This window comes from Desmodus rotundus, chromosome 6 (assembly GCF_022682495.2).
Source record: "Desmodus rotundus isolate HL8 chromosome 6, HLdesRot8A.1, whole genome shotgun sequence".
Taxonomy (NCBI): Eukaryota; Metazoa; Chordata; class Mammalia; order Chiroptera; family Phyllostomidae; genus Desmodus; species Desmodus rotundus.
In genome coordinates, this window is record NC_071392.1 from 112,103,209 (window position 1) to 112,228,986 (window position 125,778).

Genomic DNA, 125,778 nt, shown 5'->3' on the forward strand with positions numbered 1-125,778 from the left:
ATTTTTCTCCCCCTGTAAAATTTAACCTTCATGTGGATAGGAGACTATGTCTGACTTGTTCCATTGAATGAATGAATCAAGTCAGCCTCAGTGTTACAAAGGTTAATGACATAAAATCCATTAGCAAACTACACTATAAATTGTAAGACCATGAGAAGTAAACAGAAGTTTGAGACTGCCAAAACACACCAATAAAGGGTAAATGGAGTAGTCAGAGATTAAAACCAAACAGTAATCTTTGATCTTTGTAAAGGTGGGTTCATTCATTCATTCCATTATTCATTCGCCCAGCAAACATTTGCTGAACATCTATTGTGTACTAGTATTGGATAATAATATAATGTATTAACAGCAAGTTAGAAATTATATTAAAACATAATAAAGTAGTACAATTGGGTACTTCATCTGGGCCAGAGCAGAAAGTGGAGTTAGCTGATGTTTGAAAGTGGGGGAAATTCTCCTGAAAAGTTCTCTAGGCTCTGAAAGTACATCAGCCTTCAAATGTCTTACAAAGTACCAGGAACATTTGGGACAAACAGACAGGTGTTCATATACATCACTTGAATTGCTTGGGGCCCAAGAGACCTATGGGAAAAGATTTAATGCAGGCACAATTAGAGCCTGGCCATGTTCAAACCTGTCTGATGAACCAGAACGAGGAGAAGGCCTCAAAGGAGGCTGGATCGGAGAGAGAATAACAGATCAGGGTGAACTGGGCTTTTTCCTTTATTCCTGAAATTCCATTTCTGGGCACAAGCTTCATATCTCTCCCAGGGCTGTAATATGGGTCCTGCTCCCCAGCCCAGCTCATTTTCTATAGATATTTCCTCTGCCCCATGTCAAGAGGCTGCTTGAACTGACTGATTTTCTTTCTTTTAAAATTATATGTGTGGAATTTCAAAGAGAGATGCTAAAATATCATATGTATTTTTTTTAACAGCCTAAAATCTGTTTTAAAGTTCTTAAATCTGTTTCTATATGGTCAAGAGAGTGGAGGATGGAGGCTTTATGTGGAGGTATTTCTGGCTGTGAGTCCCCACCCGTCTTGGGGAAGACGGAGTGAGTGGGGGAAGGAACTAGATGATTGTGTGAGGTGCCAAATCAGTCCCCATGGCAGCTGGGGAGCATAGTGACTAGATCTACCTCCTGTCCGGGAAATCTAGCAACAAGAGACAAACATGCCAATTGCTTTGATGGCAGAACCCAGGAGATTGCTGCTATGTTGAGGTTGGCTTGCTGTCCCAGAATTTGTCAGGGAATGTTTTCTGTAGGCCAGATGTGGACTAAGTGAGAGAAAGAGAGCCTGCTTAGGCTCACCCTGGGTCCTCTTCAATGGGACCTCCTAGTGGGGTAAAGGGACTGCAGAAGTAAGAAGAAAAGTGACCATTGGTAATAGAGATGTCATTATTAGGGAAAAGGAGCTCAGCACAACTCTCAAAGCACCCCACGATGCTCTGATGATGCACAGGCACAGCTATACACATCTTCCAGACCCAGAAAGCACAAAGCCAACTACAATACTAGTTCAAAGAAGACTTCCCACTCCTTTCCCCACATTCCTCTCAACGTCAACACCCTGAGAGACTACAGTGAACCTCGGATGACAGAGGGGGGAAATAAAGGGAAAACCCCCCAGCTATTCCCCACTTTCTTACTGTAAGCTAACAGTCTGAGGCAAAGCCAGGGGCACCAAATGATACAGTCTCTTGTAGTAGATTGTGGACAACTTGCTGCTGTCCATCTGAATCCATTCGTTTATCATTAAACAGATATTGATTGAATACCTACCATGTGCCAAATGCTGAGTTAGACATTGGGAGAGATGCAGAGAATAATAACACATGGATCCTGCCTAGCGCCTCAGTTCATAGACTCACATGGGAGGCAGATGAGTAAACAAGTATTTCACACACACACACAGTGCAGTAAATTCTAAAAAGAGGGAGCGTCTGGCTTCATACAGGCTGAAGGATAAATCTGCCAAGCAGACAAAGCCAGAAAGGGAATGTTAAGAGTATGCAGGTATATGGTGTGCTAGAGCGTGGTATGTTCAGGGACTGCCGGGAATTTTCCTCTGGGCACTCTTCTTCTTCTTCTTTTTTAAACTAATGTTTTATTTTTCCATTACAGTTGATGCACAACATTATATTAGTTTCAGGTATACAATCCAGTGATTAGACATTTATATAACTTACAAAATGATCACCCTGATAAAACTAGTACTCATTGGACACCATACATAGTTATTACTATATTCCCTATGCTATACTTTACATCCCCATGATTATTCTGTAACTACCAATTTGTACTTCTTAATCCCCTCACCTTTTTCTCCCATCCCCCCAACTCCCCTCCCATTTGCAACCTTCAAAATGTTCTCTGTATCTTTGAGTCTGTTCCTATTATGCTTATTTGTTTATTTGTTTTTTAGATTCCACATATAAGTGAAACCCTGTGGTATTTGTCTTTCCCTGTCTGACTTGTTTCACTCAGTACAATACCCTCTAGGTCCATTCATGTTGTTGCAGATGGCAAGATTTCATTCTTTTTTTATGGTTGAGTCATATCCATTGTGTTAATGTACCACTTGTTCATTCATTCATCTATCGATGGGCTTAGGTTGCTCTCATATCATGGCTGCTGTAAATAATACAGCAATAATTAATACAGTGATATAGATGCATGTCTTTTTTAAAAGATTTTATTTATTTATTTTTAGAGAAGGTTAGGGAAGGAGAAAGAGAAGGAAACATCAATGTGTGATTGCCTCTTGCACACCCCCTACTGGGGACCTGGCTCACAACCAAGACATGTACCCTGATAGGGAATTGAACTGGTGACTCTTTGGTTCGCAGGCTGGCACTCAATCCACTGAGCCACACCAGCCAGGGAGTATCTGTCTTTTTAATTAGTGTTTTGTGTTTTTCAGCTAAATATCCAGAAGTGGAATTTCTGGGTCTTCCTTTGTTTCTTGTTATAGCCTTTGTTTTAAAGTTTTTTTTTTTTCTGGTATAAGTATTGCTACCCCAGCTTTTTTGTTTGTTTGTTTCCATTTTAATGAAATATCTCCCCCGCCCCCACTTTACTTTCACTCTGTGTGTGTCTTTTGATCTGAAGTGAGTCTCTTGTAGGCAACAAATGTAAGGGTCTTGTTATCCATTCAGCCACCCTAGGTCTTTTGATTGGAGCATTTAATCCATTTGCATTTAAAGTAATTGTTGATAGATATGTATTTATTGCCATGTTATTTTACATATTTTTTGTCTTTTTTTCTTCTTCTTAAAGAAAACCTTTAACATTTCTTGTAATACTGGTTTGGTGGTGATGAACTCCTTTAGAGTGAACTCTGGCTCACCCAAACTTGACATTGCTTGAAGTAGGTGGCATCTTTACCACCATTCGGGGCTTGGGGAGTAAAGGATGCTCAGTAACAGCTCCCACAGGACCAGGTCCTCTCTTTCCTTAAGAATTATATTCTAACCTGAGACTGTGCTGCCTCACGTGACACAGCAATTGAACTCTAAGATTCCGGACAGAAGCCAGGTGGAAGAACATGGTGGAAAGAACATTAAGCTGGGAGGCGGACCCTTGCACCTGGGTTTGGACTCCTGGCTTTGCCTGTGTCCTTGAGCAACCACCTTCCTTTCCTGAGCCTCAAATTCTACAGCTATAAGATGGAAGTTATAATATTTTCCTACAAGGGTTCTTCTGTGCAGAATGGGAGATAAAGTTAGATGGGGGGGGGGAGTGGAAGGAGTGTAGCAGGAATCTGAAATTTCTGAGCTCAAGAGTAACAATAGGGTTCCCAGGTCCCTCACTATTAATAGTTGTTGCCTCGAGAGAGAGATTGGGGAGCAGTGAGGAAGGAACTTTTTGTTTTAATTTAATAAACTTTGTTATTGTTTAATTTTTTTAACAATAAGCATGATTTAATTTTGGAATTCAAGTATATTTAGCACACATACTTCAGTAAAAAGCTTTCTTAAAATTTTATATTAGCCCTAGCTGGTGTGGCTCAGTGGTTGAGTGCCAGCCTGTGAATCAAAGGGTTGCCGGTTCAACTCCCAGTATAGGGCACATGCCTGGGTTGCAGTCCAGGTCCCCTGTAGGGGGTGCTCGAGAGGCAGCCACACATTGATGCTTCTCTCCCTCTCTTTCTGCCTCCCTTCTCCTCTCTCTAAAAACAATAAATCAATAAAATCTTAAAAAAAAAAAGAGTGGTTGTTCCGGGAAGGAATGAAGGACCTGTGGCCTGGGGTGGAATGGAGACTTCTGTGTTTTCTTTTGTACTGTTTGAAACTTTTTCCTCATGAGTTTGCATTACTTTTCTATTTAACAAGTACAACTTTAAAAGTTTTTAAATCATTTAAAAAATAAAAATATTTAAAATAAAGAGTACAAGTGAGAAATGTATTGTTCCTTTGTTCACACTCCCTACCCACAACAGACAGAGATACACATACACCCACACACGATTTCCAGGTCGGTTTTCTGTGGCAAGTGGGATGGATGTATTGATCTAAGACAGAAGTCCTGTGCTTGGACAAGGTGCAGTTCCCAAGGAGCTCAGCTGGGGGAGCCATTGAGAGCTCCCTGGATGAGAGCAGTGGCAACTCCTGGAGCATTTAAACACCACAAACCCAAAAAATGGCTGGGGGGAGGATTGGGCTCCCTGGATCAAGGTAGCCCAAGCCCTTCAGGGGAGGAGAAACACAGATAGAGAGGGTCAGGGATTCTGGGCCTTCCTCCCAGTCAATCCCTAACGTGTAGGATAATAGCAAGGTCAGTTCTCTCTTGCTGTGGAAAGATCCTTGATTTCAAAGTCAGGTGTCTCGGTTAGGTCCTACCCTGTCATTTCTAGCTAAATAAATAAGTAAATAAATAAATAAGTAAACAAATACATAAATAAAACATCAGACTTCTGCCGGTCACTTAATCTTAACTTCTCTGAGACTCAGTTTCCTCATTTGTGAAACAGGGACAATATTAACAATTGAATCTTTTACTTTTAAACTATAATTTATGGAGCACCTACTATATGCTGGAAGGAAGAAAGGTACTTTACATATGTAAATAGTTAGCTCTTACATCCAGTCTGTGGAGCAGATATTTTTATCCTCATTTTAGAGGTAAAGAAATAAGGTTCAGAGAAGTGATTTAAAAAAATGTAAGTAGTAGCCAACATTTATGCGGTGTTTACTCTGCATGTAGTCCCTGTTCTGAAAACCTGAATAACAACACCTCATATCATCGCAACTCTGTGAAGCAGGTATATTATTATCCTCATTTTACACATGAGGAAACTGAGGCATGGAGAGATTAAATAATTAGCCCGAAATTATATGGCTGGTGAATTTGAAGGCAGGTAGCCCAGCTCTTAATCATTATGTTACAAATCAGACAAGTCTCCTACTTAATACCCTTCCTTGAGTTTCTCACTGCTCTAAAAATAAAATCCAACTTCCTTTCGCTGGCATGCAAGGCCATACTTGACATGGTTCTGGTACAATCTGACCACATTTATCACTTTCCCCCTCGCTCACTCTGCTTCAGATGCACCAGCTTCTCATGGGTCCTCAGATATGCCACGCACATTCCTGCCTCAGGGCCTTTGCGTTTGTTGTTGCCTCCACGTGGAATGATTATCCCCCAGAGCCTTGCATGCCTCATCCCCTCCCTATGTCCGCGTCTCTGCTCAAATGTCATCCCCTCAAAGAGACATCCTTATCTACAGACTTTCCTTTGACCCTGCTTAATTTTTCTTCACAGCACTCAGAATTCTCTGAAACTATACCTTTGTTTGCTTGTTTGTCTCTGTCACCAGAATGTGAGCACAGGCTCGGTTGTCTTGTCCACTGCTAGACATCCAGTGCTCAGGCCTGGGACCTACCACATGTTGGTCCCCTAATATATAGTTGTTGGATAGTTAAGTACATAAACAAATGAATATCCAAAGTCACCCAATTGCGTGGCAGAGCCAGGACACAAACCGAGTTGTCTGATCCTGGAGCTTATGCTCTTCGCCACTGTGCTGTGCTGGGCTGACTCCAGGAGACCTCGGGAGGGTCTGATGGCATAGTGTATGCAAAACCACTCTGAACATTGCTAAGTGCTTGAAAACAAAAGATTGCTATTATTGTTCAGTTTACTGTTTGCTCATCTGCCACATGGGGATGAGAATACTCTGACCTGCCAGCTTTAAGAGAATGTTTTTTGGGGTGCCGAGGAGCTAATGGGTGGGCAAACATGTACAGGAGTTAAAGGCTCTGCGTGGTAGAGGAGACTGTAAAGATTATTTCCATACCAGTGGCTTCCCAAGACTCCCATCCTCTACCTCGAGTTTGACATTAATATTGCTGACAGGAGAGGGGGAGGTAAGGGGACATGGGGGACTGAGGGACTCTGCGTCCCAGTAATTAAACATGTTGGGACTGAAGCGCTGCCAGCAGCAGCATCTGGTTGCAATTACCAGAGGGGACCGAAGTGATTAGTCACCTTTATAGTGAGAGCCAGGCTGGTCTCCTGGGCTCCTCCCTGGAGAGGGCCTTCTAAGTAAGCTCCAAGTCCCCTTTCCCTGCTCCCACCCCACTCTGGGGTCCCCTGGTCCTCAAACTATAGCCCCTGATCTGAGTCCTCCACGTCCCAAAGCCCCAGGTCGTTGGAGGAGACCTTGACAGAAAGCCAAGAACACCATAATTGCCCCCCCCCCCCTTACGTCTTGTGTCTCTAGAGGCCAGGTTGGGATTCTTTGGTAAAAAATGTGTCAAAGCGGGAATTAAGCTCAAAAAGTAATTTAACCTTTCTGAACTTCAGTTTCTTTATCTATAAAATGCGGGACTAACTATACCTCCATCTTAGGGTTGTTGTGAAGATAAATAAGATAGAAATGCAATGGGATATCAAGGCCCGAGTCTAGTTTACTAGAGTACGTGCTCAGTAAATAGTAGCTGTTATTAATGTTTGCCAGGTGCTAGGCTAATCACTTTTTGTGATTCATTTCATCGAATCCCCATAAAAACCCTGTGAGTAGGTTCTGTCACGGTCCTTGTTCAGAGTTTCAGAGGGGTGTAGAGGTTTCCGAAGACCACACGATGCGCTAAACCATACAGCAGAACTGGAATACAAAACCAGGTCTGCTTGTCTCCAAAGCGCTTGCTCTTTATCAAACCACGTGTATTGGTTGTTTCATTCGTTCATCCCTTTATTCGTTCACTCAATCGACCTTGCAAAGTGCCTAAGACAGAATCCCCTACCTTACCAAGGTGGTAAGGCAGAATCCCTCCCTTTAAGAAACTCAGAGTCCAGCAGGGAAGGCGTGATATGTCCACAAATAACTACATCTTAAAGCCGAAAATTATGGTTTTCATATATAAGGCCAGTTAGAGATTTATTCATCCATACAACCCATACTGAGAGTTTGCTATGTGCTGGGCCTTTTGCCCGGCACTGGGAATAATTGAAAGATAAATATAGTACAGTCTAGCCATAATCCAATGAGGGAGACAGATAGGTAAATAAATTATTACAGTTATAAGGAATTGAGTTATGATTTTAAAAAACATGAAAAGGGTACACAGAGTAGAAGAAATGAACTGTGTTTGAAGCAAGGGGCAGGGGCGGAACTGCGTAATCTTTGCGCTACCAGAGTGGAAAGGGGCACAGAAAATGTGTGGTGGCAGTCCAGGAGTGTGTATTTTCTGGTGGGCGAGGGAAGGCTTCCTGGAGGAGAGGGCACGTGAGTTGGCACTTTTCATTGGGTAGGTTTCAGAGAGAGGAAGGGTTGGAACAGAGATATCCTAAAGGTGTGGAAAGTAGGACAGGTGGTAAGGAGGACCGAGACAGTGAGACAGTGGGGATAGAGAGGAGGGGGGAATGCCAGAGATGACTCCATTAGTAGGGACCAGTCAAAAGGGAAGCCAAGTGTTGTGACTCTGGGCAATTGGAGGGATGGTGATAAAGTTGGGTCTTCCCCAAAGAGTGCCTGGTGGTGCATTGGTCCTTTGAGATGGGGAGGTGGAGTTCTACTGGGTTTCTGACCTTGGAGCGCCAAATGAAGCCTGGAATGGCCAAGTTATGCTGCTGTGCCCTGAAGATCAGCAAGGGTCTGGGAGTGTCATGGTGAATGGGCTGGCCAGGCACCTGGATACCCACAGCTGTGAATTTCATCTCTTTCATTTATCAAACACTTACGGAGCCTCTACTGTGAGCCAGCTTGTGCCGGAAAACCAATCTGGTGACCTTAGAGTACAAACAGATCTTTATTAGGCAGACTCAAAGAATCCCAGATTAAGAAGGAAGGCTGCCTGACTACTGCTTCTACCCTGCTGCTATACCTCTTAGTGTGACAAGTGTTGTAACGGAATGTACAAGAAGAGGTACTTGGCCCTGTCTGGGCATCAGGGAAGGCTTCCCAGAGGAGGTGAAATTTTAGGATGAAGCTCTCAGGTAAGGAGAACTCTCCTCCAGTTGTGGGAGTGGAAAGAGGGTATTCCCAGTGAAGGGAACAGCTTTCCCCCATGAGTCCAGCAGGAATTCAGCCGCCTTCTAGAGCTATCAGAAAAGCATGATGCGGGAAGTCATTTTTCCAGCCTCCTGCAGGGGCCGCTGCTGCCCCAGCCTGGGCCTGCCACCTCTGAATTCAGCCAGTCCCTTCCAACAAAACCCCTGAGTCTATTTCCTGGGGTAGTAGGGAGGTACACCCTGGACCAGCCTCCACCCGAGGAGTGGGCTCCGGGTGGCAGTGCAGTGCCTGCAGAAACCATCTGAGTTTAGTCAGTGGCATTTGGGGGAGGGGTGTAGTGGGTACTGATATTTTTCTGTCTCTGGGTCACCACAAGTTTATTAAAATAAAAGAAACTGTGGGTAAATGCTGCCATCTGTGCTGCCCCCCCCAACAACAAATCAGGCCCCAGACTAGACGCAGGGGTTGAAACTGCTTTAAAAACACCCCAAGGAGTTAGCTGAAAACTCACACTCCCCATGCTTCTGGGGCTTAAGATCTTGAGCTCATTCCTCAGCATCTCTCCTCAGGAGGGTGGGGTGGGCTGCCCCCTGAGATGGAGGTGAAGACCCCTGAGTCTGCTCCATGGACCGAGGGGCCCCCTAAGCCTAGAGTCACGCTTCGGGGCTCTGTGCCAAGAGCCCCCGTGAGCCATGGCCTCGAAAGGGCAGCGGTGATTTTTTTCACATAAATATATCGCACTTAAATGAGTTTAGACAGCATGACATCAGAGAGTAATTAAATTGGTTTGGGTTGAAATTCCGTTTCCAATTCCTGAGTTCAGGTTTGTAAAAGATTTTTCTGAGCACCTGCAGGCGTGTGTGTGTGTGTGTGTGTGTGTGTGTGTGAAGTATTTTCACTGGAAAGGATTCAAAACTTAAAAAAAAAAAAAAACTGGAGCACACAGGCAGCATTACGCCATTCTTCCTTCTTGGAAAAATCCCTCAGCCTTATACAAGCCTCCTTCAAGCCCTCAGTCAGTTGTGCAGGAGAAAGGGGGCGGTCGGCTTTCTCCTTTCAAGAACGAGTTATTTTCAGCTGCTGACTGGAGACGGTGCACGTCTGGATACGAGAGCATTTCCACTATGGGACTGGATACAAACACACACCCGGCAGACTTAAAGAGTCTCAGACTGAGGAGAAAGCCTTTCCTTCTGCTGCTACTGCTGCTGCCGCTGCTTTTGAGGGTCCACTCCTTTCATGGTTTTTCCTGCCAACCCAGAGGCACCTTCGCTGCTGCCGCCGTTCTCTTTGGTGTCATTCAGCGGCTGGCCAGAGGATGAGACTCTCCAAACCCCTCACTTTCTTGCTTTGGCACCTGGCTTGGCTGGACCTGGAATTTATCTGCACTGTGTTGGGGGCCCCTGACTTGGGCCAGAGACCCCAGGGGGCCAGGCCAGGATTGGCCAAAGCAGAAGCCAAAGAGAGGCCCCCTCTGGCCCGGAACGTATTCAGGCCAGGGGGTCACAGCTATGGTGCGGGAGCCACCAATGCCAGGGCAAAGGGGGGCACTGGGCAGGCAGGAGGCCTGACACAGCCCAAGAAGGATGAACCCAAAAAGCTGCCCCCCAGATCGGGTGGCCCTGAACCCAAGCCAGGACACCCTCCCCAGACAAGGCAGGCTGCAACGCGGACTGTGACCCCCAAAGGACAGCTTCCTGGGGGCAAGGCACCCCAAAAGGCAGGTGCTGTCCCCAGCCCCTTCCTGCTGAAGAAGGCCAGGGAGCCTGGGGCCCCTCGAGAGCCCAAGGAGACGTTTCGCCCGCCCCCCATCACGCCCCACGAGTACATGCTCTCGCTGTACAGGACGCTGTCCGATGCTGACAGAAAGGGAGGAAACAGCAGCGTGAAGTTGGAGGCTGGCCTGGCCAACACCATCACCAGCTTTATTGACAAAGGGCAAGGTGAGGGGGCGGGGTGGCAGGGGTACGGCTCAGAGGGAGGGGCATCTGCATGCATGGAGGGGCCTTTCAGAGCCCTGGCACTGCACTGGTGGGAGACTCTGTGTGCGTGGGGTGGTGTCTGGGACTGTCCCGCACATGCCAGGTCCCAGGGTACTGGCATGTCAGACTGGAGGCACCTGGGATCACCAAGTCCAACTCTTGCAAGGTGCAGAGAGCATGACTAAAGCCCAGAGAAGAGACAAGACCTGCCACCTGCCAGGTGGTGGCGGAGTTGGGGACCAGGCTTTAAGACTCTTGACCACCAGGCCATGCTCTGTTTCTATGTGGATTGGCCAAACTTTCCAGGCTCCAGTGGTGTGTAGGTTTTCTCAGATGGCAGAGAGAGAAATTAATCTCTAGCCATCCATCATCCTGCAACTTTACCCTCAGGTTAGGAAGCAGAGGAGGCAGGTTAGAGGAAGACAGTAAATGAGGCACCTTGGAGTCATGGAATGACATTGAGATTTGTGGGATTTGGGAGTGGACGACAGACCTAGGGTTTAACAGTGTGACCTTGGGAAAGTTCCTTCTCCCTTCAGGGTCAGTTTCCCCACCTGTACAGCTATATGGGGGTTGGACTGGGTGATTTTTGAGAGCCCTTCCAATATGAAACTTTATGTCCTGTCCTAAACACAGATCATTTTTATCATTAACCGCAGAGAATAACTGCTCCCCTCGTTTCTCCCTCTGCCCACCTGGCATTGCTGTCTTGGCCTTTCCTCCCAGCAAGGCTCTTCCCCTCTCAGGGTCTTAGTTTCTCCTTAAGTGTGATTGCTGGGGTGGATTGCAGCCCATATGCTCTGGTTCTGTGAGTCTTAGGACTTTGGCTGGCAGGGTGGGGGAGGGGTCAGCGAGTGGGAGAGGCTCCTCATTAGAGCTGGCCTGTGGGGGAATGACAGAAGGCGGGGGAGGCACAGAGGCAGCAGGTCTGGCTGAGGTGGGGGAGGTGGCCTGGCTGCCTGCCCAGTCAGGGAAAGCTGTGACCCCTTGGGGGCTCATAAAGTAAGTCCTTGTGCCCCCAGCACTAAGGGAGCTTGGAGAGGGGGAGATGGGGAGTTTAAAGGCCTAATTAGTCACCTTCTAGAGCTATATATGAATGCTTCCCAATAGCAAATTGGTATTTGGGAAAGAGGGCATGTGGATTGGATAGACTACTGAGCGTCTTATACATACACACAGCCCTATATTTGTGTATACCTTCTGAATCACACATGTGTACCTATGTGCACACATGCCTTCGTACCTATATGCAGACATGGAATCTTCTCACATACACAGACACACATGCCACATACACTTTACATTTTGACACAAGCCCAGGCATGCATATGACATCATTTATTTATGCCACCTTCTCACTCACACATGAACCCAGTCACACACACAAACTCACACACACAATATTTCACACACACACCCCCATACATCCAGCAGGTGAGACACATACACAACAAAGTCATTAGACTGGGAAGCAGGGAAATTGGATTGCAGAGCAGTTTGTCATTAACTCACTATGTGACTGTAGTCTAGTCACCCCCCCTCTCTGTGCCTCTTCTGTAAGAAGAAAACACGGAGATTTTCTTTAAGGTTCAGTAGAACCAGCTTCGGATTGCATATGCAAAGTTCTAGGCTAGTGTTTCAACTCTGCTTTCTTTTAGCTGGGTGACTTTGAGCAAGTCATCTAACTTCTCTGAGCCTCCGGTTCCCCCTCTGGGAGAACAGCAGTACTCATAATGACCAACCCCACCTATCTCCCCGAAGAGATACCATATCCAATAACAGATAGGAAAGAGGTAGGTAGAAGGCACTTGTAAAGCTGGTGGACCTCTGATATGAGTCGTGATTGACATAAACACCTAGAATCACTCAAGTCGCCCCCAGCCACATCTACGGATAAACAACAGTACTTGGTAGGCTGTGTAGGACGCTCCCTAATTCTGAACAAAGCTCTCAGTGGTTTGGATCTTGGCTTTTCTCAGAGTGGGGAAGAGGTTAAAGAAAGCTCTCTGGAGGGGGAGAGAGCTGTAGCCCTTCCCTGAGGCCTCGAGGTGACTGGCTTTCTTGATGAGGTTGCAGGGAATGACTTCTGCGTGTTCTCTCTAGATGACCGAGGCCCTGTGGTCAGGAAGCAGAGGTACGTGTTTGACATTAGTGCTCTGGAGAAGGATGGGCTGCTAGGGGCCGAGCTGCGGATCTTGCGGAAGAAGCCCTCGGACACAGCCAAGCCAGTGGCCCCCAGTAGCGGGCGATCTGCCCAGCTGAAGCTGTCCAGCTGCCCCAGCGGCCGGCAGCCGGCAGCCTTGCTGGATGTGCGCTCCGTGCCAGGCCTGGACGGATCTGGCTGGGAGGTGTTTGACATCTGGAAGCTCTTCCGAAACTTTAAGAACTCGGCCCAGCTGTGCCTGGAGCTGGAGGCCTGGGAACGGGGCCGGGCTGTGGACCTCCGCGGCCTGGGCTTTGACCGGGCTGCCCGTCAGGTTCACGAGAAGGCCCTGTTCCTGGTGTTTGGCCGCACCAAGAAGCGGGACCTGTTCTTTAATGAGATTAAGGCCCGCTCTGGCCAGGATGATAAGACTGTGTATGAGTACCTGTTCAGCCAGCGGCGAAAACGGAGGGCTCCACTGGCCACTCGCCAGGGCAAGCGGCCCAGCAAGAACCCCAAGGCCCGCTGCAGCCGAAAGGCACTGCATGTCAACTTCAAGGACATGGGCTGGGATGACTGGATCATTGCACCCCTTGAGTACGAGGCCTTCCACTGCGAGGGACTCTGTGAATTCCCCTTGCGCTCTCACCTGGAGCCCACGAACCATGCAGTCATCCAGACCCTGATGAACTCCATGGACCCGGAGTCCACGCCACCTACCTGCTGTGTGCCCACGCGCCTGAGTCCCATCAGCATCCTCTTCATTGACTCCGCCAACAACGTGGTCTATAAGCAGTACGAGGACATGGTCGTGGAGTCTTGTGGCTGCAGGTAGCAGCACTGGCCCTGTCTTCCTGGTGGCACATCCCCAAGATGCTGTGCACAAGGGCCCCTCCTCGCATTTGTGGGATCGCAGAGGGGTCAGGAAGTGGCAGCCAGGAGCATCTACGCATCCTGCCTGAAAGGGGATTCCAACAGCCTTGCTCACTCTCTGAGCGGGACAAGGGCTGAACGGTCCTTTCTATCTGCAAGTCCCTCTGTCTGAGGATTTCTGCCCTTCTGCTGCTCTGACTGGCAGGGACAGGCCCAGGGAGACAGACTCTGAATGGGACCGAGACCCAGCAGACCTGGTTTTCCACTGAAACTCAGCCTAGGACCTCTTCTTTCCTGGGCCTCCTTGGACTCTGGACTCTCCAGGGAGGGCTCCTCTTGGGAGAGCCGTGGGTGCTACATCCTCCTTGAATCACCATGGTGCCTGGTGACTTTCTGCCCCTGGGGTAGATGAGATGCTAATTGGGCAGGGGTGGGAAAAGAGGGGGAGAGGGCTTGGGCAGGGGTGAGGAATGTGGGGCTGTTAGACTGTTAGATTAAAATGTACATTGATGAGATAAAAAGCAAAACTGTGCGTAAAACTGTGGCAAATTTCTTGTTTACTCCAGGGGACACAGTGACCCCTCAAAGAATGACTGACCCAGGGAGGGGAGGTAGGTTGCCTCATGTATAAACCCGGTGTTTGGGGCCCAGTCCCCACTCCCAGTCCTGGAAACTGAAGCAGGGCCAGGGCTACCTCTAACCCCATTCCCGTTCCTTCCAAAAGCCCATTGGTCTGGAGCTCCATCTGCTACGTTGGGGCCTGCCAACAGAGTTAGGTTTTCTTTTTGGCACTTCTTAGTCAAGCTGGTTGTCTCTGAAATGGATCCCTAAGAGGGAGGGAAGTTGGGGATTTCATTTCCTCTAAAACCATCCCACTTCATTCACTAGTATCTGCTGCCTCCCCACCCCCACCCACACCACGTACTCATAAAATGAACTGACTATCATTTAAAGGATCCTCTACCTCTCACTGGGGAACCTGGGCTGCCAAAAATCTCTTCCTCCCCTAGTGAGGCATCTCCTTTTTGCCACTGACCCCTGTTCCTCACATGGTCTTGTCTATGGCCCTGCTCCCCTCTTGCTCGTCACCTTCACTACTTACTGCTCACCCATCGCTTCTGACCTTCTCGACCCCATCTTCAGAAAGAGCTGGAGCCCCTCCCCTTTGCATTATACATGATATAAATACAAAATCATATATTAGATAAATAACCTTCCTACTAACCTGAGACAGTCCAATGCCAGACACATCCTGACAATGTTTCCTACTTGGGGCTTTGCCCAGACTAAATGTTCACTTCCCTTTCCCCACTAGAGTCTTCAGGGGGGAAGCATGAGACATGACCTCTTGGAAGGGGAGCACAGCCCTCTGGTAGGCAAACTTGGGCACCTGAGTCCTTGTTCTAAGGGCTCAGGACCAGGTTCTGCCTGGCTGAAGAGAGGGAGGACAAGGAGAAGGAAGTTTAAGCCTCTGCTTCCCACCCAGGGGGCCTCAACATTTTCCCCACCTCTCTCCAGCTGAGTCTTTGATTCCCAGGGCTCCTGGCCAAAGCTGTTTCAACAGTGGGGATTCCTGCCCAGCTATGGGCAGATCTTGTGTCCCTTCCCTCTAGACCCAAAACCTGGGTTGTCAGGGCCTAAAGCAAGAGCCCCGTGCAGAGGGCAGCCTGAGCCTGGAGCCTCTCCCTCCCTGGCTGGGCTTCGTTGTATTTGGCTGGTGGCAGGCCTGCAAAATCTGGAAGTAAACAAAGAAGCTGCCACGGTAGACAGAGTTCTGGTGTGTGAGAGAGGAGAGTGAGCCTGGAAGGGAGGTGCCAGGGAGGCCAAGCCGCAGGCTGTGGATACAGGGTGAGCAGTGTAGAAACTGGGTGGCTGGAACCCCAAGGGCAGAGAGGCAGGGGCGAAGGGGTCACAGGTGGGGCTGGCTTCTACACATCCTTGTTCTCTGGGCCGTATGGCCCTAGTTTCTTGGAAAGTCTGACAAAACTGGAGCTGCTCCCTGCTTTTGCCCCATCAGAGAGTTTCATGTCACCTCGGCCTCGGTGCTCTTCCTGCTAAAGGCTTCCACGTTGAATTGACTGCTGTGGCTCTGGCTTCACACCCAGGGAGCTTCCTCTCCCACTTCAACCTGCGCTGGGTTTCACAAGAGAGCCACTCAAACTGTGTACCATCCCCACTCCCCTCCCCCCCACCCCCAGACTATGGAGATGCGGTCGGACAATTGTGGGGTGAGTAGGAAGAGCCCTTCCATCCTAACCATTTGATCTACTCAACCTCCTCCTTGGAGAGCCACCTCCACCAGGGACCCCCCTCCTGGCTCAATCACAACAAGCTGCACACTTGTCCAGTACACTCTTGTAGCAAAAGGGTGCAAGGCTTAGACCATTCCTTAGAGTTCAGAAACACTCTCCCAGCCATGGTCTTGCAGCACCGAAGGGCTCAAAAAGCAACTCAATCTCAAATTTCAGATCTGTCACTTAGAGTACTTGGGCAAGTAACTTAATTCCATGAATCTTGGTCTCCTCATTTGTAAAAAAAAAAAAAAAAAAAAAAAAAGTGGGGAAGAAGGATAAACAGTATACCTGTTTCATAGGGCTGTGAGGATATGAAAGACAATCCGTACAGTACCTGGCACAGAGGTGGTACTCAATAATGTTGGCTATTATCATTAATGTGCCTCAAACAGTCCCCTGAAGCAGGCAGGCAAGGAACATTACCCTCCACTTTTACAGAAAAGGAAACTGATACCCAGAGAGGTAACTATAGGTCCCCTATGTATCTCAGTGTTCTTCGTACCGTCTTTGCTTCTTTCCAGGGCCCCAGACTCCACTGACCAGAGTCCTGGCAAGTAGTCAAATTACTCTCCTGGGGTTTGGCTCCCTGGTCTTAAAAGTGCCCCCTCAGGGACACACAGTATTATTGGTTCCTGGGGAGAAATAGCTAAGCAGATAGCTTAAGGCAGAGAAAGTGGGAGCCCTTGGCAGAGGGAAGAGGTGGGCAGTGCTGAGATGCCCCTCTCTTGATCTCTCCCACAATCCTGTGTTCCAGGGCCATGAGCAGGAGAATCAGCTTTTCTAGGGCTTGGAACACACAACCTTGGGAAGCCTCTCAGACCGTGCTCTGCCTCCACAACCAGTTCTTATGTCCAGTCTGAATATAGACGTGAGAAAGCAGAGTGGAGAAGGGTCAGGCACATATGCTTCAAAGTCAGACAGACTGAGGTCCAGTCTTGTTTCCATCACTTTCCAGCAGAGTGACTTTGGGCAAGTTACTTAACCTCTCTGAGCCTCAGTTTCCTTATCTGTAGAAGAGGGATAATATTAAATTTACTGGGCTTGAGATTTCGGAGAGGGGATATTCATTCATTCCATCAATCTTTGATTGATCGATTGATTCATTCATTTATTAATCAATAAATATTTATTGAGAGTCTACTCTGGTCCAGCCTTTGTGCTGAATGTTGGAGTAATAACAACCTCCACAATTGTTAATGCTTATTGAGGGCTTATCATGTGCCAGGTACTATGCTTAGCAATTTACATGAATTCTCACATCTTGGAAAGATCATGCCCTCAATTTTCATGCATGACTAAAAGAGAAAAATAAAGATCCCAAAGGATGCTAGGATGGTAAGTCTGTGATAGGCTGAATCAAAGGAGATTAAATAAAATGGAAAAAGTCAAATTATACATCTGAATGCAGGAAACCAACAGTACAATTACAGGATGTGAAAAAAAAATGTGATTTCACAACTTCAGGTGGCTGTGAATCAATTGAATATAATGTGGGTGCCGAAATGTGAATACGAGTGTGGGTTTCATTAATAGACATGCAGTGTATAAGCCCAAGGACACTGTGTTTCTGCTCTAAGTAGGACTTGGGGAGTGTTGGATGGAGAGAGTAAGGGAAAAGCAAAGTCAAGGGTGAATCCTGTGGTTTTTTGCTTGGGCAACTGGGTAAACAGTGTGCTGTTCAACAACAACAAAAAAAGAGAACACGGAAGGAGAAAAAGATTTTGAGAGGAAGATGATGAGGTCAGCTTTGGACATCAAGTTTGAAAAACTCTTTAGAGATTAGCTTTAAATAGGAAAAGCAGCAATTCTTCCATGAAATGATAACAAGAAGAAAGGATACATGTGGATGATAACAGCAAGCACTTGGTTTAGTGGTAGGAAGTTGTATTTCCTTCTGATGGCTTATAATTTCTATTTTCTCTGTGAAGTAGAAGGTGAGGCCGTTTTTCAGAGACTGTAGGAAGGGGTCAAAGTCAAGGCATGGAGAATGCGGAAAAGGTTCCTGTTATGGGTCGAACTGTGTCCCTTATGCAGGTATGTTAAAGTCCTAACACCCACACTGGTGAGTATGACCTTATTTGGAAAAAAGGATTTTGCAGATGTAATCAAGTTAAGATAAGGCATTAGGGTGGGCCTAATCCAATATGACTGGAGCCCTTATAAGAGGGGAGGAGACGCGGACACAGGCACAGAGGAAGAAAGCCCAGGGATGACAGAGGCAGAAATTGGAGTGATACAGCTGTAAAGCAAGAAACGTACGGATTGCTGGCTCCTGCCAGAGGGTAGGAAGAGGCAAGAAAAGATCCTCCCCTGAAGCCTTCAGATACAACATGGTCCTGCCAACCCCTTGATTTTGGACTTCTAGGCTCCAGAACTGAGAAACAATACATTTCCATGGTTTGAAGCCACCTGGTGTGTGTGTGTGTGTGTGTGTTTTGTGCTGGCAGCCCTCGGAATCTCATGCAGTTATAAATAGCAATAGTGGAGAAGGAGGGCAGAGTTGAGCATCATAGAGGATGGTAACCCTATTTGTGGGGTATCAATAGACCCCTTGCATGATTTTCTCCAATAGTTTTCAATAATCTAGACGAAGACATATACTAAATGGACAGTTACAGGGTTGGAGTCTTTCCAGGTGGGCAGGATAAAAAGACATTTGAGCAAAGGAGTTAATATTGGCAAGGGAACAATTAAAATAACAGACCGCATCGTCTGAGCTAGACAGGAGAAGTGGTAAAGAGAAGAGGGGTTGATAGACTACAACGAGGAGAGTTTAAAAGCCTGGGGGGTCTCAACAAGGTAGAATGACAGGATAAAAGCTGAAATAATAGGATGGTGGGAACACAGAATGGCATACATTTAAAATTTCAGAATTAAACAATTCTGGTAATGAGGTCCAGAAATAGGCCACGAGAGTGGGCAGCTGGACACTTCATAGAAATGGATTCATACTTATAAAAAAAATGTAGCTTCCTGTGATTGACTTTTTTCGCTTAGCATAATGTTTTGGGGGTCATCCATGTTGTAGCATGTATCAGTTTATTCCTTTTTATTGCTGTATAATAACCACATTTTATTTAACCATTCACCAGTCAATGGACATTTGTTTCCACTTTTCAGCTGGGATGAACAGTCACATACACATTTTTGTGTAAATGTATTTAAATTTATCTTGAATGTGTATGTAGGAATGGAATCACTGGGTCATATGGTAATTGTGTGTTTTTTCATTTTGAGGAAAAACCAGACTCTTTTCCAAAGCAGCTGCACCAGTCTACATTCCCGTCAGTAATGTACAAGGGGCCCCGTTCTCTCACGTCCTTGCCAGCACTTTGTATTATGTGTCTGTTTGATTGTAGCCACCGAGACTGTGTGTGAAGTGGTATCTCATCGTGTGTGTGTTCGTGTACGTGTGTGTGTTTCCCTGTGACTAATGCCGCTGAGCACCTTTTCATTAACTTCATGGCCACTTGTGTATCTTCTTTGGAGAAATGGCTAATCAAATCCTTTGCCCATTTTTATTTTTTCAAAGATTTATTTATTTATTTTAGAGACAGGGGAAGGGAGGAAGAGAGGGAGAGAAACATCAATATGTGGTTGCCTTTTGCGTGCCCCCTACTGGGGACCTGACCTGCAACCCAGGCATGTGCCCTGACTGGGAATGGAACCAGTGACCTTTTAGGCCTGCACTCAATCCACTGAGTTACACCAGCCAGGCCTTTGCCCATTTTTAATTTAGTGTTTATTCTTTATTATTGAAATGTAGAATTTTGTATGTAGTCTGGAGACAAGTCCCTTATCAGATACATGATTGGTAAATATTTTCTCCTATTCCACCTCTTTTCACTTTCTTGATGGTATCTTTTACAACACAAAGGTTTACATGTTTATGTAGTCTAATTTATCTACTTTTCTTTTGTTATCTGTGCTTTTGCTGTTGTATCTAAGAAGGCTTTGCCTAACACAAGTTCATGACTATACTCTTCTTATATTTTCTTTTAGAAGTTTTATAGTTTAGCTCTTACATTTAGGCCTATGTTTCATTTTGAGTTAATTTACCATGTGGTGTGAGATAGGAGTCCCACTTGATTTTTTGAAAAAATTTTTAAAGATTTTACTTATTTATTTTTTTAGAGAGAGGGGAAAGGAAGGAGAAAGAGAGGGAGAGAAACATCCAGGTATGGTTGCCTCTCACACACCCCCTACTGGGGACCTGGCCCACAACCCAGGCCTGTGCCCTGACTGGGAATTGAACCTGTGACCCTTTGGTTCTCAGACGGGCACTCAATCCACTGAGCCATAACCAGTCAGGGTGATTTTTTGAATTTTATAAAAAAATTGTGAACGTGTATTATACACCCATGACTGTAATATCCCTGAAGGCAAGGACCAAGTTCTACTTTTTTGTATTTTCCATAAAACCAATGAGGAAATTTTTTTTTCAGAATTAGATTTTGAGAGTGACATGGATGTTTTTATTTTAATTTTAAAGGTAATTATATAGATACGATACAAACTTCAAATAAGACAAAGGGATATATAGTAGGAAGTATGTCTACCTTTCATACCTAACCTCTTGGTTGTCTAATCCTCTTCTTCAGAATCAACAACCATAGCCACCATTACTGTTTCTTGTGAACCCTTCCAGTGATTTTTATATACGTATATTATCACACACTTAGAATAGAATCAAAAGTCTTTACCATGGCCAACAAGGTCCCCCAAGATCTGGCCTCTTAGGGCTACCTTGTCAACTTCACCTCCTACCATATTCTTTTTTATTCGTTTGACTCCAGCCATAATAACCTCCTTGTTCTTCCTTGGAAACACCAAGCATTCTCCCACGTTGGGGACTTGGCACTTGTTCTATCCGCGAAGCATGCTCTCTTCTGAGATACCGACATGGGCCACTCTCTCATTTCATTCACAGTTCTGATCAAATTCCGTGAAGTCTGCTTAGCATTTACCAATACCTGACATTAGATTATATTTGTGTGTCTATTGTTTGCCTTCCTTTACAAGAATATAAGCACAATGGAGCAGGAGCTTTGTTTTATTTTCTACTGTATTTTCTGCATCTAGATCTGGGCTCGGACACTCTCTGTTTATCACAGACTTTGATGTTGGGCCTCTTCCTTCCAAATCTAGCCATCATCCTAGGTAACTAAATGTCCGTGTAAATGATCCATTCTAAATCATGAGCTCTCGATTCTTTAAAAGCCTCCACTCCAGGTATTTCCACCTCTGCTTCACTTCAGCCACTTTCGTCCATAGTCACCCTGCACTTTGTCATCATTCAGAACAGTTCTAACCCTAAAACTTTAAATTAAAAAAAAAAAAACTCAGTTTGACTGCATTTTCTTATCCTTTAAGCTCTCACTCAGTTTTGTTCATTACAGTTTCTTTTACTCATTTAGAGCCCCTTCTTTCCTAACAGCCTTGTCCTTTCTTTGTATCCTTCACTATACAGATTTCCTGACTTATCACTCGAACCTTCTTGACAATATCATCAACTTCTTTGTGCTGATGACATTCATTCCATGACCTTGAGAGAGCTAATCCTTTATTTAGTCCAACTACCAGCTCTCTCCTCTATTAATCCTAGGTTAGCAAATGATTCTGAAGAAAAATCACATAGAAGTAGATTGGCAACACTAAAATTTTTGTTCTTAAGTGTACAAGACTACTCAAGAAGACATTGGTTATGGCCCTGGCTGGGTAGCTCAGTTGGTTAGAGTCTTGCCTTGATCCACCAAGGTTGTGGGTTTGGTCCCTGGTCAGGGCACATGCAGGAATCAGCCGATGAATGAATGCATGAATAGGTGGAACAACAAATCCGTGTTTCTCTCTAAATCAATTCATAAAAAAATTAAATAAGAAAATATTGGTTATAAGAATAACAAAAAGGAAACTGTCTGTCAACTCTATTGTATGATAGAAAAGCTATTAAAAGGCAAGGAAGTAGATCTATATGGAGCAACATATGTAGAATTTTAAAAAGAAACTGTTGAGTAATAAAAAGGAAGCAGCAAAATAAAATGTATGTTGTCAATTAAGTAAAAAAGAAAGAAAGAAAGAAAAAAAAACCGTACCAACAAGAATGATATATTTTCTCAGGGAATAAGGATATGTATGTGAAAGCATTAAGAAAAATCTGGAAGGAAATTCAACTTTAGAGAGGGTGGGAGGGATTGGAGTTCAAGGTGATGGTAAAAGGGATTTTAGCTTTATCAGTAACATGCTAATTTTTAGAAAAGAAAATGCAATCATGTATCACCTTTCAGTTTAAAATTAATAAATTAAAATTAAAAAAGAAGAGTCAACAATTTCGACTAGATCCTCCATGTTTCACTGGTCTCCTTTTCTTTCATTCTCTATTAAAATTTAAGCTACATCTACTCTTCTAAACCACAAGTTCAAACCACCTGCATTTCTAAGTAGAAAAAACTCTAGGTCACACAGAAAATGGGAGTCATCGGAAAGGAAATTAAACATCTTTAATATAGCATCTTTTCAATCCTCTTTCTTGTCTCCAACTTCTCAGTTAATCATCTCATGTGGGAATTCTTCACTTGGTCTTAAATTTGCAGTTTTTGTATCACATTTGCTTCTTGAGTCTGAGCAGTAAGAATGTTTCTCTTATCTCTTTTTAATATGTGATGCCACTTGTCCTAACCTACGTGCGGGAGCACTACACCATTGCTTTCAATACCGCACCGGGAAGCTACCTGCTCGAGTGCAGAAAGCATCTTCATTTCAGCTGATAAATCCTTCCTACGAAAGATTATTGAGGGGAATGTTTATATTCAGCATAAAAACAAAACTAAATTTAAATACTAAAATCATTAGTGTTCAGAAACCATTAGCCTACTAATTGGTCTTCCATTTTCACATTTAACTGTCTGATTTGTTCTATTGTAGATAGAGTAGTTGAAATTAGTTTATTTTTTAAAAAAATTTATTTTAGTTTTTAAAATTTTTGTATTGTTCGCAGTTGTCCCCTTTTCTCCCCATTATTCTCCCATGCCCTACCCAGCCCCCCCTCATTCGACCCTCCGAAGTTAGCTTCCCAAACGTGAACCAGTCTTCCCCTGCTTAATATTCTCTACTTGTTTCATACTATACTTAGAATAAAATCTATACTTCATCTAGAAGTCCTTGCATAATTTAGCCTCTGCCTATCAGTCTACCTATCTTTCTCAATTATCTCTTTAAATTAATTAAGATTAATTCCAATACCACCCTGATCTTCTTTGGATTCTTACAATAAACCCTTGTTGTCGTCCATCTCAGGACTCTTGTCCTGGAATGTTCTTTCCCTCTCTCACACTCCCAACGTTTGCTCATCAACTAGCATGTTCAAAGTCATTTCCCAGGGCTAGCTCCCTCTTATCCTTTGGATTGCAACTTATACATCACCTCCTCAGAGAGGCTTTACCTGGCTACACTCTCTAAATCTAGTTTACCACGTTATTCTCTAGTTCAGCTGTTTCCTTCACAGCACTTAACACAATTTTAAATTATTTTATATTTTCATTGGCTTACTGGGTTTTTGTGTGCCTTCTCCACCAGACAACGGGCTCTGCGAAAGCCAGTATCCACACCTGTCTTCTGTCCAGCACGGGCCGAATCCAGCCCTCCACCTTGTTTTATCCTGCCCAGCACCTTGTTTCTACCAGACAGCACTGAGCTCTCGCTTAACTGTTAAGGAGTAGTTACATTTATACAGTCCTAAAATTGCATTCAGCCCTTTTAAGGCAATGGAGAGGCTGATGTGGCCCCTGGTGAGAATGAGTCTGATACCCCTAACTTAAGTGAACATGCAATGGGTCTTTGTTGACTAAATGAAAAGGCGCAAGTCCTTCAACATCCTGTCCCTCTGCTCCCAATCAACACCAGGAGCACTGCACCTTTTCTCTACTATTCTTGGGGTATGTGGAAGAGGTCCTCTAGCCAAGCCTCTTCTCTCCCACCTCCTCAGGGAACTCCTTGCACCCTTTATTCCTTCTCTTGCATCTTCATCTTTACAATAATTTCCTACCAGTATTCAAAGATGTTTCCATTAAACAACCACACAACCAGAAACCCCAAAAGTCCCTTCCTCTTCAGACCGCAGGTCAGCACGTGACTGTCCCCTTCCCCTGACTTTCAGGACTCAGTCGTGTCCTGTGTTCCTCTACTACCCTTTCTCAGGCTCTTTTAAGGGAGCTCCCAAGAGCTTGGGCGGTGGGGAACTTCGCGGGGGGAAGAGAGGCTCTGACAAGGGGGTGCTGAGTAGTGCGGCTGGGGGACTCGGGGGGTTACGGAGAGAGCTATGAGAACCCCGAAGCCAAAGGTCAAGGAAGGTCGGTGATGCAGAGGGCTTCAGCCTCTGTGACGCATCAGGGGGAGACAAAACAGGGAGGAAGGTGCGCCCAGTGGGCACTAAGGGCCTCTGCAGCCTAGCGCACCCAAGCAGCGTGAGCTCGTACGGGAGCTGCCTTTGTGCGCCTGCGCTGCCGTTGCCGGGCACCCGCTAGCGAAGGGACGACCTGGAACGGGGGTGGTGGCTGCGGGGACTCCGGAAGATCACCCTTCACCCGGAAATGGTTGTTGAGGAACATGGCGTTGCTGGTGCGAGTCCTTGTGAGTGAAGGAGTAATTTTGCACGGTCGTCCTCCGGGCCCCGGGGTTGGAGTCGGAGAGGACGGGGGTGGGAGAAACTGAAGGGAAGTGCAGGAGCGGAGCCCGTGCGGCCGCGAGGCTGCGCGGCCGCCCGTCTGGGGAAACTGAGGCAGCTTCCCACCTCCTTTCACCCCTTTTGGCCGTGTTTCCCTTCTTTTTGGAGGAGGAGAGTGACATCCGACCTAAATTCGATGAAGTTTGGTTTTCCTTAGTCAACACCCGTGACACCCTTCCCTCAGGGAGAGGCAGCACGTGGGGTCACTGATTGGAGTTTCGGGAGACCTGGGTTCTGTCTCGTCCCTGTTATGTCACTGAACTATATTGTGAAGTTGGGCAAGTCACTTTCAGACCCCAGGTGCCGTCTGTAGAAAGTGAGGACGTTAATCTGCGGTCCTTTCGGATTCTGAGGTTCCCTGGGCTTGTTTCAGAGATCAGTGAGTCAGTTCTTAACGACCATAGATTGTTAAATTGAACGCTGCACGACAACCGGGGTCCTATCTGTCGTTTTCACTTTGCCTAGCACAGCGTCTGGCGTACCATAGGTGTTCAATAAATATTTGTTGAATGAATGACTGAAGAATGGAGCAAAGAAGGAAGGACCACTCCATTTCTTAGCACCCTCAGGGGAAGCTACTGCATCTCTTGTCATTCAGTCCAGATCTTTCTAGCGTATTGTAACCTCTAGGAAGTGAAAAAGAAAGGAGGTGGCAGTAGACAAGTTAGGAGGTTGCAGAGTTTGTTGCTGACCATGGTGTGATGAGAGAGAATAATTTTAGCCAGTCTTTCAAAACCTGGGTCAAGGACATGGTTTTTTGCATAGCAGACGCTTTCTGCTCCTTCCTACGGCTATCTTTGGAGTTGTTACTTTACACTTGAGTTTCTAATCTTTTCCTGTGTGGCTCACAAGGACTGCAGTTTTACTTCTTGGGTTTCTTGTTAGCCTAGCTAAGTGCAGCGCCCGCGATCGCCGCTCAGTAAATATTTGTTTGAAGCATAGATCTTACAACGCATAGAAAACCCACTTGGTGGAGTAAGTGTTGATGCCAGGCCAGACATTGATTCAGATCTGAGGGCTGAGGAGGAAATGGCAACGAGGGTGTCCTAAATTATTTAGCTCTTCAGATGGATATTTGGGGGCTGCGATGAAAAGTTCATTGGGCTGCATACCTACAATGGACACCTTAATTTGTTTTGGAAGTTAGTGGATGCCCCAGCTATCTTAAATATTCTTGCTCCTGAGCATGCGGCCTGTTTCAGGTTCATTTCTTTTTAGGTGGGAGCTTCCATAGAACCTACCTCTTTATTATGGGTGGATTCTGTTAGTTGGGTCTGCCTTCTATTAGTCATTCCCTGCACCGTTTATCCTTTCCTGGTCATCTTAGGTATAAAGCAAGTTTAGATAAGGAAAGTCACTTTCACTTTATACTGTGATTCTTTGAAGTCTTCTTGATGTATGTTATGATGTAGTGTGTGACAAAGCAATGGAAACCTCGTTAGGACAAGTTGAAAGTGTCAGTAAACAGGAAGGTAGCGGATGTTTATTGATCGATCGCCTACTCTGAAGAGGTATTTGGGTTAGGCACTGAGAGGACCTCATAAATGCAGGAAAGTGCCCGTTCAGGAGTCCGAAGGGCCTAGGCTGAAAGCTTGGCTCCATTACTTACTATGGGTGTGACCTTGGGCAAGTCACCTAACATCTCTGAGCCTCAGATTTTCTTAACCGTAAATTTGATAGTATTGATCAGAGAATCAACTGATACTAGTGATGTTTAAATGCTTTTCTTCCCTTTTAGTTCAGTAACTGTTTGAATGTTTACTATGTTCTAGGAACTGAGGATTAAAAACATACACCTTACTCTCAGCTTTATAACTCAATAGAAGAGACACAAAACTAATACAATAGTTGAAATGCCGTGATAGAAGTCTGTACCAAATGCTATGGGATCGGAGCAGAGAGGCGCCTACTCCGAGAGCAAGCATTCATCAGGGAAAGGTGTCTGCACTGAATGAGAGCATGGTTAGAGAATGGGTGAAAGGGCATCAGAAGAGAAGCGTTAGCTTATGCTCAGAATGCTGGACAACCAAGTAACTAAACGCATTTATGTGGCTGGACTCGAGGCACTTACAAGGAAATGGCAGAAGAGGAGGCAGGGCTTCTATATCATGGTTAGGAGCTGGAGGTTTATCTTGAGGCAGAGGGGAGCCGTTGAAGTATTTTAAACAAGGAAAAGTTATTAAAAATTGTTATATTCATTGATTTTTAGAGAGAGAGAGAGACATCAACTTGTTCCACTTATATATGCATTATATATGCATTATATATGCATTATATATGCTCCTGATTCCTGTATGTGCCCTGACCAGGGATCGCAATCAGAACCTTGGCATATCAGGACGATACTGTAACCAACTGAGCTATCCACCCAGGGCATAGGAAGATTTACTTTTTAAGGTTTTTTGGGAGCATTTACTGTTTTTTCCCCCTCATCTAAATTTTTAAAAATTCTTTAATATTTTATTGTTATTCTATTAGAGTGTCCCAGTTTTTCCCCCTTTGCCCTCCTCTACCCAGCCCATCCCCCACTCCCACAGTCATTCCCCACCCTGTTGTCCATGTCTGTGGGTCATTCATACAAGTTCCTTGACTAGTCTCTTGCCCTTCTCCCCACCCTTATTCCCCTCCCTGCTTCCCCTCTGGTCGCTGTCAGTCTGTTTCTTGTTTCTATCCCTCTGGTTCCATTATGCTGGTTAGTTTATTGTGTTCATTAGATTCCTCTTATAGATGAGATCATATAGTATTTGTCTTTCACTGACTGGCTTATTTCTCTTAGCATAATATTCTCTAGTTCCACCCATGCTGTTGCAAAAGGTAGGAGTTCCTTCTTTCTTTCTGCTGCGTAGTATTCCACTGTGCAAATGTACCACAGGTTTTTGATCCACCCATTTACTGATGGGCACTTAGGCTGTTGCAGCGTTGTAAATAGCACTGCTCTGAACACTGCGGTGCGTAAGTTCTTTTATATTGGTGTTTCGGTGTTCTTATGGTATATTCCCATCAGTACAATTGCTGAGTCAAAGGCAGTTCCAGTTTTAGTTTTTTGAGGAAATTCCATACTGTTTTCCAAAGCGGCTGCACGAGTCTGCATTCCCACCAACAGCTCACTAGGTTTCCCTTTTCTCCCCATCCTCGCCAGCACTTGTTTGTTGATTTATTTATGATGGCCATTCTGACTGATGTGAGGTGATAATCTCATTGTGTTTTTAATCTGCCTCTCTCAGATGGCTAGTGATGTTGAGCATCCTTTCATATGTTTGTGTGCCATCCGTATGTCCTCCTTGGAGAAGTGTCTGTTCAGGTCTTTTGTCCATTTTTTAATTGGATTGTTTGACTTCCTGACGTTGAGTCATATGAGTTCTTTATATATGTTGGAGATCAAACCCTTGTCTGAGATATCATAAGCAAATAGGTTCTCCCATACAGTGGGTTCCTTTTTCATTTTGCTGATGTTTTCTTTAGCTGTGCAGAAGCTTTGTAATTTGATAGAGTCCCATTTTAAAATTTTGTCCTTTGTTTCCCTTGCCCTAGGAGACATATCTGCAAAAATACTGCTACATGGGATATCTGAAATTTTACTGCCTATGTTTTTCTCTAGGGCGTTTATGGTGTCATGACTTGTATTTCAATCTTTCATCGTTTTTGAATTTACTGTGTAAATTTCTTAAATTGAGGAATAATTGACATACAATAAATTGTACTTTTTTAATTGTACAATTTGACAAGTTTTGCCACTGGTATCCTTCTGAAAAGCCATCACCACCATAAAAATAATGAACATACCCATCACTCCCCCAGATTTCTTTCTGCCCTTTTGCAATTTTTTTTTCTCCTGTTGCTCTCTCCTCCTATAACTACCACTATTCAGGGAGCGCTTTTGTTTCTTCTCTAATTTTTTAATTGAAATTAAAAAATTTTATTTTGAAAGTGTTAAAAAAGTTTTAAAAAGTCAACATAGTAAACACACACCCACTATTAGATTTTTGTCTTAGTAGATCCCTGTAGCAGTGGTGGATGGATCAGAGAGAGCTGAGATTAGAGACCCTAAAGCCAGTAAGGAGCTACTTAAGTAATCCTGGAAGAAGTGATAAAAGCCCATACTAAGGGGGGAGGAGCAGTGTGGTTAAAGAGGAAGGGATGGTTTCAGGAGGAAAGAGAGGCTATCGAGCTTGGTGACAGGTTAGATGTTGTGGGTGAGGGAGGAGTTTTGTTTGTTTGTTTGTTTTTAATCCTCATCTGAGGATATGTTCGTTGATTTGAGAGAGAGAGAGAGAGAGAGAGAGAGAAACATTGGTATGTGAGAGAAACATCAATCTGCTATCTCCTGTGTGCGCTCTGACTGGGGTCCCACAACCTAAGTATGAACGCTGACTGGAATCGAACCCACAGCCTTTTGGTGTACAGGATGATGCTCCAACTAAGCCAGCCACTCGGCGAGGGCAGAAGGAGGAGTCTTAACAGTGAGTCCCAGGTCAGCCTTTGATGACCGAATTAATAGCAGTGTCCATTGAGGATATCCAGCCAGAGGGTTTTTATTTTTTATTTTTGTAGCTGGAGAGTTGGTGGTCAGGGGAAGGAGGGATGGAGAAAGGGAGAGAGAGCACTGAGATAAAGGATGTAGTTCAAGCGAGATGTTGTTGAGATTTCCTGGGCAATAATATTGACAGCTAACATTTATAGGGCACTTACCCTGCGCTAAGCACTCTTAAATCCGTTATACATGTGAACTTAATCCTTACAACAGCCCTTTGAAAGGGAAGCGCTGTTCTTTTTCCCATTTTACTGATAAGAAAATTGAACCACAGACAGGCAGTGTTCCTGAACTATTCTCATTAGTCTTCCTTTATTTTTTCTTCTTTCAGACTTACTGGCCAGTGTTTTTCCCCCTCCAGTGATGGGTTTGGGAAGGAGGTGGGAACTAAGACGCTGCTGTTGCTGAGTAGCTCCAGCAGGGGACCCAGAATTTGAGCAGTGCAGCGTGCCTTGCTTATGGTTTGATGAGCTGTCCTGGGCATTTGTGATCATTTTTGCTTTTCTTTGACAGTACTAAAAATTGCAGAAAGCTACTCTGTACTTAAAAAAAAAATTGGTAAATACACATGACATAAAATTTACCATTTTAACCACTTTTTACTTTATTTTTTATCCTCACCCTAGGACATGCTCATTGGTTTTAGAGAGAGGGGAAGGGGGGAGGGAGAGAAACATTGATGTGAGACAGAAACATCGATTGGTTGCCTCTTGCACACACCCTGACTGGGAACGGAACCACAACCAGGGCATGTGCCCTGACTGGGAATTGATCCTGTGACCTTTCATTTTATGGGACGATGCTCCAACCAGCGGAGCCACACTGGCCAGGGCCCGTTTTAAAGTATATAGTTAAGTGGCATTAAATGCGTACACATTGTTGTGCCAGTATTACCACCATCATCCACAGAAGTTTTCTCATCTCACCAAACTGAAACTCTATAAATCCCTCTGACCCCCTGTGCTCAGCCTGGGGCAAACACTGTTGTACTTTTTGTCTTTAAGATTTTGACTCCTCTCGGTAACTCACATAAGTGGAATCACTATGTATTTGTCCTTTTGTGACTGGCTTATTTCACTTAGCCTGCGTCTTCCAGGTTTGTCCAGGTGTAGCATGCGACGGGACGTCTTTCCTTTTTAAGGCTGACTAGCGTTCCGTTGTGTATCTACATCACGTTAGTTTGCCCATTCATCTGTCCGAAGACACTTAGGTTATTCTACTTTTGACTATTGCGAAATAGTGCTGCATTGAACATAAGGTTGTACAATACCCACTCGAGCCCCTGTTTTCATTTCTTTTGGGTATAAACTAAGAAGTGGAGTTATCGGAGTGTATGTTTAGTTTTTTGAGGAATCGCCATTCCGTTCTTAACAGCAGCCGGACCATTTAACCTCCCTACCAGCAAAGCGGAGTTCCACGCTTTCCACGTCTTTACCAGTGCTTGTTCATTGCTTTTCCTAGTGGCCGTCTCCGTGGGTGTGAGGTGGTATCTCATAGTTTCGATTTGCATTTCTCTGATGATTAGTGATGTTGCACATGTTTTATATGCTTGTTGGCCTTTTGTATGTCTTGAGAGAAATGTCTATTCAAGTCTTTTGCCCATTTTTTAATCCACAATGTTTTAAATTGTTGGGTTGTAGGAGTTCTTTAAATATTTTGGATATCAATCCCTTATCAGGTATATGATTTGCAAATATTTTCTCCCTTTCCATGGGTTGCCTTTTCACTTTGTTGATAGTATTCCTTGATGCAGAAAAGTTTTTAATTTTGATAAATCTACCTTGACCATTTTTTTAAAAGATTTTATTTACTTGTTTTTCGAGAGAGGGGAAGGGAGGGAAAAAGAGAGGGAGGGAAACATCGATGTGAGAGAGAAACATCTACTGGTTGCCTCTTGTATGCACTCCGACCAGGGACAGAACCTGCAGCCCAGGCATGCGCCCTGATCGTGAATTGAACCAGTGACCCTTCGCTTTGTGGAGTGATGCCCAGCCAAATGAATCACACTGGTCAGAGCATTAACCATTTTTTCCTTTGTTGCCTGTGCTTTTAGTGTTATAACCAAGAAATCATTGCCAAATTCAATGTCATGTGGCTTTCCCTTATGTTTTCTCCTACAAGTTTCCTTGTTTTAGGTCTTAAATTTAGGTCTTTGACCCATTTTGAGTTAATTTTTGTATATTGTATAAGGTTTTGCTATTTTTTTTTTGTTATTTTCTTAGTGTTTGCCCTGGGGATATAATTAACATCTTGATTCATAACATTCTAGTGTGGATTATTACTATCTTGATTTCAATAGCAGTATATAAAAACTTTGATTATATACAGCTCCATTCCTTCCCCTCCTTTGTGCCAATATTGTCATTCAAATTACATCTTTATAGATTTTGTCCCCCTCAACATGGATTTATAATTCTTGTTTTTATTCAGTTGTCTTTTAAAAATTAAAAATAATTACAAGCAAAAAAATACATCTGTACTATATCTTTAATTTGTTTAAATAGATACCCTTACCAGTGCACTTCACGCCTTCACGTGGATTTACATTATTGTAGTGTCAAAGGTCTGATTTTGCCCTGAAGGTCTCCCTTTAGTACTTGTCGTAGATCAGGAGTCTGTTACTGACAGACTCCCTCAGTTTTTATCTGCAAAGTTCTGTTTTCCTTTGCTTTTGAATGATAGTTTTGCTAGATACAGAATTCTTGTCTGACCATCTTTTTTCCTCCAGCATTTTGAATGTCTCATCCCACTGCCTTTTGGCCTCCATGGTTTCTGAGGAGAAATTAGCTCTTAATGTTATCGAGGATCTCTTGTAAGTGATGAGTCGCTTCTCTTGCTACTTTCAAGATCTTTTCTTTGTTACTGACTTTCAGCAGCTGGATTGTGATACGTCTGTTTGTGGATCTCTTGAGTCTGTCTTGGAGTTAGTTGAGCTTCTCAACTTATAAACTGATTTTTAAAATCAAAGTTGGGATTTTTTTGCCAGTATTTCTTTAAATATTTTATTTTATAATACTTTTTTTAGTTTTTAAAACATTTTTTATTGTTGACACTATTACAGATCAAATATTTTTTTCTGTCCCTTTATTTCTCTCCTCTCTCTCCGAGACTCCCATTATACATATATTGGTATGTTTGGTGGTATTCTATAGGTCTGTGAGGCTCTTTTAAATTTTCTTTATTCTTCTTTCTGTGATTCAGGCTGGATGATCTCAATTGACCTATCTTGACAGTCACCGATTCCTCTGCTCAAGTCTGCTGTGCACCCCTCTAGTGAAATGTTTGTTTTTTTTAATTGTTATTTTCAACTCCAGAATTTTTATTTTTAATTTCTCTCATTATTGATATTCTCTATCTGGTGAGATATCATTTTCATACTTTGCCATAGTTCTTTAGATAAGATCTATGGTTTCCTTTAGATCTTAACTATTTACAATGGCTCAAAATCTGTCTAGTTTGTCTAATGTCTGGGGTCCCTCAGAGACAGTTTGTTGATTCCCCCCCCCGCCCCCGTATATGGACAGTGTTGTTTGGTTCTTTTAATTATGTGTTTCATAAATTTTTGTTGGAAACTGGAAACTTTAAATAATATAATATGGCATCTGTGGAAATCAGTTTTTTCCTTTACTAGAGTTTGTTATTGTTTTTCTGTTTAGTGCTTGTGTTCAAGTAATCTTTATTTTACTTGATAATGGCCCCAGGGCACAAGAGTAGGATGCTGGTAATTCACATACTCCAAAGGGAAGCTGTAAAGTGCTTCCTTTAAGTGAAATGGTATTAGGCATCCACGGAGGGAGGTGGGTGTGGAGGGGGCTGGGAATTTAACCCCTGCAGATAATGGGGACTATTTCCTAAATTTTTTTAAAAAATGTTTTTTTAAAAAAAAATTTATAGAGAGAGGAAGGGAGGGAGAAAGATAGGGAGAGAAACATCGATTGGTTGCCTTCTGCAAACTCCCCAATCTGGGACGGAGCATGGGGCTCCCAACCGAGGCATGTGCCCTGACCAGGAATCGAACTGGCGACCTTTCAGTGTGCCGGATGAAGTCCAACCAACTGAGCCATGCCTGCCAGGGTGGTACTTGCTAAATTTTATTTGTAGTCTAAAATCAATGCTCATGGAGCTTGTGCACTCATTTGTGGACATGTGCAAAGGGGTGAAAAATTTGAGCTACAACATGCGTGTTTCTTGCTGAGGTCGAACAAGGTCATACTCTATTCCTTGTTTCAGCTCTTAGACTGTAAACAAGTATCCTTTTCATGGTCTGTTTATTGCCATGGGTATGTATGTATGTATTTAGGTATTTGCATTTTTGTGCTTTTTTGGTGTTTTCCCTGCTTAAAATAGCCTCCGAGTGTAGTGGTAAGTGCTAACGATGCAAAGTGCAAAAAGACTATGTTTATTATGGAGAAAATTTGTATGTTAGATAAGTTTTGTTCAGGAGTCAGTTCCAGGGCTTGCCATTGGCTGTGAGTTCAATGTTAATGAATCAATCATATATATTAAATAAGGTGTGTTTAAACAGAAACACATAAACAAGGCTGTGTATTGATTGGCTGATGAACATGTGAATGGAGGCTTGCAGGAACCTAACCCTGCATTTCCCCTAGGAGCGATGGTTCAGTATTTGCTAACTCTACTTGTGGTCACTTTATAAAATGTAACTGTAGGGAATAGGAGAATTGACTACCGGTAAAGCCTTTTCCGCTCATGAGTGAGCCAAAGTAAATACTATGTATCTTAAAACCTACATGCAGAAACAGATTGGTTAGTGGCCCGATTAAAGTATAGTAAAAATAAGAGCTGGGCTGTCAGAATGATTTGGAATATAAATACAAATCACATGCATTTTATAAAATGCATAGGAAATAACTCGAAACCTATCCTTAAAATTTTGGTTTTGAAGTGTTGGCGAGGCAAAAAGACAATAAAACTCCCACTTAGTAATGGTATATATATTATTCTAAATTAGAGCAATAATTTTAACTGGGAATGTATTAGTACTTATAAGAGGGAGAGAAGTACTTCCACAGATTTATATTTGTTAAATGAAATGTTGTAGGAGAAGGAAAGGAAAAAGGACTGAATAGAGTCAGCAGAACCAGAACTTGGAGTCTAGGGGAGACTCCCTGAAGCAAGTGAGCCCATGGTTTGGGTGAAGAAGAGAGTCCCAGAGGAATGGACTGCCAGGGGATTAGCTCGTGTGGAGTGGGGTAGAGATTCTCAAACCAGAGGATTTGAGTCAGGCTGTAGAGCTAAGTGGAAAATGAAGGCAGGGTGTGTAACTATAGTGAGTCTGGAGGGGTCCAGTTGGTAAAGATCAGCTGTGTGAGTTTGACTAAAGAGGTGGGGTGGAGCCTCCTACAAGCTTTTGAGAAAGGGAATTCCAGGTTCAAAATAATATTTTAAGGAAATGATTCTTGCTGCTACGACCGTTTGCTGGGGAAAGAGGTGTTTACTTACATAATTCAGTAACAGTTGTTAATAACAATAATGATGCCTTTGTGTGTGTGCCTTTTGCTGTTACCACAGTGCTTTTACAAATGGTCCTTGGAACACTCCTGCGAGATAGCTTTTGTTATTCCCACTTTACATAAGGGAAAATGGGGGCCCAAAGAACTGAGTAACTAGCTCAGGGTCACCGAGCTACTTCATGGCAGGCTTGGGATTCGAACACCCTTCCTGCTATACCTCAGCAGTTGCAGTTAAGGGTTCGGACAAGAATTGTTGCTGCAGGGTTGGGGAAGGAAAGAACAGAGCTGATTGCTCCTTTCTTCGAATAAGAACTGATTTAGCATATTGGCAGAAGACCAAGTAGAGCCAAAATTACAGAGAAAAATTTTGTTGACCCTGGAAAAAATATGATGAAATTCTTCAGAAAATCTTCTAAAAGTTTTCATTATTTCTACTTGTAATTATCTCTTACTTCTCCCGCCACTCCTTCGGGCCTAAATCTGCAGAAGTTTCATGTTATCCCATAATTACATTTTTTAGGAAAGGAACATCTAACACCGAATGATTCTGGTAAACCTGTCAGCATTAGGTAACAAAACCCAGTAACTGTCTCTTACTTGTAAACCATCTCAACAAATCAAACCTCAGCCGAAATAAAATATTTTTAATCTTTACTCTTCATTTGAAACAAAGTGCCATGAGCGGCCTATTAGAAACAGTTAGTACAGTTTTAGAATTATGAGATACTTTAGAAAGCATCTCTAGGTTTAAAATTCTAACCTCACTTCTGCCTCTTCCTCCCTACTCATAAGGAAATGGAGATTCAGGTTCAACTTAATATTTACTGAATTGCATACACTGCAAGGTACATGTGATTTTTCTTAAAATCCTGAAAAGCAAGGATTTTTCTTAATTTTATTGAGGAAGCAACAAACGCTTGTAGCTTACTAACAGTGGAGCCAAAAATCAAATCAGTGCTTTTTGATTCCTAGTACATGGCTCTTTCCACCATACTATGCTGTGGTTTAATTGGTTCAAGACTAGGTCATAGAGTGTTAGAGCTAGAGGGGACTTTGGAGATACTCCCTTGGCCCTTTCATCCCATAAATTATCATGGATCTTGGAGTTGTGCTGCCTGGGTTCAAATCCTAGCCCTGCCATTTATTAACTGTGTGGCCTTGGGAAGTAACTTATCCATACCTCAGTTTCTCTGTCTAAATAATTGGGACAATAACAATGTACCTAGGTCACTGGGTGGTGATTGTGAGATTTAAATGAGTTCATGTAAGTGCCTAGAGAAGTGCCTGGCACGTAGTTAGTGCTCATAAGAATAGTCATACCTTGGTACTTGTTGGCTTCGGAACTGTACTCATTGCATTTTGATGAGAAAACAATGTCCCAACACTGGGCGCTTGTTAGGGACTCTATCGCACTTGCTAGAACTTGTGTGAGCCATGATGACACCCCGCAAGAGCAAGTGTGCTTCATTTTTAGGTAATGGTCAATTTCAGCACTCCTAACGAGTTCTGGAAAAATTAACAACGAGTACTGAGGTACCACTGTATTACTAACAATTGCTATGAGGAAACTGAGCATCATAGAGTTTCAATTATGTATAGAGATCATGTGAGAGTAGCTGAGTTTAAACTAGGATCCAGATCTTTGACTCCTGTATTGTAGTTTATGCTTGGCAGATTGTTTTCGAATAATTTGTGTATCCCGTCCTCACTGTGACCCTCTAAGGTCTCCAGGGCAAGTGCAAGAAATCCTTGGTTCCCCCAGAGTGGGTTCCTACAATAGGGATTTCCAGTGCTGTGTACATGGATGCCATTTATACAGTGGAGTGTATTTCAGGTTCATAAAATAAAGCAGGTTTCTCATGTAGCAAGACAGAGCTCCTCCTTTCTCCAGCCTAGCCTTTCACTTTGGCCCAGAGATGTTTCTGAGGTCAGTAATGCCAGAGGGAAAAATTGAAGCACAGTCATAGCTCAGCCATTTAATCTGTCTTTTGTCTTGGAAATCAACTTGCCCAAGTGTGTTTTCCCACCCCAAAATTCCAGCCCTAGTTTCTTTATCGTTTTGGGGATGCTGGTAATCCCAGCACTGCTTACTATAAAAGAATTCTATGAATAACAGATAAATCATTTTGAAAAGGCATTGCAAATGCTTATTTAAATGATACTTTTATTGTCAAATGCCTGAAGGCTGCTTCTTTCATTCCTTTCCTGAGAGGGAGCCCATGTCCCCTGCTTGAGTTGGCTCTCACTAGAGTTCTTTTAGTTCCTGGGTCATGAACAGGTTAAGGTACATCTTATCCTTGAAGTGATAGCCATGGGGAGGCTTGATCCTGGTCCTGTTTGGATGTTCTCCTTTCATGTGCCCTGTTCTGCCGGGATTTTAAACCTTCTATATGCTCTTTCCTTCTACATGTTGAGTCTGATACAGATTCTTGACAGACTTATTTTTTTTTCTTTCTTCAGAGGAACCAGATTAGCATCTCCCGGTGGGTTCCAGTATGCAGCTGGTTGGTACCTTTGTCTCCGACACAGGGACGGTGGGGCAGGCCTCTGTTTGGCACTTCCCAGGTAAGGTTTGTTGTTCCTTTGGTTGATGTGGAAACCTTAGTGTTTATGTGCCAATGTCACGTACTTACAGGTCAGCCAACCAAGTCGTGTGAAGGAAAAACCGCATGAGACCACTTCTGGGTCCCTATGGTGGCAGCTTAGGACTGACTCCTACAGTATGGTGTCTAGGGCGTTGCTTCTGAATACCCCGACGGTGGAACCTAGCCTGGGATACCGTGCTACAGTTTGATGATTTTTACCGTTGGGAGTATTTCCAGATATTCATCTGAGTTAACTTCTCTTCAGTTTTCTTTCCATAGACACTTTTATTTGGGGGAAGAAATGTTTCTTTCTTCATTTTTTCTTTTTACGAGCACTAAATCCAAAGAATTATTTGAGGCCCTTAATTTACCATTGACTCATAATTTATTGTAGTTTACTATGGACCCTTCTTGAAAGTCTTTTTCTACTGACTTTTGTTAACTGTACAAATAATTTAGTAATAAAGGAAATAAAAATCACTCGTGACTTCAAACCTGAAAACATATGCTGTTTTTTTTCTAGTCTCTGTGTATTTGTACTCATTTTTTTCCTAAGGTACCTTAACAAATATCCACAGAATTTTATGTTCTAGTACCTTTTCACTTATTAGAGTAGATATTATTCATGTTGTTAGATTTCATAATTACATTTTTAATGACTACATGTTATTCTATTTACTTAGCCTTTGTTTGATATTAAAATTATTTCTAAAACTTTGCTATTATAGTCTCTAATGTCGATGTCATCGACTGTTCTCAATGTCTCCATTTGATTGCTGTCAGCTTCAACCCGTTTACCCAACTGCGGAGCATCGTCTAGTGAGAAATCTCCGGCACGAAACTTCGCAAACTGCTTTGACATATTCAGTCAGTCACAGCACCTTCTCCATACACCGCACAAATCTTTTTTTTGAGTTTCTACCATTATTGAAATAATGAAGCGTAATATTCCAAAAATGTTGCTTATTTTCTTCCATCTTCATTCTTCAATATTAAAGTGGCTACACAAAAATTCACCAATTTGGATAAGTGTTTTTTAAATACACGTTGATGTGACAGCTGTCAATACAGTCTAACAAAATTGTTTCGAATGAAGTTAAAGACCACTAAGCGCTGCTGTAGAGCCATCTTACGGAAAAACCCAAATGAACTTTTTGGCCAACTCAGTATATTCTCATGTTTGAGAACCCCAGGTTGGAAACCTGTGCCTCAGAATAATGTTCTCAGGTACGTGTCTGGCCGGGAGGCAGGTTTGGCTGAGAATGAGGAAAAACTGTGTTAATTAGAATTGTGGTATAATGGAATGCGTGAGCTGCATTTTGACATAGTAAATTTACTCTTGCTGGACATCACTGAGGCAGTGGTTGATGACTGTATGTTAAGGGCATGATATAAAAGAATCCTTTGTTGGGCCCTGGCTCCCTGGCTGGTGTGGCTCAGTTGGAGCATTGTCCTGTATCTGAAAGGTTGCAGGTTCGATTCTCGGTCCAGGTGTGGGCTTGTGCGAGCCCTGGTCTGGACGAGTATGATCCTCGGTCTGGGCACCAGTTCTGGACAGAAGCATGCGGGGGGTGGGGCGTACGGGGGGCAGCCGATTGATGTTTCTTTCCCTTCCTCTCTCTCTGAAAGCAATGAAAAAAAAGTCCTCAGGCGAGGGTTAAGAAGAAAGAATCCTTCGTTGGATGAGTCGTAGTGTCAGGTGGTCTCTAAGGCAGTGTCAAATTCTATAACCTTGTTATTTTCAAAAAGGTGGGGACACTGCACTCATCTCTGTCTTTTCTAAATAGTCTCTTGAAGTTCTGTCACACTATGATGGGTTTGCTTTTTAAAAATTTAAACTTACGGAAAAGTTGTAAGATCGTATATACCCTTCATCTGGCCCCCTCAGAGGTTAACGTCCTGTATAACCATAGTGCACTTATTGAAACCAGGAAATTCACGTGATATAATAGTATTAACTAATCAACACACCTTTTCCAGTGTTACTAGTTTTCTCCCCCTAATGAGGGGTCCTTTTGTAGTCTCTCAATTTGGGTTTGTTTAATATTTTTTTATAATTAGATTGAAGTTATACATTTTTGGCAAAAGTGATGTTGTTTCTTTCTCAGTGAATCGTATCGGGGGTAATTGATACCAGTGTGTCTTATTACTAGTGATGTTAACTTTGGTCACTTGGTTATTAAATTGGTGTCTGTCAGGTTCCCTTACTTTAGAGTTATCATTTTTCCATATTTAATTAGTAAGTATCATGTGAGAAGATAACTTTGAGACTATGCACTTATTCTGTTTCTGATCATACTTTTGCTCATTACTTTTAGCATCCATCGATGGTTCTTTTTTTAAATGATATGTAATATTAATTAATTAATATTAAAAATGTGGATAAAAGAACATAATATTAAATTTACCACCTTAGCCCTAGCTGGCGTGGCTCAGTGGATTGAGCGCTGGCCTGTGAACCAAAGGGTTCCCCGTTAGATTCCCAGTCTAGGGCACGTGCCTGGGTTGTGGGCCAGGTTTCCAGTAGGGGGCGCAGGAGAGGCAACCACACTTTGATGTTTCTCTGTCTTCTCCCTCCCTTCCCCTCTAAAAATAAATAAAATCTTAAAAAAAAATTGCCACTTTAATCATAGTGTGTGCATTCATTCACATTGTTATACAACAGATCTCTAGAACTGTTTCAGTTTGCAAAACTGAAACTCTGTAGCCATGCAACACTAACTCCCCAAGTCCTGCTGTTAGTAACCACCTTTCTACTTCCTGTTTGTTTGATTTTTGACTACTTCACATACTAGGTATGAGTGGAATTACGCAGTGTGCTCTTTTGTGACTGACTTCACTTAGCATAATTTCTTCAAGTTTCATCCATGTTATACCGTGTAACAGGGCTTCCTTTTTTAAGGCTGCATAATACTCCACCATACGTATATGCCACATTTTCTTTACCCATTCATTGTTGATGGGCATTTGGGTTGCTTTTACATCTTGACTATTGTGAATAATGCTGCAGTACACATAAGTGTGCAAATATTTCTTCAGGATCCTGTTTTGAATTCTTCTGGCTATATACCTAGAAGTTGGACTGCTGCATCATATGATAACTCTGTTACTGGTTCTTGACTGCAACAGTCATTACTGGGGTATATGCTTAATGGTGATTTTCTATTTGTATCATTACTGCTATATTTATTGATTGGAATTCTGTGGTAAGAAAGAGCTGTCACTTCCCCATTTATTTATTCCATTATTTATTTATATCAAGAGCCCATAAATATTTATTTTCTTCTATGAGTTCTAATTCATTATTCTCATTATTTATTTTGTTGATCAAATTGTCCCAGATTTGGTTGTTGGGAATTCCTTCAAGTTCTTTTCTATGTGCCTTCATCATTAAAAAAAAAATTTTTTTTAATTTTAGAGAGAGGGGAAGGGAGAGAGAAGGAGAGGCAGAGAAACATCAATTGGCTGCCTTCCATAGGTACCCTGACCGGGGACTGAACCTGTAACGCAGGCACATGCCCTGAACAGGAATTGAACTGGTGACCTTTTAGTTTGTGGGATGATGCCAAACTGAGCCACAGCGGCCAGGGTGCCTCCATCATTTTTGGAACACTTCCGTGTTTCCTGGCACCACGAGATATTTCAGGTTCATGTTGTATTTTCTTTGCTCTAGCTGGAGACCCAACAATTTCTCTGAGGAGCCCTTGTTTCTTTTCTTGAAGAATGGTTGCTAAGTGTGCATGAGCCTGTGCTATTCAGTTCTACTTCAGGTTTTGACAGCTACTTGATATTGGGTCATCTACCTCTTAACGAACTTCTCTAAGCCTTAGTGTCCTCATTTCTAAAATGGGGAAAGAAACAGTCTCTATTTTGCAAGGTTGTTTTGGGATAAACATAAATGAAGCATTCAGCATATAGGCTCTGGGCCTATAGGAAATCTTCAGTAAGTTGTAATTAGTATTTTTGTTGCTATTTATGTTCATGCTACTGGGGTTAATTTTCTCCTCACTGTGCAAATGGAAACTTTAAAAAAAACTTTGTGCTAAGCCTGTCTTAAGTTGTAACCTTTCCCTGTGTCTTAGTTTCCTCACCTATGAAATGAAAAGGTTGGACTTAGATCTCTGAGATTTCTTCCAGCTCAAGTGTTGTTATTCTAAGTTACTTCTTAGTTCTTCAGTTGCTTTTTCTCCCAAGTTAAACAGCCTCAATTCATTTTAACCTTTCCACTAAGACCTTTCATTCATCTCTTTGATCATTCCTGTGGTTCTTTTCTGGACCTTCTCCAGGTTGTCCTTCTACTTAAAAAAAAAAATCCACCTAGTTTTTATTGAGTGTCGACTCCATGCCCAGAGTGGTGTTGAGCACTGGGTCAGAAAATAAAAGACGTTTAAGGTAGACTGTGCCTGGTGGAGCTTATAGTTTTGCTAAAAGGACCAGGCACACCCATGGCATTCAAGAATCGCTTGAGTCCTTCCCTTCTTCCCTTTTTCTTTTCCCCTTTTCCCTCCCTCCCTCTCTTCCTTTCTTTCTGGTCTCTTCATTTTCAGAACCTTTTGAGAAGCAAAATGTAAGGGCAAAAATTTTATATTTCTTTTAACAAGGGGCTGCCTGAAAAAGAGTTTATCTTTGGAGTTGTCTGGAGCAGGTCTTTGCATTTATATTATGCATTATAGTTTACACATCTCTTTAACATACATTGTTTTGTTTATTTCTCAAAACAAATTTATGAGATAGGAGGAGCTGGAGCTTCTGCTCAAGTCTTCTGAGTCAGTGTTTCTCTCCATCACACCATGCTTCCTCACCTCTGCCTTCTCACTCTTCTCTTGCCTGCTCACTTTTCCAATGATTGTAGGTCATCCTTTCACATTGCCTATTCCACATCTTGGAGAATTTGTATACATTTTATTGAACTATAATAAAATAACAGAAAAAGGAATAAATCATAAGTGTACAGCTCAATGAATTACTACAAAGTGAACATAATGAGCATCCAGATCAAGAAATTGGACCCCAGAAGCCTCCTTGACCCCCTTCTAGTCCCTACCCCTAACCAAGGCTAACCGTGGCCTTCACTTTGAACACCATAGTGTCATTTTGCCTTTTATACATGTGGTATATACTTTCTTGTGTTTGTCTGCTTTTGTTTAACTTCGTTTTAGGAATTCATCCATGTTCCTGTGTGTAGTAAGAGTTTTATTCATTTTCATTGTGCTGAAGTATCATCATGTGGATATACTACAATTAATTTATCCTTTCTTCTATCCATGGATACTTGTTTCCATTTTGGGCTTTTATTAATAGTAGTGCTATGAACACTCATATGTGTTTTTTGGTGAACATGTATACACATTTCTGTTGGTGTGTGTACTTAGAAATGGAATGACTGAGTCATGTAGGAAATGCATACGTGCACCTTCAGTAGATACTGCCAAATAATTTTCCATAGTGATCGTACTGTTTTAGACTCTCACCAGCAGTCTGTGCGAGTTCTAGTTGCTCTCTGTCCTTGCTAACCTTTTATTGTGCGTATGGTAGGTGAGCTTTAAAATGTGGTATTTGGTTCTGTGTCTTGTGTAGTGAGTCTTCTTTCTCTTCTCCACAAGATTATGAGCTTCTTAAGGATAGGGATTCTGTTTGTGTCCTAAGTCCTGGTACAAGGGCTGACACACCCTGGGCATTTGATAGGGGTTGGATGAATAAAAAATGTAAGGACAGGAAGGAAATAATAAGACATACCCACACAGGTGGTTTCATTTGTTCATACAACAAATATTAGAGTGTTTCCCACGTTCCATGCACTGCACTTGATCCTGGTGTTATACCCAGTTCCTACTCTCATGGATCTTTTGGGTCGTGGTGATAGAAAATAAGCAAGTACATAAATAAGTTTATAATTGTACACTATACCAGTAGTACTGTGAATAAAATGAACAGGCTACTACTGCTATGATAGAGGATAATGCGATAAAACTATTTTAGATAAAATGCTCCGAGAAGGCCTCTTTGAAAAAGGTGACATTGAGTATTTCAGGGTATTTTTCTCTTTTACAAAAATTATTGCTGTTTTTGAAATTAAATGAAGGAAAAATGATGTCTTTAAAGGTCAAGGGAATCTTTTGGGCGGGGGCACAGGGGTACAAAACAGTAAATGTGTGTGCTCACAGTGTGTGTAGGTATGAGGAACCCAGATGTCGTCCTTGGTACTAGCTACCTAGGTAATCCGGTAGTTCAGTACAGCGTGAAATGCTAACTCGTGAACAGTGGTAGGACAGAAATACGGCAGATGGTGAGACAGTCACAGAAGGAATCCATTGGTTGCTGCTGGAGCTATGGGCAAAGAGAAAAATGATGTAATTTGATGGAAGAGAACTCCCCCCAAAGCTAAAACTGCTGTTGGATACGGTTTTTGACCCCATCTAAGTGCTTTGTGTTTTTAGACGGACTGTTACGTTGATGTATGTGATGTAATGGGAGGTATTCTGTGTTTAGTCTGTGTTTTACAAAGCCTGCTTGATACCTGTGAATAAAAGCATTAAGTGTCATTGGGGCTGACTAGAAGAATCCTGACTAATCTTTTAATATCCTTGTTTGGAAGGAAAGAAAAGTAAATAGTAACTCTCCACAATTAGAAATGCTATTTTTTTCTTCATTAGAATTAACAAAAAAATTATTTTCATTTCATGTCTCATGTCTTCTTGGAAATAGCCAGAGTTGAAGGAGTACCCTCCTCCTGTCCCCTCCCCACCCCTTTTTATTGTAAAGATAATGCAATATTATTGAAAGCTTGGAAACTAGATTCTTAAACTCATCCATAGTTCTACTAATCAACAATAACTTTTTTACATCAGTGTGTTCCTTTCCAGGCTTGTCCATATGCATTCATATTTTTACCTATAATTTTATACATATTTTTCCATGTTGTTAAAAATTATAATCGCTAATGTAAACTATGGACTTTGAGTGATAATGATGTGTCTTTGTAGGTTTATTGAGTGTAACAAGTGCACCACTCTGGTGGAGGATGTTGATTGTAGGGGATGTGGTGTGTGTTTTGGGGGGTGGACATATATGTGGGAGCTCTCTGTACTTCCTGCTCGTTTTTGCTGTGAACCTAAAACTGCTTAAAAAAATAAAGTCTATTAAAAAATCTCTGTGGTTACCAGATTTTCAGTTGAGTACCTTAATTTAATTAACCATCTCCTTCCTTATTGGACTCTTCCCCCAGTCTTACCCATATTTACTCTACAATGAGGATCTCTTGCCTGTAGTTTTTTTCCTTAGGAATTTATTTTCAAAACTATTTTTATTGGTCTTGATTATAATAATACTAACCTAAAAGGGTTATGGTGAGGATTGAATAAGGTAATATATGTAAGGTCCTTAGCATAATACCTGGCACATAATAATGATAAATAATTTTGCTATTATATTGCCACAATACTTTGAAATGCAATGAGTGAACATAAAAGGAAGGCAATTCTGATCTGAATGATGATGATGATGACGAAAGCTTCTATTATTTATTGAGTATCTATTTTGTAAAAGGCATTTTACATATACAGTGGTCCCCCTTTATCCATGGGGAATATGTTCCAACATCCCCAAAGGATGACTGAAACGGCAGGTAGTACTGAGCCCTTATATACTGTTTTTTCCTATACATACATACTTATGATAAATTTAATATATAAACATAGTTAGAGATTAACAACAATAACTAATAAACAATGATAACAATATACTGTAATAAAAGTTATGTGAATGGGGTCTCTCTCAAAGTATCTTATTGTATTCTAGTCATCTTTTTACTTAAGGAAGCACTTTATGGCTTCTTTTTGGCATATCCAAATTGCCAGCATCACTGTTCTTATGCTTTAGGGCCATTATTAAGTAAAATAAGGGCTACTTGAACACAAGCACTGTGGCACTGTGACAGGCAGTCTGATGACTAGTGTAGCTGCTGAGTGACTAAGGGGCAGACAGGGTACACAGTGTGGACAGCTGGACAAAGGGATGATTCATGTCCCAGAGGGGATGGGGTGGGAAGGCGTGAGATTTCATCACTCTACTCAGAATGACGTGCAATTTAAAACTTATGAATTGTTATTTCTGCAATTTTCCATTTGATATTTGTAGACTGCATTTGCCACAGGTAGCTGAAACCACTGAAAGTGACACCCTGGATAAGGGGGAGACTACTGTATTATTTCCTTCAACCCTCATTACAGCTAAGTTTCAGTACTTCCCCACGGCCATCTAGCTTGTAAGTCGCAAAAGCGGGTTTCAGACTTAAAACTAACTGATGGGAAAGTCTTTGGGTTTTTTCCTCTGCATACCCACTGTTGCCAACATTTAAGTAGGTATTTGTTGCAGTTCTGGTTTGTAGAGGTAACTCAGATGTATTTAGTTACAGGTTTCCAGGGCTGAATCCTTTTATTTATTCAGGTATTCAACAGATTCTTATTGAGCACCTACCAGATACCCGACAACATTCTGGGTGCCAATCTTGAATCCTGTGGGTGACCAGATCACCACGAACTGGAAAGATTCTGGGGTCTTTCCTTTGAAACAGCTCTGCTTAGAGGAACCCTGTAAGTGAATTAAGTGAATGCTCAGTGTTGCTTACATCTTTTTTTTTTTTTTTTTTTTTTTTTAATCCCCAAGTGGTCCCAGATGAGCCAGTCCCTAGCATGTGGTGGCCCAGAACAGATTCCTGGAATAGACAGACAGCTGAGTAGGAAGTATCACACCACAAATAAGGTGAGAATTATTAGTGCTTTCTATGTGCAGCGAGTGCTCTCACACAGGTGTTCCTTGAATCTCAGCAAAATCGTTAGCTGGATGAGGCAAGGAACTTCACCCACTGCAGGTGAGCACAGGAAGGTGAAGTGGCTTGTCCAAGGTCACGAGGGTGGTAAGTGACAGACCAAATGAACACTTGCTAAGGCTTCTGATCCCATGTCCTTTGTTTCTTCCGTTGTACTCTCTTGCCTGGAAAAAGCTTGAGAGAAATAAGTCTTTATGAAATTTTTGCATGTTAAAAATAAAGTAATATTTAACTTTTGGAGAATTTCTTACTGGTTATATGCCCTGTCTGGAGAGGCTTAGCATTAGAACAGGCTTTCCTTGGAGGTTATTTGCTAACTTTTAGACTTGTCTTCTATAGTCATTAATAAAATTGGTTATACTAAGAAAATACAAGAGTCTAAAAACGTTTACCCAGTGCTTATTTGACTTTTTTTAGACAGTATTTTTCTTCCCATTTCCTGTTATGTCAATAAGTGTAGAACATTCCTCTTCTCAAGACTTGTTCTTTGGGAAATGGGGGGGGGGGGAATGGAAGAGTACTTCCTTTTAGAAGTACTCTTTTCTGTAGAACTTTTATTCCGACACCCAGAATTGACCATTTCCTAGACATCGATTCGGAGGCATATGGTTAGTGAGGGGGATGTGTCTTGTTTTGAAATTTGGAGGACCCAGTGTGTTTGCACTGACTGATAAGATGATCAGAAAAGTGATAATTAAAAATTCTAGGTGAAAATGAAAATCTAAGCAATAAAAATACTCTTGGGCCTAATGAGAAACAAAAGCATTCTTAAAAAAAATTTTTTTTTGCCACTAATTTTGGTTCCCTTTTTTGGTTAAATAGCTTTATACTGCCAAGGATTTCCCAGAGCCCGTTGAGGAAAAGGTTGGTGCCTTCACGAAGATAATAGAAGCCATGGGGTTCACTGGACCTTTGAAATACAGTAAATGGGTAAGGGCTTTTAAGTTCTCATTTTTCCTTTGGGGCTTTGTGCTTTCTGCTCCTTATAGAAGATTTGTTAGAGCTTTTGCTTTACTTCTGTGAAATTCATACAAGACTGGGCTTTCTAGGTTCTTGCTACATGGTACGTCACGTAGATGAGTTCTGAGGAGTTAGATGGGCCAGATGTTCTGATGGGCAGTGTTGTTAAGGAAATGTTACAATGTCCGTATTCATAAGTGATTTTCACTAGGTCATTGTAGTGACTTTCTTTAAAATTCTACTAATAAGCATCTTTTAAATTAATTGCCCCTTTGATTTATTATAATTCTTTTTTTTTAACTTTGATTTATTCTTATTATGGAGTCATATTTGCTAGCTATATCATTCCTAGTCAACTCTTGGCCTAGCATGTTATCTGATATATAGTCATTGCTCTAAATTAATGAATGTCCTCTCTGCATTAGGTGCGTACTGCCCCTAGGTTTTTTAAACAATGGCTCTAACCAATGAAAGTAATTATACATTGGCCATTTAGTTCTTTTCATTCCAGTCATCTTCGGTTCTACCAGTGTCTCTCTACCATTATGGCAGAAGGGCCTTTTAAAATTGCTAGAATGTTGGATAAACCTAGTCAGTCATAAGTTATATATTAATCAAAGCAAGCCAATAGATGTTAACTATTTCTTAGATAACATCATAGTTTTGCCCAAATTACCAAATAATACCATTTACATCATTTTAACAAGTTGGATTCAAATTAGAGTTTCAGTTTTATTAGACTTCTACTTTTAGTTTCCTCTTATAATGTCTGGTTCTCTCCCTAATGCTTCTCACTGTGCCAGATGTAGGCTTCTCTCTATAATCTTCCTTTTACATAAATTCTGAAACGTGAATAGTGATTCCAGGGGCATTTTATTTGTAAGGGGCTTTTGAAACGTATAGAAAATAACACACATACGAGGTAATAATGATATTCTTGAGACCCTAAAGTTTTGAAGTGCCTCCTTAATCATCAAAGAAATATTAGTCACGTTCATGAAAGTTATCTTTTCTGCATCTTAATTCTTTGACAGTTGGTAATCATTGGTATATTTGATAATGTTATTAAGCAGAATCTTTTCCCCTTTTAAGAGAAATGGTTGTGATTATGGCATTTGGATAGAAAAGCTTAAAATGTGTTTTGTTTGAAAATCAGAAGTTAGTTAAAAGAAAAGGGAAATGAGAGCAGAAAGAAAGAAAAGAAAAAACATTTACTGTTTTATTCATTTCTTGATGATTTGGTTTCACTTGGTTGCTGCTGTATTCTTTGTTTAGTGTGTTTTTTAATAATTCCAGAGGGAAAGTTGGCTACCATTTGGAAGATTATTAAACCACCAGAAAATTTCTTTACCTCTTTAGCTTGAGTTTGCCCCTGATTTTTCTTTATTCCCTTGTGATCTCAACTAAGTTTCTAATATTTATATTTTAAAAATCTTTTGTGATGTGGCAGTGTGTACTTGCTGTAATCATTTTTTAATTTGTGATATCAAAACATCAAAGATGACATTCTAGTATAATTTAGGTGGGAAAATGCAGGTATAACTTTCCATTTTGAAATTGTGAGCTCTTTTCAGCAAATGCTGACTCTGAAATCTATGGCCAGATACTTGTTTGGTGCGATTCTTTGAGGTTTGGGTTTTTACGTGCCTTTGATTAGGAAGTAAAGCACATGCTTGCCTGTCCACATCAGCAGGATCAAGCTTTTTTCCTCCATCTTTTCCTGTAGTCTTTTTATGTGGAGTTCCATTTTTCTTCCAGGTTCATATTTAGGAATTTAAATGTAGCTTTTCCTTACCTATTTGACTATTCTGAAATAACCATGGTTTTTCATTATCTTTATGTAGTAATATCAAGTAAGACAAGGACAACCTTTACGAGATTCAGCCACATGTCATAGAATAGGCCGTTTCCAGATTAGCATTTACCCAAAAGATTATTCAGTTCTGAAGGACAACTGACAAGCTGGAATGCATTCAGAAAGAGGCACTGAGCCTTGTGAAGGCTTTAGGAACCGTGTTGGATGAAGAATGGTTGGAGGAAATAAAGATGCTTAGCCTGGAAAAGGGAAGACATGATGGTTCTTCTCAGGTATTTGAGGGTCAAACATGAAGAAAAGGAAGACTTAATCTGATGTATTCCAGTGGGCAGATGATTAATGAATGTTACACAAAGCAGATTTAAGTTCAGTAAACAAAAACCTAACAAGAATTGTCCTCCCGTGGGACAGGTAGCCTCACAAGGTCATTGCACTTAGTGAACAGGGCCCAGATGGTTGACTGTGAGTTGGAATGCTGTAGAAAGAATTCTAGTACAGAATAGAAGGTTCAAATGACTTCAGAGCCCCTTCCCTTACTGTAAGCCTTTTTACTAGATTCATTTTTCATCTTGTAGGGTGGGACAAAATGCATGTTCGTGGGAGAGCTGATTTTCATTTCCTAAAGCATTCTTAAGTGTTTCTGTTTTACTCGGGTAGATTTATGAAGTCTTCCAAAGTTAGAGTGAAATAAAAACAATGTTATCCGAGGACCAGAATACTTTGTACATATTGACTGGGTGGAAATTTAGTTCACCTACCTCCTTAACTTATATTAATATGTGAATCTTGAAGAGTTTCTTTCCCTAAGTTGTTATTTCCAGTCCCTGTGTGATGGTATTAGGGACTCGCTTTAGAGATTTGTCCAGGAAAATGGCTCACCCAAGTATAAAGCTTTGGCTTCACTGTAGGAAAAGTGAGGAACTATAAAATGCTCCTGATTGCCACAGTGTGAGCACTGTATAAACACCTGGCCAATCTGGTGAAGTCTTCATTATTTGTAATGAATGCTTTCTTCATGAACATGTTGTGGAGGAAAACCTCCTTCTCAAGGAAAGATTGGGGCTTTGGACACAAGTCTGCCTTTCCTTAGGCAGAGTGATTAATTATGAACCTAAAGGATTCTATATATAAGAATCTGAAGGGAACTGTGGCTTAAAAAAATCAAGAAATAGCCATTGGGAATCTTTAGTTGAAATTTTAAATGTATCTATGGTTGCATAGACTATAAGCTCTATGAAAACTAGGAGTTTTGTTAAAAAATATGTTTATTGGTTTTATTTTTTTTAAGATTATTTATTTATTTTTAGAGAGAGGGGAAGGGAGGGAGAAAGAGAGGGAGAGAAACATCAGTGTGTGGTTGTCTCTCACGTGGCCCCTACTGGGGACCTGGCCCACAACCCAGGCATGTGCCCTGACTAGGAATCGAACCAGCGATCCTTTGGTTCGCAGCCCGCACTCAATCCACTGAGCTACACCAGCCAGGGCCTATGTTTATTGATTTTAGAGAGAGAGAGAAAAAGAAAACATTGATGGGAGAGAGAAACATCTATTGGATGCCTCCCATACGCATGCCCCATGTATTGGATGCCTCCCATATGCGTGCCCCGACTGGTGATTGAACCTGCAACCTGGGTATGTGCCCCGACCGGGAATCGAGCCTCCAGCTTTTTGTTGTACTAGATGACACTCCAACCAGCTGAGCCATACTGGCCAGGGCAAAAGCGGGAGTTTTTGACTGCTTTGTTTGTTGCTCTATTCCCAGCATCCAAATCAGTGCCAGACATTGAGTTAGATACCCAGTAAATTGTTTACTGAATGAAGCAAAGAGCTAGCTAACAGGTGTCCTAAACTCCTTGCCTCAAGAATAGGAATAGGCCTGTTAAGGCCAAAGTGTTAGGATAATGATATCATGATATCATTAGTTTGGTGATGGTACAGAACATTGCTTTCCAAAATATGTTCTGTGTCAGATACTTCCAAGAACCTGAAGGTGTTAATGAAGTGAAACAGGTTTGTTTTTTAGCCTACTGATAGGGTGAATTACACTGATTCATTTGCAAATGTTGAATCAACTTTGCATTCTTGGATAAATCCCACTTGATCTATCATGATATATTGTTCATTTTATTTTTTTAAAGATTTTATTTATTTATTCTTAGAAAGAGGGAAAGGGAGGGAGGAGAGAAACATCATCGTATGGTTGCATCTCACATGCCCCCACTGGGGACCTGGCCCGCAACCTAGGCATGTGCCCTGACTGGGAATCCATTCTATAGGGTCTGGCAGAAGTAATACCTGCTTGAGTGTGGTTGGTAGGGTAACAATATGGGTGTAAAAATTTATAGTTTTAATTTGAACATTTCACCCAGAATGTATCATATGATGTGCTTGGGTATGATATTGTTATGTTACAGAATTACATGGTTATGATTTTGTAATAAAAGAGGGGCATTATTTGTGCCAGACCCTGTATTTGTTGATATTTTGTTAAGAATTTTTTATTCTATATTCATGAAGGCTCTGGTTCGATAGTTTTGGTTTTGATGTCAGAGTGAATAATGTTGGTCTCATAGAATGATCTGGGAAGGGTTCTTTCCTTTTGTTTTCTGGAAGAGTTTGTGTAGACTTCGTATCATTTCTTTCATTCGGTAGAATCCTGTAGTGAATGCCATTGAGTGTCGAGTTGTCTTTAGGGGAAGATTTTTACCACAAATCCAATTTCTTTAACAGATAAAGGACTAGTCATGGTTTTTTTTATGCTAGTGAGCTTTGGTGGTTTGTATCTTTCAAGGTATTGAAATAAAGTTTTTTCTAATATTCCCTTATTATCCTATTGATAAGTCTTTAGGGTTTGCGATGATCCCTCTGATTCCTGATGTTGGTAATTTGTATCTTCTCTGTTTCTTGGTTTGTTTTTTCTTTCTTTATCAGTTTGACTAAAGTTTTATCAATTTTATTGGTATTTCAAGAACCAGCTTTGGTTTCTTTGATTTTCTATATTATTTTTCTGTTCAAGTTTATTGATTTCTGCTCTTAGTCTTTATTATATCTTTCTTTTTGATTGCTTTTAAGTTTAATTTGCTGTTTTTCTAGTGTCGTGCCATGGCTTTTGTTTAATCATGGGCTTCCAATACTGATTTACTCCTTACATAGGTATATCTGATTTCTGCTGGTTAACATGTTCTGTTCTGTTTTTCCCTATGTGAGCTTTATACCAAAAGCCTTGAAATCATGACAGGCCTCAACTTGGCAAATAAAAAAGTCTTAATTTCAATCAGAGACATAATCCTTCCTTTATTTATTATGGTTATTTCTGCCCATGAAAGTCTGTTGTTCTGACTCTAGAGAGTATAGAGAAATACGAAGAATATTTAATGTTGTAGATATAATATCCTTGGTGACTTTGAACCATAGTAATATACCTCTACTAACATTCCAGATTGGTTTTTCTTTAGTTGCTATGTCATTCTCAGTCTGTGCATATTTTTCTTTAGTTTGTGCATATTTGAGTTTGTAATTTTCTCTGGTGTTTTAAGAATAAATAAACTTCTATAAGTCTTTTGTTGATGTGCTAGTTTATTTAATTGTATCCTTAAGGAAATATTTTGAAAACCCTTAGAAATACCTATTTAGTTAGTACTGAGTCGGTCTTCAGATCTACAGTTCAACTCTTAAAAGAACTTATTTATTTTCATTAAGGCATAATGTACATATAGTAAAATATACAAACCTTAAGTTTACAGCTCAGAGAATAAACTAAAACTTCCACTCAGATCAAAATTCTAAGAAAATTCTTAGTGCTTTGGAAAATAGTAAAAGATCAGTCCTTCTATATTTTACATTCATTAGAAGCTCTTATTTATAAACACAGTCTTCTGTCAATCAGCTAACTATAAAACTAGGGAAATATAGAAAAAAAATGACTTTCCTCCAAGAGAAAAAGAAGACTCAAGGAATAGATCCTTGAGCCTCCAAGGAAAGGCTGAAGGGTTAAGGCTTTTGTTTGTTTGTTTGTTTGATTGATTGATTGTGGTCAGAAGAATGGGTAATGTTTTTAATAACAAAGAGTTTCCGATTACAAAGAACGAGTGTGGCTGATGTGAAACAGTGGCTTAGAGACGGGCGTGTCGTGAAATGGGCTGGAATCAAAGGAGAGATTTTGCTTAAACATTGGAAAAACCTTTTTGACATTTTCATGCTAAAGCCCTGAAATGTGAAACTTGTGTGAAGTCTGTCTGAGTGACTAGCTTTAAAAGTAGAAAGAAATATCTTGTGTTTGTTTAGCTACTAAATTGCCTAGAGACAGGTTTGGACTCTTCCTTCTAGTTGAAGAAATAGAAGGTTCTCCGACCCATGTCTAATGGCCGGAGCATGTCCACTTGGTCGTGTGTTGAGTCTGGTTTTGTTTTCTTTGTCTAGAAGATTAAGATTGCGGCACTACGCATGTACACTAGCTGTGTGAAGAAAACTGACTTCGAGGAATTCTTTCTAAGTAAGTTACTGTTTTTGATAGTTCTGGAAAGGAAAATGAATTTAATTTTTATTTTTTATGGTTTGTTTTTTAATAGGATATATATTTTTGAAAGTCACTAATGAAATCATTTTTCCTTCACAACGTGTGTAATAAAAGCTGCTAATTTTTCTCTTTTAATAGAATAAACAAAGACCAGAAGAGCTCTATAAATAAAATATTTTAACAAGTCTGGAAAAAACATCTGTCTAGTACAGTGATTTTCAACCTTTTTCATCTCATAAGCTAATTATTACTGAAATTCTGTGGCACACACACCAAAAAATACATTTTTTGCTGAGCTGATTGAAAAATAGGTATAATTTTGATTCATTCACACCAGACGGCTATGTTGTCATTTTGTAATTTGACAGTCTAAGGGCAAAGAGGTCAGTTCCCTGGCTAAATAGTCAGGTGTTGCATGGTTTAAAAATTCTCGCGACACACCAGCGTGCCTCTTGTGGCACACCGAAAATCACTGGTCTAGTACTTTGACATTAACATCCCCCTTGTCCGCACATGCATCTTTTTTACATAATAATACGTACTCATGTGAGCAGACCTCTTACATTCTAGATGCTTTACTTAGCATTTCAATGTGAACTTTTTGCCAGTTGGTCCCCTTTTATTTCTCATTAAAAAAATTTTTTTTTATTGATTGATTTGAGAGAGAGAAAAAACACAGAGAGAGAGAAACATCGATTTGTTGTTTTGCTTGTTTATGTATTCATTCATTGATTCTGGGGTGTGCCCTGACCGGGGATCTACCCCGCACCCTGGTGCATCGTGACAGCCCCCTCACCACCTGAGCCACTCAGCCTGGGCTGTTTCCAGTTTTTAATTGTTTCAGTTAATCCAGGAATGTGCCTCATGATTTTTCTTTCTTCTGCTGAAGGACTGTTGGGTCAAAAGGCACATATAATTTTATTATTTATATCCCATCGATAACTTGCTTTCCAAAGCGTTTTACCGGCTTAGACCACTGTGAGCCATTGATTGTATAGAGTATTCTTTTTGATGTTATAAACTGTTGTAGTTATAAACAAATTGAATTAAAGCAGGTACTTGTAAAGTTATTGGGCAGGTTTAAGCCACTTCCAGGCCCACAAATCTGGGAGGGCAGCGTGTGCGAGGCGTGTCTGTGCCGACAGCCATTACCCGCAAAGCAACAAACACCTAATCATGTGTCTTTGGCATTTTTCACGGGCAGGGAATATTTATATGTAATGATGTTCGCAAAAATAAAGAAAGATAGATGCAGTTTTGATTATTTAATACCTATTTTAGTTTTTTTAAAACCAAATGCAAGTTTTGTTTCCGTTCACTATTTCAGCAGGTGGATATTATGTTAGAAATTAAACATACAATACTAAGTTGTGATTCTGCCTTAGTATCCGCCTTCCATTTCTTATTTGTTCATAGTGAAGGAAGAAAACTTTTCTGTTTTTCTTTTAATCTTGAACAGTTTCTCATTTTAGGAAAGATTAATCTGAAAGGAAAAGATTCTTTCTGTATCTAATGAAGAAACTAATAATATTAGAAGCTGGATTTTTTAAAGTAGTTTCTTTAATCTATTTTTCAGCAGATATTAAAACCTCATCCTCAGGCATGTATTTACTATTTGATTCAATAAATAACTCAGAAATGTATTATAATTATTTTGAAATGATTTTTACTAGTTATCTTTGTCTTAGCCAGTCCTCATTATTGAAGATTCTTGAGTTAATATAGCAAATAATGAAACATTTAAGTTTTGATTTATAATCTATTATAAGCTACTTACAAAAATAAAAGTTTATAAAAATTATGACCATATATACTATTAATTCACAATTACATGGTATACTTTTATACTTTTTCATTAGAAGTTAAAAAAACCTTGTGGGACAGGAAGGGCTTTTATTCTTATTTTCATTTTTGTTTTGTTTCCAGAAACAGTTGAAACTTAAAGAGGTTAAGTGACTTGTCCAAGTTTGGGTAGGCCAGCTGTGACCCTCTGTTATCTGGTTTAAAACCCAGGAATTTTCCCACTATAACATATTGTTTGTGAGTGAATGTAACTTCAAATGAGAAATTGTAATTCATCTCAATAGTTTTGTATTTTATTATACTTAAATGAGAACTGCCCGTGAGAAGTCCTGTTAGTATAGTACACTGATGTTCATATATATTAAAGTGTGTGCATTGCAGTGAGCTTTGCCCTAGCTTTGCCTCTTGAAGTGGGTAACGAGGGAGGCAGCTGTGCAGTTTTCAGTGACACCGCTCTTACTTATTGCAGCTGTTTTAAGACTCAATTTGATAATTGCCTTTTAGAACCATAGAGTGTTCATTATTATTATGCTCCATTGTGGTCCATCTTTGTCATTTATGGGTAGATCAAAGTTTAAAATCAAACTAAGCTCTGGCTGGTGTGCCTCACTTGGTTGGGCATCGTCCTGGGAACCAAAAAGGTTACTGGTTTGGTTCCTGGTTGGGGCACATGCCTGGGTTGCAGGTTCGGTCCCCTAGGGCACATATAGAAGGCAGCCAATTGATGTTTCTTTCTTACATCGATGTTTCTCACCCTCTCTTGCTCCCTCCCTTCCCCTCTCTCTAAAATCAAAAATAAAATAAAATGTTTAATGTCAAATAAAAGTGGTTCCAAACTGTGGCTAGTGAATAAAAAAAGAGGGAGCCAATCTGAAAGTACCATTTGAAGGCAAATACAGAATATCTATAACGTAATAAGATTGACTTGTTTTTTCATCTTAGATTCTAAAGAGTAGGCCAGACATGATTTGGGGCAAAAGAGGAGAATATGCATGTTTATATTACACCTTTCAAGTGGTCATTGGTCCCTTGGGTTTTGGTATTTTAGGGCCTGACCTTTAGAGTCCTGAGAGTTTAGTAATTTTTTTAAAGGATGGAGAACTTCAGGTAGCTAATCAGTCTCATTCTCACTCCAGCAAAAGTGAGGCCAGTGCTATTTTATAAGGAATGGATAAGAAGGAATGGTTTACCCGCAGTGTACTTGTGAGTAAACATGTGTATCAGCCCCTTGGACAGGCCCCCATAAAATGCCAAAGGAGACTGTCATCTCTGAGCCAAAGAGTTCAAAGATCCTGATCCAGAGAGCGGGGCACTGTGGATTCTGACTGGTGGGACACCTTAGCAGCCCACTGCTGTGCACAAAAGAGCGCGTCCTCTCTGAGCTTTGCTAGCCGGTCTCGGGAGACCAGTTCTGTTTGAAGGGCCCTTTGGATCAGAGGTGGCCAATCCGTAGAGCTGTGTTTAATTCCGTACTGCTGTCTGCAGGCCTTAACACGTAACACTTTGAGAGGAGGCTCCTTAATGGATGAGTCAGTGATTGGAGTTGATCATTTTATTGACGCAGTCTTAAATTAGTGAGTTTTTTCTAAGATAATTTAACCCCTAGTGTTTAAATAACTCACTGAAAAATAACAATAGTGAATATTTATTGAGTACCTATTAAAGATGAACCATTTTGCCAAACATTTTACAGGCCTTGTTTAGTCCTCACAAAAATTTTATAAGGTAGCTTCTCTTGTTCTCCCCATTTTTACAGAGAAGAAAACTGAGGCGCTGAGAGGCTAAGTAACTTTATGCAGAGTCGTGAAGCTAGTGAGAGGTAGTCATGGTTTTGAATCAGGCAGTTTGACCCCAGAGCCTGCATTAAACAAACAACTATGTTAACACTGATGCCCTGTAACAGTGATGAATTTTATCTAACTCAGTGTCGAGGAAGAAGGTGCCTCGTCTCAGAACACAATGCACTGAGTGTTTGTTGGAGCAAGAGTATGGTTATGGCAAAAGACTCTACAGCAGGTTTTAACTTTGAAGTGTTTAAACTCATTTCATTGAGCTAAAGAATCTGTGGTGTTTTTGTGTTGAGTGGTCTTGTTTTTTAGGGCTTTACCTTGTGGGTTTCTGTTTTGACCCCAATGCGTACAAGGAATCAGTCATATGCCAGCTCTTTTCCCATCCTCAGTCCAGAGCTGATCCCCAGAAGGGAAAATTGTGACCCAGGTCCAGTTGTTGGCTTGTCTGTTTGTCTGTGCTTTCCAGCCCAAGAACCGATTCCCTCTCTGAGAAAATTGGAAGGGCTCCTGGAGGCTGCTGGGCAGCTTTGATGTAGAGGTAGCAATTGAACAGATTGTCCTTTAAAAGCAGCCAAATTTCATTTTCCAGATTGAAAGACAGACTTCCAAGAAAACTTTTCTTTTTAATGTTTTGTTCTAGCATCCAAAAAAGACCCAACTTCAGATCCGGGCTTGAGAGTTTCTCATGGCTATTCTTGTTGTAGGTGGAGGGTGGCTGGCCCACTCTCAGATGGCATGTGTCTTAATAGCTGTATGGCCAGCCTTCACCTCCCTCCCGCTGGGCTCCAAGAGGAAGTCCACTTGACAGCTGCTGGGCGCCTCCCAGTAAGCCCACCAGGATATTTCGGTGTCACTTTGTGACAGACCTGGACTTAAACCCCAGCGCAACCGCTGGCTTGTTAGTATTGCGGCCTCCTGCAAGTTACTTAGCTTTTTTGAGCCCGCTTCCTCATCTCTAGAATGAGAATTTTAGTGCCTCCCTGCAGGGTTCAAGTGAGGATTAAGTGAGGTGATGTGCCGACTTGACTAGCAGTGGACCTGGCGTGTCGTGTGGGCCTTTAGTGAATGTTAGTTTCTGGTGTTAGGCGGTTCACAGTTAAGAATCAGGCAGGTCTGAATTTGGTCCCACATTTCTCATTTCATAGCTGTGACTCTGGGCAGTTGTCCTAGTCCCTCTGAGAGTCAGTGTTCTCACCTGTCAAATGGGGATAATGTCAATCCCCACTTCATAGGATTGTCGGGAGGACTCACTGAGCCAGTGCGTATAAAGCGCCTCTTACAACGTTTGGCACAAAGTACGCCCACAACGAGTTATAGCTCTTTATCATTATTGGTGCGTTTGTATACCTCACCGGGGTCCTGCTCTGTGTTTTCTCTCCTAGTGGTCCCTACTTGTTATCATTTAGTATGTGGTGTACTTCACTGCTTTCTGAAAGGCAGAAGACGCCACTTATTTCTTGAGTCATTGCTCAAAGGACAGATTCCACCCACTGATTGTCTTTTTTCTTGATCCTCTTGCTTCAGCTTTTCTCCCTGTCATGTAATGAGGAGAATGTATTCAGTGGGGGACCCCTCACCCAGCCAGAGGCATTTCTTAGAGATCCGAGATGCTTGGATGCCTGAGCACTGAGCAATTTTTGGTATCTCAAACCAAGAAGGAAGTCCTGCCCAGTTTTGTCCTTCCTGGAGGTGATAAACAGCCTTTTGTTAGAAATGGTCTGCTTTCTTATGCGGCTACAGCTCCCCAGAGTCCCACTTCTTCCTTCTGCTTATTTATTTTGGGTGAATCACGCAATAACACACTGGGTCACCTCAAAGAAAGAAGACAGGAAAAGGAGACTAGAAGAAATTAGACTTCTCCGTGGGGTGCAAGTGAAAAAAGCCTGTCCTGAATAAGTGAAGTAGGCAAGGTGGTGTCTGCCTAGTTTCCCAGAAGACTTTGAGACCAGGAAGGGAAAATGACAGAATTACATGGAAATGGGAAGGAACCATGGAGGTCATCTTGGTCACATTATATGAAGTGAAAAAACTGAGGTGCAGGGAAGAGAATTGATTTGCCCAAGGCTGCGCAGCAAGGTGGTGGCGGGGCTGGAACTCAGGGGCTGGTTGTCTGACTGCAGTCAGTACTCTGGCAACTTGGGGTCCTGCCCCCGTGGTTTCCTGGCCTGCCCTGATAGTACCATCAGAAAGTCCCGTAACTGCCATGTATTTTAGTTGAACAAATTCCTGCCAATATTTAAAAGATAATCAATATTTCTCCTCTAAACCCGTACCTATTTATACTTTATTGTTATTTTCCAGGGTGTCAGATGCCTGATACATTCAATTCATGGTTTCTTGTAACTCTTCTTCATGTCTGGTAAGTGAGCAATTTCAACGAAGTCACCCAATGTATTTTTTTTTAAACATTGCTAGCTTGAAACATACAGCCTTCAGCAGGGCTGATTATATGAAATGGAAGTTGTTCAGGCATTAAAAACTGTTCCTTTCATTTTAATAACTGGTGTCTTGAAGCACATTTTTATTAAAGGTCAAAGCATAGTCCCAGAAAGAAGCTAATATTTGTAGGACTTTCTCAAGGAACACCTAGCCCCGTGAACAATGCTATCAGTATCTCGAAGAGGCTCCATGAGCTTGGACGGAAAGTTCTCTCCCTTGGCTGTTTTAGGAAAGTTCACATTTACGTAAAAGTGGTTTGAATTGTGAGAATCCGTGGTCATTTTCGTTGCTGGCCATCAGAAACCTGTAACAAATTATAGCGCTGACATTTACGCCTGCACCTCTAAAATGTGCATACAGGTTAGATTCATGCCAGGGTTGTTGCATGTAAAAATATTTGACACCTTAAACAGTATATTTTTCTTCAGCTGCAAAATAAGTAGCCAAAAAAATTAATTTTTCATCTAATGTTACACAGTATTAAAGGTTAGAAGGATATAGGAGAGACATTGAAGTGGGGGCTGGGGAATGTATTTATTGAACTGCCAGGCCTTGGGAAAGTAAATTCTGGAGAACGAAGTTTACTACTCTGACCATAGTGAGGACCTAAGGAGCGTGGGGCATGGTTGCTCTGTCAAAAGGACCCTTGTTTGAGGCTGCCTTCAGCTGAGCTGTGCATCACGGCCTGCCTGCTATATAAAGACTTTTTGGTTTTGATCACCTCTGAAATATTTCTTCTTCTGAACTCAGTCACTGAGATTGGCTAAGGGACCTAAGATGGCAGTTCATTTTATATTATTATTTTTTTTTCCTAAGCTGGTAGTTTATTGAGTGCACACTATGCCCTGGGCAGTTTGTTGGAAATTAGCAACAGTTCTAAGAAGCTCGCAGTCCGGGGAGGGAGATAAGACGTGTAAAATGGTCAGTTATGAATCAGGATGGCTCAGTTCTGTAGTGAATTTGATGAAGCAGTGCTTATGGGAGCACAGAGGGAGCTACAACTACCAACAGCCTGACTAGTTCTACCTATTTCTTCGACATGTGCTGTGCCTTTTAGTCAGACAGCCGAGAAGGCAGATTACCTCCTGTCTGAATGGTGGAGGTTAGGAAAGGCTTCGGGGAGGGAAGCTGGATATACTGAGAGAAAAACTACTTTTTTAAGAGGGGAGGACTGCAGAGGTGGCCCTGTGGAATTACTCACTGGAAAAGCGGGAGGGTTGAGAGGCTAGGCTGTTCCCAGAGGAGCTCAAAGATAATATTCAGAGGCTGTATGAAAGACTCTTTATTGCCCACATAGTTAGAGGTATCAGAGTGTTACAGGGAGTGGATGGCAAAATAAAATACATAATCCCTGTGACCACATCCCAAGGTCAATACCTGACTAATAGCAGCTGAGAGAACCTTGAAACTACTTGCAGTTCTTTCAAGTTGACCACCGTTTCCAAACGAGTCTGCTGAGTCTTCCGTGCTGAGGTTGGTTTCATTTCTCAGAGGAGTGGGGAGTACCACCACCAGTTAAGTGGGAAGAGAGAGGCTGTCTGCTTCAAACCTACCCTTGATCTCCCTCCACTCTGCCTCCCGTAGTTCTTATGATCTCCAGGCTTTGGTGGAATGAGTCACTAGCTTTTTAGTTTGAATCAGCAAACTCAGATTGAGAACCTACTATGTGTTAAGGATTGTGGGGCATTGGAGAGAAGGATTTGACATGGTTTGCACCTTCAGGAAACTTAGTCTAGTGGAAAACAGATGTTCCCTGGCTGGTGTGGCTCAGTGGATTGAGTGCAAGCCTGCGAAGCAAGGGGTTGCTGGTTCGATTCTCCGTCAAGGCACATGCCTGGGTTGGGGGCCAGGTCCCCAGTAGGGGGCGTGAGAGGCGACCACACATTGATGTTTCTCTCCCTCTCTTTCTCCTTCCCTTCTCCTCTAAAAATGAGTAAAGAGTGTCTGTGTGGTAGAGGTCACATTTGAGATGTACCATGAAGGGTGAGGAGACTTTCTGTCGGAGGAGGGAGTGCATTTTAGGTTGAGGGAATATCAGGAGCAAAACACAGATTATAGACAAGCCCATAGAAGGTGAAATAAGCTAGATGCAAAAAAGACAAATACTGTATCATTTCACTTATATGAAGTACCTAAAATTGGCAAACTCAGAGAGAGAGAAAGTAGATTGGAGGTTATCGGGGACTGAGAGTAGACAGGAATGGGGAGTTATTGCTTAATAGTTAAGGGATTGTTTGGCATGATGATAAGTTTTAAAAATAGATAGTGGTGATGGTTGTATAACATTGCGAACGTAATTGGTGCCACTAAATTGTACACTTAAAATGGCTAGAATGATAAAATGTATGTTTTATGTATTTCACCAAAATAAAAGAATGAGGAGGTGTGTGGAAAAAAACCCCAACATGAATATTTAAAGGACAGCCAGTTGTCTGAAGTGCCTGGGCAGATTTGTGGAGGAATGGATGGGGAAGGGTCTCCAGGAAGGTCACCTGGAACCCAACTGTGCTGTGATTCCCAAGAAAATGTGGGGAACGTGGTGGTAAGGCTTAGAAAGCAGTCTTAGAGTAGCAATAATTCCCAGCCCCCCAACCCCCCCGAACCACCTACTAAACAGGATACTCTGGCAGTGGACTTTCCAGAAAGCTTTTTTGGGTTCCCAAGAGTGACTCTTAGAATAGGGGCAGGATTCCTCACATCCTGTTTGTTCCCTGGAGGAGGCGTTGATCTTTCCCTTATCCTGTCTGCTCTCTCTGGCTCCCAGTTTTTCTGTGTGTTGGGATTTAGGACGGGGACCCCTCCAGAGGGCCCTTATCAGTGGTGTGTTAATGGGAACTTGCAGCCGCAGTGTGTTCTTTGTCTTTGCCGGACAATGTTAGTATTGACTGTAGCTGCTGAAGACGTGCCGAGAGAGGTTGCTATCTGGGCTGCCCAGTGTCCCCACAAGGACTCGGTAAAAGCGGGCCCCTGCTCTGTTCCCCGTCTTGGTCAGTGGTGTTACCATCTATTCAGGTGCTCACACCGGAAACCTGGGGGGAGTCCGTGACTTTTCCTTCACTCCCTTCATCTGGTTAGTCACCAGTCACCAACTCAACGGCTTTTATTTTTTAACCACAATCCTGAGTAACAAATGCATTTTACACTGTGACCCAGAACACACACATGTGTCTGCTACAATAGTTCTGTAAAACTTATCCTTACAAGGTCAGATCATCTCTGATATTTTCTATTCCATTTGAATTCATTCTAAACAAAAATTCAAGATGTCACCCATTGAATTGACTTACCGGGTTGTAAGCAAAAGCACCTGAAAACTGGTCTTTGGCCTGCGACTTCCCTCTCCTTGTACCAGTTAACTAATAATTAATTAATGTTGCCCCGTGCAAATTGGATTCGTACACACACACGTAATCCTTAATATTCTCCATTGTTTTCAGGGCAATGTGTGTTTCTCAGCATGACAGATATATCCCACCAGACACGCCACTCCTTTACTAACCCACCTGGTGCTGTTCTGGGTGCCAATACCACCGCCCTCCTTCCTCTGCAAGAAAAAGAAAAACTATATGATGGGAATACCAAGTCGTCTGTGCGGAATTTTCTTCTGCCTAGAAGGCTGCCTTCCTCTCCACCTGACAACTTCTATTTTTCATTCATTATGGAGCTCAGATATCATCTCCCCTTTGAAGCCTTCCTTCCTCTGAAGGCAGTTAGTCCCCTTTGTGTTCCCTTAGTAGTTGGGATACCTGTATTACAGCACTCATCACACGACATTTTTATATTTTATCGTATATGCATCAGTCTTCCTTGTGGATGATGACATCATTGAGCGAAAGAATTATTTTTATTACCTTTTTTAAAAAAAGATTTTATTTCTTTATTTTTAGAGAGAGGGGAAGGGAGGGAGGGAGAAAGAGAGGGAGAGAAACATCTGCTGGCTGCCTCTCGCAAGCCCCCAACTGGGAACCTGGCCTGCAACCCAGGTATGTGCCCTGACCGGGCATCAAACTGGCAACCTTTCAGTTTGCAGGACGATGCCCAACTTACTGAGCCACACCAGTCACGGCTTACTATCTTTTAAGTAAGATATGAAAATGAGCTATTTCTTTTCCTCAGTCTTATCTCTTACTCTTAGTTTTTATCAATAAATGCTTATAAAATAATTGATGGCCTCAAATCTGACTTGGCTCCTGTGGCAGTTGGAAGTGTCCTGGCCATACCTGTTGATCGATCAGGTAAGAGCCACAAAGCTCTGCTTTTGGAATTTATGTTGGCGTTATAAATGTTACTAGATTTGTCATGGAATACTAGTACCTTCTAAGTGCACAGATTAATTTTAGAAAATAAAATTGCAATGGAACAAATAAAATTAGACTATGCCTATGATGGAGATGGAGTGGAGAGAGAATAAAATGCAGTTTGTATTTTAAAAAATTATTTTAAAGTTGTATATTATAAATATTATAACTACTAGGTCCTTTATAGATAATTACCTTTCATTTATTTACATATATGATCTCACACATTCTTACAACTAGTTTGTTTCCATTTTAAATATGAAGAATCAGAAACTTAGAGAAGTCAGAGAACTTGGCCAGAAACCTAGTTAGTACGTGGTGGAGAGGAGGGTTAAGTGTGGATCTGGCTGCCTCCAAGGAAGTGTTACGTTGTTTTCCTTATCGGTGATTGAAGCTACCAAGTAACTAGTTAAATAATTATTTATTAATGTACTGATATTTTGTATTAATTAACAAAAGCAATATTTAATATCAATTAATACTATCACTTTATTAAGTACCTGATTATTTTTAAATCCATAAAATTATAGCATTTCCCCTGTAATTGAACCTACTGTACACGGAAGATTTGTTCCCTGCCCTCACAGGGCTTGAGGTTTGGAAGAGGGACGGTGACAAATCATGAATAAAATACAGCTGGGACAGGTGCTCTGAGGGGGAACGACAGGGCTCTCTGTGAGAGTGGAGGGGCACGTCAGTTAGCCGGGGCCGTGGGCCAGTCAGGGAGGGCATCACTGAAGAGACGACATTCAAACGGACATCTGAACGACGAAGAGAAGAAGTTAGCAAGGCAAGGTGGATGAAAAAGCATCCCAAGCAGAGGTACCTAGTGGTTTTCAAGTTTTTTATTTTTTTATTTTTTTATTTTTATTTTTTACCAACAGTTTTCTTTCTTTATTTTTGTAAGTGAAATTTTACACTCAGCTACAATGTGTGAGTACTGGTAGATGAAAGAATCGCTACTCGGGTGGAAGTGGGAATGACCTGCTCACTTCAGGTCTTCACAACGTGCCCACTGGTAAGGGACCCTTCCCTAGCTCCATGGAAACTGAGAACACAATCTAAAAATCACGGAGCTAGTCCACCCCCAGCCCCATTTTACAAATGGGGAGACAATTTGCCAATTTTAAGGGATTTGTCACAGTCCTGTTTATCAGTAACAGAGGATCCAAGGCACAATTCCAACGCTGACCATGTGAATGGCTTCTGCCGCAACACTTCACCTCCTGCCAGAGTGTCCCTTTTGGTGGTCCTGGGGGCGACAGAGGTGGCTTCCTCTGAAAATGAAAGGCAAAGCACTGACCCATCAACTAGATAAAATTGTTTCTTGGCACTTACTGTCTGTGTCCTGGGCGAGGCAACAAGTAAACCTGTAGTACGGAGTGGTAGGTGCATTCAGTACACACTGATCTTACGGAGCACAGGGGGCAGGAGGCTTCCTGGGGATGGTCAAGGAAAGCGGTCACATTGGCCTCTGGGGGCTAGAACTGGAGGACGTGGGGTCTTGATGGAGTTATTAAGAGGGGAAGAAGTAGTAGTTAACTATTTTTTAAGATGTTGCAAGTGAGAAAGAAAGATGAGAGGATGATCACTAGAGGGAGAAAATAGGGCAGAGGGAGCATTTTGTTACTTTTCATTTGAAGTTGGGGTAACTCTGAAAAGTTTTTATAAACTTTTTAAAAAGTTTATAAAGTAGGGGAAGAAGCCTTTGGGAAAGAAGAGAAGTGAAGTGTGGAGGTGGGAAGGGGTTGGAAAACAGACTGGTTCCAGTCTCAGTCCAGCCAGAGAACTGCCCTGGCAGACACTCCCGGCCTTCGCAAGAGGGCTCTTTAAAACCACCACTGCAGTTTGATGTAGCTGTAGGGCTTTCGAGCTCATGCTGGATTCCAGCAGCTCCAGACCTGCTATATATGGTGAGCCTGGCCATGTGCATATCCTTTTTCTTCCTCCCCCAGCCAGAGACGCTCTGTTCCAACACCCACACATGTAGCTTTTCGCCCAAACCAAAGGCCGATGCAGCATCAGTTTACTAACATTGCATAACCTGTGAACGCCGGTACCTGCTACCCAGGAGCTTGTTCTTTATAGTGGATTTGACAGGCGGGCCTCAGGCCAGGTGTAGTTCTTGGAGGAGGCCCTCTGTCAGGTGAGATGGCTTCAGGAAGTGCCTCACCCCACTTGTCTGTTTGCCCACAGACTGTCTTGTGGCCCCCGTGCTCCCCACATAAAGGTTAGGCTTCGTGGGGAGGGAGTTTGGGAAACCAGGTGGAGATAGCCATGTACACGAGCCCCAGGAAAGGTTCAGCATGCCAGCCCACAAATAAATAAACTTATTCACTAGCACGCTGCTGAGGCTTGAGTGTGGCTGTGTAGGCTCTGCTTTCTTGGCCTCAGGTGGTGGCACAGTACGGGAAACAAGTTAACGTGAAAGTCCCCTTTGGATTCCTTCATAGCAGCCAGAATGACAAACCTGCCCAAGTGCCCACTAGTCTTCATTTAATTCAAAATCAGATCCACTCCGAGCAGCTTATAAACTACCACGAGGGAGAAACAAGGCCAAAACACAACTGGCATTGTCAGAAGGCCCAAACAGAGCGAGACAGGATGCTCAGAGCTGCCAGCCCATGGCAGGAGGTCAGCGTCAAGAATAACAAGAATTCTTTTCTCCCAGATTTAGGCAGAGAGGAGGAAAGCATGACTACGAAAGGCTCGTTCCTTTGAACTCTGCAGGCAGTGCTGTCTTCCTCCCTGTCTGATCCAGCAGGAAGAGGCTCTGGGAGCTGCGCTTTCACAGAATGGGGGAAACTGCCAATGCCCACACTGTGCTGGGAGACGCTGTGGCTTGGGAGAAAGAGGGGAAGGGAAACTCAGGCTTCATTCCAGCTGATCTTCCCCGCCGTGTGACCTTGCTACTTAACCTCCTCAGAGCATCAGTTTTGTCTTCTGTGAAATGGGACAGTTACACTAGATAGGTGGTTAGGTAGATTGAAAGCCAGTGAATGCAAACATATCTTACAGTGACAAGTCTCATATTGGAGGACTTAATGGTAGTAATCATCATTTGCTGTAATGCAGAATTTGTATCTTAAGCCTTTCTGTTTTGAGTTTCTTGGTCGGTGAGTATTTCTTCCCTTTTCCCATCTCTATGCTTGCCTTTTGGAGATACTAGGGAGCAATTAGACTAGGGCTTGAACACTCCTTTTTCTCTTTACTTTGCCAGTTGGATTATTTGCTTTCCTTATATGTAAAAGAAATCAGTATTATTTATGAGCCACTGGAATCACTGAGAGACAAGGATAGTACTACGAAGCTTAAAACCTCAGTAATAAATTGTAGGTTTAAGAACTTTATCAAACTTAGGAAGGTAACTGGAAACTGGGATTGCTCCAAACAGAGAATAATAGTTTGTGCAAAGATTAAGTCTATACTCAGAGTAGGTGCTTAGTAAATACTCGATAAGTGATTAAATTAACTATTTAACACAAGAATTTTTATTACTATATTGTCTCTCTTTTTAAAACATTCAGCCCATTATTATTATTATTATTATTCCTTACCTGAGGATATGTCATTGACGAGAGAGAGGGAGAGAGAGAAACATCGACTGGTTGTCTCCCATATGTGCCCTGACTGGGGTTCAAACCTGCAACCTAGGTATGTGCCCGAACCAGGAATTGAACCCACAACCTTTTGGTGCATGGAACAATGCTCCAACCAGCCCAGCCACCCAGCCAGGCCCAGCCTTTTGTTATTTTTATATATTTCTAGGTAACCAGTTTTCATTTAAAAATATTTTTGTTGTCCTAACCTAGGTTCTCTCTTTTTAAAAAGATTTTTATAAGTAGACTATATTTTTTAGAGCAGTTTTAGGTTCACAGCAAAACTGAGCAGGAGATTGTCTCTTTCTAAAGTTTATGTTGCATTCTTAAGGGCAATTTTTACTGTTTTAGCAGGAAAGTCCCTCCTTTTCTATTCCTCCCAGAACCGCTCTGAAATTAGGAAATTGAATCAGTAGCAAAATGTGATTTGACCTCTCAACATGTAACTTGTTATGAGGAGTGCATCCTTGACGTGAATTGAAGTAGAGCGTACTCTGCTCTCTTACTGAAGCCCAGTATTTATTCTCAGTTGTTGTGGGCAGTGTATTTAATGACTCAGACTTTATCGTCGTTTGGTCGGAGCCCGTGACAAGCGTTAGCTTTGTTTTGCAGGGGGTACCAGGCTTATCAGATCTTTTGTTTTGTTTTGTTTACCATTTTGAATTTGTTTCACTCATTTTCCTTTCACCTTCTAACACACTTTGGTAGAAACATTTTCTGGATGGTTCAGGGGGTCCTGATAACTTTTACTGATTTTGGTAGGCTCTCATCTTTGAGTTGTGCTGGGTAGGTTTGCCTTCCCTGTTGAACCTCAGTGGCTGTTCTAGTTTTGGGGTCTGTTTTAAATACATTTTTAGTTTCTTTCCTGTTCGGCTGCCAGGAGTTACTTTTTGTTGTAGTTATGCTTGTCTCTAGCTAGTCAGTCTTTTCCCTTCTGATATGCTGTTTCTAATGTGATGCTAGTTTTGAAATTTAAATTACTGCTGTTGTGGGGATTAAATTAAAAAATCGAGTAAATGGATTCTGAAGGGTTTCTTCTCATCTTTAAAGAAGGTAGAAAAACAGTGCAATTCTGGGATCGGGTTGTCAGGGTTCAGGTCTCCTTTGACACTTACAAGGCTTGTAACTCTGGGCAAGTTATTCCTCTAAGACTCAGTTTCCTTATCTGTAAGATGGGGGCAGGAAGACTACTGGCCTGATAGAGTGTTATAAGGATCCAATGAAATAATGCTTCCAGATCACAGCACAGTGCCTGGCACATGCCTGTGTTAGCCGTTAATTATAGCACTTGTTTATTTTTGCTATTAAGGATTTTTTTTCCCTATTTCTTAGTCATTTTTAGAATAAGAAATATTGCCACATAAGCTGAATTCAGCCTAGATCAGATGTTACCCTAACGATTGCTATGTAAATTAGTGGAAATCTATCATCTCTGGCATCTAAGAAAAATGCTTTCGCTGGGGTGACTGTGGTATTTGCAGTTGAAACGGTTGGAATTGAGACTTCTTCACCCACATTTTTTGTAGCAGATTAAGTATATTCTCAACGTAAGAAGAGTGTGTGTAGAATACCACCGTTGTGAAAAATGGGGGAAAAGAAGGCTGCCATTTATGTGAAAAGAATACATATTCATTCTTATAAGTTTGTGGATTGTATTTGGAAAGATGCCAAGAGACTACTAACTATAGTTGTCTTACGGAGAAGAACAGGGTGGCTGGGGGATGTGGGTAGGAAGGAGACTTAGTTTTTATTACCGTGTGCAAGTATTACCTATTTAAAACAGATAATAAAGAGAAAGGAGAAGACTGAATGTGTAGGCCACAAGGTCAGGTGGCCTAAGAATTGACCTTTGGCGGCTCGGTTGCAGGCAACTGACTATCTAAGGAGTGGGCCCCACCTTCTGCAGTGCTTTTTCCTTGAAGAGGAAGACACAAAAGTTCTTCACAACAGGACTACTTTCTGTCCTTAGCTCCCTAGAGAATTTGATTCACAAGCTCAGGGTAAAAAGTAGTTGAGCTTTTAGTTAGCCAAGTATGGTGCTGGTGAGTGGGCAGCCCTGTGGATTAGCGTCGTGTTTTCCCATCGAACTCATGGGAATCTTCATTGTACTCCCTGTTGATGAGAAGACTGATTCTTTGTTTTGATTTTATAACTTCAGTTATGTGTGATTTATTTGAAAGTGTCTATGGAACTAATTAGGTACAATGTCTTAGGACTAGTTAGAATTTGCCCTTCTTTCATTTAGCAGGCTTGAATCCATATTTTCTAAACTGTTAGTATCAGCAATAATAGGTATAGTTTATAACAAATTTTACTGGTTGCATAACAAACTTTGCTGGTTATATAGCTCTTTTTTTTTTAAAAAAAAGATACTATTTTTAGAGAGGGGGAAGGGGAGAAAGAGAGGGAGAGAAACATTGATCAGCTGCCTGTTGTACACAACCTGACTGGGGACCCGCAACCCAGGCACGTGCCCTGACCAGGAATTGAACCTGCAACTTTTTGCTTTGTGGGATGACACCCAACCAACTCAGCCATGCTGGTCAGGTCAGGGCTGGTTGTGCAGCTCTTAAAAGGCAGGTGCACACTTTAGCTTATACTGCTGGATCAGACTGTTCTGAATACCATAATTCAATTAAAGTAAATACTCACTAAGTCATCTTTCAGCTCTGGTGACGTTAATGTTTGATTACAGGGTTGAGACGGGGAAGAAAGGGTTAACTTCTCAGAGACTCATCTGCTCTCAGTGCCAAGGTGCTAATGTTATTTATTATACCCCTTCTTCAGTGGCTCTCCATTGTCTACCGAATAAAGTCCAGACTTCTCTAGCATAGCGTTTCAAAGCCTTTTATGACCTCGCTAGCATATTTTTCTGTTTCCTATACCTGCCCTCCCACAAAACCATTGTTCCTTTACATGTGTTGAGCTCTTCCTTTGCCCTGCTTATAAAGTTCCATCTGCTGGAAATTCTCTTTATTTTTTGTCTCTACCTGTCCAACTTCAGCTCATCTTTCCACGCCCCAGGTATAATGTTTCATTTTCCATGAAACTTTCTCTGTTCCCACTCAGCCAAAAGTAATCCTCTCAAACCCCTTTGCACTTTGTACTTCTCTTGGGTTACTTAGCGTATTCTCTTGTAGGGCTAATTGTATATATGGCAGATTTGGTCTCCCCTGGGAGATTAACTGTGCCTGGGAAGCTGGGCCCTTTTTAGCCATCACTCAGTTATTCCCCACAGCATCCGACCATTAATATTCACTCACACATTAGGAGCTCAATTTATGGTCATTGGCATCTTGAAAGTGTCTTCAGTTTGCTCTACCTTATCAACCCAGATGACCATTTGAGCCTACTGTTATCTGTAAGGGCTACGGCACAAACAGCTGGGAAACAAAAAACACTTCACCCCATGTTGATATAGTTAGTAAGTTTATGGCCTGAGAAAATCTGTGCCTTTTAAACCTCAGAGGGCAGGTGTATTAACAAACTACAGAATTTTCAAATAAATGAAGAATTCCATTACCTCACTATTGCTGTTGATGAATTGGCCTGTGACGACACTTAAGCATCAAAACACACAGCTCTTTTTAGGTGAGAGGCTGACATGAGTGGTTTGGTTAACATTAAGAAAAGTCTTATGAAAAGAACTGTTGAACTTTCCCACTTGTTTCTGTTCGGAATATGCCCTATATCATAAAAAGTGGCCAAATCTTTTTCCATGACCTGTTTTTTATTGTCTTAAAGTGTTATTTCTTAGGCACAAACTAGGTTCAGAGGCTACAAATTCAGAATCACGGAATCAGCAAATCCATGGTTGGAAGGGACATTAGAGACCAGGCTGTCATGTAGCTGAGTTCCCACCACACGTTTATTTGCCCTTCAGAAGTAAGCCATTCTCTACTTTTTGAGGTTATCCATTCCATCATTTGGATATTTAAAAACTCCTGTTAGAAAGTTTTGCTTTCAGAATTCAATGCTGAGTAATTCTTTCTCTTTCTGTGGCCCTCACATTGGTTCTGATTCTAACTCTTGGACAGTGTAATCACTTTGCTACAATATTTAAGGCAACGCTCCTGTTTTTCTCCAGGTTAAATATCTTTGATCTTTTATCTTTTCCTTTTGTCTCTTAAAAACACAGTGTTCAAACTATGGACAGAATTTCAGGTAGTCTGATCTGTGCTGAGTTCCTACTTTATCTCACTTTATACATTGAAGATAAGTTGTATTTCTGTTACTGTATCTAAAATCCCATTAATTTGGGGACAACCTCACCCCTCTTGCCTCCCTTCAAACATATTCTGTTACTTAAGCCTGTAAAACATTTTCATACATAGGTAGGTATGACTCACCTATGCTGTACCTCTACAGTTCTTTTAGGCCAAAGTGCAGGACCTTAGATTAATCCTGTTCAAATTCATTCTCTTAGATTCAGCCTGTTAAAATGGCCTGTTGAAATATTTTTGGTTTATGGTTGGGTCATCCAGCATATTTGTCTTCTTGCCCAGCTTCTTGTCATCTGCAAATTTGATAAGTATGTTTTCTTTTCTCCATCTTAGTTACTAAAAGAGATGTTGAGGCAGGCTGGGCTGGAATCATTCCATTGTACCATGCTATTGCTAGTGGATTTTAATGGTCAGGATTAATTCATGGAGATAGAATTGTCAATGTGGTCTGAATATTCCATAATTATCACAGGAGTTGTCTTTAGGTGAGGAGTCCTGATGTCGCCACCTAGTAACTGTTTGATGGGAGATAATAGGAATTTAAGTATGGTCATAAGAATGAGATTAGGAACTAGCTTGGAAAGTTGATGACCCTGTTTATATTCTTATATATCTATTAAATATACTATTGTATTCAGTAATAAAATGTAATTCTTATATTTTTATGTAAGGTCTTAAGCAGAGAGAGCCCTCTGGACTGATTAAAGGCAAGGTGGTATAGGGGAAAGAGCCCTAAACTTGGTCCTGAGTTTAGTCATTATTTATTTAGCAAATATATATCAAGTGTCTACTATACTTAAGCCCTGGAAATAACAATGATAATTAAAAACCAGCCTTGATATTTGCCTTCAATGGAGCCACATTCTAAGGGGGGAAACAATTTGATAATTACACAGATGAAAGCATAATATTTTCTGTGATTTATATTCTGGACAAGTGCAAGTCACATATTTAATTTAAAAGTGTCTACTAGCTCCCTTAAAAAATTAAAAAGAAAAAAATGAACTTAATTTTAATAATAGGTTTTATTTAATGCAATATATCTGAAATAACCTTTCAACATATAAGCAATATTAGAATTTTGAGATATTTATATACTTTTTCTTGAATTAAGTTTTGAAATCTTAAACTTACACCCATCTCACCTTGAATTGGCCCTTTTTACAGTGCTCATGTAGCTAGTGGCTTCCATACTGGACAGCACGGTCCTTTACCCGCCTTTACAGACTACTCTGTGGGTGGGCAAACTACTTGCCTTCTGTAGGACTCCTGTTTTCGTCGGTAAAATGAAGGTTTCAGACTGAGTGATCTTCTACAGGTTGTTCTTCCATGTGCGAGGGAGCCTTCGGAGTTTTTCTGAGTAGCGTATACCTTGGTCTGGGTGGGGCTCACACGGGTGTAAATAATAGGTACACTTACAATTTATATACTTTATGGTGTATCTGTTGTACCTCAGTAAAAGTCTTTTTTTTAAGATTTTATTTTTTAATAGAATATTATAAGATTTTGTTTATTTTTAGAGAGAGGGGAGGGGAGAGAGAGAGGGAGAGAAACGTTGATGTGAGAGAGAAACATCGATCGGTTGCTTCTTGCACACACCCTGACTGGGGGGCTGCATGCACCATCAAGGCATGTGCCCTGACTGGGAATTGAACCAGCGACCTTTCGCTTTGCGGGATGATGCCCGACCAACTGAGCCACACTGGTCAGGGCACCTCAGCAAAAGTTTTTTAAAAATCACTTCTAATGTTTTTATTCCGTGCTCTGCGGAAATCACTCAGATGAGCTGACCTTCGGTGGACATGTGTGATGTGAAAAATGCAAACAGCCAGTGACTCTATGTCTTCTTCCCACCCAGGATGTGCCTAGTCCGAATGAAGCAGGAAGGCCGGACTGGGAAATACATGTGTCGTATCATAGTTCATTTTATGTGGGAGGATGTCGAGCAGCGTGGCAGAGTCATGGGGGTAAGTGAGTGCTATCGGATGTGGTCCTGGAAGCCCCAGTGAGAGACTGAGTTGAAGTTTAATGTATTCTGGAATGGCCTTGCTTTTACTTTATTTTTCAATTACAGTTTACATTTAATATTATCTTGTATTAGTTTCAGATGTACTGCATAGTGGTAGACAATTATGCACTTTATAAAGTGGTCCCCCTGAAATTTCAAGTACCCAACTGGGAACATACATATAACGGGGGCCCCCAAAAAACCCGAATTATCTTCTGAAGGGTGCATGCCTTGTAGTACAGTCTTCCCCTACTAGGTGAGTGTTCGAGGAACCCATCTGTATCAGTGCACCAGCTGGTGGTAGTGTGAGAGGCTGCATTTTGCTTCAGTGAATTTTTTGAAGACTCTTTCAATGCCTTTGCCCATTTCATGATGGGTGATTTAGGAGCGCACCTGCCCACACTGTGCTGAGTGGTCAGCAGTTTTTGACCAAAAACAGCCTGACCCCTGTGCCCCACCCTCCATATTCACCCAATCTCATCCTGAGCAACTTTATTTTGTTTCCCTGAATGAAAAATGTCCTGAAAGGGAAACGTTTTGCTGATATGGAAAAGGTAAAACAAAAAAACAGCAGAAGCACAAAAAGGCACCAAAATCGGTGAATTAAAAAACTTTTGAGCAGTGGAAAAACATCTCAATAGGTGTATTGCATCAAATGGAGAGTACTTTGAAGGCGACTGAAGTTTAAACATGTAAGAATAAATGCACAATTTTTTATAAATAAATTTTATTTTGGGGGTCCCTCATAGTTATAACAGTATTATCGACTGTATTCCCTATGCTATACTTGACATATCCATGATTATTTTGTAACTACCAATTTCCTAATTTCTTCACGTTTTTCACCCATCTCCTCAACCCCCTTTCCCTCTGGCAACCATTATGCTTGTTCTCTTTATCTTTGTTTCTCTTTTGTTTGTTTACTTTGTTCTTTAGATTCTACATATAAATGAAATCATATGGTATTCGTCTTTCTCTGTCTGACGTATTTCACTTATCATAATACTCCCTAAGTCCATTCATATTGTTGTGTATGGTTAAGATTTCATTCTTTTTCATGGCCGAGTAATGTTCCTTTACATATATTTACAATGTTTTTATCCACTCATCTATTTTGGGGCACTTGGGTTACTTCCAGATCTTTGCTATTTTAAGTAACGCTGCAGTGAACACTACAAATGATGCTACAGTGCATTAGTGTTTTGAGTTCCCTTGGATATAAACCCAGAAGTGGAATCGCTGGGTCATATGGCATTTCCATTTTTAATTTTTCAAGAAGCCTCCACAGTGGCTGCACCAGTCTGTGTTCCCACCAGCAGTGCACGAGGGTTCACTTTTCTCCACATCCTCACCAACACTTGGTTGATTTGCTGATGATAGCCATTCTGAGAGGAATGAGGTAGTATCTCACTGTGGTTTTAATTTGCATGGATTAATTTGATTTCTTTAATTACAGAGCAAAGCTCTCTCTGTAGATTGAGAGGTAAACAAAGTGTGTAGATGCATTATAAGTCATACATGTTCATAGAATAACATGATTAGTGACATTGAGCATCTTTTGATACAGCTATTGGCCATCTATATGTCTTCTTTGGAGAAGTGTCTATTAGGTCCTCTTCCCATTTTTAAATTGGATTGTTTGTTTTTTTGGTGTTGAGTTGTATGAGTTCTTTCTTAGTTTTGGATATTAACCCCTTTTTGAATGTATCATTGGTGAATATCATCTCCTATTCAGTGGGTTGTCTCTTTGTTTTGTTGATGGTTTCCTTTGCTGTGCAAACCTTTTCAACTTGATGTAGTCCGATTTGTTTATTTTTTCTTTTGTTTCTCTTGGCCTGAGGAGATATGTCAGCAAAAATATTGCTAAGAGAAATGTCAGAGATTTTACTAAGTTTTCTTCTAGGAGTTTTATGGTTTCAATTCTTACATTTAAGCCTTTAATCCATTTTGAATTTATAGAATGGCCTTGCTTTTAGATAGAGGTGAAATGCAACTGATGCAAGTAGTAATTCAGCTGGGGTCACTTCTGCGTCTGCAGACAGACATGCCACAGACACTTGATATGTTTGCACATGTTATCAAGGTTTATCAGTGTGAGAACATCCTGTTGTATGGAGATGGGATTATTAAACCCAAATCATGGTGGTAGGAGGGATGGATTTGGTGAACGAATGGAAGAAATCAAATAATAATCCAGTTTAAGGACACGTGCTTTGACACCGATTTCAATGTTTGCACCAGTCCTCCTCTAATTTAGTTTGGACGAAAAGACCCTGGTAAGGGGCCTGTACTGTCCTCAGGACTGAAAAGTAAGCTCCTTGACCACTGACAACCTAGAATACTTTGGCAAGTTATCTACTGAAGAGGTACATTAGTACATTTAATATTAAGCTGAGAAAGGAGAAATATAGTATTTATATAACATAGAACGACGACAATGGAAAATTGAAACCAAAGCATTAGAATATGGTTGGTTATATAAATAATACTCTTTTCCTGTATGTATTTTGTGTATTTTATGTGTCTAGACCATGTTTTAGTAGATTGTAGTTCTTTGTTTTTTCTCATTTTGTTGCCTCGCAGCTTGGAGGCATCTAAAGTAAAGCAGAATCATCAGACAGGGTCACAAAATGGGTTAATTTGTTTTCTTTTATTACAGAGCAAAGCTCTCCCTGTAGATTGAGAGGTAAACAAAATTTACAGAGGTATTATAAAAGTCATAAATAGAATAAAAGTCAAACAGTAAAAAGCATTTAATGTAAAAAACAAGTGTCTTTTCCCTAGTCCAACTTCCCAGAAGTAATAACTGTTAACAATTGATGAGTTTCTTTCTACTTGTTTTCTATACAAATACAGATGTATAACTGTGTATTCTTTTAATGTAACATAAATGGGCTTATACTACTGTTTTGCATCTTGGCTTTTTTACTTAATATATACTAGATATGTTTTTACAATTGTTTTCAAAACTCAAAATATTTTAATTATATTTTATTGATTATGCTATTACAGTTCTACCAGGTTTTTTAAAATATATTTATTGATTATGCTATTACAGTTGTCCCATTCCCCCCCTCCACTCCATCCTGCCCACCCCCTCCCTCCCACATTGCCCCCCCATAGTTCATGTCCATGGGTCATACCTTTAAGTTCTTTGGTTTCTACATTTCCTATACTATTCTTACCCTCCCCCTGTCTATTTTCTACCTACCATTTATGCCAAGCCCTTATTATATGAAATGTTAAAGGGATTTATCTAAGAAAAAGAAGATAAAAAACATGAATAGTAAAAATGACAGCAAACTCACAGTTATTAACAACCACACCTAAAACAAAAACAAAAGCAAACTAAGCAAACAACTAGAACAGGAACAGAACCACAGAAATGGAGATCATATGGAAGGTTATCAACAGGGGAGTGGGAGGGGGAGAAAGGGGGGAAAGGTACAGAGTTCTACCAGTTTTTCTCCATTTCCCCTCTCCATCCAGCACCCACTACTCCCTCAGGCAATCCCCACACCATTGTTCATGTCTATAGGTCATGCGTATAGGTTCTTTGGCTACTCCATTTCCTATACTGTACTTTACATCTCCATGGCTGTTCCGTAACTACCTATTTGTACTTCTTAATCCCCTCACCTCTTCACCCATTCCCCTACAACCACCTCCCATCTGGAAACCATCAAAACGCTCTCTGTAGCCATGATTGTGTCTCTGTTCTTGTTTGCTTAGCTTGTTTTTTGGATTCAATTGTTCATAGATGTGTATTTATTGCCATTTTATTGTTCATAGTTTTGATCTTTTTCTTAAATAAGTCCCTCTAACATTTCGTATAATAATGGTTTCGTGATGATGAACTCCTTTAGTTTTTTCTTGTCTGGGAAGCTCTTTATTTGCCCTGCGACTCTAAAGAATATCTTTGCTGGGTAGAGCAATCTTGGCTGTAGGTGCCTGCTTTTCATGACTTTGAATATTTCTTGCCAATCCCTTCTAGCCTGCAAAGTTTCTTGTGAGAAATCAGCTGTCAGTCTTATAGGAATTCCCCTCTAGGTAGTTGCTTTTCTCTTGCTGCTTTTAAGATTCTCTCTTTATCTTTAACCTTTGACGTTTTAATTATGCTGTGTCTTGGAGTGGGCCTCTTTGCATACATCTTGTTTGGGATTCTCTGTGGCTTCCTGGACTTGCATGTCTATTTCCTTCACCAAATTAGGGAAGTTTTCTTTCATTATTTTTTCAAATAAATTTCCAATTTCTTGCTATTTCTTTTCTTCTGGCACCCCATTCATGCAAATGTTGGAATGCTTCAGATTGTCCCAGAGGCTGCTTATACTAACCTCTTTTTTTTGGATTCTTTTTTCTTTTTGTTGTTCTGATTGGTTGGTTTTTGCTTCCATATATTCCAAATCATTGATATTTGATTCTCAGCTTCATTCACTCTACTGTTGTTTCCCTATAATTTTTTCTTTATTTCAATTAGTGTATCCTTCATTTCTGACTGGATCTTTTTTTATGCTGTTGAGGTCCTAAGTTCCTTGAGCATCCTTATAACCAGTGTTTTGAACTCTGCATCTGATAGATTGCTTATCTCCACTGTGTTTAGCTCTTTTTCTGGAGTTTTGATCTGTTCTTTCACGTGGGCCATGTTTCTTGGTCTCCTCATTTTGGCAGCCTCCCTCTGTTTGTTTCTGTGTATTAGGTAGAGCTGCTATGACTCCCTGTCTTGGTAGAGTGGCCTAATGTTGTAGGAGTCCTGTAGGGTCCAGTGGCACAGCTTCCCGTATTACCCATGCTGCATGGGAGTTAAGTGGACAATCTTCACCCATGTTTTAATTATTGTAATTATTTTCACATACTTCTATGTTACTGCCTAGTGGTTTCCTGTGCTTACTATGTGCATAAAATTGTGGTCTTTGAGACTAACTTATGGACATGATGGTTGCCTACTGAGAGTCTAGGTTCAGGGCATTTTCACATTCTTATGTCTTTAGAGGATCTGCTTGTACAGGAAGCACAGCGGACGTGGGTTCACCTATAGAACACTTCATTGACATTTATGTGTCTTTCTCTGGGATAACAGACAGTTGCCATTTCTGTTCATTCTAAGACGATGATATATCAAGAGCTTTAGCTGTTGTCATTATCATCATCTCCTATTTTGGAGTCAGTATTCATCTGTCTTGTAATTGTGCTCTTTGGTTCCTTTTTCATTTTTTTTCACCGTCATGCTTTCTGCTGTCTTAGCTGCCCCAAATGAGATCAGCAGTCTTTAAAATATTCATTCAGCCGAGTGTTCCACGTGCTCTCAAAGGTTTACTACCCATATCTGGACATAGGGTAGTGTGGGTAGTCTCAAAGCATCCCCATTTAAAGGTTTTATTTATTTTTAGAGGGAGAGGAAGGGAGGAAGAAAGAGAGAGAGAAACATCGATGTTTGAGAAAAACATTGATCAGTTGCCTCTTGTACACGCCCTTGGTTCGGGACCCAACCCGAAACCCAGGCATGTGCTCCGGCCAGGAATCAAACTGGCGACCTTCCGCTTTGCAGGATGACGCCCAGCCCACTGACACACCAGCCAAGGTTCACAGCATTCCCATTTAATGATGATCAGTGATACCGCCTGGCCAGCCAAAGCCTCGGCTGACTGCCATGCAGTTACACGGTGGCTCTTCTATTAGTTAGCCTTGTTTTTCTTATCACCGTTGACTACACTCTGCTGGAGGTTGGACCACTAGAGACACGTGGGACACAGTTTGCCCCAAACCCGAATAGCTTAATGAGGCACAGATTACTGACTTTTGGACCATAGGAATCTTTTAGTTGCCTCCTCTCCATGAATTTCCTTTCGGACCTCCGTATATATCTCCATCACAACGTTCAACCCTTTGGGCCTTCTCCTGTATTGCTGTATGGTGTTCGTTCCTTCTGCTCGACAGTATGCTTTATAAAGTTGTGCTGTCCACAATTCTTTTGCTTACACAGTTAACATTGGATGAATAAATTGAACTTCAGCCTCTGAAATTGTTTTAAAGCCCACTTATTTATCATACAAATCATTCTTGGTTTATTAATCTCTGGTCCAGGCGTACATCCATGGGGTCTTCCTGTAAGAATTAGTCTTTCCTCCTTTTTTATCTTCCGTTTTATTCAAACATTTTTTTCTATCTGAATTATTCTAGATATGATGCTGCCCTATAGAGAAGTGTGTTAGGTCAGTGTTTCTCAAACTTGAACATGTCTAAAATTCACCTGGGATCTTGTTAAAATATAAATTCTGATTCAGTAGATTCGAGATAGGGCCAGAGAGTCCATATTTCTAAAAAGCTTGGTGATGCCAGTGCCACCAGGAGAGTAGGGAAGGAGCAACCACACTTTGAATAGCAAGGTATTATTATTATTATTATTATTCCTCACCCAAAGTTATGTTTCATTGATCTGAGAGAGAGAGAAACATCATTGTGAGAGAGAAACAAACATCTATCAAGTTGCCTTCTCGGATGTGCCCTGACTGGGGACCTGACCTGCAACCCAAGTGCTCTGACAGGGACTTGAACCCACAGCCTTTTGGTGTATGGGACAATACTCCAACCAACTGAGCCACCCAGCCAGGGTGAATAGCAAGTTTTAGATGTACATAATACTCCCTAAATACAGACTCTTAAATTTGCCTTCATGAGGGGAAATGCCGTGCTCTAGTTTAGTTACAAAGACTATAAATAAAAGATGGTGATTTAAAAATAATAGAGATTTAAAAATAATAAGAGCTGGGGAATTACTATTATTGCTTTTATATCATAATTGACTTGATTCCCCCTTTCCAATCTCATGGAATAAACAGACACCTTTATACAGGCAAGAAAATAATGTATTAACCACTTCTAAGTTGTGAGTGTGATTGTGTGTGTAATGTAGAGGGGATTTCAGACTTCTGCGTGTGTAAAACCTAAAGAAACAGGAAAGTTAGGGACACGTGGCTGGAGAAGATAGCAGGCAGTAGGGAGCCAGTCTGGCCTGGTTCTGTCCCTAGCTGGCAAGTCTTTCCTCCTCTGTGCTTCAGTTTTTCATTAAAAAAACAAAGCAAAACATGATGGTGGGCTATGTGATTTTCAAGTTACTTTTGAAGCCTTGAAAACCTATGATTTAAAGGTGGTAATTTGCAGATCTGTCTGTGTTATTTGGCACCCCACGTGTACATTTTTAAGGAAATTCATATGAAAAGTAGAACTTATAAGACTGATCACTGTAGTAGTGATTTTTCTTGTGCCAAAGAATTCTTAGAGGCTATTACTTTACCTGAGCAGATTGCTGTGGGGAAGACTGAGAACTAACAGAAGCACTTGCAAATTAATGATAAATCAGAAATTTGAATCAAGGACTCCTTAGAAATTAGAATTCCAGTCTGATTTGGTGGGAAAATTTTTATTTGATAAAAATTTGCTTTTTACCAGCTTTTTAGTAGCCCAGCTATTGTGAAAAATGAGGCAGACTCATATATATATATATATATATTATATATATATATATATATATATATATATATATATCTTCAGTGAAGCTGGGATAAAAAGTGAGTGTTAAATTTGAGGTTACAAAAATCACATCAGTAATTTAACATGTTCTGACTTTAAAAAAAACATTATTTGGGATTTAAACATATAAATTAGCTATGGAAATAAAGTTCATTATATCACCTCATCTGGTCTTGTTTTATTTCATTAACTGGTTCTTAAAAACCTTTGTGAGCTGCGTTGCAGCTGAAGAGGTTGGAGACCATTTTTCCTTGGGTCCTTGCCTCACTCCTGAGTGTTGGTAAGAGTAGAGAACCAAGACCTGACACAGCTGTAAAAACAGACAGCGCCTTTGGCCTCAGCTCTTTCTCCTGGTGCAGGCAGATTTCAGATGTAAATTTCACTTTCTGCCTCTCCTACTAATGAAGTAAGTTTCTTTTGCTGGGTTTGCAGCCAGGTGTGTCCAGTCTTGCAGCTAACAGGGCGCTTTACTTAATTTTTCCATTTGTGACATTTCAACCAAACTTAAAAAACAAACATAAAAATTAGCTCAAGGCAGTGGCTCAAAGTGTTAATGGTAACCTTAGGCTGGCCAAACGACTTCCTCTCAGTTCTGTCCTGCCAGACATCTCCACCTTGTGGCTTACAATGAACAGGTTTAAAAGCTTTCCAAGCCCTGGAGACCAGGTGGGAAGGGGTGGGGTGGGCTGTAGTCAAGAAAAGGCAAGTTTATCTTTATCAGGGGTCCCTGGCATGCCAGTTGCCTCAGCCGGACTCTTTTTGCTAGCACCATTCCAGAATGATGATGAACCGCCTGTCCCTTCAGGGTCTCCTGCTCTGTCTGTAGCAGAGCTGTTTGATGGGATGGTGCAGAGGGCCTAGGAAGAGGTGGAGGAGCTTAGGGCTGAACTGGACTCCTTTGTAAAGTTCTACTTTGCTTTTCAGTACCAGCAATTTCTTTGCAAGGTTCTCTGGGATCGTACTCCAGACTCCTTTTCCAAACTCATTTCCCTTAGCTCTTCTTGAACCTTAAATATGTAAAACCTTCTAGCACATGTGCCTGGAACATAATAAGCACTCACTGAACGTCACATTCCATCCTTGCTTCACAGACTTTGCTCCAGGCAAGCTGAATGCCTAGCTCTTCCTGTCTTGTGTCTTTCCTCATGTGGTACATAAACCTAGATTACCCTAACACTCCACAGCTCTTCACCCCAAACTGGAAGCTGATCCCAGTCTCCTGTAGCTGGAAGTACCATAATAATTCATATGAATTCTTCTTCTGGCTCTCACTGTTTCTATTTCTATCACTGTCATTCATGTATATGGACTGCCTTCCTATGTTGAGGTCTAATGCACATTTGTATTCCTACGGTACCAAAAGTGGAGCCTTGTACATCATAGGGATTCAGTAAATACTTCTTGACCGGATGAGTCAGTAAGTGACTGAATTTGACCCCCTTTTGTTATCTTCAGCTTACCTCATGGAATTACGAGAAGGACAGTGACCTAATTCCATTTTCCGAGGCCCTGGCTGCCGCAGTGCACTGACACTGGCCTGCCTTTCTGTAATACTCCTGGCTAAGTGCTCCTCAAGCTAAGTGCTCCCAATTCAGCTCATCCCCTGTCCGACCCATCACATCTCTTGCCGCCTGTCTCCCTGGGTGCCCGTGCCCTGTTCCATTTGACTATCTTTTGTACCGTAGTTATAATACTGCTTAGAGCTGTGTGCATCAGGCACAGCTAAAGCCACTTTCCACACCTTCCTTTTAGAGGTCACTGGTGATTCTCCTAAATAAGTCTCACTCAGCAGGCAAGGGAAAAATAGCTCTGTGAACCCCTTCTTCCTGTGTCCTACCTTACTTCTGATGTTATAACCATCAATTCAGTCCCCCAAGCTAGAATTCCTAGAGTCATCCTCAACTCCTGCCTCATCTGCATGTCGCTGGCCTGTCAAAGTTCCTCCCAAGATATCTCTGGATTTTATCCCCTCCTCTGCTCCATTGCTTCATATCAGTCTTCACCATCTCTCTCTCTCTTTTATTTTATTTATCACTCAAGCCACTGAGCCACACCACCTGGGGCTCACCACTCTTTCTCTTTTGTTGCACATGGCCCCTTAACTAGTTCCTAGGCTTTCCCCACTCTATGACGCCCTCGCCCCAGGTAACAACCACAGGTTTTCTTTCTAAATCCCACATCTGAGTATGTCCCTCCTCTGTCTAGAAATCTGTGAGGGCTCCCATCATGGACTGGACGAAATTCAAACTTCTTAGTAGAGGCATATGGAAGAATCCTCAGAGTTACGTAGGAGAATGTGCTTGTTCTTAGAAGGTACATGCTGAAGTATTTTTGGGTGAAATCTTTTATTTGCAACCCTCTTCAGATGATTTAGCAAAAGAAAAAAGGATGTGTGCACACATATGTGTAAAGTTGACCCCTGAACAGCGCAGGTGTTAGGGGCGCTGGCTGCTCCCTTAAACCGTTCACAGTCAGAAATCCACGTACAGCTTTTGACTCCCCCCAAACTTAACTACTGTTGAGTGGAAGCCTTACTGATAACATAAACTGTTGATTAGCACCTGTTTTGTATGCTATATGTATTATATACTGTATGCTTACAATAAAGTAAGCTATAGAAAAGAAAATGTTATTAAGAAAATCGTACAGAAGGGAAAATACATGTACAGTGTTTACTGGAAAATACATGTATATGAGTAGACTCGCAAAGTTCAAGCCCTATAGTTTAAGGGTCAGCTGTAGGTAGATATAAAGCAAATGTCACAGAATATTAATCATGAATCTAAAGATTATACAAGATTTTTATATTATATCATACATCGTTTTTAAAAAATTAAGTTTGAAATTCTTAAAACTGAAAATGGGGGGTGTGGGGGTGAAGAATCTTCACATTCCGGCCCCGCCTGCCTTTCAACTCCAATTTCAAACGAGCCGCACCCACACACGGCCTTTTCATGAGCAGGTGGGTGCACCCGTGCACTCAGACACGCGCCCCACTCGTACCACGTCTTGCCCGCGTCACAGGCTCTGTGCTCTTTCATGTTCCTGGGCTTTTGTTTGTGCTGTTCCCTGTGTCTGAAGTGGTCTTAACCTCTGCCTCCTCTGCTCATAACACTGAGACACGGCTGGCTGGCACCTCCTCCAAGAAGCTGTTCCCAACACCCCCGGTTAGGTTAGTGTTTGGCCACGCCCTTCTCTGGATTTCTACAGTGCTTTGCACAGACTTCTGGGGTAAGACACGCTGTAATTATGGGTTTGTGTAGGTCAGGACCATTAGATGGGATATGGATCTTAGGGTCCCTGGTGTCTTAACAGAATTCCTAACGTAGTACCCACTTGTTGGAGGAACATAGGTTCTTGTTTCTGTTATTAGTGTCTGGCCAGTAGTATCTCCAAAATCCTGACTTAATGAATGACCATCTTATATCACATCCGGATTCAATTTTGCTGACCACCCCGCCTCCCCCCCTCAAAAAAAAGGAAGTTCATTTTTCTCTCCCTGTCCTGCCTCAGGGGTTTCCTGGCTCTCTGATCATTTATACTTTTAATCCACTTTATAGAATGTTCGATTGGGTGTCTCAGAGATTTCTTTCGTTAAATGGTTCTCAATCGGAAGGGGCTCAGTTACGTATAGTTTGAAAAGTCTCCCCAGAAGGTCTCTGATGCTCATCTCTGGTTAAAGGCCATGGATCTCTTCCCACCCTCTCATTTCTGTAGTGAGGAAATGGCGGCCCAGAGCATTGAATCGGTTTGCCTGAGGTCGTGCAGCTAGGAAACAGCAGAATGAGGACCAAGCGAGAGTATGCCCGTCCCCAGTCCAGGCTCCACTCTGCCATGACATCTCCAAATCGACCTCATGGCAGCTTCCTTATCCCCTGCCGTATTACCAGACACTTCCAAAGACCAGGCCGACGGCCTTTCTTGAATCTAGAAGCGTTCCATTTCTTCAGTGAAGTCCCAAACCTGAGGCCCCTTTTATTCAGAGTTTCTAATCTAATACGGCAGAGGTTTCCTACTCAGCAGAACTCATAGAGATTAAGGGGGGGAAAAGACAGATGAGAATGCTAACAATGTTCTGAATTTGTTTCTTTTTCCAACATTTAGAGTCTGAACGTCTCCACATCGTCTGAATTTGCTTTAGTTGATTTTACAATTATTTTTCAGAGACTCCTTGCTTCTGTTTTTTTAAGAGTAGAGGAACACCGAGACTGAACACCGAGCTTGGAGAGGCTGGGCCGGGAGACTAACAAAGGCGGTATTATGCTCTGCACAGTGAAGCCAATAAATGAATTCAGGAGACACCTAGATGTGTTTCTAGAGGAGAGCGGGAGGGGGAGGGGTATGGTGAAAAGGCAGAAAGGTGGGATTAAGATGAATTAAAATGGAGCCAGCATGTTGGATAAGGGGAGGGCCTCTTCCTGTTCCCACCATTGCTTAAGAGTTTTTATTCTGTTTAGTTCAAGAGTTAAAACTAGTCTTTACCATATACCTCGTAGTCATACTCTCATCCCCCACTCTCTCCCTAGGAACAGAATTTAGTTTGAAGGCTCTTTCAGCCTGACACAGCAGTGTTTGTTATTGGGGTGCTCCATCTACTAGATGTTCCCGGAGGACCTTAGACTGTTAACACTGGGCCCCCAACCTGGGACTGCTGATCAGGAAATCTGGAAGTGGGACCCAGCAGTCTGTGTTTTGAGCAATTCCCTCAGTTTGAGAGCCACTGCTCTTGTCTGAGCTACATTTTTAACCGATGGAAAAACTGGCTGTGGAAGAGCTGAGTAAGTGTATGTTAGAAACCAGCTGCAGAACAAGAACTCAAGCCCCCGGTTGCCAGCCCTCCCTGCTAAGAAGGGCAGGGTGTGGATGGATGTGGGCTAGTGACTTGTGGAAGGTGAGGATTTCGGCGTGATGCAGAAACAGAGCTCACCAGTAATAACAGCTAACATTTATTGAGCATGTCCTCTTTGCAGCGCACTTTACAAGCACCGTTTGAATTTTCCTTTTTACAACAATCTTACCTGTGAGATTGGTAATATTTCCATCTTCATTTTACAGAAGAAACTAAGGCTCTGAGAAGTTGGTGTGTTAATTCTCTGCAGCTGCTGTTAACAGCTTACTACCAACTCAGTGGCTTAGAACATTAGAAATTTGTTCTTTCATAGTTTTGGAGGCCAGATATCAGTTCCACTGAGCTGGAACCAAGGTGTTAGCAAGATCATGCTCCTTCTGGAGGCTTTTGGTAAGAATTTGCTCCTTGCCCCTTCCAGTTTCTGGTGGCTGCTGACATTCCTTGGCTTGTGGCCACATCATGCCAGTTTCTACCTCTGTGGTTACGTTGCCTTATCCTCTTCGGTCTGGGTCTGAGTATCCGCTGCCTCCCTTTTATAAGCGTACATGTGATTATATTTAGGACCCACCTGGATAATCCAGGGTACTCACCCTGTCTGAAGATCCTTAATCTAATCACAGTAGCAAAATCCTTTTCTGCTATGTAAGGTAACATTCATAGATTCCAGGAATTAGTGTGCAAATATCTTTTGAAGACCACTATTTAGCCTGCTGGTCAGGTGACTTAATCAGGCTTTCACAGTACCTATGGTATCCTGGACTGGAACCCAACCTGCCAGACCCTAGAGCCTGCGCTCTTAACTGCTGCTTTTAGTAATTGCCTGAAAAGATCATTACTAAAAACTGTGGGTGTAGTATTAGCATTAAGATTTTTAACTAAAGTATTGTTTTCTTCTTCCTCTTACTTATACGACATCACTTGTCACATAATGCTGAACCTATGAGTTCTTTAGTGTCTCTGTATGTTGGTCCTGACTAAGTTAAATTGTTAGCTCCTAGAAGGCAGAGATTGTATCTTTTTTTTTTCCCTGTTTAAAAAAATGGAGCTAGCAACTGGGTACCTCAGTTGATTAGAGCTTCGTCCCAATACACCAAGGTTGTGGGTTTGATCCTCAGGGCACACACAAGAATCAACCAATGGATGCTTAAATAAGTGAAACAACAAATTGATGTTTCTCTCTCTCTCTCTGGAAAATCAATGTAAAAAATGGAGGTATAATTCATAAACCATAAAATTCGCTATCTTAAATGTGCTTTTTTTTAAATTTGCAATGTTATGCAACCATCACCACTAATTTCAAAATATTTTCATCACCTCAAAAAGAAACTTCATGCCCATTAGCGTTCACTCCCCATTCCCCCTTCCCACTAGCCCCTGGCAGCTACTACTCTACTTTCTGTCTCTTTCCTGCCCCATTCCTGTGGATTTACCGTATTTTGGGGACCATAAGATGCACGTAGGTTTTAGAGGAGGAAAATAGGGAAAAAATTTTTGAAGCAAAAGATGTGGTAAAATATTTAATAACATAAATAACATAATATTTCACCAATGTAAATGTAAACTACATTCGGACTATAAGGCGCACCCCCATTTCCTCCCAAATTGGGGGGTGCGTCTTATAGTCCTAAAAAATGCAGTACCTGTTCTGGTCGTTTCATGTAAGTGGAATTATATATAATACGTGGCCTTTTATGTCTGGTTCCTGTCACTTAGCCTAATGGTTTCAAGGTTCATCTGTATTGTAGCATGTTTTAGTACATCGTTACTTTTTATAGATAGTCTTATGTGGATTAAACCACATCCATTCATCAGTCGGTAGACATTTGGGTGCTTTTCATTTTCTGGCTTTTATAAATAATGCCGATATGAACACTCACATACAAGTGTTTGAACATACGTTTTCATTTTGGGCAGAATATATGTAGGCATGGAATTGCTGGGTCATGTGGTGACTCTGTGCTTAACTTTTTGAGCAACTCACATATTGTATCTTACCAAGTTATTTGAATTCCTAGCGTGATATCCATTGTTCATTTGTTTATAAGGAAATATCCTCTCAATAGTAGCCTTAATCATATTTCTCATCTTGTTGCCAAATAAATATTTACACCTACAGTTCCCAGCAGTAAAGAGAAGGAGTGGTGTGGTATAGTGGAAGGAGTGCTGGCCAGGCCAGCTGCTCTCTGGGTGAGTATGAGCAAGTTAAATTGTTGCACCTCTCTGGGGAGGAGAGCTAGATGATTTCTAAATTCTCCTCCAGACTTAACATTCTACAACTCTGCGAAAGTCTGAAAAGCTAGCCTTGTGTTGAATCCCAGAGCTTGTGTTCTATTTATTTAGCAGTTCATCATTCTCTGTCTTACTTCTTTTCCCAGACACAAACAAGGTTTTACCCATCCATCCATCTATTTTATTGTGGCCCGCTGGCTTCCAGGTACTACTCTGTGCCTAGCTTCCAGGCAGGGAAATACAAAGATGATGAAGATACTGTCCCTGACTTCCAAGTCTAGTAGGAGAAGACACATATAAACAGGTGATTATAATATTTAGAGATTGTTTGTGATATTGAAAAATTGCCAAGAAGACCCACAGGAGAAAAGCTTGGGGTAGATGACATTTGGGCTATAGTTTTTCAGATAAGTGTTTGCTAGACAAGAGGAACATCCCTGGCAGAGAAGCAGTGTGGGTAAAGGCAGAGTGGCGTGAGAGGGCAAAGCATGCTTGCCTTCCTTTGGTGACCTTCCCCCTTCTCTTCCTGCAGTGGTGGAAGCTTACCCTCTTGATCCATACTAGCTCCATTTTGAGACCCTTCTGTGTGTCCAGTACTCACACTCATTGACTCTGGAGTCTGCCAAGTAATATGTTTTATCTCAGTCCTGTCACCGCAGATCTTCTTCCCTGTTTCCTACAGGGACTTCAGACTCAATTTCTGAGTATGGAGGTTCACCGAATTACTAAAGAGCCTTCCTCGGTCAAGATTCGGGCTTTCTCCACAGCATCAGCTTCATTTGGGCTCCTGTAAATGCCCTCTCGTCCCCTTAAGCATTTTAGTTACATAAAAATATTGGGAACGTAAAACTTTACAATATGATCAGCACAGCACAAACTAAATTTCTGACCTTTGGCTGGAAACATATATGGAAGGCTTTGTGTTTGCAACTGCCCCCTTCCCAGCCTCCTCGCCTTCGTGAGAGGTCATTGTACAGCTCTTTCCATGGTCACTGTTCTCTTCCCTTTTACTGGAGGGCAAAACTAGGGCAGAGAAATAATTTTTATTCACTTCTGAAAGGTTACAGTAATAAAGAAACTCTTGTTAACATCAGAGAACGTTGCAGCCAAGAGTTTTCACAGTCTGGCATTGTTTATTTTACATGTAATTTGGAACCTTCTGCACTCTTAAAATATTGGCACAAAAATGTTTTAACTGTTGAAGTACTTGGCCGCACAGCAGTCGTGTGGTGTCAGAGGGGCAGCAGGGCTCTGGGGAGCCTTTTCCCTGTTGCTGTCGGGGAGAAAAATGGTGTAAGCGTGTGCGTGTGTGCACATTCCCATTCCCTGGTGTATATATGAGCCTCTCTGCATTTAGAATCAAGAACCTTCTCTGTCCTGATGAACTCGCACGCTTCCCTTTATTTAACAGTGAGAATGGAATAACAATCCTGCTTCCCTGTTGCCACGGCTGCCAGCAAGGACAGCGCTTCTCTTATTTAGATCTTTTGATATAGTTATTCATTATCCTCTTTCTCTCTCACGCACACTTTGTCCCTTAACTCTTTCCTTTTACTTTTGTTTTGGTTGAGATGCATACTGTGGGCCAAACTTTCAGACACTGTCTCCTTGAATCCTTACAAGTTGCCTATTACGGAGGTGAGAGCGCCCCATTTTGCAGCTAAGGAGGACTGAGGGACAGAAACGTTAAAGGACTTGGCCTCCATAGTAAGTCACAGGTCCAGATCCGACTGATTTAACATTTTTGCTGTTTTGGCCTTAGCACATGCCTTTTATTGTAAGCCAACTGGAACCTTTCTTTCGAAGTAGGCAGAGTATAAATAATGAGTGGGTGAACAAACCAGTGACTAGCCAGCGCATTGATAGGAGGAAAGCCACCTGCCTTAATGAGATAATAATACACAGAAGTATGGGGTAGGGACTGCCCAGGACCATTCAGCCTTTCTTGACCCAGAGAGAGCTCTATTCCCTCTTGGAAGACCATTACCTTTGGCTTCTTGACCCACAAGAACCATCCCTGTAACGGAGAATCCAAATTACTACATATACATGCAATTTTGGGCCAGGGAAACAGGCCATTCCCACCAAATTTAGTGAGGGTTCCTATGTTCTGTCCACCTTTACAAGGTGGATACTTCATACTAAAATGTCCAAAGGCCAGCTCTTAGTTACCATTACATGGGCTTTGGAGCCATGTGGACATGGGTTCTAGTTCCTGCTCTGCCGTACTTGGCCTTGAGATAGTGCGCAAGTCTCTTTACCGCTCATTGTTTCCATTCCTTCCCCTGTGAGACAGGCCACACAGTGTGTGACTTAAACAATACGATGCTAGTGAAAACTTATTAACACATTGCTTGGCAAATTTTGGCACTTGATAAAATGGGCACTGTATTTGGATCTTTTCTATGGCACCTGACATAGGCTGCCTTATTTCAAAAGGATTTATGTGTACATCTGTCATGCCCCCACTGGATTCCGACTTTCTGGAGGACAGCGATTATATCTTTCAGCTTTGTGTCTTCTGTTCTGCCTAGCGCGGGTCATACGCATCGCAGGCACTCGGTCAGTGCTGGCCGAATCTGTTAGGATGACTTGGACAGAGCAGCGCGGGCATGAATGTTTGAGTTTCTCCATCTGAACCTGGGGAAATAGAAAGCCCTTATTTTGGAGCCTTTGAGGACAATTTAAAACGATATGTGTGAAGTGTTTGGAGCCCTTTGAAAGGAGGGTACTGGGGAAATTAATGGTGTTTTTGCTGTTCTTGGGAAAGCCCTTTGTGGTTCCCAGCGAATAAATTACTTGGAGTGCGTTTTCTAACACCTCCTACTCTGCTGTGTTCACTGAGGCTTTTTTTTTTTTTTTTTTAATAACTGCTTTAATGCTTCTTTGCTCTGACTTATAAAGATATATATTTTTGGTTTTGGACTTTTGACCCCTTTCTGCTCCCAGGAGAGAAATTTCTATCAGAATAATAAAAGGTGTAAACTGTGTGTGTTGCCCCTTTTCTGGGCCTTGAGCAGTTCAGCTGCTGGGGTTAAGAATCAGCAGGCTTGTGGTTTGTGCCTGGTTGTGGGGGAAGTAGGAGACAGTTCCCATGAAGTGCTCCGTTGCCTTCCAAGTGTCTCCCACACTCCTACTTTTCTTCCATGTCCCATGCCCTGTTGCTAAGCTTCTGCAGCTGTCAAATGAACGCTGTTGCCATTGGCATTTGGGGTATATGTATTTATGGCCGTACCTCTTCTCTTTCAAAGACAGAAAGTGTTTATTGTTTGTTGTGCTTTAGGTCCCAAGCTGTGTCACCTGCCAAGGGAAGAGCCTCCATCTAGAGGAGAAGGAGGGGATGGAAGAGTTGAAAAACCACTCACTAGTCTTGGATCTAGAAGAGTAGGGTCTCTTCTAAGGACTTGGTTCCACCATTAACCAGTAGACTCAGGTGAAGGCTCCTTCCAGCTTGGAAAAAAGTCTATGAGATAAGAATTTTCCAACCCATGATAGAATTTACAAGAGTGAATAGCAGTTTACCAGACTTCCTGCTTGTTCTCCAGGCCTTTCTTGCCTTGGTGCCCTGGAACATCTGACTGCGTCCCTAATATCCTCAGCTCAAAGGCCCAGGAGAGAGTACAATGGTTTGGGGTCAGGTGTGGAGTTCGGAGCATGCTGGAGTTGTCTTGTCTGAAGCAGGGGGTACATGTGGATGTCAGAACCCCACTTGGTGATGACCCCTGGGACTGCAATGGAAGTCCAGACTGCTCTGGCCACTGGCAGGAAGCCCCAGTCAGGGCTAGGTCCAGCTGATCAGAATGGCAAAGCAGTCAGCGTCTGTATGTTGTGCCACTTCATTGGCCTGCAATCTCCTAGAAGGTTGACAGCCTCAACGATGATCCCAATTCGGCTCTTTCCAGTTGAGGGCACTTAGTCCTAACAAGAAAAATGGCTTGTTCAGTGTGACAAATTAGTAGCAGAGCAGAGGCTAAACTCACTGCTGAATCATTGTTTCTGTTTCATTACATCATTCTGAACAAGCCATTTCCCTTTGCCGCCGTACACACCCTCCATTTGTCTTTGTCTTACAGACCTTTTCTGATCTTTTTCTCTTAAGGTCAGTTCCAGTGTCTAGCACAGTGCCCTGGATGTAATAGGCCTTCATCAGATGTTAGTGAGTGAGTCAGTGAACTCACAGAGTCTATTCCCAACCACATTTTCTAGAGTCAGTTCTCTGTTGCTGCTTTAACTGATAAACTAATTAATGCTAAAGTATTTAAGGATGCTAATAAGATAATGGTTTAATGGTCTCAGATAACATTTCCATTTTAATTAGGGCTTTCTGTAAAATTGTGAATTCAGAAAAGGGAGTGATTGCACTAGCACTGTGAGGAGCTTGTGGGGTGATACCCCTCACTCTGTGTCCTGCCAGAAAGTAGGCAGCCATTTGCTCCGTTCTTCTGTGGATCTAACCCCTCACTGGGCACGACCAGAAGGCAGTGGCTCTGCTGAGTTCTGGAAGCTAAGGGGTCAGACCTAGGTTACAGTAGAGCCAGACAGTGGTTGCTAATGCCCTGGATGTGCTATATTTCTGGGTCCATTGGTGAGACAGCTGTAGTACCCCTCTTCCCTGTTGTTTCCCTAAAATGCTGGGCGAGTGACCCTGTGGGGCTGGTTAGAACTGAAGGGGCCTAGCCAGAAAGGGGGACTTCTCTCTCCATGGACACAGACAACAGTATAGTGATGACCAGCGGGAAGAGGAGTGGGGCAGGTAGAAGAGGGGAAATGGGGAATCAATGGTGATAGAAGGAGACTCAGCTTTGGGTGGTGAACACACAATATAGTGTACAGGTGCAGTATTATAGAATTGTACACTTGAAACTTACATAATTTTATTCACCAATCTAACCCCGATAAATTCAGTTAAAAAATGGGCATAGATATTGAGACATCTGTGCTGGGTATGTGGATAAAACATAGTCTGAATAATATTTTCTTGATTGATTTTCCTCAACTATCCCCTTGATCCCCTCTCATCCAGCATGGTGGTGCAGAGCAGAGAGGTGTGTGGAGGCCTAGGCTCCCTATTCTCCCTCACAGTCCCCAGATGCTCTGCACTGCCATGAAGCTTTCTTTCGGCGCCTGCTGTGTGCCAGGCACTGGGCTGGGGATACAGACGGAAGCAAACCATAACCTTGTCCGCCAGAGCTTGTAGTCGGTCTTCCATCGTATGTCCTTGGTTCTGTCCTTGCTTCTGTCCTTGAGCAGTGTCTCCTGCTTTCACACCAGTGCTTCCCTGCTTTGAGCAGAGCAAGTTCCCACCCTACCCCGCTTCTGTACACCACAGTCCCTAAAGACCTCGGATGACAGGATTAGGATGATTGCACTGAATTGTCATGTAACATTCTGTATATTTTATTTTGCTTATTGTGTCCTGTCCTCCGTTTCCTGGAATCTAAGCTCCAGGACGTTAGGGTACCTTTCGTTTACTGCGGGAGACTCAAGGGCTTTGTGCGTGATCAGCACGGAATGAACCTTTGTTGAATGATGGTGGCATTATTGAATTTCTCTTCTTCCACATCCAGCAGCATTATTAACTTATATGGCTCTATTAAGGATGGTTTAACTCATTTCACTTATTTATTCAAGGATCATTTATGTCCCTGCCCCCATGCTAATCCCTAAGTGCTGTTGGTAGAGAGTGCATCGGAAGGAAGTGATCTTATAGGGATTACGATCTAGTTTTTGCAGAGAAGAGGAGTGAAGTTGATTCTCCCGTAGGTTGAGTTCCAAACTAAACAGATGAAGAAATAAAGTATGAATTCACCTGGATTTTTTTTGTTTGTTTGTTTTGCTTTGCTATTTCTGCAGACTTCCTAGAGAAACTGGCCTAGGGCAGGGCTGAGAGTGATGGCAGGACATTGTAGGAGACCAGATGGGCCCCAGGTACCAAAGGGAGAGACGGAGACTGTCAGGCCTGTGTCACAAGTGGAGGACTGGGTCGGGTTTGTAAACTCCTTTCCAAGCCAGTATCACAGTGATTGAGAGTGCCTGGGCGCTGAAGCCAGACTTTGGGGGTTTAGGTTCACCCCAGCCATGTTACCTCAGACAAGGTCCTTAATGTCTGTTTCTTAGTTTTCTGTCTGTAAGATAGTGATGGTTAGAGTACCCACCTCACCTTACATCAACTCTGAACAGAGCTGAAAGCTAGAGAGATTTTTGCTGCTATTTATTTTATCACTTATTATTAAGCATTTTATGTCACATGATAATGTAAAAAGAAAAAGGAAAGGCAGTTTTGCGTGATATTCATGGAAAAACTGAGACTCAGAGATTTGTCTTTTCAGAGTCAGAAGGTGAGGAAATGGAGCTTTTGGGTCTAGAATTTACTTAGATTTCAGAGCATTTCTTAGGTCCAAATGGGACTTGAATACAAATCAACAGAGAGCATCTCTAACAGATGCACCATTCTAACAGAGGCTTTCTTTTTCCTTTAGATAAAATGCTTAGCCTTTTAAGAACATTTTACTGAAAAGAGGACAAAAAGAATTATCCTATTGAGGTGAGCCATGCTCAGAGCTCACAAGGCTAAGTGTCTGTTCCACTTTCAGGGAGTATCTGAACGTCACTCCTTGCCTCTCGCTCTTGGTCTCCTGAATACTCACGCAGAAATGATCATATCGCTCCTACCCAGAATCTAGGCTCAGCCATTCTCAGGATACTTCTGCAGGATTCTGTAAGCTGTCAGCTGAATGGCAATTCTGTTTGAGCCTTAAAATAAAGGAATGTTGGACTAGGAATCAGAAGACCTTATTTCTGTGAATATCTCAAGCATCTGTGAGCAGAGTGGTAATTGTGAGAGTCCCCTGACCTTTCCAAGCCTTTGTTTCCTCATCTGTGCAGCAGAAAACAGTCTCTTTCTCAGATTACCACAGGGGCAGTATTCTGGAAATTGCACAGTTCTGAACAGTTAGCAGCAAAGAAACTACAGTGGAAGACAAGCAGTTTATAACCTATGGAGAACAATGGAAATGTCCGCTTTGCAGTTTGGAGCTGTGGACTTTGTTCTGACTTCCCCTGCCCAGCTAAAGTCACCAGTTCACATGTGCTTCAGTTCATTAGAGTGGCCCGTCTATTTTGTTCCCCATTACTTGAGAGAGAAGGAGAGAGGGAAGACGGGGCTGTTTGATGAAAGGGGTAGGACTCTCAAGATTAGGAACAGGCTAGGTTTTGGATTCTTTGAGAAAATGTTGCCGTCCAGGCAACTTGATATCTGTCTTGGAATTGCTGAGTGGGAAAGGACTCACTCAGCGAGCTCAGTGTTGCCTCTAGGTTCTTTAGCTTCTCAGCACCCAGGACAAGCAACAGTGCCTGGGCTCCATTAGTAAAGCATTCACTAACCTGTTGATTGTTTTCAGCTGGTTGGCTTGTGTACCTGTGCATTTGAGATGGCTGGTATTGATGGGGGACACTAATCCTGTAATTTTCCACTGTCCACTGTCTGCGTAAATTTAACAGAAAATCATTCAAAAAGCATCATTGTGCCTGCAGCTTTTCTGTACTCATAAACGTAGTCATGAAGTCCAGGGTGCAGTTGGGAGCCTGCAAGTGTCTCTGGAAAGCTAAGGGCATCTCCTTGCTGACAGTAGTCAGATCTCACGGCTGCAGGTGAGCACAGAGGTCCCGGAGGACTGATGTCCACTGACATGGACTGAGCAAATTCCTGGGAAAGGGGCTCAGACTCCTAGGCCTTGGTGCGCTATACTCCTGCACCGCTGGAGACGCCTACAGGGCTCGATCTAAATACACATCTTGCTCATATTACATCTTGTCCAAGTAAGATTTTCCATTACTGCGATGTAGGAGACATTGAGGGCACAGTGACTGCTAACACCGTGCAAGGCTGGCTGTCTGCACTTAGCGCTGTCACGGTCACAGAGTTGTCAGCTTACAATTCCTTCTTCCCCTGACATTCAGTGCGGTCTGCCGCTGTGCAGGTCACGGCCTTCCCTTTTCTCCCCCATTCCACCTGATACCAGGTCCTGTTGCAGACCTGCTGTAGACATTTCTCTTGACACACGTCTGCCTCTTACTCCTCTTGCCGCTTATGTTAATTCAGTTTCTTACCAACTCCCACCTGAGCCATGGCAGCAGCCGCCTCTGGTTTTCCTGCCTCTGAGTTACTTTTTGGAAATTAGTCTGTCCATGCAACTTCCCTGGGCTTAGAATTCTTTGTTGTTCCTTTACGTGGTATTTAAGTCCATTTAGAATCAAAAGCAAACTACCTTTCCAACTTGACCTTTGCTTCTTCCCATCGTGATCTCTTTATTACAGATTTTCCTCCAAAAATGCCAACGTTCACCTCTCCGTGGCTTTGCACCTAACATTCTTTCCATCTAAAAAGTTCTAATTCCTGTTTATCATGTAATACCCAGTATAATAAAGGTCGCCTCATCCCTGAAGCCTCCCAGGCCCCCCATTGCCGTTTCTTCCATACAGTGTGCTAAGTGTTCTCATCATTTGTGTGTGGTGTGTCTTTCACACAAGATTGCAAACTTCTTGAGGACGGGTATTGTTTTACTTACCTTTTACCTCCAGCTGTATCTGGTGGGCCCTCGAGGTATATGTCTATGGAATGTGTACAAGACAGTGTAGAATTCTCTACCCAGTTGATGGGCGGTCTAGCAAGGAACATAAATTGCCTCATGATACTACTGCTCAGAACAGGGTACGTATTACAAGAGAGGCTTCAAGTCACAGATTGGAATACTTGTGGGAGAACCATTTGTATTGGAATTTTCTTTCATTGTGGTCAAATATACATAATATTTATCATTTTAACCATTTACAATTTGGTGGGATTAAATCCATTCACAGTGTCATGTAACAATGCCTCTCCCCAAAACTTTTTTTATCATCCCTCACAGTTTGTACCCATTAAATACTCCCCCGTTTCCACTCTCCCCAGCCCCGGTAACCTCTGTCCCACTTTGTCTCTATGAATTTGCCTGTCCTCGGTACCTCAGATACTCGGGGTCACAATGTTTGCCCTTCCGAGCCCACCTGACTTCTCTAAGCGTAGCGTTTTCAAGGCCCATGTATGTTGTAGCATATATCAAAATTCACTCATTTCTGTGGCTGGGTAATGTTCCAGTGTATGTCTGTACCACATCTTGTTTATCCACCTACCTCCTGGTGAACACTTAGGTTGTTTCCACCTCTTGTCTATTGTAAATGACGCTGTTGTGAACATGGGTGTACGTATATCTGTTCCGGTCTCACCTTTGAAGTCTTTTGGACATATACTCAGGAGTGGAATTACTGGGACAGTCAGAGTGGTTATACATTTCACCTTTTAAGAAATAATCACACTATTTTCCACAGCAGCTGTACCATTTTGCATTCTCCCTAGCACTGCAGGAGGGTTCCATTTTTTCCTACATCCTCACCAACACTTATTTTGCTTTTTATTAAAAAATATATACAGCCACTAGCTAGTGGCACTATCCTCTGCTTATACTTAAGTCAGTTGTCTTGCTTCATGGTTCAACCTTGATTATTAGTCTTTAGTGACCACTGATAAATTAAACTGCTTTCACTTTCCAAACCCTGTATTTAACAACGGAAAACCAACACCTGACCAAAACTTTCATGTACTGGCACTTGTTAGCAAGGGCATAAGCCCTTTCTTAAACTCAGAAGTATGAGCAGAAAGGCACTTTTTAGAAAGTTGCCTAATTACTCTTCCATAGCATTTGTGATAGAGCAGGCAAGGATCCGTTATTGTTTAGCCTGTTCACTTCAGAGAGTTAGTTACCTATTATCTTGTTAGAGAGACCAGTGACCGAGAAAGACTCAGCGGTCCATGTTGTGTTACCTTTGCCATCTCAGAGTTCTTTCTCTGTTCAGTCAGTGGCCCTCCTTTTTACACCAAACTGCGTATGAGTCTTTTTACTCCAAATCTAGAACTCTTGCAGAGAGTAGTGATGGGACTAAAGGTGCTCTTGACACTTATTTCCTGGGAGAGATTGATTTGAGACGGGTGTGGGGTTTCAGAGGCCGTGTGAGGACAGACTAAAAGGACAGAGGTTGGGCTTCCTTGGGCTGAAGTTGTGTTTGAAAACCGTAAAGACCACAGCAGCGTGTACACAGACTTGCTCAACCCCTCCCCAAACTCTTGTACCCAGGGAGCTTTTCGCAATTTGTGAAAGTACATGGGCATTGATAATGTAAGAGCTAACTATAATAGGAAATGTTACATTGATTCCTTCTGCAGACATGCTGAGAAGTGTGTACCATCTTTGCCCTCACAGGGCTCAGTCTAATGCAGTGCGGAAGTGGGGGTGCAGCATGTAAACAGATTATTAAAATACTACAATTAATCTTCCCAGTGGAAATATTAAAAGCCATATGAGGGCAAAAGCAGCAAGATTTGGAGAACTTGAAAGACTTCACAGGAATTGAGGTGATGCCTTTTCTATAAAGGGGAATAATAACACCCTTTTTAGGATTATTGTGAAGATTAAAGAGATAACACATATAAAACTTTTAATAATACAATTGCTGGCACCTGGTGGGCATCCAACCAATGTTAGCTCATGTTATTGTATTATTATGGAGAGGTTTTATCGAATCAATGAATGCAAGCACCCACTGATTGCAAGCACCAGAGATTGCCTTCTGCCACCTGAAGCAAACGGGAATGTATTGGAGGGTAACAAGGTCACTGAATGGAAAGGAGTTTAACAATAGGCCTCAGATAGGAAAGATACAAGGAAGTTTAGGGATCCCAGTATTAGTAGCAAAACTTAGTATAGTCTCTTTGGGATAATCCAACTTCAGGTGCTTTTATCTTTTGTTGTCTCGCCTCGGAAGTGAGAGTCTGATTAGGTTGGTTTGGACTGTGTGCCCGTCTCTGTGAAGAGGGTACAGGATTCTAGGACCAGCAGCCTGCTGACTCAGGTGGAGTTGGGGAGTAGGTTCCAGCCCTAAGGAAGGGGTGCAGAGAGAGTAAGCGATAGTCACCTCACACAGTATCAGAGTGTCTTCAGGATCTACTGGTCCATCGAGCCTGATGATGAACACAACCAGGCCAACCCATGAAACAGCCTCTGGGTGTTTTGTCTATTGGCCATAGTACGTTGAATCCCCTGGTTTGTGGTAAGTGCCAGCCCAGTGTGACCACACCTATCTGACATCTTTCACTGAAATTTCTCTGGTTTTTCTTAAGTACTAGCTAAAACAAAGATCTTGACTATTACAGTAATAGGGGAGAAACAACTTTTTGACCTTTGTATATGGCATTTCTTTTAACATGTTCAGTTATGATTACCTTTTCACATTTCTCATTTATTTGCTCATGATCAGGGGACTTTATTATGTCTGCTTAGTCAACCCCTTTTACATCCTTTTCTCCAGCTGTCTGTCAGTCTATTTACTTATTTATTTAGGTATGCTACTATGCATTTACCATGTTGAATCATATCTTGTTTCTATAACAATTCAGATTTTACTCTTGTTTTCCCAAGTACCAAAATTAGCAATTTTAGCCTTTTGCTTGTGTGACTCTCCATTTCTGTTGTGACATATCAGAAGAAGAAAGGTGTGACAGTACAGAGAAGACACTAGATTTAGGGACTGGCTGTCTGAGATAGAAGTCCCAGCACTGTCACAGGCAGGGTGGGACTTTGGGGTAAGTTACTTAATATTTTTGCCTCTGTTGCCTGTTTGTAGAACTGAGACAAAAGTAGCAGTTAGTCTGTGAGTTCCTGGAGTACAGGGTATGATTGTGAGGCACAAGATCATATCCATCCTATCAAACCAAATTCAATGTATGCTCGTCGTTACTACCACCATCATGGTTGTTACCAGTACAGATTCTCAGTGGAGGCCCTCAGAACTGGTTCCTTTAGGGCTTCGTGCCATCAGTGCTATTGTTAAAACAGCAACCCTTTCAAGCCTGCATTGACCCCTCTAAGTGTAATGCGTATGCATGAGACTTGTCCTGTGGGATACAATCAAAACCCATCAGAAATGAGAGTAGATTGTAGCTGTCTTCCTCTTATCCATATGTCCTGGTATGGGAGAAAATTAAATCGGTGTGATAGTCTGATCTCCCCAGGACCTTAATGTACCTGATCAGCTTCTTTTCAAGGTGATGACAGACTTACTGATGTGTGTGTGCCTTGGCCTTGTCAAGTGGGTAAAAGACTAATTTTCAAGGACAGCCATCTCTTGGCTATTGGCTATTGGCTATTTTCCAGGCCGAGGAAAGGACTGCTGTTCTTTGTGACCATTCAGAAATTAAGGCTACTGGTTCTGCCTTTGCCGATCCTGTAGCATCTCTAATACACACATTCCCACATGCACACACACAGTTAGAGCTGGTTTTGTTTGTTGTATTTTGTGATCACTGCTAAAAGATCCTCCGTCATAAAGCAAGTGAATGACTTAGGTGCACGCTTGTGTATTTGGCCTCTCCATGTCCTTTTTCTCTTCTATCTGTTCTCACCTGTTTCTGTATATCTCACCTAATATTGCTCATTTCTAATACTAAATTCGCATGGGATGATGTTCTGCGCACATAGCCTGTTGCTATGCAGTGACGGTGGCCCATGGCGCTGATACTGCAAAGCATGCTGATGGCATTCCTGGCTACTACAACGACAGCTAAACCCGACCTGCAGTCTTTGCACTGCATTTTAACCTTAGGATGAATTGGATATATTCCTCATGCTTCAGTCAGCAACCCTAGCCACCCTTTATCATTCATTCATTCATTCATTCATTCTATTAGCAACTTTGCCTCAAGCTAGTAGCCTTAAAGCTTTTTCTCACCTTTGTGCTCATCAGTTCTTGGGTTGTTAATACCAACCTTCTTCCATTCTCCCCTCCGACACCATCATTACACTGTTCCCCCCCACCCCCACCCCAGTTTTTCCAGAAGTGGGACTCAGGTATACTAGAGATGTCTGATGTATTAGTAACTGGCCACTGATGACCCATCTGCTGGCACATCTCTCCCTACCGCTGGAATTGGGATTCTCTGAGTTGTGTTTACCCAAGACATACTAGCACTTCTTAGCCCTGCCTCTGCAGATAACCCGGGGTGTAGAGTACATGAAGGGGCAGCCATGCTATTTATGGACAGATTGCTGTGTATTCTAATCTTGACCTACTGTTTCCTGGCTGTGTAACCTTTAACCTTCCTAAGCCTGTTTCCTTTTCTCTCAAGTGGGGAGAGTAACAGTGCCCATCTCATAGAGTTGTCGGGAAGGGTTAAATGAGCTTGTATATGCATAAAGCCCTTAGCGTATTTCTTGACACATGGTAAACAGTTTCTGGACTCAAATCACTTTTGTGGCACCTGCAGACTAGGGAGAGCGGTGGCCTTGTTGAAGAGATAATTTGCAAGCTGAGTCTTAGAGAAGAAGGAGTTAGCACCCCAGTGGGTAAAGAAAGGAGAAGGATTCCCAGCATCAGGATGCGTAAGAGCTCTAAGAGCGCATGTCATGTTTGAGGAAATTGCTCATAGTTTACTCTGACTGAAGGATGAGATAAAAGGGGAGAGGCAGGAGGAGATGAGGTGGGAAAAACCATGAAGAACAGATCACAAAGAACCTTGCAGAGCTTGTGGAGGAGTTTAAACTTGATCTTCCATCAGTCCCCCCACCTACATAATCAGACTTCTCTGTTAAGCTGTCACTTAAACTGTCTTTAAGAGCAGCGACAGCAAAAAGAGGAAAGAGGGTAGTGAATTGGCCTCAGATGAACTGGCATCTCTTTAAAGCTAGTATTCCTCCTCAAGAATACCACATTAATTAAACATGTGCCTTGGAAGATTCATTATTGCTCCACTTGTGTTCCCTGTTGGTTGTCTCATTCATTAATCTGCCGATTAGTGACCCTGAACTCTTGCATCCCCCTCCCTTTTTTGCGTTCCCTTTTTAATATACTGTGCTGTTCCCCTGGGACGTAAACTCCAGGACCCGTCTCTGGCCTGCTCATGTTTGTTTTCTTTGCCCCTTGTGCCTGCCTCTGCTATAACATTTGTAGTATGTGTTAAGTAATCCTTAAGGTAACATTTTTATTATGTCATAAAAAGTGCATGGCAAATATATTATAACTCATGGACTTTGTTTAAAAATGAACGGATAATTTATTGAGTGCGTTACATGAGCCTTGCTCCCCTCCCCATTTCAGCCGAGACTCGCTGCTCATTTAGCCTAGCCTCCTATTGAGTGCCCCCACCCTGTGACATGCTGGGAAAACACACCCATGGTTGGCTAGAAATGACATCATAGTTTATGTACTCAATAAAAATTTAATTAAGTCATTACAGGAATTGCAGTCATCATTTAACCCTCTGATTTCTTCTGTTTAGTTTATTATTAAACATTCAGTAATACCAGTCACCAAATCCTGATGGCTTATAAAATATCTGCATGAATTTTAATAGCTTAAATAAATGGGAAAATATGAGTAACTGATATAAAAGGAACCTTTTCCTTGTGGTGGTGCTGTATGTATGGGTTTTTATAAAAAGCAAAGCATTCTGAAGAAAAAAAAGAAAAAGCCAAGCATTATGGAAAGGATAAGCGTTTAACGAGAAAATGGCCTGCTGCTGTCCAGGAGGAGTTTCTCCATCTTTGTATTCATGGCCAGGGTGCTCCATACAGAATGATCTGGCAGTGGGGACACAGGACCTGCACACCCGCAAACAAGAGCTGAGTGAGAGAATAAAACCCCAACAGAGGTTCACCAGAAGGAATATCCAGCTCCCCTTGGCTGCTGGGCTGGCTAGAAGGGCCCAGTGGGGTGAGTCCAGTAGTTAGGAAGCTGTTCTCACTTACTCTCACCTGTTGCCTGCATATCATGTGTCTGCACTAATCAAGCTTCCACCCTCTTCCAGGAAGGGCCCTTTTCATGATCTAATCCAGCCTGGGTGACGATATCTGAAAACCATTTCTAGCTGGGGCAGTGTGCCATTTCTCAGCTAGAGGTGAAGGGGAGAGGCAGCTGACAGGTCACTGGAGTTAGGATATAAGACAAAGAGGTAGAAGAGCCTTGCTAATGAAGAATTCCACTCCTGCTCTCCACTCTTGCTGGGTAACAGCCAGCCAGAATGCAGGTGCATCCCAAGAGGAGAAAGTGTGTTCCTATGTAAATAGACCTTGTAGGAAAGCAAGAACTGAGGTTTGCAGATTAATGTGTTGATGATCTCTGGAAATGCCCTGCAGATGGTGAAATAGGAAAAAGCACTCATCCAGACATCGGGTTCTAATCCTGACTCTTAACACCTAATGTGTGACCTTGAGCAAGTGTCTTCTCCTTTTTGGGTCTCAGTTTACCATTTTCTCAAAGGAATTAAGCTAGGTGATTTCTGAGGGCCCTTCTACCTCCAAAGCCTTCTGGTTTGATGCCACACATGAACCAGCTCTGTGAGCAGATTCAGTGAATGTTTACGTCTGAGAGATGCTCCTTCCTTCGTGTTCGACATTTCTGATGCTGTCTGTTTATGGCTCTGGTTCTTCTTGCACAATTAGGAAAACAACTAGTGTGGAAGTAGGGAAAGCGCCAAAGCAGATGTCAACAGGTCTGGGTTGTAGTCCCATCCTCACTTTACAGAAATTGCAGGAAGAATGTTGTGTTGTAGGAAAGGAGAGAAGGTTAGCAGGAAGAATGTAATCTAGCTCCTTTCACCTTAGTCCATTCCAGAAGATGAGGCAGTAGAAGTTTGGCGGTATATGTTTCTGAAATTTCAGAAACATGCAAGGTACTCAGAAGCAAAAAAAGGAAACAAACAGATGGGGACCGCCGGATAGAACATGCCGTGCGTGGCAGTCAGGCCCTTGTAAGGGTTCAGTCATCAGCATTCCAGTCGTAAACCCTGCTCAGGGCCAGGCGCTGGACCAGGTGCTCGGGGTGCTGAGATTATCAGACAGAGTTCCTTATGACCTTTGCGTGGCACATAGACTGGTGGGAGAGACAGGTACGTAGGCAACTCTAAACCATGTCGTGCACCCAGGGGGAGAAGTGTGGACAGAGAGCCCTGGAGACACAAAGGACGGATGGCTAATTCGGCCTGGGTTGAAGGTGGTGTAGAAAGGTCATGGATTGTACTACCAGCCTGCATCTAGTCTTACATTTTCCAGTCTTGAGCTTCACAATTCTCTTTTCCTTTTTGAAACTTGTTCATGACTATAAAGTATTAGAATTGATTCTAGTTTTATGCAGGCAGGTCAAAAAGGTATTATTCATAGTTCCTTGAATTTGCAGAGCACTTCATAACTTCTAAAGCTTTCGGCATACACTGTTGAATTAATGAATGAATACATGCTAATTCATTTGCTCTTCAAACCAGCCCTGTGTCTAAGACACTTAAAAGACAAGGAAGTAGACTCAGAGGTTACTTGACTTACCCAAGGTCACATCCTATGTATATAGCAGAATTATGACTTGAACCCAGGGTTTCTGACTAAATCCTTCACTATTCTTCTTTGCCCTTCTTCAGAGACCTGCTCTAAACCACAGGATTAAATCACTCAGTGATTGATTTATGATCCAAAGTAAAATTATCCTCCTGAAGGCACAAACTGAGAGAACGTAAGGCACCTGGGCTCTGGGATCAGACTGACCCGGATGCTCCTTCTCAGCTTTGTCACTAATTTGTGGTGGCACCTAGGGCAAGTCACCTCACCCGTCGGAGTCTCAGTTTTCCGTGTCTGTAACAGCATGACTACAGCGCATCTGCCTCTCGGAGTTCCCGTGACAGTTAGAGAAGACAGTTAGAGCCCCTCGCCGGTGCTCAGTGAACGGAAGAAGTGATGGCCGTGGTCGGGGCTGTTAAGCACAGATCTTATTCTCCATATTAAGTTCCACGTGACTTTTGGTTGTTTCTAAAACCTGTCAGCTTAAATATTTAATGAGTCCCACTGTGTATTACACATTACACCAGGCTTTCTGCTGTAATGTGGGATTCCAGAGAGGAACGAAAGCTGGATCCTGCCCTTGAGCTACATCTGGAGGTCCGGAGGTCAAAGTTTTACCCTGTTGAAGACTTTCAGTGAACTTCACTCTAGGCCCTGAAGGCCCTCCTGGCCGGTCTCTGAGAGGAATCCCCTCAGGGTCTCAACGGTCTCACTGGTACAGCATTTCTAAAGTAGTCTCTTCATATTAACCAACTTAGGGCTTCGGCCCATCTTATTCTCTCCTCTGTCCGTGGCCTCAGAGTCCCCCCTTTCTCCTCAGCATCTCAGAGTCCTGCCTCTCCCGCTTCTGTTCCCACATCTGGCACGACCTCCTCCTGTCCCTTTACCACATCAAGCTCTTTCCCATGATCCTTAGGACATTTCCCAACTAGGCCCAACATACCTTACCGCTCGCCCTTCTTGTCACTCCTAAATGTTCTTACCTGCCTTTGCCCCTTTGCACACCTTGGTCACTCTGTCTAGAATGTCATCCCTTCTCCCTTTACTCTTCTGTCAGCCGCCTCCTCCTCCGAGGTCCACTTAAATGTGACCTCCTAGAGCACTCTTCCCCAGTGCCCCCAGCAGAGATCATTTGTATCAAAATTCATTTCTGGCTCACCACTTTTGGAGTAGAATTTGAGATAACACGTTGCGGGATAATTGCAGTTGACCCTTAACAGTCTGACACTGAACCCCTGTGCAGCTGAAAACCCATGTACAACTCTGACTCTCCCAAAACTTAACTACCCTCAGTGTCCACCGGGGACTGGTTCCAGGACCCCCTGCGGATACCCGAATCCGTGGGTGCGCAAGTCCCCTGTATAGACTGGTGTAGATCCATACGTGGAGTTGGCCCTCCTCATCCTCGGATCCCCACTGTGGGTGGAGAATAGTACAGGCACTTACTGGGGAAAAAGGCTGTGTGTGGGCGAGCCCGCACAGTTCAAAGCTGTGTCGTTCAGGGGTCGCCTGCAGTGTTTCCATGTCTGTTTTCTGATACTAGACTGTGCGCTCCTCCAGTCAAGCAACTGTCTCTTCTGCTTTGTGCTCATAGGGTCCAGCACAAAGCCTGACATAGCAACCTCATTGAACTGAGTTACTGCTTTGTGTGATTGGGCATCAAAACCTAAAAGAAGCCCTCAGACTGGGGAAAACCCTGACAGATCAGGGAAATGGGCTGACCTGGCAGTTTGACCTGTTAGGGGACCGTCTGTCTTTGTTCTAAGAGTGTTTGACAGCTAAAACCAAAGATTCTGCTTTTTGGTTTGTTCCCTTCTTTCATGCTTTTGTTTTTGTGATTTTGTTTCTTGTAGGTTAATCCCTATATCCTGAAGAAGAACATGATGATTATGACAAATAATTTCTATGCAGCAATCTTGGGATATGATGAGGTAAGATCATTGGCGAAGCCTCGGGCAGAACAGTGGCTTCCCCCAACAAAGGCTTGTGGTGAGAGCTTCTGAGGGGGGCCTCAGTGGCCGTCACGACCTGCCTGCCGTTATGGCTCAGTGTTATTTCACCTTCAATGGCAACTGGAATGAACGTGCCCTCATTTGCCTGTGCCTGTGGGGAGACGGATGGAGGGACTAAGGCAAATCAGTCACTCTCTCAGCCCCAGGCACCCCCAGAGAGAGGAAGACAAGCCACGTAAATAGTGCCATCTGCCAGGCAAATGGTGCGCTTTATTTTTGTCTTTAATTATAAAAGCAATGCATACTCATTTTAAACATCCATACAACTATACACAAATGTTTGAAGTAGAAAATGGAAGTCCCCTTTCCTATCCCGCTTACCTTCCTGCCCCAGGGGGAAGCTTGGGTAACACCGGACTGGGTGGCCTCCCAGACGTCATCTGGGCAAACACCCGCTCCATGGGTTTATTTCTTTATGCAGATGGGACTCACACCGTACACACTGTTCTGCAACTTGATTTTTCACTGAGCAATATATTTGGGCATTCCTCCACATGAGAACTCTTAGATCTATCTCTTTTTATTATAAAATATCCATAACATAACATCTTAACCATTTTCACCACCTTTGAGTGTCCATTTTAGTCACATTAAGTACATTAGCATTGTTGAGCATAGTCACCACCATCCATCTCCAGAACTTTCTCCATCTTCCCAAACTGAAGCTCTGCACCCACGAAACACTGTTCTGCCATTCTGTGCCCCCCACCACCCCTTGCTGCCCCTGGAAACCGCCGTTCTGCGTTCTGCCTCTGTAACGCTGACTGCTCTAATACCTCATGTCAGCGGAATCATTCAGGTTTTGTCCTTGGTGTCTGGCTGATTTCACTTAGCATAATGTCTTCAAGGTTCATCCATGTCGTAGCATCTGTCTCATCTTTCTTCCCCTGACTGTTATGATGGAAATTTCAAACACACAGAAAAGTTAAAAGAATGGTATAATGAATACCTGTGTGTACACCACCACGATTCATCATACCTCATCTTTTTTAATAAACCACGTGCTTTTATGTTCACTTCGTGGTTACCTCCAGATTTTATGTAAGCATCACCCCTTCTGGGAAACAGTCCCAGAGCTTCCCCAGGCTCAGCTCACCGTGCCCTCCCGGACTCCACAGCCTGGCTCCGTTAGTGTTAACTGTCATCCTGGCTGGGTGGGGTTTTCTTCTGGGTAGTGGCGGTGTCTCCTGTGTTTGTATTTCTGTTGGCCAGCATGGTTCCTGGCACGGGGTAGATGAAGAGGAAGGAAGGGAGGAAATGCATAAAAGGATGAAAGTAAGAAACTAGAGTTCAGGCTGGAGGAAATGTTATCAGCCTAAAGATAATAATTAAAGCCAGGAGATGAGCTTACCAAAAAATTAAGTTAAATGACTTGCTTAGGGTTATAGGACTGGTTAAGATTGCGGTTTCCTGATTCCCAATCCACTAGATAGCCTCAATGCTAGAGCAGTTTAGATTGCATACCACATGCGTCATTAATTTAACGCGACTTTTCTGGGAGTGGGATGGGAGTTGAGAAATATGCTTGAATCTACACATGAGTTGTTAAATGAGATATATTCTGATTTCAGAGACCTTACAGTATATAAAAGAATGAAGCTTAGCCTGGGCTGGTGTGGCTCAGTGGATTGAGAGCTGGCCTGAAAACCAGGAGGTCACCAGTTCGGTTCCTGGTCAGGGCACATGCCTGGGTTGCGGGCTGGGTCCCCAGTTGGGGGTGTGTGAGAGACAACCACACATTGATGTTTCTCTCCCTCTCTTTCTCTCTCCTTTCCCCTCTCTCTGGTAATAAATAAGTAAAATCTTTTTTTAAAAAAAAGGAAAAAAAAATGAAGCTTAGAATTGAAGAAATATAATTCTCTTTCTATTAGCATTTGTTTGAAGTCTTTATATCAGGTGACTCAGTTGATTCCTTTCCCCAATATTAATAAAGATATTCTGAATTGTATCTCTTCTCTGTCCCCCATCCCGGGCCATCCTGGGAGAGCCACCTTACAATCATGCCTGGTCACAGGAACTACCTGGAGTGCTTTTTTTTTAAATCCTCACCCGAGGATATGTTTTATTGATTTTAGAGAGGGAGGAGAGAGAAAGAGAGGTATATTGATGTGAGAGAGAAGCATCGACCAGTTGCCTCCTGTATGTACCCCTATCGGGGATCGAACCCATACATAACCTTGTTGGTGTAAGGGGCGATGCTTCAACCAGCTGAACCATGCAGCCAGGGCACCTGGGGTAATTTTAAAATTTGATCCTTGCCCTGACTGGTGTGGCTTAGTTGCTTGGGTATCATTCCGCAAAGCAAAAGGTCGCTGGTTCCATTCCCAGTGAGAGCACATGCCTGGGTTGTGGGTTCCATCCCCGGTCAGGACACGTATAAGAAGCAACTGATCAATGTTTCTCTCTCACATCGATGTTTCTCTCCCTCTCTTTCTCCCTCCCTTCCCCTCTCTCTAAAAATAAATAAACTGTAAAAAATAATTTATTCTTGAGCACCTCTTTGAAGATTCCAGTTCAATAGGCATGGGGCCTGGTATTTCAATAAGTACCCCAGGTGACTCTTAAGAGTGGGAAAGTTTGAGAAATATATTAATCGTCTGGGACACTTTTTAGAAATACCAATATTTGGGCCCTGTCCCTCAAAAGTTTGGATTTAACTGGTGTAGGTAGGCATCTATAGTTGTAAAAGTTCCCTGGGTAATTTTAATGTGAAATTCTAGAACAGTTTTTCTTAAATTTTAACGTGCAGGTAAAGTCAGATTTAGACTCAGCAAGTCTGGGGCGAGGCCTGAGCTTCTGCATTGCTAACGCGCTGTGCGGGATATGCATGCGGCAGTTCTGCAGGCCACCCTGGGAGTCACAAGGTTCTAGAGTTGTGCTGTCCAGTACTGGCCACATGTGGCTATTTTGATTTAAATTCATTAAAATAAAATTAAAAATTTAGTTCCTCATTTGCCCTAGCTACATTTCAGGTGCTCAGTACTACCTGTGGGTGGCGGCCACCGGCTGCATAACATCTCTGTCATCGCAGAGATCTCCACTGGACAGCGTCGTGCTCACGCACCCTTTCCCTAGACTCTTGCTTGGATTGCCCCCGCCCTGGACACCTTGGACACTGTTTGCTACACATTTGGTCCAAAGGAACCTCAGGCCTCTTGTGCACCTTCCCGCATTGTGACATGTTCTGTCCACATTTATTCCCATTTCCTGCCGATGGCAGGCCAGTGGCCTCACTGCCCCTCAGACGAGCTGTGCCTGATGGAGGCTCCTCTGGACAACCAGCTGTAGTGGGCAGTGGCTGAGTCTGTCAGCTTTGGCCCTGCCGGCCTGGCTCCAGGCCTGGCACCTTGTAGGCGCCCCCTCTATAAATGTTTAGTACACTAAAATTATTCTCTCTTGCTTAGAATATCCTGTAGTTCTCCATATAGTCTCTATTCCTAAAGGCCCCGCTTCTCCACAGAGCTTTCCCTGACCTCTCTAGGTCTCTGTCTTTGACTCTGCATTTCAATATCCATCCATCTGTCAATTTAACAGCTATCCCTATTAAGTGCCTACCATGTGTGATGCACTGGGAACGTACTGGCGAATGAAAAACAAATGTGATCTTGTTCTTCTCCACTTACTTACTATCTCCCCATTACCTTCTAATGAGAAGATAAGCAGTAAACAACTAAACAAGTATCTAATCACAAATAGAGTTCCGTGATAGAGAATAACGGGGAATGTACTTAGTGTGGGAAGGTCTCTGAACAGTTATAGAAGCTAAGACTCCAGAATGGGGAGCCAGCCGCGGACAGACCGGTTGCACCTCAGAGCCTCCCTGTGCAGGTTAGCGTTTGCTCCTTCGCCAGGACTGAAGCCTGCTGGGTGTGCATTAGCCTTGTGCCTTCGGCTCCATCGCAGGCGGCCTGTGAGCGAGACCATGCTGCTCTGATCGTGTTCCTCACGTCATGCCAAGCTTGTCGTGGTGTCAGATCAGTCTTCACTGAGTGAGACTCTGCTACTCTAAACCCTTCATTATCACCAGAGCCCTCCAGTGCCAAGACAGTTCCTTTCAGCTTCCTCTCGGTTACTCTAGACCTAGGTGTCTTCGTTTCCTGAAGGACGCCTTTTTCCTTTTTTCTGTCGGAGAGAAAGCAAGCAGGCACCCTAGTAGATGGTGGGCAAATTGCTACGCAACCTAGTATTTGCTCCCAAGGCACCCTTTCTTCCTGCTTCCTTGTCTGAAATTTACACTCTCACAGACCGGTCTCCCATTTGTTTCCACTGACTTACTGGCAGCATGCTGGAATGAAGGCTGGCGCTGGGTTTGTAGACTTATTTAACCATTTATTGCACTTGCGCTGAGTGCCCGGTAGTGCACCCTAACTAGAGCTAGTCAGGCACTGGCCCCTCACCGCACCAGTGCATTCTGGTTCTAGTTCTACCACCAATTAGCTAGATAACCTCTAGGCCTCCGTGTACTTTCCTTTCAAATGGGGACAATAATATCTGTTCTTCTTGGCATCCATGGTCATTAGGAACCAGGTGTGAGAAGGAACTCGGAGTAGTCAAGCTGTTGTCCCTTTTGATCTGAGTCTTGAGACATCCTTTTCCTTTTCACACTCCAGGAACCGATTATGGTTTGCCTCTTCCTGGCCATCTCACCCGCCGCCAAGGCCGCCTGTCTGCAGCAGGCCATGGCTCCCAGGCATTTGCTGTCCGGCGCTCTGTGCTCATTCTCCAAGTCCTCACAACACCCGCTCGCACTCCTGTTCCTTCCCGTGTAGCGCCGGTGGGCTGCTGCCAGCAGCACTCCGGCATGTGCCCAGGGCACTTCTGACACAGGCAGGCTGTTGTGTTAGCAAATGGCTTGGAAAACAGTGATGTGCCTGAGCTCGTCCTTGGCTCCTGTCCCCATCTACCGGAAGCAGCTGGTTTTCCTGATTCAGCCATTGTGCCAGGATAGTCTCTTAAGTGGCGGGATTGAAGGGGTGTCTAGCAGGGGCATTTGGAATAGGTGCACTATTTCTGGACGTGGCTTTTCCTGACAGCAGACCTGACGCCAGACCTCATACACTGCAGTGCCCCGGAGGGTCAGCCCACAACATATGTCAAATACCTGGTCTTGGGTCTTTGTGTAATGATTTGCCACTTACAGAGTCTTTCTTGGCCATGATCTCTATCTCCTTTTTGAAAGATTTTATTTAGTTTTTAGAAAGAGGCAAAAGGAAGGAGAAAGAGGGAGAGAAACATCCATGTATGAGAGAAACATCGATTAGCTGCCTTTCACATACCCCCAACTAGGGACCTGGCCCGCAACCCAGGTGTGTGCCCTGACCAGGAATTGAACTGGCGGCCTTCCCGTGTGCAAACCAGTGCTCAACACACCGAACCACAGCAGCCAGGGAGGGCGTCATGGCCATGACCTCTCAATCCTCACAACTCTGTGGGCTAGGTATCGCTGGCTTGTTTAGCCAGTGAGAAACTGAGGCTCAGGAAGGGCTAGTAGCTTTCCAAAGGCCATGCGACCATCAAGTGACAGAGCTGCCGTTTGAGCTCAAGTGGTCTGATCCCCAGATCCCACTGTTGTTCACCCAGTTCCGCACTGTGCCTGCTGACACAGGCTCCTGATCTCTGTGTGTGACGTATTACACTCAACAAAACATCTTTACATCTTACGTTTATAGTTCAAGGGTGCTGTGAGGAGGGCAAGCATTTTCATTGCTGTTTTATAGTTGAGAAGTTGGAGACTCAGGTTTAGTGAATTGCCTGCCATCTCTGAGCCTGGCGGAGGCAGAGCTAGGACTCGATCCAGCTTTCTGACTCCCGGTCAGCACTTCATCTGGTTCCACATGCTACCTTGGCACCTGGACAGAGCAACCTCTCAGGGCCCTTCCCTTTAGTCACCCTTACCCCAGGAAGCAAGACCCTCCCCCGCCCTCCCTTAGAGGTCCAGGCTAGAAGATGGCCCTGGTCCATGTCTCAGCTGCTGATTGGCCTCTGTGATACTTGGACTTCCCAACAGAGGTCTCCTCTGTGCTGGGAGAGACGGTGTTAGGCACACATGCACACAGGGTCCGCGCAGTCCCTCTGTGACCTGTGGCAATCCTGGCGGACAGCCTGTTTCTCTGCTTGGAGAGAGGCTGGGCCAGCCATGGCAGGTCTAGAGCTGGGTGGCATTGAGGCCAAGGTGCCTAGTTTCCTTCCCCAAAGGGCCAGCTGCTTTGCAGGTATGTGCCCTTGGGCCAGGTGAGATGGTGCAGTCCACGCCCACCTCTGTTCTTAGGGAAAAATATAAACCCTGAATTATTTCGAGCCCATGCCTGTGGACAGCAGTGGAGCCAGTGCTGGGCAGAGGGAGCTGTGGCTGGGGAGGGCCAACCAGACGTGAGCCCCATCTCTGTGTGTCAGCCTTCGCCAGTCATTCAGCCCTCTGGTTTCTGTGTTTCTCCTCTGTATGAAAATGGAGAGTTTGGACCAGATACTCCCTGAAGACCCCTTCCAGCTCTGCCGTGTAGCTCCCCCATTTCTCATAGTGTCTGTAATGTCCTTCAGAGCCGATTCTGTGGTTACCAGCATATTCACAATATCCCCAGCCTCTGTACCATGGCTCTCCCATACTCCCCGGAAGACCAGTTGTTGTACTTTGTGTTCCAGGGGCTCCTTTCAGATGATCACGGGCTGGCTGCCGCCCTCTGGAGAATGTTCTTCAACCAGAAATGTGAAGACCCTCGGCACCTCGAATTGTTGGTGGAATATGTGAGGAAACAGGTGAGCAGCCATTCCCCTCCCCTCCAGAGTCTCATGGAAAGCAGGTCCTACCTGAGGTCTGTTGGTGCTGGACGGCCAGCAGACCATGAGAGGCTGAGTTTCCAGTGGCCAGCCTGAGGGAATTGTGACCAAATCCTGTCGGCAGTGGGCACCGATGAAGAGCACTTTCTATGTATCCACCGTGAGCGAGGCCAGGCGTTGGGGAAGGGAATAGGAGAAAAGGCACCGAGTCGTCTTCTGCTTTCAAAAACTTTAGCCATTCATTCATTGCATATTTTACTACTTTCTGCGCCCCAAGTGCTGTGCTAGACCCTGGCACTCACAGTCCTGTAAAGTGTGGGCATGGGGTACAGTGCAACCACCCCCTGTAGCCCCCCTTCTGTACCCACTTTGAGCCCCAGGATTTGTGTTTCCTGCTCCTGATTTCTAGCAGGGCTGGGCTCCAGACAGCATTCTATAGATACCCCTCAAGCTTCTCCCTAGTTTGCATAGTCCAGGAGAGTCCCCCTACTTCATTCCGCAGTGTCCGGGCTCTTCAGGGCTCCCTGACACCCAAGTGTCTAGGAGAAAGCTCCATGGAAAATTCACTCCTTGATCTCTCTGTCCCCTGATCTTGTATTGATGGGAAACCCTTACTTTATAGATTAGAGTCGCAGGGAAGAGGAACATAGAGGCCCTTCCAGGGTCTCCCAGTGAGTCGGCCCTCGCAGCTGGCCTGCAACCCCGAGCTGGTGATTCATGGAGCAGCCAGAGGCCTCAGCTGCTCCAGACAGCTCATCAGCTCAGGCTGTCCCATGAGTCACACCTTTGCTTCCTTGGGCCCAGCCCCTGAGGCTGGAGGGGCCTCACCCCACAGTATTTCTCTTGTTCACCTGTGTCCTGGCCTGCAAGCCTCCAACAGCCAGAAAACAGAAGGCCGGGCCCCAGCTCTTAAGGAGAAGACGGCCAATGGGACCATCTTGTTGATTGCTGGAAAAACCTCATACTGAGGCTTTTCAGACCCAAAGGGTAGAGAGCCCCCAAAGCCGGAACTTCTGTGTGACCATTCTTCAAATCTGCCAGAGCCAGAGAGAAGGCACTATGGCCAGAGGGCCCCACCCACAGAGAATTCTGAGACTCATACTGTTCACTGGACTCGCCCTCGGCCAGGAGTAGCAATTGGCAAAGCAAATGCTATGTTTTCTGAGAGACCAGCCCAACTTTTCCATCTGCTGTGGTGGGCTTATGCCAGGGGCCACGACGAGGGCATAGCTGAGACCTCTCAGGGTCCTAAAGGAAGGGGCTGGTATACTAATGCCCCTATAAGAAGTCCCATATTTGCCCCGGCTGGTGTGGCTCCGTGGATTGAGCACCGGCCTGTGAACCAAAAGGTTGCCGGTTAGATTGCTGGTCAGTGCACATGTCTGGGTTGTGGGCCAGGTCTCCAGTTGGGGGCACGTGAGAGGCAACCAACTGATGTATCTCTCACAAACATCGATGTTTCTCTCCTCTTTTCCTTCCTTTCCTCTCTCTCTAAAAAAAGTAAAATCTTAAAAAAAAAAAAAAAAGTAGTCGCATATTCCAGTGATGGGGCTCTTAGGGGAGCGTGGAGCTTTGACAGGGACCCAGCTCTGTCACCAGCCGTTCTGAGCACCTGCTGTGCCAGGCACTCTGTTCAGAAAGCAGAGATTAATGAGTCTTAGTCCTGCCCTTGAGGAGGCGGCTCCTGGTTTGGCAAGGAAATCAGTCAGGCACGAGGCTGCCCCTGGAAGAAGTCGGTCTGTGGTGTGATACAGGGAGGAGCAAAGAGAGGAGAGGCTAAGTCTGACCGAGGGGACCTGGGAAGGCCAGGGAGCTGGGGCCTGAGCAGACTCCGGTCCTGCACCATGGAGCTAGTTGCTGTGGTGGACGGCCCCAGGAGCCAGTCAGGTTATGCTGAGATTTTCATCCCAGCAGATAGGCACAGGGTGGCCTTGGGGAGAGAAGTGGAGTCTTTGGAAAGAGGAGCGGATTTGGGGGAAGCTAATGGGTCAGTCCATCTCCTTGCCCTGGGGGACAGCAGGACGTATAGAAATCTAGACCTGAGGTAATGAGAGAGACAGGTTCAGTTCGAAGGTCAGCAGGCTGAGGGGAAACAAGGGAAGTGAAGGAATTCTTGGAAGAGGGAGATGATCCAAGGCAACAGTCCCCAACCTTTTGTTTCACCAGGGACCAGGTTCGTGGAAGACAATTTTTCTGTGGGCCAGGGGTCGGGGATGGTTTGGGGATGATTCAAGCATATTACTTCCAAGCTCAGCTCCTGCCGTGCAGCCCAGTTCCAGACTGGTACCAATCTGTGGCCCAGAGGCTGGGGGCCCCTGATCCAAGGCATAACTTGAGGCCTTTGTACTCCTGCCCCTTCCCTTACCCCCCAAGTTGCATTCTTACCCAAAATGGAGTCTCATCCCTCTGAGTCTCCTGCTCTGGTCCTGCACTCACCCTAGTTTTTGCCTGGCCACTTGAAAGCATTTCTCATTGTTTGCTGTCCTTATTAGCAACCCTGGGGAGTCCTCCCAGAGGTGGCCTTGGTCTCCCGAGACCTCGGCCACTCCTTAGATCACCTGCTTCTTTCCTGACCGCATCTCCCCACAGCCGTTTCTGTTCTCTGTCGCAGCTGCCCCCCTCCATAGAGCTGGTTGGGGGACAAACGCCCCCAGCTGTCCTGAGGGATGACCCTGGAGCCCACTGACCAGAGTTAGGGCCAGCTAACTATGGGGTGAGGGCCCACTAGCAGACAGTGGAGACATGCATAGTTTTTAAGAGAAAGCAAGTCCCAGTGACTAGCAGTGTGCATTCTATCCTTTGATCTTGTCATAAGTTCTGTGAGGTACGCGTTCCCATCTCCTTTCTCAGGCAAGGGAACTTGAATCTCGGAGAAGGGAAGTGACTCACCTCGGTGCCGTTCATTGCCACTCTGAACCCCTACCCTACCCTAAGGGCTCGTCTCCCTGACCCATCCTCCCTAGAAAGTCCTTTCAGTTCAGGAAGTCGGGGTGTGTGCGTCTGTGTGTGTTCGGCTGCGTGATGGGGAATTCCCTAGCCTTCCCAACGATTTGTTTCTCCAAACTTCCTTACGTGAACTGATCCGGGAGGTCAGAGACCCCCCTGGCCTGGTCAGAGTGCCCTCATGCCCCCTCCTCTCCTTTGCAAAGCTGATTCCTTATGCCACCTCACATCTATCTTGCCCTGAACCTTGCCTCTGTTTCCTGCCCACCCCTGCAGATTCAGTACCTGGACTCCATGAACGGGGAGGATCTGCTCCTGACAGGGGAGGTGAGCTGGCGCCCTCTAGTGGAGAAGGATCCTCAGAGCGTCCTGAAGCCCCGTTCCCCAATTTATAATGACGAAGGTCTCTGAAGGGCTGGTCCCTCTGAGCAGCTGGTTGGCTGGCTTTGAAGAACCGCCAGGAGAGAGGTGCCTCCTTGGCCCAAGACCCTGCAGAAGGTGGCCTGAACTGACCTATGAACAGCATCTGTCAAATACCTTGCCCCATTTGTGTTGGTTTTCCTCTAGTGTACCCAGGACTCTGGTCTGGTAGGGTATCGAGCTAGGAGAAGCTCTTCTGAGTATCCTCCCCCTCAAGAGAAGCCCTGAGCAGGAGCTCCCCAGCACACACATTCCCCATGGCCCCTCTAGCCACCTTGTGATTGACAGCTTTTCCCAGAGGCTGCGGAAGAGATGGGCTGTGTTAGAAAGGGGACACCCCCACCGAGGGTCCATTGTGGCCTGGGAGCAGTTTGTGATGCTGCTGTGCCAAGATGGGTAACCGTGCTCTGTCCCCTGGCTTAGGTTGAGTTGGGGTTGAGTTGGCCATTAAAAGAAACAGAATTAACTCTCCCTGATTCTTCTTTATTCCAGAGTCTTTCAGAAACTTCGCTGAGGTGGGGTTGCTATAAGCTGAGGGGAGCCCCGCCGCTCAGAGACAGGAGCAGGGAGAGAGGGCCGGGAGGGTCTCTGCTGCTGCTGGTGCCCCCAGTTCATGGAGAGTCACCATTCTGGCCAGGCCACAGCCTGCCAGGCCTGGTGCTCGTGGACCACAGAGGCCTCTGATGGCCAAGGCTTATCATATCCCAACTCATTTGGAAAGAGGCCTTAAGAACAAAGGTTCCTTTGTCGCCCTCCAGTGAACCAGGTGAGGAACATGCTGTCTTTACTCTCTTGGTCCCCCCTCATATGAGATATTGGGGAGAAGAGGAAAACATTCTCCCTGGCTTTTGTTGTACCATTGCAGGACCCAGCCCCGTGCCCAGCTTTCTGTGCCCTTTCCAACTTCTGGAGCACATGCTGCAGAGCCACCTTGGTCTGAGCACTTGAGGGCCAGTCCCCTCCTCCCTCTGAGTGTGGGTCATCTCTTGGGGGACTTTCTTTAAATTGAAGAAAGGGGGTGGGGAACCATACTGCCCCTCCTTCCCCCATCAAACTTCCTTCATTTAACTTGCTATAAAATGAGTCATATAAAGAAACTCTATATGGGTGAGGTATATCCCACTTCTATGAAAACATTACAAATCAAACCGCCTTCTCTGCATTTATTTAAGATGCTTTTGTCGTGAGCGGAGCCCTCGAGTGAAGCCTCCTCTGTGTGTGTGAGATAATGACACCTTGTAGCTCGCTGCAGCGGGCACTGTTTACATAAACCAGAGCTGAGCCAGCCAGGAATTTGCTGATTAATTTATTTTTAATGGAGTGAAGTATACCATGCACCAAAATAAACTTTACTGTGTGTACCTAACTGCTCCTGGAATGGATGGAAAAATTAATGGAACAGATTTTGGCTCCCAACTCTGCACATTAATTCATATATAAAAGTTATTTGAGCCTTAACCCATTTGCTGCCCATGGCAGCTCCTCAGTCCCAGATCCCAGTTCAGCTACCGGGCTTGCTTTAGAATCACGGAGTTCCTGATTTGGAAGGAACTTGGAAGGTCCTGTAGTCCAGCCCTGGTCCAGAACTTGACTCGCTTTCTGGACGTCCCAGTCGGCCTGTGTTCAGATGGGCCCTGCAGGAGTGCCTCCAGCAGGAGGTGGTCCCAGCGTCAGAGTCACATCCTGTCCTCGTGAGCACTCAGCTCCGCATGCCACTGATGTATGGTGCGCGCTTCAAGAGGCTAGGTCAGTCTGTCACATCTTCGATGTCCCAAAGCCCTCATGTTCTGGCCATCAGCCTCTTTCACTGACCACACCCCCCGTCAAGATAAAATCCAGGCTCTTCAGAGGCTGCAAGGCTCTTGTGAGTGTGACTTACGCTCGTTTTTGTGAGTCTCTGATCCATTTCTTTCCTGAACAAACTGTACCGCTCAGGGTTACGGGAGAGACCATCCTGTGTGTTTCCTCTACCTGGATTCTCTCCTTAGTAGAGAAATCCCACATGTTGTCAAATGCCCCCTTCTCCTGTCCATGTCAGGCGGTGTCCTCCGGGGAAGCTGCTTTTGCTCAGCCAGCCTCCATCCTGCACTGTGGGCTCCTTCAGAGTGGGCCTGTATCGATTGGGTCATCGCCTTTGTTTTCCCAGCGCCCAGCAGGGAGCATGGGGTAAGCTTAGGTAAATGAAAGAAGGAACCAGTGACTAAATCACCAATCGTTATCATTACGAGCCCCCCCCCCAAAACCCCTTTCTGGACCATTCTCCCAGTCTGACCTACAGTTCAGCTTGTTTTAGCAGTTCAGTGCGGAGACCTGAAGTGTGCTGTATGTGGCCCGATGCTTTCCCGTTGCGTGTTGTTGTACAAAACGAGCGAGGGACAGGATTTCTTGTCCTCCGGGAGACTGACCTCTAGGAATATTTTTGTCATTTATTTGCACTCTGTATACTTCCAAGAAGGATCACAGGAAATTAAGAGACACGGTTATACAATTGCAAAACAATTAAAGTTTAGAAGATAAGATGCAAGTACTGGTAGACAAGAAAAGGAAAATAATCATGTTTCCTAACATGATTATTTTACCCTTGGCTGCTAATAACTAACTTTCATATGACTTCTTGGGTAATTTGTAAAGTGTTTTTCACACATTATCTCACAGCAGCCCTATAAAAAGGTATTGTCCTTGTTGTTCTTATCCCCTCGACACGAGTGAGGGGACGGAGGCTCAGCCTGTGGGTCATCCAGGGTGAGAAGGGGCCAGAAGTACCCCAGCCCACGTGTTCCACCCACAGGGCCCTCGCTCTCCCCATCTCCCAGCCTCCCGTAGGTCAGGGAGGAAATCTGCAACACGGTCCGAAACTGCCCTGAGCTTCCTGGCAGCCAAAGGCAGACACTGGAAGGCCTTAAAGTTACATAGTTCCCGCCGTCGCACGAAAGGACGTGCACTTACTCATCAGAAGAAACAAGTGTTTTCCTAACTCTTCAGAGAAGAAAAATGTCTTCCAGGAGGTCTAACATGAGAAGTACTGAACAATGTAGTGAATAGTACCCTTAAGATTGAAGTTTGTCCAGAATTTAAAAACTCGTAAGTCATTGCTATTTCTTACCTCAAGCTAAGAGTCAAGCCCAGGGCACAATTCAGCTGATATGTTCACCTTTCTGCTCTGTGCCAGGCACTGCTTGGTATTTTCACTTGCTTTCGCATTTAATCCTCAGTGACAGTTCTGTGAGGTGAGGGCTATGAAAAATCAGAGAGCTCCTGGGAGCTGGGAGACGGCGATGTCTGGCAGATGAGGGGAGCTTGAAGAGAAGAATCCTCTTTCTGTGGTGGCATTTTTTTCCCAAGTGCGCACTGCAGTGCCTATGAGATAGACAGGGCGGGGACTGTTGCCCCCACCGCGCCACGGGGAAACGGGGCCACTGAGAAGAAACCACTTACTGCCGCCAGGAGACCCTGTAGCGGACCCGTCACTCTCGGTGCGCCTGGCTGTGCCTGCTTGGGGGTCGGCCGGTGGAGGACTTCAGCGATTTTCCGCCCGGGTGTTGCGGCACACTGGTGCGCCATGAGTCTTTACAACGTCGGGCACTGACCTCTTTTCCCTTAAACTGTCAAATTAAAAAGGACCACGGCCAACCCAGCAGGAGCCGTCCGGTGTGAGTGAATCAAAATCATACCTGTTTCTTTTGTCAGATGGGCCAAAAAATACATTTTGTGTGCACAGAATTTTAGTGATTAGTTTATGCGTGCCATGCGATGAAAAGGTTGAAAATTGCTGCTTTAGACAATACAGATGCCCAGGGAGGGCAAGGGGATGGGGCAGGGGTGGACCTCGGGATGATTAGGATGGGTGGAGGACTGGCTTTGTCAGGTATGGAAGGGACACCTTTAATCCTGAAGCCGGGTGAGCTCCCAGAGGTGAAGTGCAGAGGGTAGACCAGGGACTGGGGAGGGCACGGGGGTGGGGGGGGAGCCCTCGCAGGGAGTGGATAGTAGGAAGAGCAGGACCTGGCACAGGAGGGAGGTACGGAGTGGAGGCAGGGGGAGGCGAGAGCTCCCAGGAGGAGGTTCTCAGTGCTGTGTGCTGTAGGGAGTAGGGCCAGCGAGTAAGCCAGCGAGCATGAGGGCTTTGGACTATTTCAGGAACAGGAATTTTGAGAGAATACAGATTGCAAAGGATGTGGCAGCAGTTGAGGTGCTGCCTTGGGAGGTGCCTAGCTTGAGAAGACAGGGAGAAAACCTGGACAGGAGTTAGGCGAGCAGGGTGAAAACAAAGGCCCTCGGCACAGGGTAGTGCTGAAGATGTGGGCGGGGAGGGGAGGAGTCTGGTGAAATGTAAAGTACTTAGTGGAAGGAAACTTCTCATAAATGTCAGGTGGTATTTATTATTATTTTTTATTATTAGCAATATTAGTATTAGTATTATTTCCCTCTGGAAGTAGAAGCCAGGACTTGAGAACAAGGGCTGGGCTTTGGAGGGGAGGAGGGAACCATTTCCTGAGACCAGAAGTTGGAGGACAGGTGGGGGACCAGGGATTTCAGAGGTGAGTCCCGAGAGGGAAGAGGCAGCTCGTGCTGGTCTAGATGCCCAGAGAATCTAGTTTTTCTGCCATTTGGGTGAAGTGGGAAGGAAGGGCACCTGGCGGCTTCGTGGGTAGAGAGCCGGGCAGTCCCAAAATGTTTGGACTCATCCCCTGGGAGCAGCCCTCCTCTACTCGTTGCCTGGGTTCTGCCTACGTCTAACTGCCTTCTCCCCACTGCGTCCCACTGTGCGTTGCCCACCACCCCGCACTGGGTTTGGCCTTGGGCCCCTGGCCATAATCCTCCACCCACATACCCTTGCCTGGGTGTTAACTTACCCTTCACAGGTTTTCCGGGGCTTCCAGGTGGCGAGCCTAGGACCAGACCCTGCCCCTGTCAAGGACCTCTCCTGCTACTGAGGGAAGAAGGGTCCTGGAGGTCCTGACTAGGGCATTTGCAGGAAGGAAGTCTTCCAGCACTGACCGACCTGTAACGTGGATAAGTGATGGAATACAATGTGGGCGCCCTGAGGGACCTGGAGACGCAGCTGAGGCCTCGAGGTTTCAGTCAGGAGCCAGACCCAGGGGCCTGTGCTGGCTTGCTCCTTCCCTCTTCCTCCCTCCCTGCGGCCAGAAACAGCCCCTTCGGTTCCTAGTCACCACCTGGGACAGAGCCTGCCACAGGGCTGTTAACCCTAGGTGGGGGTGGGCGGTGGGCATGTGGTTCCTCGAAGGTTCCAGAATGGGTCATGAGCTCTACACCCCACGCACTTGGTTTATACCTCAGCCTAATATGTGGCTTATAGTTATTTATGAGTCTGCCTTCCCCACTAAACTGAGTCCCTTCAGGGCAGATACAGAGTCTTACTCACCCTGGAACTACACCGCTGACCTAAAGTAGGCACTAAGTGCTTGCAGGGCGGCCGGGTGGATGGGGGGAGGGTGGGGAGGGGACGGACAGGTGGCTGGATGACAACCACTGAACGTGCTGGGTTGGAGAGGGCGCAGGGAAGGACGTGAGGGGAGAGGTGAGACCCTACTGCCACAGTGTCTACAGTATGGACCCAGACACAGCCACCTTCCTGAGCCAGAATGCCACTGTTCTCATTCCTCGGGGTCCCAAGTGCCTGAGAAAGGTGCAAATACTGGTCTGTGTGCAAAGTGGAGAGAGGACCTTGCCTCCTGTGAGCTGGAGTGACAGGCCGGATCCGAGAACCATGCTCCATGGACAAGGCCAGGAGCCATGGTCGCTTTCAGGGCCCCTTCGGGCCAGAAGGGGCCAGAGCCTGACCAGGAGGCGCTCGGTCACCGCTCCGTTTGCCTTCACCGAGCCCCTGCCCCTTCACGGCCAGAAGGGCTGTGGAATCGGCACACACTGAGCTGCTCCTCCTCTCGGTCAGTCACTTGACACCAAGTAGCCCATTTAGTCCTCATGACGACCTGGAGAAAGAGGTGGCGCCCGTCCCGTTTTACAGATTCAGCCACCGCACTCACTCGGCCTGTGATCGCTCAGCTCAGGAAGTGCCAGAGCCGGCCTCTGGCCCGCGAGGACTGAGCCTGTCAGAGGCCCGCGAGGACTGAGCCTGTCGGCGCTGTTTCTGGGAGTCTGGCGCTTTGGGCCGCTCTCCCCCGCTGGGGGACCACTTCCTAAGTTACCCCACAGTGCCACGCTAGGACTCGTGCCAGCCTCTGTGCTGTCATCTCCATGATGAGAGGCGCTCTTCAGCAAGGCCCTCTTCAGAGTGTGCCCCAGTGGCTCTTCTGACAGTCCTTCCCACCTTCCTCCGCTGTCATGCCCCTGCCCCTCTAGTCCTCCTGCCTGGAACAGCCTGCTTGTCACTCTGCACGTCTCGAAATCCTCCTCACCCTCTAACACCCAGCTCGAGCCAACCAGTGGGAATCCTTGCCACTTGGCCCTGTGTCTCTGGATCTTAGGTCGCTTTGCTTTGATTCCGGAGAGCTGGGCTCACTCTGGCTTCCCTCCTCACCCTGGCTGCTGCTCCCCAGGAGTCTTATCTCCCCTGACCCAGAGTGCCACATTAAAGGTGTGTGGCAGTGTGGCCTCAGGGCAGCCTGCACCTGGAGGCCTGCAGCCCAGCCTCTGCTCCCGCCACCCCCACAGGACAGTCACCTGCCCAGGCGCCACTCAGCATGTTAGAGACAAGGCTAAATGTCCCCCAGGGTGGCACAACGATGCCAGGCAGGCGCCTGACACACCTCCTGGACAGGAAGATGTTTTTTCCCTTCCTCTTAATAACTATTATTAAGGGGCCTGCACCCAACACACTACAGCCAGGGTCTGGGCTTAGCTATCTGCATGGTTCCCATCTTCCTGGGTCCCCACCCCTAGGCCAGGCCCACAGCCAGGGTCTGTCTGTCTCCCCTCCTGTTGCCCTTTACCCACTCAGCCCATAGGGAGGGGCCGCCAGTCCTGCAGCCCTGGGGGATGTGGTTTGATTTACACGTTTTCATTAACAGGAGGCCGGGGATCCCTTTGACTCAGTCTACCCATCCCTGCCCTCAGTTGAGCTCCCTTGTACCAGAGTTAAGGTCAAAGACCCCCACTGCACAGGCACTCATGCACACAGACAGGTCTGCGCCGAGACACGCACACCTGAGTGTGTATACAGACATACACACAGGTAAATGTACACTGATATGCAGCTAGAGTTAAAGACGGCCAAGCAGACACGCAAACGTCACAGTGCATGCGTGTACACACACACGCACAGGTACGGTTCTGCACAGGTAGAGGCATGTATGTTGAGTTGAACCATACACAATTGCCAATATCCAGTCGTTTTTTTACTTAGGAGAAATGGAATATAATACAAACGTGCACATAGAGGGAAGTACACAAAAATACAGAGCCAAGTTCGTATGCCCATGTTCAAGCAGCATTATTCCCAGCAGTCAAGCGGCGGAAGCAACCCAGCGTCCGTCAGCGGGTGAATGGATGAACAATGTGGTGTATGCACACAATGGAATATTACTCAGCCCTCAAAAGGAAGGAAATTCTTGTTTAAAGCTTTTATTTATTTAATTTCAGGCGAGGGGGAGGGAGGGAGGAAGGGAGAGAAACGTGGATGTTTGTGAGAGATACGTTGATTGGCTGCCTCTCGCACACCCCCTTCTGGGGACCTGGCCTGCAACCCAGGCGTGTGCCCTGACTGCGAATCAAACCCTCTTGGTTCGCAGGCCAGCACTCAATCCACGGATCCATGCCAGCCGGGGCAAAAGGAAGGACATTCTGACACAGGCTACACTGGGATGAACCTTAAGGACATGATGCTAAGCGAAATAAGGCAGCCACAAAATGACAAGCTCTGTATGGTTCCACTTACGTGAGGCCCCCAGAGCAGTCGGATTCATAGAGACTGAAAGCAGAGGTGCTTGCCAGGGCCTGGGGAGAAGGGGCGACGGGGACTTACTGGTTAGTGGGTACGGGGGTCCAGTTCTGCAAGACGAAAAGAGTGCTGGAGATGGATGGTGCTGGTGGCTGCACGCCCATGTACGTGTGCTTACTGCCACTGAACTGTACGTGGTTAAGCTGTAAACTGTATGTTCCGTGTATTTACCACAGTTGAAAGTAATTTTTAAAAATACAGACCATCAGGTAGACGGATGGTGCTGAGAGATAAACACAGGAACTCGGCAGCACAGAAATGTGGCTGCCTCCCCTCCCGGGAGCGCTTCTCCCACACAGATAAGGCCCTGGTTCTCCCCTTAAACACACCTGGGGACGAGGCCCTAGTGAAGGCCCTGCCACCTTGGCTGCCCCGCAGCTCATCACCTGCCCACAGTCTGGCCTTGCTTCCTCCGCCTCCTGCCCCTCACACTGCCTCCCCAACCCCAGGGGAGGGTCTCCTTTGAGTTTTGGGTGCCCCAGTTTCTGCTCCTGCCTCTGAGTTGGGACGTAGTGTTCCAGCATTTCACCTCTTGGCCTGTGTCTTTCTCTCCCCGCCTTGTTACCCCTTCTACTTCTACACTTCTTGAAGACAAAGCGCAGCCCCTTTCATCTTTGATCCCAGCGCTCAGCTCGATGCAGGGTCCCTACTCCCGCCCCATGCGTGTGTTGGGTCCTGTGAGAAAATCCGTGGACATGAAAGAACATGCTCGGACTGGATCACAGACCAGATAACCCAACTGCAGTCAGTGCTAAACAGGGTCACGAGACACGGCGTTGGGTCTCCTGGCCATCCTCACTGGCCCGCGTTGGCTCCTCCAGAGAGGTGGTCCCTCATTCCGGCACCGCGCCGCTGTGACCACCTCAGCCTGGCCTGCCTCCCCAGCCTGCTGCCATCTTCTGCGCCCCTGCTCCAGAACAAAACCTCCCACCCATGCTTCTGAAGACTCTGGCCCTTAAGAGCAAAGATAAGAAACCTGCTAGCCCTGTTTGCCTTCTGACTGTGCAGTTCATTTCCTGCCCCCCGCCCCATTCTCTGAAACACCCTTTCTCACTAACCGTTTAATACTCAGCTCCTGAGGTGGGAAGGTTGCAGTCTGGTCCCCAGCAGGCCAAGAGCGTCCCCGGAGTCGAGGGTGTTCGCAGTGCAGCCATCTGGAAGAGCATTTGTCAGGGGTGGGCCTCAGCACCCGGCCCCAGATGTGCCATGTCATTTGTCTAAAAGGCAGGCTCCAGAGAGCCTACCCAGACCTTCTGGAACAGAATCTCAGCTGGCTGGGGGCCTAGGGATCTGCATTGAACACATCCTGGCTATTCTTGGGGACTACAGGGTGAGAGCCACTGCTCTAGA

The 125,778-nt window shown here is 43.7% G+C and overlaps 2 protein-coding genes across 2 annotated transcripts; both read left to right on the forward strand.

Moving 5' to 3' along the window:
- Positions 1 to 9,448: 9,448 nt before the first annotated feature.
- Positions 9,449 to 13,992, forward strand: GDF5 (growth differentiation factor 5). Its single transcript, XM_024559424.3, has 2 exons — positions 9,449 to 10,404; positions 12,547 to 13,992. Exons 1-2 carry the CDS (start codon positions 9,780 to 9,782, stop codon positions 13,419 to 13,421), a joined length of 1,500 nt encoding a protein of 499 aa, XP_024415192.1. The 5' UTR covers positions 9,449 to 9,779; the 3' UTR covers positions 13,422 to 13,992.
- A 10,281-nt stretch (positions 13,993 to 24,273) lies between these two features.
- Positions 24,274 to 117,873, forward strand: UQCC1 (ubiquinol-cytochrome c reductase complex assembly factor 1). The gene is made up of 10 exons (XM_024559260.4): positions 24,274 to 24,378; positions 36,938 to 37,042; positions 45,727 to 45,822; positions 46,712 to 46,819; positions 53,085 to 53,157; positions 59,076 to 59,133; positions 73,192 to 73,300; positions 106,212 to 106,289; positions 113,010 to 113,123; positions 116,364 to 117,873. The coding sequence occupies exons 1-10, from the start codon at positions 24,355 to 24,357 to the stop codon at positions 116,496 to 116,498; spliced, it is 900 nt and encodes a 299-aa protein (XP_024415028.1). The 5' UTR covers positions 24,274 to 24,354; the 3' UTR covers positions 116,499 to 117,873.
- The last annotated feature ends 7,905 nt before the right edge of the window (positions 117,874 to 125,778 follow it).

Excerpts from the sequence above, each read along its gene's own strand:
- GDF5 (XM_024559424.3), top strand. The coding sequence starts at position 9,780 with ATGAGACTCTCCAAACCCCTCACTTTCTTGCTTTGGCACCTGGCTTGG. Across the intron at positions 10,405-12,546 it reads CTTTATTGACAAAGGGCAAG|ATGACCGAGGCCCTGTGGTC; the intron begins GTGAGGGGGCGG and ends TGTTCTCTCTAG.
- UQCC1 (XM_024559260.4), top strand. The coding sequence starts at position 24,355 with ATGGCGTTGCTGGTGCGAGTCCTT. Across the intron at positions 106,290-113,009 it reads CAATCTTGGGATATGATGAG|GGGCTCCTTTCAGATGATCA; the intron begins GTAAGATCATTG and ends TTTGTGTTCCAG. Across the intron at positions 113,124-116,363 it reads TGGAATATGTGAGGAAACAG|ATTCAGTACCTGGACTCCAT; the intron begins GTGAGCAGCCAT and ends CCACCCCTGCAG.